Source organism: Hippoglossus stenolepis, chromosome 8, assembly GCF_022539355.2.
Source record: "Hippoglossus stenolepis isolate QCI-W04-F060 chromosome 8, HSTE1.2, whole genome shotgun sequence".
Taxonomy (NCBI): Eukaryota; Metazoa; Chordata; class Actinopteri; order Pleuronectiformes; family Pleuronectidae; genus Hippoglossus; species Hippoglossus stenolepis.
Window position 1 is genome coordinate 15407834 of NC_061490.1, and position 144179 is coordinate 15552012.

At 41.8% G+C, this 144179-nt stretch overlaps 7 protein-coding genes across 9 annotated transcripts; 4 read left to right on the plus strand and 3 right to left on the minus strand.

Annotated features, from left to right (window-relative positions):
* Window positions 1-7100: 7100 nt before the first annotated feature.
* Window positions 7101-10670, minus strand: sec61b (SEC61 translocon subunit beta). Its single transcript, XM_035164021.2, has 4 exons — window positions 10509-10670; window positions 9902-9999; window positions 8720-8824; window positions 7101-7671 (listed from the first exon to the last, which is right to left on the minus strand). The coding sequence occupies exons 1-4, from the start codon at window positions 10509-10511 to the stop codon at window positions 7584-7586; spliced, it is 294 nt and encodes a 97-aa protein (XP_035019912.1). The 5' UTR covers window positions 10512-10670; the 3' UTR covers window positions 7101-7583.
* Window positions 10671-10921: 251 nt separating this feature from the next.
* Window positions 10922-15629, plus strand: alg2 (ALG2 alpha-1,3/1,6-mannosyltransferase). Its single transcript, XM_035164019.2, has 5 exons — window positions 10922-11078; window positions 11997-12168; window positions 12286-12423; window positions 13063-13230; window positions 14088-15629. The coding sequence occupies exons 2-5, from the start codon at window positions 11998-12000 to the stop codon at window positions 14826-14828; spliced, it is 1218 nt and encodes a 405-aa protein (XP_035019910.1). The 5' UTR covers window positions 10922-11078; window position 11997; the 3' UTR covers window positions 14829-15629.
* Window positions 15630-15830: 201 nt separating this feature from the next.
* LOC118113699 lies at window positions 15831-26206 on the minus strand. The gene is made up of 5 exons (XM_035163635.1): window positions 26153-26206; window positions 24356-24568; window positions 16697-16820; window positions 16224-16525; window positions 15831-15947 (listed from the first exon to the last, which is right to left on the minus strand). Exons 1-5 carry the CDS (start codon window positions 26204-26206, stop codon window positions 15858-15860), a joined length of 783 nt encoding a protein of 260 aa, XP_035019526.1. The 3' UTR covers window positions 15831-15857.
* Window positions 26207-28958: 2752 nt separating this feature from the next.
* On the plus strand, window positions 28959-33168 carry LOC118113920 (DOMON domain-containing protein FRRS1L). Its single transcript, XM_035164046.2, has 5 exons — window positions 28959-29485; window positions 30589-30673; window positions 30969-31107; window positions 31734-31980; window positions 32058-33168. The coding sequence occupies exons 1-5, from the start codon at window positions 29281-29283 to the stop codon at window positions 32228-32230; spliced, it is 849 nt and encodes a 282-aa protein (XP_035019937.1). The 5' UTR covers window positions 28959-29280; the 3' UTR covers window positions 32231-33168.
* A 1187-nt stretch (window positions 33169-34355) lies between these two features.
* Window positions 34356-48582, plus strand: tmem245 (transmembrane protein 245). 2 transcript variants are annotated; one of them, XM_035163457.2, is made up of 18 exons: window positions 34356-35062; window positions 37781-37898; window positions 38545-38640; window positions 39138-39245; window positions 39713-39916; window positions 40030-40199; window positions 41068-41091; window positions 43682-43786; window positions 43871-43953; window positions 44039-44129; window positions 44243-44341; window positions 44433-44561; window positions 44725-44847; window positions 45500-45645; window positions 45754-45854; window positions 45955-46129; window positions 46604-46798; window positions 46888-48582. In XM_035163457.2, the coding sequence occupies exons 1-18, from the start codon at window positions 34463-34465 to the stop codon at window positions 46934-46936; spliced, it is 2616 nt and encodes an 871-aa protein (XP_035019348.1). In that variant the 5' UTR covers window positions 34356-34462; the 3' UTR covers window positions 46937-48582. The 2 variants fall into 2 exon arrangements, with proteins under 2 accessions (XP_035019348.1, XP_035019349.1); XM_035163458.2 differs by lacking the exon at window positions 41068-41091 and having other exon boundaries at window positions 34357-35062.
* Window positions 48583-52431: 3849 nt separating this feature from the next.
* Window positions 52432-92800, minus strand: galnt1 (UDP-N-acetyl-alpha-D-galactosamine:polypeptide N-acetylgalactosaminyltransferase 1). 2 transcript variants are annotated; one of them, XM_035163686.2, is made up of 15 exons: window positions 92257-92800; window positions 90855-90960; window positions 77207-77319; window positions 69645-69784; window positions 69395-69563; window positions 63366-63532; window positions 61357-61484; window positions 61161-61240; window positions 60602-60772; window positions 58242-58359; window positions 57735-57915; window positions 56162-56301; window positions 55894-55992; window positions 55604-55738; window positions 52432-54590 (listed from the first exon to the last, which is right to left on the minus strand). In XM_035163686.2, exons 4-15 carry the CDS (start codon window positions 69781-69783, stop codon window positions 54444-54446), a joined length of 1674 nt encoding a protein of 557 aa, XP_035019577.1. In that variant the 5' UTR covers window position 69784; window positions 77207-77319; window positions 90855-90960; window positions 92257-92800; the 3' UTR covers window positions 52432-54443. The 2 variants fall into 2 exon arrangements, with proteins under 2 accessions (XP_035019577.1, XP_035019578.1); XM_035163687.2 differs by lacking the exon at window positions 90855-90960.
* A 5315-nt stretch (window positions 92801-98115) lies between these two features.
* On the plus strand, window positions 98116-101507 carry ino80c (INO80 complex subunit C). The gene is made up of 5 exons (XM_035164720.2): window positions 98116-98405; window positions 99586-99702; window positions 99798-99909; window positions 100459-100526; window positions 100624-101507. The coding sequence occupies exons 1-5, from the start codon at window positions 98229-98231 to the stop codon at window positions 100753-100755; spliced, it is 606 nt and encodes a 201-aa protein (XP_035020611.2). The 5' UTR covers window positions 98116-98228; the 3' UTR covers window positions 100756-101507.
* Window positions 101508-144179: the final 42672 nt, after the last annotated feature.

Consider the following 144179-nt stretch of genomic DNA (forward strand, 5'->3'; position numbering starts at 1 on the left):
TATAAATATAAGCAGTTGGGTTTATCTTATTATTAAAAAAATCGGCAAGGAATTTAGTGAATATTGAAACTATTGAATGGGTTCTTTCCGGACTTTTATACATCCTTTCATTAAGTTCCATGGAAGTTTGCATACAAGCCAACCAACAGCCTGGGGTGAAGACATAACCTCCTTGACAGAGATGATAAACTGAAAGAATTCCAACGATGTCTTTCAAACTACAACAACATCAGTTGATTGTAATGAGGAATATAATTATGAGAGCCAGGTGATCCCCAGACAGCGTGACCCTCCCTCTGCCTCACCTCTTTCTGCTGAACTGCAGAGCTGCACAAGGAGTGGAAAATACAGTCGCCTAAAAATACACGCAGACAACACGCTTACAAATACACACACACAGCCTTGCTCACACAGGGCCAAGTGTCTTTAATATTAGAAAGCATTAGAAACCCTAACCACCCCCTCAACCCTCCCACCCTGTCTCCCCCTTTTATATAAATCCAGCAGTGTCCAGCGTGTTCCAGAGGGTCAAGTCTGATCTGCTTCGCTGCAGGGCGATAGTGAGCGAGGGGAGTTTGGAGGTGGTGGTGATGGTGGTGGCGGGGGGACACATACCTATGACATCACAGCCCAGTTGGCCCTGCATGCCTGCAGCAGTCACACGGGGCATCACCAGGCCTGATGTGTGCTGATGGGAGGGGATATGTGTGGGAAAAGGTCACGGGGACCAGCACGGCCTCCATCCTGGGATTCTCCCTGTCACAACACCCCTTATGTGCTCGCGCTGTGGCGTCTATTCACGCTGAGGTTTGGCTTTTACAGATTATTTGACATATTTTCGTGTTTCTGTTTGCCTGTGGTTTGACACAATTTATGTTTTTAGACTGATCCCTCGCCCGGTGCGTGTCTTATGAAAAAGCAAAACTGTGATATTCAGTTTCCTCTCCTGTGTCTTTTAGGTTTGATTGTACTTGAGCCGCCACACATTGTTCCGTTCTGTTATCTGCTAAATCTTCTTCTGGCTTTCGCCCACCACTGACGGCCTCCACTTATTTCCATCTACCTGTAGTTATTCATAGTTTCTTCTTTCCTATCTCTTGTTTCTGATCTATTTCTTTCAACTCACTGTTTGTTTTCTTTCCCTTTTCACTATTCTTTGCTTTTAACATTAACCGTTGGAGCTACATCCTCCTTCGAGATCTGTCTATTTTTGAAACATTTCTCGTCTAATCAGATTTTGTCACCAGCACATTTTTCTTTTCTCTCTTTATTTCATTTTTGTTTTCATACATTTAACTTGACTCTATGTTAGATTAGATAATAGATTTAATAATGTCTTAAAAGGTTTTTAAAATACTTTGCATATATTTGTGAGAACATCATTTCACGTCAAAGTCCTAATTCTATTCTCTCTCGCTTTAAATATTTCTTTTACAGGCTGTTAGGAACTATATGGCCAACCTGAGTTTCCATTTAAATACCCAGAAAAAGCATAAATGCTGCAGGACGTTTGATTAATGGGGATTAATGCGGTTTCCAGAAAATGTATTTATTGCCTTTTTATGTTATTGTGAACCGGCTATTTTGTTTAAGAGAAGAAAAAGTCAAGAGACACTGAGATACTGCTTATTAATGACTGACAGTATTTGTCTGTCTGTTCGAATGGGCTTCAGTAATGAGGTTGGTTGTGAATAGTGCAGATGTGGACGTGTCCGCTCTGAAAAGTTGATCAGTTGAGAATTTTGATCTCAATCAATCAATCAATCAATCAGATTTTAACCGTACAGCCCAAATTACACTTTTCCTCATCGGGATGGTCCGATGGGACATCCTCTGCCTTTAACACTCAACTAGAGTGAAGAACAACTAACAAACAAACTCTCTTATCATGAGAAAAGACAGTGCCTAACATTAACAGAGAGGTGTATCAATGTTTGAAGTATTTATACAAAAGAAAGGGACCAATGACCATAGTAATGATAGAGGTATTGCCAGTAATATTAGTATATGTGGGGATCTTTGACATAGATAGGCATATCCATCAGTGGAGCCACTTGTATTTCAGTACTATTGATTAAAACTGACAATACAGGTTTTAATAATAGTACTAAGGTCACATTGTGTCACTGTAATATGTATACAGTATATATATATAAATATAATTTTATTTTTACAGATTTTACAGTCCGATTTGGAACCTATGTATTCCTAACTGATGACTCTGTTGGGACATAGTGGGCTGATGAGATATAAGTTAATAACAAAGTCAGCTGTTACTCAGACTTCTATTTCCTGTAACAGTTACACCTATTAAGTGAATGGGCTTCACGCTCTTCATCTCTCATGCATAAAGCACGAGGTGAGGATTAGAGAGAGGGAGAGAGAGATGAGGTACTGATAGATGCAGACTCAGCTTTGGCTCCGACTCTTACGCTTCTTGTTTCTCTCTGAAAGAGGATCCACGCCCAGAAAGACCAGGGAGCCTCCAGCTGGCACACACACACACACTCATCCACAAATTCTCTTTCTTGTCCAGCTCCCTCTGACCCTCCTGTCCCACATACAGGACATATGACAGCGACCATGTGATCTGGATGGCAGAATATGTGGTCAGATTATTTTACAGTGAACAAGCTCTCACCTCCCAGCAGAGCAGCCGGAGCTACTTGAAGAAGGACACACCACTCGCCTGCCATTCCACTGACTAATCACTGCCTGATCACTGGTCTTGTGATTAACATGAGTGCATGTAAACACAGATATAAAGATGGAAAGTAATCATTTGCTGTTCCTCAGAGATGGGACTCAATGTATTTAATTACTTTACTTTGGTAGAATTTTCAGGCACTGTATCAATATAGAAGTCACATATTAAAGTAATTTACATCATTGTAAATTCAGAAATGTATGTACAGTACATTTCAGAATAAAGGAAATAAAACATACTGTTATGTAAAAGCTGTTTGTAAACACGGTTTTCACAAAATCAACTGGACGGATTTCCCCAAAACTTAGTGGAAGGATGGTATGTATGTGTGAGTCAGTACATCAGATTTGTTAAAGTTTTTCAACATTTTCACAGTTTTCCCCGGTAATAATTAATAGATCTTCATGAAAGAAATCAGGCATATTTAAGGGATTGATATCTATGAGTGTTTGAAAATTGGTGCAGCTTGTTTATTTAAAGGGACTCTTGGGCCTTGGTGCTCTACTGAGTGCCATTCTGGTATTCTACTGTTTTATTGCTACTTTTACTAAAAGAATTGGAGCAGAATACTTATTCCACTAGTACCAATACTTATTATACTTGTGTATTACAACATATTGTCAAAAAGATCTCTATGAATGAAATGAATAAACTGATTGGCTGGTGCACAGCAATTATACCATTTCACATTACAGATCCGATCAAAGTTGGCTGTTCCACCAGCTCTTACTTTTCGGGACATCCCTCGGGATGCACTTGGTCAGTGAGCGAGGATCGATTCAGCTCGTCTGTCCATTCATTCCACGCTTTACCGACCATGTGATCTGTTCAAAAACACACACACATACTTGACATTGGTGCATGCAAGACTGGCTGCCAGACACACTCGTCTGAGGCCGGAGTATTCTGCAGTCTTTGACAGGAAAAATAAGAGTTTCAGATCACAGGCCCTCTGCTGCACCTGATATCCTGGTGGCTGCAGGCATAAACATGAGTGTGATGGATGCAGGAGTGAGAGAGAGAGAGAGAGAGAGAGAGAGAGAGAGAGAGAGAGAGAAGGAGAGAGAGGGAGAGAGAGAGAGAGAGAGAGAGAGAGAGAGAGAGAGAGAGAGAGAGAGAGAGGGACTGACTTTTCATGCTAAACCACAGAGCAACATGTGTCATGTAGAACAGAAAATACATGTGACCTATTTACAAAGTGTACGTGTGTGTGTGTGTGTGCGTGCGTGTGTGTGTGCTCACCTCTGTCTAAGTGAGGGGCCATCCCTTCTAAAAGTAAGTGGTTTGTTAACCGGATATGGGTTTCTGGTGAAAAAGACACAGAGGAAGTTCTTCTCTTCTTTCTCTCTCTCTCCTCTTGTCTCTCGGTCCTGTCTTTTTCTTCCCACGAGACAAACGTTAACTCGCATGTGAATATCAAAAGAAACAAAGACTTTGCTCGTCTTGTAACATAACATTAACGATGCTGACAATAAAATATAAGTAGTAAATATGTATCCAGACACAGTTTATCTAATAATCTCCTCTGCAGGGGGAATAAATCACTCACTTGTAAATTCCACTTTGAACAAAGACGAGCAGTGTTTTCCTGAGAACTGTTCACAAACCAACTAGTTGACGTGAAAAACTCAGAAATGAACTATTCCTCCTGTGTTCTTTAACGTTATAAACCTTTTCATGTAGTGTTTTTCTGTATAAAAGCCATGTTTTCTCTGCGTCACCCTGTGTAATTGATGCAGAATTAAAAGCAAACACACCCAATTCACTGTCTCACTTCAAAGAAAGAATCGAAAGGTCGCACTCTTGTAAGTCAGATCAACTCATTTGATTTTGTTTCTAGAGACTGATATTTCTGCAAACTGTCATCTTCAGAAAGAAGTGCAACTATTAGAACTAACTATGAATCAGGGGTTTCACATCGGAGGTCTCGTGGCTGCATGAAGTACAGTACACAGAAACCTACAATTCAAACATTTCCACGTAGCCGATCTGAAAACCAACAAATGTCAAACTGAAAATAGAATCAGCTGAAAGTGAGTGACTGAACGGTGTCATCGATGCCTCTGTCTGTCTGTCCAAAACACAATGACTGAGAACTCTGGTCCCAGCATTAGGACATGAACATTTCTAACTCATTTTTCCAGCCCTTGATGAAACGCTGAATTGACTTGTATGGATGGTGTCAAGAGGAGTTTGGAACTACAGGTTGCAGCAGAGTGTGTGTGTGTGTGTGCATCACGGTGCTCCACATGCTGCCGAGGCCTGTTCGACTCCTGTACACTGAGGGACAACGTCGCCACGGCTCCTTCATATTTAATTCTTATGTTGAATTATTCTGGCTCGGTGCCGTGTTGTGCCACCGTGAATTGGGTCATGAAGTTTGTGAGGGTATCAGAGTGTGTGAGTGTGTGTGTGTGTGTGTGTGTGTGTGTAGGTAGGACAGGGACAAGAGGGAGAGTGATGTGGCAGTAGCGCCTGAGTCTGCCACGAACACTGGAAGCCAGTGGGAAAGCAAAGCCATAGCAACAGAATAAATTAATGAACAAGATCTGAATGCTATGTTTAACGCACAAGATCTCCCTCTTGCTCTCTCATGCATGCACGCACAAACACACACACACACACAATCCATGCCTGCTGGTGGTTTCATATTCAAAACAGATACCTGGTGATGCATGTTGGGCCTGAACTGCCTCTATAACTCCACAACATCCAGCTCTCAGCAGCCGTCACTACACAGAACATCAGGATTTGAATTGTTCTTCTAAAGCAAAAACACATTTTAACATGACGTGAACTTTTAAAGCTTTTTTCTCATCCCTTGATTTTGTTCTGCTCAGCTCTATTAGTGTTTTTTTCGTCTCAAAATAATTTTTCAAGATGAGAAGCACACGATTATCAAACTTAACCACATGATCGTGTTGTGGTGGCGAGTGTGGTTTTAGAAAAATGTTACATCCCATAGTATACGACTAGGTAAGGAATCACCACAGGGAACATGAGCATGAGACAGAGCCTGAGCTCAGCCAGTGATGGTCAGAGAATAGTCTGCAGCGCCCCCCTCAGGAGAGGAAAGAAAAACACCAGAGCAAAACTCATGACAAACATTCAGGATAGGTTTATAGGAGGACTCACAAATACTCACAATATTAAAATCCGCTTTAGATTAACAAGAAAACTGATTGTTAGACACTGAATATTTATTTAGAAGCGCTTTATAACTACATCTTGAATTGATGTGTTTCAGAGAATATTTTAAACAATTATTATTGTGTGCTGGCTATGTGCACATACATGCTTTCCAACATCATCTGATTGTTCTGGCTGTAGATTTCCATGGACCATCGGCTGGAAAAGGGAAAAAGATGATATACTTGACATTTAGACTTGTCACGCAATCAGACATTAGCATGTTTCTGATGTCCTGCATACTGTATGTCTTCTGGTCGTCCTCAGGCATTATGGAGACTTCACTTGCTACTTTTTAAAGACTAATTTAACTCGTCCTTGATTGCCATACCCCGGAGCGTACAGTACTGGAGACCACTGTCTTTGAACCTCCATTGAAGCAGGTTTACTGGGAGGTTAAAACTCTCATCCAGTCATTCTTCACTTTAAAAAGCAGCAGGTACAGAGACAAGTCTGGGCTTTTCTGCCTGTACAGTGTGTGAGATGTGTAGTCTTGTAAAGGCAGACAGGCAGAGCACTAGGATGACATGACTAGTTTGACGATTAAGGTAGATTACACGGGTGTACAAGTCGGTGCCAGTGTAGGTTGAACAGATGAAACAGATTGATGGGATAAGTAAGTGAGGCGCTGCCAAGATCTTCAGTCAGATGACTTGCAATTAGTTTGTTTAAAGCAACTGTCTGAGCCATTCATCTCTCTCTAAAATTCCTGTTGCGTCTTGAAGCAGTGACATGTTCAATGCAAATGTTGTTTAAACAAAAGGTTGCAAATGGTAAATGGACTATATTCATACAGCGCTGCTGATTATCGACTTAAAGTTTTTAGTACCATTCAAATTCACCCATTGACAGAGCTTCAATATCCAGCACTTTTTCTATCACACACCATTTAAACACTATCAGCAGGGGCAATTTAGGGTTCAATATATTGCCCAAGGACATTTCAAAATGCAAGCAAGGGGACATGGGGATTGAACCATCGACCATCTAGATAGTGGACGACCCTCTCTTCACCCTAAGCCACAGCAGCCCAAGTGGAAGTGCCCTTTGGAAATTGCACAATAGTTCACCGAAGGTTTAAAGCTAGAGCACTGCCTCACCTGCAACTGAAAAACTTGTCAAGAAACTTTTTCTCTCTAAAGACAAGATTCTACTTAATGTTAAAACAAGGGTCACAAAAAAGTAAAATTTAGACAGACAATGATTTATTTTTCCTTTTTTTATTGTACAATATTACAATTATATTTTGTACAAATGCAGGTTAACAAAAATGCAAGTCAGGCTACAAAGAGAAATGTTTGCTGGGGGCCTGAAAAGAGTAGTGTCTTTGAGCACGGCCATGAACCTTCATGCAGCAGATCTGCTGCTGCGTCGACAGAAAGCCACAGACACAAACACACAGACGTCACAATGGTGAGGTGGGCGAGAATGTTTACTCCCGGTCATGTGATCAGATGTTCAAAACACGGGTGGACAAAAAAAACAAAACAAGGTGGTTACCAACATCAGTTGAAGATGAAGATTGTGTAGTAAAACAGTTGCATATCAATCCAGTTTGTGTGTCTGTGTGTTGCAAAGATGACGAGGAGGGGAACTATGAGCGTAAAGTTGTTGTTCATTTCTTGTTTGGTCCAGTTCCAATGTGTTAAGAAGCCGAGTCGCAGGGTCAGAGGTCATCAGGTGGAGTTTAAGAGCGGGTGTACTTCCCCCAGATGTGCAGCATGAAGACTGAAGCAATGAAGAGTAGACTCATCACCAGCACTGGCACCGGGCCACTGTCACAACAAAGAGACACTGATTAACACCCAGATTGACAAACACACACACGCACATTTGTATTCTCCCATGGGGAAAGCGCGACTGTGGGAAGTGGGGACAACAATAACTACGCAGGTTTTAAAGAACAACAACCAGAATCATTATATATATCTACACACAAAACACACACACACACACACACACACACACTCGGATCACGAAACAAGCCTCGACCCTCCGCTTTCCCTCACTACTTATACAAATGTGAGAATCTGTGAGCTTGACCCTCACTTCTCTTCTTTTTCACAGCAAACACAAGACACCGAAAATCCCATAATTTGCGGTGACCCCGACCCGAGTGAGAGTCTCGGTGGAGTGGCTGATTTTATTGATGAGCTTCGGAAACATGGAGGGACTCTCATCTCTCAAGGAGGGTGGGAGTGAGCTGGGGGGGGTGGGGGTAGAGGGGGCACATCGCTAAGTAGCAGCATTTCCATGCCAACCATTTCCTCTGCTGCCCCCCACCTCCTCCCCCCTGTCAGAAGGCTGTAATTGAGTTGACCTTTCAGAGTGGATCCTTTAATGAAGCTTTGAGGCTGGCGTCTAACGCAGAAACAAACATGCACTCGATATACAGCACTGTATGGCAAGTCTGCCCTCCTTCGACTGCTGGAGAGACGCACTCAATAACCACCGCGGCACCATCGATCAACCCGGCCACGAGACAGGATGCCTTCTCTAATATTCGGGACGAGGATGCAGCGGAATAAAAGTTTATGTGCTCTTCTTACACAAACATAATTGCGTGTATGTGGATGCACACTTAAATGAAGCGGATCCAAAGCGCTGAAATTATTTGTTTTACAACGGCGGCACGTCTAACCAATTACCTGCCATTAAACCTGATGAACATAAACGACATTAATGATGGCGCCTGTATCGTATCAGACATCCTGAGAATTAGAGAGAATCTTGGTGGGAAACGTGTTAAAAATATCAAAGGCTAAATTCATGCTAGTGAAAGTTGTGAAGTGCGTGTGTGTTATTTTTATTAACTGCACTTACACTTTGAGTCCTGGTGAGTCTTCTGTGTAGAAGCGCCACATGCCACCAGTGCCCGCCGATCCTGTGGTCCTGCCACCGCTGCGTGTACCACTGCTGGTAGCTTTCCTATGGAACACAGACAGATATAACACAACACGTCAACAATATGTTGATGCAGTAACGTAACCATAGTAACACAGACAATATAAATATCAAAGACAATTCATTTTATATTTTTCTTATGAAATAATAACAAGACATAAGACTGGAAGCCAACATTTTTTAAAACTCCTCCTTTTTTTTACTCTTTTAAAAATCAAGCCTCTAGAGAAACTAATAGGAATCACGAGACCATTCATTCTGAGCGAGTCATTTAGAAAAAAACCTGTTTGCCATTTGAACTGTATTCAGAGACTAACTCCGACTACAGTAGTTAGTGATGAAATATTGGGGTGATTCATGGCTGCTTCACTCTGTGATGAGATTAAACTGGGGTTAATGAGGTAATGAAGATGGTGATTGTAGAGGGAAATAATGAGGGAGCTTAACATTGAGCCTCTGATTACACACTGATTAAGTCCCGCAGCACAACATCTATCTGCTGCTCCAATCTACAGAGGGCACCCATACTATCTGAAATGTATCAATCAGTCTTTACAGTACGATGACATCAGCAGGGTGTTTGGAAAATAATTATGGAGAGCATGTTCAGGCCGAGACACAACACACGATGCATCAATGTTTGACGTGAAGTGGCCGTCAATAGCTTTAACTGTACAGTGATGGTCAGTGAGGTGTAATACACAGTTATATGGGGGTTACAAAAGAAGTATAACAGTTTAAGTGCAAAGCAACTATAAGTGTCTGAACTCTGCTGAAGTGATGAGCAGCCTCCTTCCAAAATAGATTCTCTAGGTGAGTGTGATGGTTGAAGAACAGTGGTGTCTGACACGTCGGTCCAGAACCTTCCACCGGTGCAGAAATGGATCTTAGGCAATATTGTCAGATTCAGACACTTTACAGATTTCTCTGACTACCTGGAGACCCTTCATGGACTGTGAGGGACTACTATGTTTTCCTTCATTTGTCATCCATCTGTGTGGTGGAAAGTTTACCCACTGCATATCTGTGTGTGTATGGATGACTGCAGTTTGAACAGACAGAAGTGTGGAGGTCAGATAATAAGCGTATGTGTGTTTATACCTTTGTCGGACTGTGGAGCCTGCGGCGCGGGGGGCCACAGTCTTACTGGGGGAACGGCCAGAGGCCCCAACATTGGTTGCACTTACTGCTGGTCCAGGCTGCAGGAGAGAGAAACACCAGATTTAAAAATCACACGAATGAGAAACAGCTCAGTCAAACCAGATATCTGTCACTCACACACACACACACACATGTAAACACAGAATGTAAAATCTAACCTGTAGCATAGAGACACTTAATGACTCATGGATATCTAATGTACATTTGATTGACAACTGTACAATATGTCATGTTAGAGACTGATAGCAAAGGCCCTGACTGAGAGTCCACACTATTCCTTGGTTTCAACATCTGGTAGTTAACTCACAGAGTCTCCACCACATGCGATCACAAACATGTTACAGTGATTGACTGAGAGCTGCACTAGATGAACATGTGTGTTTTGTGACTGTTTAAGTTGTAGGAAATTAGCCACGTCTACAATTGTTGAGCTAACGTTAGCTAGCAAGCTAACGGATAGCAAAACGCTGTTTCGGGTCTGAATGACTGCGTAGAAACAGCTGAGCTTTGACTGCGGTGATAGTTCGGTGTGAGGCGAGAGTCGTACCATTTTGTTTTAGTGATGAGGATGTGTGCTGTGAATCCGAGTCCTTCTTCCAGCCGATGTCCAGGTCAGATGAGCCGCAGTCTGTGAGTTGACGGGTGAAAACTTAAGAAGAGAGACCACAGGGATGACGATCGTCTGAAAAGGACACGACTGCAAAACACAAGACCAGCGAGGGCGACCGAAGAGAAGCCTGAGCGGGCTGACAGCTTCCAACACAAACAATAATGATACAGACAATAACTTCAGAGCTTTTCTTCATGAGACATCCACTACATTTACTTGAAAAATATATATTTATCATAGTGTATTAAATATAGACATTTACTTTGACTTTAATTCGAAGGCAAACGAGTGACGCGCTATGACTCTGAAGGAGACGTGTCCCCGTTAAGTCGAGGAAAAGGACGCCATTGTGGTTCTAACGGGAAGCGCAGGTAGCCTGGGCTCAAGGGCTGATTTGAGCCAACATGGCGCCCGACCGACACAGTTTCAAGGCGGTAGTAGTGGCTGCTGCGGGCAGTAGATAAGCGTCAGCACAGGTTTCCGAGCTTGGACAACGTAGAAGCGAAGGTAAACATGTGTTTATATTGTAATGTGGTTGTGGTCGTTTAGAAATAGTCAAGTCAACTGTCCAACAAGTTGTTCATCTAAAAGCTGTTATACTTCCATTAGCTACAGGCTAGCTGGTATCATTATCTTATCTATGTGCAAAGACACGTATGTCACATATTATCAAACCTAATCTAAAGTCTCGTGTGTGTATTTACCTGCAGTTCGGTGCCAAGGCTTCTCCTCTGGCTGGCACGTGGCACAGTTCTATGGGAACTGGTGGTCATGGTGGTTAGCAGACAGTAGATGGATGTATATTATCTCATAAACAGCCATGACGTGAAGTGTTGTGAAATGTAAAAGTTACAGAAAATAAGCTAAATCACTCCATCTCTAAGTTTACCATTAGATCTTTACATCAAAGACTGGATGTTTTTTGTTTTGTATCAGTGATTTATTTGTTTTGGATTTAAAGTGGTTTGAATTCCACTGAAAATTAAATGTCTCTTTGGTGCATCTCACAGCCTTCATTCTTACAAAGGTTCAATGTGTAGAAGTTAGTGGTGAAGTGTCATGTTGCAGCTGAACACCCCTCACCTCACCCTCCCCTTCCAAACATGAGAGAGAACCTGTGGTAGCCTTCAGTTGTCATGAAAACTCAAAAGGTGTTAAGTTTGTCCAGTCTGGGCTACTGTAAAAAAACATGACCCGCTCCTGATGTAAATATAAAGTATTTAAATCTAAAGGGCCCATTCTAGGTTAAAGAAAACAACAATTTGTACAATTTAGATGAAACACACTAGTGAAAACATCAGTAGGATTATTTTATATTCAATTTCTTCCAATAGATCCCTTTCACCTAAATCTCACACACTGAACCTTTAAGTACCAACAGTACTACAAGTTTTCACTCTTGATTTGATCCGTTCTTGTGTGCAGGATGGTGCGGGTTGTGTTCCTCCATCCAGACCTGGGTATCGGTGGAGCAGAGCGGCTGGTGGTGGATGCTGCTGTCGCCCTGAAGTCTCAGGGATGTAGCGTTCAGATCTGGACGGCCCATTATGATCCAACACACTGCTTCTCAGAAACCCTGGACCCAGACCTGCCTGTGGTGCGTAAACCCACCTACACTGCGTAATCGTTTCTCTCAAAGATTCACAACAATGGCAAATATATAACACGGAATCGGTTACATATGATTTCATTGTTTCTGCTACTCCTCTAACAGGTGTGTGTGGGTGACTGGCTTCCCACCAGTGTGTTTGGTTACCTACATGCCCTATGTGCCTACCTGAGGATGATCTATGTAGCCCTCTACCTGGTCTTCTTCAGTGGGGTGGAGTATGATGTCATCTTCTGTGATCAGGTGAGTTGTCAAACAGCTCTGCTGCTCAGAGAATAGCTTCCTTTGTGTTGCACAGGGGTCTGTCTCTTAGTGTCTCACCTTCTTACTACACCGTGTCCTGAAGTGGACACACCCTTGCTTGTTTTTTTTACTGTTTTGTATTTCACACAAATACACAAAGGTACCACCCTCTTACACATACAGTAAATACAAAGGAAACCTATTGTATACAGATCGGCTAGATAACCATCACTCTCTAAGTTAGTACAATTAGCCAAAACATGTCACGCGAACAGTGATTTTAGTGTTGTGTTGGTTTTTGTGTTTATTGTTTTTGTCTGTTTTTGTGTGTTCTTTGGTGAGTTATGTTAAGTCTGTGTTTAAAAAAAATAAAGGCTTTTACAAAATTTCCATTGTGTATTATTTCATTGACAATATACTGGAGTTATAAATGTTTAGCAATCATGTTACATTTTTTATTTATTTGTTTTGTTCTGTCTCCATATTTAGAAAATAACAGTATTGTTGTATTCTAAAAATTACAGAAAACAACAATAATGTAATTTTCTAAATATGGAGATAGAACAAAACAAATAAATGAAAATTATTATTTCTGGGAAAACACTATTTTTGATATTATCAACTTTCATTCCACCTCAGGTGTCGGTGTGCATCCCGATGTTGAGACTTTCCCGTCAAAGGAAGAAGGTTTTGTTTTACTGTCACTTCCCCGACCAGCTGCTGACCCAGAGGAGGTCAACTCTAAAGAAGCTTTACCGGGCTCCCATTGACTGGCTGGAGGAACGCACCACGGGAATGGCTGACATGGTACGTAATGGCTGAGGTTGGTAGACAGGCTCATACAAGAGAATGTGATGGTCTGGTTACAGGACAAGACTGTTTTAAATATCATTCAGATGCATGTAAATCATCTTTTGAAAAGGTGATAAGGAATGTTAAACAAGCAGTAAAGCAAAAGCAAATGTATACAATATATCAAAGCATTAGAACAGGTTAAAAATATAAGAATAAAACTTTTTTTATTTGCTTGAGATTTGATTTTTGACTGTAGCAAGATGTGTATATAATTAACTGTATATATTTTTATATATATTTGCTGGACATGGCATGGATCAGGCAATACAATGAAGATACCAATCAATATATAATCAATATACAAAATATTTCAAAAGCAATTGCAGGATAGAAAGGCAAATTGCCTTCTGGAAAAAAACAAGTGGAAAAAAAACTACATTGGTTGTTCAAGTTTTGACTGTTTGACAGTTTCCAAATTATGTCTTGTATTGTTGTCTAACTCTATTACAATACTTGGTTGCTGCAGTTCATACACACTTTTGATTAACTGGCCAGAAATACACACAAATCATTTAAAAAAAGACAATAGTTTATCTTCTCAGAATTACTTCCCTGACTTGCCTTCACTCTTGTATAAAAATACAAGGTGTAATATTGAATACACCAAGGTGATTATTTAAAGTGTGATACAGCTTGATCTCCACAGGCAGGCTGTTGTAAAAAATCATGGCCCTGATAGAAATGAAATGACATTTCAATTTAAGTCTAGACTTACGGCTAATCACAGACCTCAGGCTGCTATCCAACTTATAGGAACCTGTGATATATGTGCGGCCCTTATGAACTAATCTCTCTGTATTTTCTCTTAGATTCTGGTAAACAGCAAGTTCACTGCAGGCATCTTCAGAGAGACCTTTCATAGTCTGAGCAGAGTCCAGACAGATGTCCTCTATCCTTCCCTCAACACACGTACCTTTGACCAGCCCTCCACTGAAGCACAGGGCCTGGAGGGGCTGCTCCCTGAGGCCACCTCCTGCCTGTTCCTCTCTCTGAACAGATATGAGAGAAAGAAGAATCTGGGCCTGGCTCTGGAGGCTCTGGCCTTCCTGAGGAGCAGCCTCCCTCCAAGCCAGAGAGCAGACGTTCACCTGGTGGTCGCAGGGGGCTACGATGACCGAGTTACTGAGAATGTTCAACATTACGTTGAACTGAAAGAACTGGCAGAGCAGCTCCACTTAAAGGACTGTGTCACTTTCCTGCGTTCCCCCTCTGATTCACTGAAGGTGGCACTGTTCCAGGGCAGCGCCGCCGTGCTCTACACCCCGAGCAGAGAGCATTTTGGGATCGTTCCCGTGGAGGCCATGTACTGCTGCTGCCCTGTTATCGCCGTGAACTCTGGGGGGCCCCTGGAGAGTGTGGCAGACGGGGAAACGGGCTTCTTGTGCGAGCCTACGGCCGAAGCCTTCTCTGAGGCCATGGGGAGGCTCGTCAGGGAGCCGCAGCTCCGCAGGGACATGGGACAAGCTGGGAGGAGGAGGGTGCAAGATAAGTTCTCTCTTCAGGCCTTCTCTGACCAGCTGTATGGGTACATTGTCAGGCTGAGCCAGTGATGTGAAGGTCGGAGGAGACGCAGGAGAGAACCAGCGCAATAGTGCACCACGGACCACTGGAGTCGTCTGAGTTGAAACGGATGTTTTCTAACAGAGAATGTATGTGTATATGTGCAGGCAGGTGAGGGGGTATTAGAGGACAATTAATCAGCATTCCCTTGGAGGGGTTGCTGCGAGGGAAAGAAGGATGGAATCTCTATACTAATTAAGAAAAGAGTAACGAGTTTACCAACCGTATCTCTGGAAAAATACCACCCCTGAAAGTGTGTTTACGTTTGTGTGTGTGTGAATATAACCGTGTATGTGTAGCAGCGTGGCAACCAAGAGCCTAGCAAATGAGTGTACCAAAAGGATTGATTGTTCGACTGAAATGTTTTTGCACTGTGTATGTTGTTTCTTGCTTTTCTACAGTAGCCTTTGTCTTTGTGTGTTTGGGGGATGATGAAGAAGAAGAATGCAGTTACAGCTATGTGCCATCAGACAGCACACAGTCCCAGATCGATAAACAGGATGCTTTCCGCTACTTCCTGTCCACCCAGAGCTTAGTTCCCCTCTTGTATTCACGAGAGGCTGGCCTGTCCATGACTCTTGCTGCAGTGTGGACGTTATTAGAAAATGACAGAGTGTGTCTGGCTTTATTAGAGGTCTGGCTGATGGGCGGTGTGCCTGTGTCTGGGTCATTATCAACAAGGAGAATAGCAGAAGGTCATTGTGTCTGCGTGCTGGCCTCCTCAGCCCTCCTACTGTATAGAAATGCTCTTATTGACATTCCTGAAGTCTTAATAAACAAGAGGACAAATAGTTTTGTGACTTTTATGGGCTTTGCTTTGTTGGTAAGTATTTTTGGCCTTTAATAGAGTTTGCTAAGGATTTCGTGGGTGAGCATAGAGACAGAAACATTGTTAATGCAGCGCACAGATTAATTTGTTCCTCGAGTTGTTCAATGAAACATTCTCAAAGTAGCAGTGAAGGATTTTTTTAATTTTATTTTGCCTCCTGAACAAAGTTGGTGCGGCAGACGCACATATCTCAAGTTTCTGTCTCCATCCGTTGCTGCATTATCATTTGCAGAGTCTGAGTTGTGTCCACATGTGCCTCATTCTTGTTCTTAAAGGGAATCTAAAAAAGTAAAAATAATTAAATTAGGATATACCCAATGATTATTTTCATAATTGGCTGAAATACAGAAAATTATCGGATTTGGAAACCTGGATCTGTCAAATGTCAGATTTTTTTTAATTGAAAAAATACAGTGATGATTAATCAGTTAACCAATGAGTTACTTCGTTATAACATTTGATTTAGTTCTCTTTCAGTCTTTTAATCATTGCAGCTCTACAAAGAATTCCAGTTTGTCTGGTTGTAGATATAATATTTCCACGTCACTGAACTCACCTGGTTGCACACAGCGTGGCCGTACCGGACAAATGTGGCGAAATGCTCACTATTGAAGTTCATCAGGTCGTATTTGAACTCCTGCAGCAGAAAAGTGTCAGAGCGATGCCTCATCATCTCCTGTGTTGACGGAACCAGGTTGTGTTTGTTGTTGTTGACCCTGATTCGAGTTCCTGGAGGCAGTTTGATATCTGCAACGCGCTGCGTGCAGACTCTGGTCTTCTTCAGAACACGGTCAGCGCTCGACTTTGGAACCATCTGCTGAAGGAATCTGCGGCAGGCTTTTTGTGTCATGTTCTCGTCTAGAAGGGAAAAATAAAAAAGATGAACTGTCGGTTAATAAACCTGGTGTATTTTAGTTGGCAGAATACAATAAAAAAAAAAAAGTAAGGAGTGAATTGGAGTGAATAGCAGAGAAAATATCTACTCGAGACATAACAGGTTAAAAACAATGTCACATTTGAGTTTCTTACCTCCCACCCCAAAATGGATGACCCAGCCTTCTCCAACATAAACCCCCCAAAGAGACAATCCCAGCAGTGGGTTCACAAACTCAATCAAGTCCCCGTAATCTGCCGTGGACACACTCTGATCAATCTGAAGAGAAACAGGTTGACGTCAGAGCAGTTTACTGTTTTACATGCTCTTTTATATCTTTTTTTACTCGTTGGATTCAAATGAGAATAAAATGCTACTAATGATGACAATCAGGAAAATAAAATAAAGTCTTAATTTGAGTGACATTTGAAGGACTCCCTGTTGGGGACAATATTCAGCAAACAATGCAAAGCTGCAGAATTAATATAGATCTTAAAATAAATAGACTCAGTATGTAATACAAGTATATTCTTGCATATATAATAACATGTTTGTAATAACATAATTACACATAAATATAATTTTTTAGGCAAACGCACACCTTCAGGAATGTAGGGAGGTACCACTGGACTAATAATATAAAGTAGACTGGATGTATTAATTAACACACCTGTCGCCATGTCTTTTTGGAAAACATGCTGTTCCAGTTTTGCAACGGATCTATTGTTGCTGTCGGCCGAAATCAAAAGACCAAACGGACTGAAGAGCGTTTTCAGATTGTGAGGCAGTGTGACCCGGTTGTGTAATAATTAAAATGCCTTTATTAGTCACTGATAGCCTTGACTGTGGATGTTTCCGATAAATACGTTACCTATTAATCTCAAGCTGACACTCTGTAATATCTAATTTTCTTAAATATGTTTTTATCTGTCATTTGTCTCAGTTTGTTTAAAAACTGTAGCTCCCCTGCTCAGACTTTTCAATTCCCACATCTCGTATTGATTCAGACATTTCTTCAGAGTCAATTCCAAAAGCTGAAATGCAAAGAAACCGACAGTAACGCCACTTGTTTTTCAGAGCTGCAAATTATTTGTCCCAATAGGTCCAATTAGAGCAGATGGCCTTGGTTTGATTTGAAATAGATACTCAGGTCTAGTGTTTGGAACATCACAGAGATTTGTCAATTTATATATCTATGTGATATGGATATTATTTTTAATTTTTAATATTCAGTATCTGTTCAGGCCAGAAAATCCCAGTTCTATATATTTACACCTGTGACATTTGCTCTGTTGTTGCTTGTTTGATCTGTTACCGATCGGCAAACTCAATAATGGACATTGATTAATTACTGATCTATTTATCCCGACACAAGATTGAGAGTAAGATACTTTACAGCCACTTTAATGTAGTTTTTATGAAACTTAATCTTAATCTGAAACGTAATGAGTTTAATCAGCCCATAAAAAATAAAGTAACAAATCTCTGAATAAAACTTAACACAGAATAAAACTTTAGGAAAGGTTTTGCATAAAACATGTTTGAAGACAACATGTAAGTGAGTCATTACAGTTCATAAAGAAGCACTGAGCCAAATGAATTGTTTCCTTCCCAGGAAACTGCCATTGTTTTTAAATTAAGAACCCAGTTAGTTTAATTTTCATATTCATATTATGAATTACATGGGTATTTGTGGTTGGCAGTTATAACTGAGCTTTTATTTGAAGCCCTTTGTGAAACACTGTCGGATAAATTTTAAAAATATGACACCGAACGCAAATTAGACAAGAAAATGAAAGTCGTTTCCATGGTACACAATACAGTGTTACGCTGTATAGTAAGATTAAAGAATGGAAACTCAGAAATTAACTACACTACCTATTTATAGAGAGTTTTAAGAATATAAAATGCTAACAGAGCAGGAATAAAAGCAGATCTGTGTGTGTGTGTGTTCCACATGCAGACACATTAAGAGTCGATGATGAGGGGGGCTTTCCTGCAGTGATTTAGGGTCCCTGCTCAGCCAAATGATAAAAAGGCCCAGAGGAGCCTGTGAGGGGGGGCAGAGACGCACAAACACAAACACACAGCAGTAAACACTCATCAGTATTAGCTCCGTGTGAATGTGTCCCACTTTACTAACTGCCCAGACGGATGATGTGTGAAGTCTCTTCTCTCTTTACCTCAAAGTTGTGTCCCCTTCCAGCCCCTCCACCCTCGCCATCCCCTCTCTCTCTCTCTCTCTCTCCCTCTCCGTGCCCTGTGGTGTGGTGGTTATTGAGATCACGGTGTGTCTGAGTGGCAGTGATAACCGGTACCCAGGTGCCACTGGCACATGGTGTTTAATTAATTAATGAGACCGCGGGGTTGGTTTTCTAATTCCACGTAGCCAGCACAGGGTTGTGGGGGGAGATAGCCTTGGAATGTTTAGGTGTGTGTTTTCAGGCGAGGAGAGGAGAGATGTATGTGGGAGTGTGTGTGTGTGTGTGTGTGTTATGGGTGTATATCTATTTTGTTGGCAGTTTGGGAGCTGGTTCCCTTGTTAGTGGAATATTAAATATGTATGGAATATTTTTACTCGCACTTTTAATCACGCCTTGTGATTGGGAGTTAATCATGGGCTAAATGGAGCTGATGATGAGAGGAACGCGGCGTTAATACATCAATCTGAACTCTGCTGTAACGGTAACCAGGTCATGGACTCATTGCCCTGAAAACAGAAATGTACATGAAATGTAAACACAAGAAGTGGATGGTGTTATAGTCTGTGTTATACTGGTTTAAATGTAATGAACTGGGTGATGAAGAAGTAAGACTGTTAGAAGTCAATTTACATAGAATATAAATACTTATATACATATTAGCATTTATTTCTCTATTTTTTGTGAGATTATTCTTCCAAACAGGAACAAAACCATTCCTCTCAAACATTTTTCAATTACATTTACCAGCAGAAGCTGGAGGGCAAGAAAACACAAACATTATAATAAATAAATATAATAAAACATTTAAATGACTCTAATATACTAAGAGGTTACTGATAATTTGTCCCAAAAAATTAATTACATTCATCAGCTCGTTTGCTTTATATTATAAACTCTCCAAGAAGGAAAAATAGGAGAGCAGAATAAAAATGATGGATTTCGTCCAGGGCTTAAATGTTGAAAAAACATTACAACCACATTTTATTTTGTATTTTTACACAAAATAAGTATAATATTTCAGATTTCAGATTCAAACCTTTATTGTCTCTGTACGATAACATTCTTGTTGCCCTCTGATTTCCATTGATAGAGCAGTAATACTTGATTGGTTGAAATAAAAATAAAAAGGAAGTTATTAATAGAGAACACACTGAATAAATAAATAGATATAAAGTATATATAAACAAAATATATGAAATATGTAGTATGAATATTGCAAAGACAGATTTAGAAGAGTCTGTTGTGTAGCAGTAGTACACAAATAATCAAATGAGGAACAATATGCAGTTGTATGATAAATACAGTATATATTCTGTGCTGTGATGGAGAGTACATCGAGGAGAAAGAGCTTTCCTGCTCATGAACGGTAGAATATGCTCAAACAATACGAAACCTGCATTTGTATTCACAGCTCATCTTTAAGAGCAGTTTTACATGGTACATGTTAGCAAATTATGTATTTCTCACTTTACTGCTTCCATAAACTATTCAAATATATGAGCTTACACCTCATAAATGTTAACACTGCACAACTCTCACCCTCACACAGGCAAAACAGTCGTTGGAGCCGGTTTCACGGAGAGAAGGAATGATTTACTAAAGCTGCATAAAACTCATCTCTTGTGGGAGATCACAATAAAACTTGTATAATCTCTGATAGTGGAATATTATAGATAGCCTCTATAAAAATAGCTTTATGGTGCAGGAAAGAGAAGTATTACGACTCGTTCTACTCTACGTGTTTTCTGGTTCAAACCATCTTATAGCTTCAAGATAAACGAGACCATAGATTTCACTCAGCAGACGTCATTTAAATCACACTGGGTTTATCAATAAAAAGTCTTGTTTCACATGTCAAGTTATGAGGAAATGTCCACCAGTGTTGATAGGGTGCAGTCAGATAAGAAACAACACATGATAACGGTGAATACAATTGAAAGTAGGAGGTTGCACTCTGCTCCGATAAAAGAATACGTAACTTATTGATGATAATAAATAATCACCTACGTTTCCATTAATCAATTTGCCTCCGATGTTTAATGTTTAGACTGAGACAACACACATTATTTTATTCTGTCAAAGTTACCTGGCCGAGATGCTTTACTGCTGCTCTCATTTGCAGCAAAAACATCTGGTTGCATTAACAGGAAAAAGCACAAATCTGGAACGTTTGTGTGAGATTGTAAATCCACTTCACAGCGTAGCCCCAAACTTAATAATGAACATGATGTCTGTGGTGGTGTTTAAAACCACATGCAAACCTAGTGCAATACTTTTTCATGTAGCTCAGCCAGTTGGATGGACGCTAGACCGGAAAATATGATCTGGCAAAAAACTGCTGGTACAGATAAAGCGAGGACAACAGCAGGGACGTGTGGAGCCTCCGATCTCAACCCTCCAACTCCATCCTCCACAGAGATGACTGTGCTCTCCTGAATGACAAACGACCTGTCAGGTTAATGTAACAAGTCCAATTAAACAGCAGCAATATGTGTAACAGAGTCCAATATGCAATTGTAATATCTAATGTTATAATTACACAAAATCAGTTATTACTTGACACGTTTAGGCCTCCATAGACAATATGTGGAATGTTTGAGAAAGTTTCTGTACTCCTATGTCCACTTTTCGGGAGACCCATCCTGATAAAGGTGTGTCTCCCCCTTCACCTCTCCCCTCTCTGTTGTTGTACTCCATGGGAGAGGTAAGGGACATTTGGGTCGTTCAAATTTCTGTATTTTAACCTCACAGTCATTATTTTTGTTTGTTTATACGCAAGCTTTAAGTTATTGTGTAATAATCTATCCCAAACTAAAACTAAAAATGTCAGTTTTAGATTTACGATTGTGTACAGACTAAACAAATGTAATAAATGGGCTTTATAAATGTTATAAACGTTTTTTCTTTACCTAGACAGGGCCAAACTGTGTCTCCCACTTTCCCAACCCAGTTGGGATGACACAACACTCATCTCTGTGTGACAAGCGTTATTTTGAACACACAAACACAGACAGATATCCTGGCTCCCTGGTTGCTCTTCCTGGAGCAGCAGGGTGTTGCAGGAGGAGGAGGAGGAGGGAGGAGAGGGAAGCAGGAGGAAGAGGCAACAGGAGAACAGACCTCCCATTGAACTTGGCCAGCTTCCAGCACTCATTCATCCAGTACTCAGCTGTGAGTCACTCACACTGGCTTTAAACAAACACATTAACATTTGTGCGAACATTACAGGAGTGCTCACTTGTCTATGCACACATATAAATGTTGTCATCACGTCCTAATAGATACACACACACCACAGTTTAACTCCCTGTGTGTGTTTCTGCAGCACTTTTACCTGCAGCATTTTCATTTTTTTTGCTTTTTGGGGTCTTTAACGACGAGGGGGCTGGGGTCAAGATACGTTACGGTGGATTTTAGGGCTGTGTGTGTGTGTGTGTGTGTGTGTGTGTGTGTGTGTGTGTGTGTGTGTGTGTGTGTGCAGGCAGATGTACAGAGTGAGGCTGGTACACACTGATCCAGGGGCACCATCACCCACCTATAGCCCAGAAGGAGCTCACACTCGCCTGCGGGTACGACACCGCAGCGCTGTGCAGGAGAAGCTGAGCAGACCCCTGCACAGCTGGGTGGGATAACCTCCGGTGATTACACTCACAGGGGTGATGTCAATCAAGCTGACTGCCTGAATATGTGTGTGTGTGTGTGTGTGTGTGTGTGTGTGTGTGTGTGTGTGTGTGCACATGTGGGACAATGCCACTTGATTGTTGATGCAAGTATGCTTTATGTACAACTATGCATTCTTGTTTGTGTTTGTTTGTTTGTTTGTTTGTGTGTGTGTGTGTGTGTGTGTGTGTGTGTGTGTGTGTGTGTGTGTGTGTGTCTGTGCGCCCAGTGCCCAGTGATGGCCTGTTAGATTGAGCTGTCAGTCGAGAGGCACCAGATGAAGATTAATGGAGCGGGCAAACAATACGAGGCTGGCAATGATCATAAATATGCTAATGGACATTATCAATACACACTCACTGACATGCATGAGAGAGAGAGAGAGAGAGAGAGAGAGAGAGAGAGAGAGAGAGAGAGAGAGAGAATGAAAGAGAGAAAAAGTGTGTGTGTGTGTATGTGTATACAGTATTTATGCAAAGATTTTGGATAGGAGGTGATTCAGGTTACTGCGTTGAAATAATTCTCCCTCCCCTTGGGAAGACCACACTCACACACACAGACACACACACACATATTTAGACCATCAGTGTGTTGGCGCTGACTGACGGACGGGAGAGACGGGCGTCCCATGTGTTATGTTTGGGTTGTGGGCTACATGAGGGAGGGGAGGAGGACGGGGGCTCATTGAGTAGATAACATGATTGGTGTCACATTAAAATGTGTTTATTTAGCGTGTGTGCACGCGTGTGTGGGCGGGTGAGAAGGGCAGTGGATAGCGATGATGACTGTGCCAAGCCTCTGATTAAGACTACAGGTTCAGCTAATGGCACAATGAGAGGCTGATTAAGAGAGGAGGAGATGGTGAAAAAAACAAACAAGCGGAGGGAGATAAAAGGGATGGATAGACAGATCCATTCACTAAACTGATGATGGGGCTCTTTGTTGTCTCATCCCATTCTGTGGTTCTCTGGGGTCCATCCAGTGTCTGCAGCATGCACTCATTTTTTAAATGAAAAGCCTCTTTCTTCATCTCTCTCTGCCTCCCGCTCCTCCCCCCTCTCCCTCTCCGCCCATATGGGTCACACGGAACAAAAGAGCAGTGCAGGGGCCTGAAAACCTGGTCGTCCACTCCATCACCTGAAAACACAGCTCTTAACCTCCTTCTGCCGACTTTTCACCTCCAGTTGTCTCCTCTCCTGCCGCCTCCTGAACACTCCACTCTGCTCCACTAGGGTCCGCAAAGTCCACTGGGAAATGTCGGGGGCTCACAGGGCTCACAGGGCTCTCCGACCTTCCTTGTCCTTTAAACACACATGCACTCCTACGGTCACAGACACACGCTATCCATCCGATCCTGATGGAGAGTGTAATTTGTGTGTGGCAGGTTTGCGATGGATGGAGTGTGTAGAGTAGACGTAGGGAAGTGGTTATGATTAGGGCTAATGAGCTCACAGGGGATGCTGGGTTAGAGAAGGCCGGCCAATGGTAGGCTTGGTTCAGATACACATCTCTGGAGGGTCCCTGCTGAGCTGAGGCCCCTTGTATCCCCGTGGGAATCTTTTTTGTGTATGAGTGTGTGTGTCTGGATGGTTCCACTGGTCCCTGTGGTCATTATACACTCATTCTGCTGAGCTGGTTGTTATCGGGCTCCATGGACAGGAGTAGTTAAGCATTTAGATGTTGAACGAGAGCGGTCATTAAGTCAAGGTCACTGCGACTCAGAGGGACTCGCTTGTTTTTGGAGTCTTATTGAGCATAATACTCTTGGAAGCAGAGCAGAAAAAGTCAGTGATGATGGCTAACACTGCATCAGTGGGAAGTGTGGGTATGTGCGAACAGGTGTGTGTGACAGTGAGTCATTCTGTGTGTCTCATTATCATGCATCGTGTGTCAGTGTTGTCCAGGAGGCTGAGCCTCCATGCCATGCTCCAGGGGAGAGTTATAGATTACTGGCTGGAGCAGGCTGGGACCAGGGGAGCCGCTGGAGCCCAGACCCGAGAACTGTAGGCTGGGCACGGTTCTCAGCTCATCAGCCTGTCTCTGGAGGCTGCGGAGCTTAACCTGGAGCAAGGCTCTGATTAACCAGACTAATGACGGTGCGGCCCCTAGCTCCCACTGCCCAACACCATAATCACTGCTTAAGGCCCTGACCAGTCGGCGTGTCTATATGGAGACAGAGAGAGAGCGGTGTCACAGCTTAATGGATAAGTCTACTGACAACAAGCATTTTAAGTCAGCTGTCAATACGAGCTTTGAGAGTCATTCCCACGGATGCACTGTGTGCAAAGCTGGAATGAGATCAAATACATTCCGGGCTTAGATACATATTTCTGTTTGTCAGCTATACCTGTGCATTTAGCTGAGTGTGTGCATGTGAATATGTGTCCCTGTGTTTGTGTGTGTGATCACAGTGTTGAGGTGTTTAATGAGTGCTGATCGATGTCTCATCTGTGCCTTCTTATCTCTAAAGCAAACATTTCATCAGCACAATGGAACCTCTCAGCCTTTGGTACACACAGAGACCCCAACAGACAAACTGCACAAACCAAACCAGGTATGCAAATAGGACCAAGACAGACATGCTTTTCATATCCCACAGTCACAGAGAATTACCCAATAAGTATAATAAGAGTGTGTGTCTTTTTGGTCTGTGAGTGGGAAGCAAGGGAGGGGAAGGGGTGGAGGTGCACTCGCTCTGCAGCCAGAAGAACATGTCAATAGTTCTTACTTTCGTCTGTGAGTAAAGTGATTTCTGACATCTCCTAAATGAGGCCCTGGGGTGGAGGGGCCTGCAGCGAGATCACAGACCTGCTTTATGACTGTTTGCGCGAGTGGGAGAGTTAGAGACAGAGGTAATAGCTTGACGCTATAAGTGGGTCTGAGTCGATAAGTGATCTAGCTATACTGTCCAGCAGAGAATGAGGTGGGGGGTATCCAACGTAGAGTTTAGATGCCAAAATAAAAAGAAAGAAGCCACGGGGGGTTTACTGCTGCAGCTCTATGAAGGGATCAAATGATACCTCTGCTACAGATACACTGTAATACATGAGCCACTGAGTGGAACAGGAGAGATAAGGAGCTGTTAAATATGTTTAACTGCATTACAAATATATAGAAAGAGAAGGCAGATTTTAGTTTAAATGATTGAAGCCAAGGGAGAACATTTTTCTTATTGTCATCAATAAGACAGTATCAACTAGAAGGGCATTCAAAAAGGCTGATTGGCCACTTGATCACCATATTGCATACGTATTGAGATCAGATCCATCCAGCTCATTATCCAGGTCTGAACCAAATTTTACCTGTTCATAGATATTAGCACTCACATGATCTCTTCTGAAAGAAAGTGAAAAAAGAACATTCCTTCACTCCAAACGTTAATGTGTTCTTCCTTGGATCATTCTCCACCATGCCATCCAACAGCAATGAGATCATAACCCCCTCCTCCCTAAATGTGTCACTCTTAAATATGTAATCAATTCTCTTAATCATTTTTGGACTAAAAACTTTGTCAGATCATGTCACTGTTGGTTTTGGTCCCCCTCGTCGGATCTGTTAATAGTAACGACACTGTAGGAAATCATAACCTTTATTGTTTAAGGTAACAGAGGGAAGAGCAGAAGCAGTGGCAGATATGAGTGTGCACAACTTACATGTATGTTCAATCGGCCACATGAGTCTGCAGGGGCTGTTACTTACTGACTACGCCTTCCACATCACTACTGATTCCCAGCATCCTGCGCTTACCTTGTGTGTCCGGATGCACAATTGTGTATGGTTGGCTGTGTTGCAGGTATGCATTTTTCCTATTAGTGTTTGTGTGTGTGTGTGTGTGTGTGTGTGTGTGTGTGTGTGTTTCGTTCCACCTTTGCAAGTGCTGGTTGATGGCTAAGCAGACGACAGATCCAGGCATGCACTCATAGCAGCTGTGTTTCTGAATGGATCCAGCGGCCATTGTTCTCCTGTCACTAACTCGTCTCTCAGGCCCAGGAGACACACCACTGACATTTACCAGACTAACCCCCCTCCCTCCCTCAAACCCCATACCCCCCACCCCAAGGCGAACCTCACCCTCTCCTCACTGCTCCTCTCCCACCACCCTTTTCCTCTCTCCTGTCTCATTCTCGCTCTCCGTCTCCTCCTGTCTCTCTCTCTATGGCCTGACACGCGTGGACAGATGTGTGCGGACGGTGTGAGTGTGCGAAGCCGAGTGAGTGTTTGTGTTAGGCCCTTTAAGGCTATTAAGATAAGATTGGTACGCCCAGAGTCCCTCATTACCCAGCAAGCATTGCTCCCTACATGAAATGGTAATTGGGAAGGGGAGAGAGAGGGATCGAGAGGGTTGGAGTGGAAGTGGAAATAATACGAGGATAAACGAGGGATAATTGGACGGATTGAGAATAAGAGGAGCGATTGATCAGGTTGATTTGTGTCTGCGGAGAGAAGCGGTATGAATTGAGGGGGGGTTAAAGGTCACACACTCTTGTATGTGCAAACACGTATGTGCAGAGACATGATAAAAAAAACACACATTTTTAATGCATGAGGGGTTGTTCTTCAGAACTGCACGCTGTTCAACGTGAGCTTAAATTTCACACGTTAACATGCACACAGGCATGTTAGAGCATGCAGGGAAACTCCGAAGAGGTCTATAATTATAATGGTGTCATTATTTTGTCATCTCCGAATTATTCGCTGGTGATCATCAGATTTCGTGTTTTGTTTTTTAAAACTATTTACATGCTTTATGTTTGAGTATGTGTGTTAATGTGAGATTATGTATTTTAGTTCATCTTTATTGTCACTCGATTTAAGTTTCCTTCACACAGTGAAACACCAGCATCACCTACAGGACACAGATGTCAACAGCAACGTTCCCTGCTTTATTCATCACCTCTTCAACTTCTGAACCTGGTAAAAATATGAAGCTCCACATAACTGACCAAACAAAAAAATACGAAAGTAACCAGTTATACAGTTTAATCACTACAGTTTTTATAAACTATGTTGTTTCTTTATATATATTTTAATTTTGTATTAACTTAACCAAAATCTGCTGTTAATCTGCAATAAATTAAACTCATAAATAAATGTGTGCTCATACAATAAATATGTTGTAAACTTAGTACAAAAACAATTCAATATAATGTATTACATTCATCACTGCCATCATTATGAAATTAAAATTTCCTTGAAGTGTTCTGTTGAGACTGTTTCTCTCTGGTGAGTCAAAGGCTTTAATAAGTCCGTAAGGGGCAGAGTGTTATTCCTAAATAAGACACTGAGGTGACTGAAATCCTCAAAAATCTAAAGGTAACTCTTGAATTTTTGATGAGACAGTCGGCCAACTAAAGTGACAGTTACTACACTGTGTCAAGAGTTTGGGTGTTTCCTGGGATATAATAGAATAAAAGTGAGACAGATAGCTGGTCTGGGAAGAGACTTCCCAAGCAGATTTGGATATGAAGTTGAAACTGTGGATTTATATCACCATCAAGTGGCAGAACTGTGTACAAGCAGTTGCTGGATATAAGCAGAGCTAGTCAGATAATGATTACAAGTAGAGTCACCAGTTTTCATTTGAAACAATGCATTTTTACCCATTTAAATAATGTACACAATAATATCTATACCTGCTTGGGGATTAAAAATTCACCAGTACTTCAGGTACACATGTGCTGCAGTGTTCCTAAAAGCATCTGGGACACGACTTGTGGGGACATTGTGACACAAATTCACAAATTAAAGCAAAGCTGCATAGTATTAAATAAATAATGTCTTCCGTGAGTTCTTATAGGGCTGCACAAACCTTTATACATTTTTAAACAGCATCTACATGTGGACCAGCACAAAAATACACACATTATTAGTTGTGAAAAACATTTGCCAGATGTTTTACCACTTCAGAAACCAGGGACGCTGAGGTCATGTCTGTCTTTATTTTGGGGGAGTCCAACATTTAGAAAACATGACTATTTAATTTGTTGATTTTTCCATTTTTAGATCCCACAAATTTAAATGTATCAACTTTATCCACAAAGATAAATAAAAGATTGCTCCAGCAGAAATTCAATCCTGACAGTGTGGGAAAGAAAAACACTTAAACCTAATATTATAAAATAACATTTACAGAAAATGTACCTAATAAAATAAAACTAAAATCCAATTGGTAATCCATAATTATAGTAGTTTTCATTTTGAATTCTTAGTGTTACAGGGACTCAAATCCTGGCTGTGGCCCTGGCAATAATTTTATTTTCAACTAACTATAAATATATATATTGGTTTTTAGTCTATCCAAATTTGGTCAATCAGGTTATTTCAGCCAGTTAATGGTTTCGTTTTTACATCATCACACCCAAGTATTCAAATCTGTCAGATATTCTGTGTCAATTGTTTAAAAAATGCCTTTTTATCAGCAGCGTCTATAAACCATAATTCCCAATTGATCGATCCTGATAGCAGCACGTCTCGGCTCCTCATTGGTCGTTACTGTGCCTGACTGAGGAGGGAGAAACCGGGCGAAACCATTCATCCAGCCAATACTTCCACCGACTAATATCTCGGATTACCGAGCAGGAGTAGCAGCTAGACTCAGATTTAAAAGAGGATTATGTTCGTGTATCTGAATTAGATGGTTAGATTACCAGTCTGGGTAATTTAGAGCTGGATTAGCCTGTTAATCACACGGTGAACCCCCCCAACGTCCGCGAGAATAAACAGCCGAGCAGCCAATTATGATGCGGAGATGATTTTAGTGAAGCTGCGATGGAGACCTGCGGAGAAACAGGGATGGAAACAGGGATGAGGATCTGGTTTGATATCAGTTCGGTTCAGTAGTTGTATGTCGCTGTTTCATATTTAGATTATTGGCCATGGTTTTCCTGCGGAGGCTCGTGCAGCTGCTGGTGCTGCTGATCCAGGGCGGATGGTGGGGGGTCGCTCCGAGCCCCACCGACGAGGGAGCACTCAGGGCCGGCCACGGGGAGCACGGAGAGCCGGGGCACCAGGAGCCGCACAAGGACTCGTACAGCACCTTTGCCTCCGAGTTCCTGGAGTCCAGATACCTGTCCGATGACGGTGAGAAGCTGCAGCTCGGTTTACTGATGACTCGCAGCCTGTGGGGTTTTGTTTACATGTCATTTACATGCGGACCAACATAACATATGTGTCGATAACACAAGATAGAGACAAATAAACAGAGAATACAAGAAGAAAATGAACATGTGCCCTTTTTGTCATGTCTTGGATTCGACCTGTCTCCTGTGTAAGAGGCCTTTCAGCCTTTCAGCACCCAGGCCAGCTCCCTGCTGTTAGTACACCTCTCTCTCTCTCTCTCTCTCTCTCTCTCTCTCTCTCTCTCTCTCTCTCTCTCACACACACACACGTTTGTATTTAGCGAGGACACTCATTGACACAATAAAATAAAATTCCCTAGCCGCTTACCCTGCTAACCCTAAAACCAAGTCTTAACCCTCAAATAGCCCATTGAAGAAGTGAAGCCAAAGCATCTCGCCCCCCTGTTGGCTGGCTGCAATATAGGTCATAGATCCCACCTCCTCCATGTTAATAGGTTGGATATGGACCACACTAAAAAGTCAAAGTACAGGTCAAGATTTTTCTTTTCTCAAAGATGATTATTTTAGGTAAATCACATTGATGGTTGTTGAAGTGCTAATGTTTCCACTTTTGTTTAAATTAGCTTTTTGATGATATGCTGTAAAAACAGGCTGACTTGTGATTGGCGTGCGTGTCTCGATTGGACCTTGCTGTTGCTCAGATGCAAGATGGCAGTGAGCGTGGGGGGAAGTGTAGACACGTCCACCATCTGAAAGTACAGTCTATGGGACGATCTAACCAAAACCTTATCCATAACCTTAACCATGACCACTTCATGACCTTAACCCCACCACAGTTCACATATTACTCCTAAACTTAACCAGGCCCTCATAAATTATGTTTGATCAGGACCAGCCTTTGGCCCCCATGAGGTCTACTGTTTAGACTGGAACAGGTCCTAACTAACAACGAGTGCGTGCACACACACACACACACACACACACACACACACACACACACACACACACACACACACACACACACACACACACACACACACACACACACACACACAGTACTGATGGTCTTCTTCATCAGATGTGTTTTTGTTGCTGATTTTGCAGGTTATCCGTTCCCCACAGCTCCACCAGTGGATCCCTTTGCCAAGATCAAAGTCGTTGACTGTGGAGTCACCAAAGGCTGCATCAGGTCAGAGACAGAAACACCTTTTACCAGCTCCTTCATTCTGGAAACAGAGCTCTTCTGCAGCTGAATTTCCCAGAGCTGCTTTATACTAGATTCGTTGGCCTGACTTCAGAGATCTGCTGCTAAACATGGAAACTCTCCACTGTGCTTGTTCTCTGAAACCTGAATAGAGCTTTATTTTGGCTCTACATTAATATTCTGAATATTGGGAGCCAAATGTTTCCCCCTGCGCTCTGTTTGACTGTGTGATATTTCAATGTGAGTGAGATAACAACTGTCTGTCTTTGTCTCTGTCCAGGTATGGGAAGCCAGGGTGTGATGCAGAGTCGTGCGACTACTTTCTGAGTTACCGTCGCATTGGTACAGACGTGGAGTATGAAATGAGTGCAGACACAGACGGCTGGGTGGCCGTGGGTTTTTCCTCTGACAAGAAAATGGTGAGCAGCCACACAACCTCTCTGACTGCTGTTCCTGTAATTCCTGTATCTAGGTCGGGCTAATACACATGTTGTTGGGTTTGCTTCAACAGAATTGACCTTAGGTGCTGTAGGCTATCAGACAAGGTTCCTGGAAATGTACAATCAATAATCCATAATCAAACATGGACATGTTGAAAATTGTGCAACTTTGTAAGATCTTACAGTCAGTTAAAATATTAACTACAGGAAAAGTAAGAATGTGGGCTTTTATTCCAAAAGCTTCCATAATGAGAAGCTTTGTATATATTGTATGATAAGACATTTAAAGGTAAGCCCAAATTTAAGCAAATGTCTCCGTTCAGTTACAATATGTTGAGTTTTCTGACTTTGTTTCCTCTAATATCATTTAGTTTTTCCTTCTAAAATACAATTATTCACATGAAAATATAATCATGGGCTGAACTGCTTTGAGTTCATGTTTACACTAAGACCATAGAATATATATGTAAAAATGAAACATCCGTTAAAGATGAGTTTGACATCCAGCTAACACGTGACCATTGTTAGTGCTTTAGTTAATATGGTGATGAAGCATTTTGCGGAAAAGGTCTTCATCCCTTGTCATTTCCTTTCTATATCCTCAGGGCGGAGACGATGTCATGGGCTGCGTCCATGATGACAACGGTCGTGTGCGGATTCATCACTTCTATAACGTCGGCCAGTGGGCGAAGGAGATCAAGAGGAACCCAGCCAGAGATGAGGAGGGAGTTTTCGAGAGCAATCGGGTGACCTGCCGTTTCAAACGGCCGCTGTATGTCCCCAGAGAGGAGACACTGGTGGACTTACACCTGTCGTGGTATTACCTGTTCGCATGGGGTCCCGCCATTCAAGGTGAGTAAAGCATCAGCGTAAAGTGAAACCTTTTTATGTTTGTTTGTCATCTTACACTGTCTTACCTTTTCCGATAGGTTCCATCACGAGGCATGACATCGACAGTCCGCCCGTCAGCGACCACATGATCAGTATCTATAAGTACGAGGACATCTTCATGCCTTCCACAGCGTACCAGACCTTCAACTCTCCCCTCTGCTTACTGCTCATCGTAGCTCTCACCTTCTACCTACTGATGGGGACACCATAATGAAGCACAGCAGAGCACAGAGGAGGAGATGAAGCAGCAATAAAAACAAGTTGCCATTTTTTAGATGCCACATTCAAGTGTGCACTTTGCACACAGTGTTAGACATTTTAAACACATAGAGAATATACAGTATATCCATTACTCTGAACTCACCCAGAGGATCTGGACAAATTATTAAACCTATATTGTATAAGTGTTATGTACTGGTGTCAGTACAAGAGGTCTGATGACAGAGTAGTATTTTAGTTTAAATAGGTCAACTACTTTAAGTATTTATTGTAACTTCCAAGTATTAAAAAAGTACAAGGGGTACACATTCACAAGTATTCAAAAATACTGCATGCACTGGGAAATCTAGGAATAATTTCAAAAAGCCAATGTTCACTGGTGATGAGAAGAATAAGACAGTGTGAGTCTTCCTGAGGACAAAAGAAACCAACCAACTCACAGCAGATACACACACTCTTCCTGTCCCCTCACTCATGTTTAAACAGAAAATAAGAGTTTAAATATCCAAGGTCTGCCTACTGTATGCGTTTACAATTAAAAATATTTTCATTAACTTTAAAAAAAATGTTTTCGTTTGACTCATCTTGACTCATAATTTCCCTTTAAGAACTTTTTCCCACCTTTACCTCAACAGTGGCTGTTTGATTATCAGCACTGTTGCACTGTGACTGTGTCGCACAAACAGAGAGAGACTGCTACACGAGTTCGGCTACGATTTCCAATGTGAGCAACAACATCACTGAACAGGAACAAACTGAGGATCTAAGAACATTTTGCTTGGACATGGACTAATTTCCCCCTGTTATTGTAGCCTTTTGATCTCTATTAAAATGACTGAATACGTTGAGATGCCTCCTACTGAAACAATCTGCTATATTTGTTTATTATTATTACAAAATTAAGAATATAAAATAAAACATAAGAAAATACAGACATTGCTGTGTTTGAACTGCCGCCTGAAAAATTTGTCAAACAGTGAAAAAAATGATATATTTTAATAGAATTACCACTGAGGTCATGTGCCCAATATTTTGATGATATTAGTCTTAGTAACTTTGAATTTTGTTGGAAATCAGGTATGGAAAAATCTTCCAGATGAATGACCAGTGACTATAGCTCATAACTTGCTGTAAGCATGAGCTTCTAACGACACTGGACCAAACATTTCATGACAAATACTGATTATGGCTGATTACATTAAAGCCGATATTATGTGATTATATCATGTTTCTAATTGATCTGATTGTATAGAAGATATATTGTCTCACATTGTTGTTTTTTTACAGCTACCACAGTGAGCCACCAAAGCATGAAATACAAAATATACACATAATTGATTTAAAGTAATACATTTAATTCATTATGTTACACAATGCGTGAAAGTAAAAACAAGGACCGGGTTTGTTTATTTAGATGAAATCATTTAAAGGGATTCACCCAAAAATGAAAATGCCCTCATTATCTCCGCACCACTATGGAGGGGTGGGAGAAGTGTTTGAGTCCACAAAACTCTTTTGGAGTTTCAGGGGTAAACAGCGTTGCAGCCAAATCCAATACAGTTGAAGTAAATGATGACCACTTCTTTAAACGTAAAAAAAACAACAGACACAAACATGAAATGCCTCCATACTTCTCCTGTGGTGTCATCAAAGTGTGTGTATGCCCCGACATTCAAATTTGACTGGAACACCATGATTTTAGCCTAAATGTCCTCTACGAGGATGATAACAGCAAACATTTAGGCTAAAAACAGGGTGTAAATGACCTTGTTTTGAGTCCAATTTGAAGATCGGTGCTTACGGACACTTGGATGACGCCACAGGAGCACTATGGAGGCATTTTATGTTTTTGTCTGTAGTTTTTTTACATTTGAAAAACCATTTACTTGAATTGGATTGGATTTGGCTGCAACGCTGAAACTCCAAAAGTGTTTTATGGACTCAAACACTTTACCCACCCCTACATAGTTGTGAGTAGATAATGAGTGAATTTTCATTTTTGGGTGAACTATCTCTTTAACAAATATAACAAAATCCTGTAGGAATAAAACAAAAGTAGAGACACTTCCGCTGCAGAGGTGACGTAGTTTCCTGTTTCTCCTGTTGAGGTCGGCCATGTTGTCTGCAGCTCGGTGTCCCTGCGGAACGTCAGTGCTACGTCACATGTTTTCCTCCCTCACGCGGCACGTCGCCCGGGCGGACCCACCGAGGCGAGGTTGGTAACATGGCAGACGAAGAGGAGTCAGCATCGGAACCAGCCGCCGTCTCTCCTCCGGAGAGCCCGCACCCCGGGCGGCCTCACTCTGTGTCTTTCTCCGACAGCTTCCAGCCAGCCGTCGGGATGGTGAGCCAGCTGCTGAGCCACCCGTCCTCCCTGAAGTTTGACAAGAACATCAAACAGGCCTTTTACAACACGGGGGCCATGATCTTCGTGGGCATCTGCTGCGGCGCCGCGGTGCTGGTCTACTTCATCCTGGAGGCCTTCCTCCGCCCGCTGCTCTGGGCCGTGCTCTGCGGTACCTTCCTCCACCCCTTCAAACACTCCCTGGCCCGGCTCGGCCGCTCCTGGCTCAACGGCCTGCAGGACAGCGGGACCCCAGTAGTGCTGGGCACCCTGTTGGTCCCAGTGTGGTGCGTGAACTACGGGGTGGAGGCGATGGGCCGGCTGGTGCTGCAGAGGCTCACGGTGCTGCTGGTGATCGGAGCCGGGGCGCCGCTGCTCTACTTCCTCTACCTTTTCTGGAGCGTCATCGGCATGCAGGTGATCCTTGGGCACGTGTGTGGGATCATCGGGGCCGTGCTGGACTGCTTCCACACAGTGTGGGTGAGTGACTGGACAGACACAAGTGGACAGAGACAAGTGGACAGACACAAGTGGACACACACAACTGGACAGACACAAGTGGACACACACACAAGTGAACAGACACAAGTGAACAGACACAAGTGAACAGAGACAAGTAGACTGACACAAGTGGACAGACACAAGTGGACCACAAGTGGACACACAAGTGGACACACACAAGTGGACACACACAAGTGAACAGACACAAGTGAACAGACACAAGGAACAGACACAAGTGAACAGAGACAAGTAGACTGACACAAGTAGACAGACACAAGTGAACAGACACAAGTGAACAGACACAAGTGGACAGACACAAGTGGACAGACACAACTGTACAGACACATCTGGACAGACACAACTGGACAGACCCAGTGAGGACAGTCTGTGTCAGGGTGGTGCTGCTGGCAGGGTGAGGTCAGCTCTGACTGAACCGCTGCTCAGGTTGGATCCAATGGTTCCAATCAACCTTATCATCTGTTTACACTGTGTCTGTGGGACAGGTGTTTGCAGAATCACACACACTGAGAAAAATTGGAGACACTTAAATTAAGTTTTTCCAAATTAACTATCAGTTAATAATCATTATTTTTAACTTGAATAATCTTAATTTCATTTGTTTGCAATTTCCTGAGTTGGTAAATAATTTCTTTCGTCACTTTATGATCATCAAATTTATTTAAGTAAGACCATGTCCACTGCTTCCTGTAAACTTCACACACGTAAAACAAGAACTTAACTCTACAGCTAAAACAATTTCATTGACTGAAAATGAATCAGCAACAGGTTTGAGGAACAATTTATGTAACCGATTCCAGCCTATCTGGTTTGAACACCTGTTAAACTTAGAAAAAGAATCACTACTATTCTCACTTTTACCTGACATATTATAGACCTAATGATTATTGGAGAGAATAATCTGTGGAAGTATTTTTAGTTTCCAACCAAACTCAAGTAATTAGTTATTTGTTAGTTGTAAATATTGTAATTTTTGTTGATGTGTTCAGTTACACGTGGCATCTATTGCACTCCTGTCTGTCCTGGGAGAGGATCCCTCACGTGTCTCTCTCAGGTCTCTATGTTTTCTGTTAATATGTTTATTTTAGTTCTCTTGTTGAGGGTAGGACACAGGATGTCGCACCTTGTTAAACCCTATGAGACAAATGTGATTTGTGAATATGGGCTATACAAATAGAATTGAAAAAATTGATTTGATTATTTGTTCATTAATATTTACTTTAAAACTTAGTCACAGTCTGGCCCAGCATGATCATATTATCATAATTCAACCCCATAAACACTGAACAATACTGTTGATCAAAAGCACTGCGGTTGACAGTTTTATCGTATTTCCTTTTTAAATCTCTAATATCAGCTTATTCATTTAAACTCAATGCAAAAAGTTTTTCTTTTTGAGTTCATGCTTAAGTTTGTTGGGCAGCTTATCTAATATCCTGCTGTTTCAATGTTTGATCGATCAATATCTTATTATTCCAAAAACGTTGGTCTTGTTTAGACTAGATTCAAATGAAATGAAATGTTCCTCCTCAGACAGCCGGTCCTTTCTCTGAACGCAGAGGTGGCCTGACACAGGGCCCTTGTCTATTAATGGGAAGGAGGACATGATATTAAATTACACTGAAATATGTTTTTGTGTGGAGTGGAACAATCTAAGATCTTTGTTACCAATTGATTACACACTGGAGCGTCGTATTTCATGCTTTTACAACCCAGCAGCAGCAGCAGCCTATTGTTTACTGCAGCCTGTTGGTTAACAGAGGTCTGGAGAGCTCAGAGCATCGTTCAGCACTTCAGTGTTTTTAAATGTGCAGCAGGAACAGCAGCACACACACTTTAAACCTTGATACAGTTAAATGTATTGTTAATCTAGTTGACCTGTTGGCCGGTCGGTACGTTTGGAAGCAATATCGCAGTATTATGAGAACATTTTCCTGATATTGGTAGAAGAAGTAATGATGCAAAGTCACATTAAATTTAGAAAATTAAAAGAAAACTCTCCTTTTTAAACTTTGAGAATGTCTTATTAGTATCATGGTGTTGTCATTTTAAACCCAAACTCTGACGCTTTATGGCGTAAAGCTTCTCAGAGGGAGTTTTGAATCCAGGTAGAAGTTTCAAAGTTTAAATTACCAGCAAATGATTCTACAATTTTACAGTTCAGACAATAAATCAGGATTAATGTGTCTTATATTTTCAAAATATACAGCTTGTCCTGACTATAACTAGAGTAACACATTTGTGATTTACATGTGTTATAGTGTTATTGTGAATTTGTTACATTTGTGAAGTAATCAGAGCTTTGTTTCAGAATCGCTACACCCCGATCTTCAACACAATGATTTGTATTCTTATTCATTATATTAGACAAAACTCTTCAGGATGATTCATTTGCAGTTCCTTGATTATTTGATACATTGGTTGTAAAATGCCAGAACATTGTTAAAAAAAATACTTTCTTGGACAAAACAAGCTCTAGCACATCTTTGAGAAAGATTCACAATAACTTAAAACAAATAAAAATGCTCTGTTCTGACATGAACGCTTGCCTTATGCTTAAAAATAACTTGTATCACCAACTATAGTTACACCTCAGAGTCTTGGAGTAATGGATTCTGAAAGCAACATTTCTGTACAACAACACACCATGATTGTCTGTTTTTATCTCCTGTGTCCAAGGTTTGCACTGTGGTGTTTGGCTACTTGTCGACGGTTTGCTTCAAGTGGAGTCCTCGGACCGAGCACTACCTGAGGGTTCTGGCTCTTCCTGTCTGGTCCATCCTCCTCTTCTACATTGGTGAGTTTAGAGAAGAGAGGAAACCTGGAGAGCCTGCTCAGACGTGTTGGTTTTCATTTCACACTTTAATGCAAACTCTGTCTTTTTCCCCCCTGGGAAGATTACTTCAATATTTTTGCTTGCCTGAGGGCAGCAGTTCGCTCAGAGCAAGCTGCAGAGGAACAGTGTGTTCTTTCACATGTGAGCAGATGGTTTTTTTTCTAGCTGTGATAAGGAAGCTGTCTCTACAGGTCCACAAGTCCAACATACACAGCACAGGCAGAGTAACATAGTAAGATGAGGAAGTCTGGTATTTTTAGCACATACAAGGCGTGTCGAGAAGAAGTGTTGACCCCTGGGCATGAAATGTTAAAGGTGACTGGGAGCTATTGAGAAGACGTCGTGCTCAAGGAAAGAACAAGCACAGGACTGTTCGTTAAAATGATCGATACTATCTCAATAAAGTTTGTTTCTTACTTGAACCCACATTTTATGGCAAAAAGTGTTTAGAAAAATGCTTCATCTGGTCCAATAAGACAAACCAGCAGATGTAAATGTTTGTACCAAAGTTATAACCAGTACTGTCAGTGAAACCTAATGCAGTTCAAGAACATCAAGTTTTTCCACAATACAGAGGAGACGTTCTCAACATGATTTCTGTTTTTAGTGTCTCTGACCGGCTCGTGGAGAGTGCCCATGTTTGTGGTGGTGGTCGTCATGCTCATCGTGGGCTCCCAAGAGAAACCACCTGTCCCTGGCAGAGGTGAGGATTTATAGACACACACACACACAAACACACAACCACACACACATATACACACACACACACACACAAATAGCCATGCATTCAGGTAAATGTTTTTATTATGGAATAAAGAGTTGCTGGTTGGTTGGTTGAATTACATTTGGATAGAGTCATGCTAACTCTTTCCCTGTTTCCAGTCTTTATGCTAAGCTAACTGTCTGCTGGCTGTAATTTCATATTGACTCTACAGATATGAGAGTGGTGCCAGTCGTCTTATGCAAGTCTCAGCAAGAGCGCAAATATGCACATCTCTCAAAACTATTGCTTCAAAACACGAATGGGCGGAATAAGCATATAAATGACAGATCAACACCACAGGCTCCCCAGTCATCTGCTTCTTATCTCCACAGTAGAAAAGGGAACCTCCTGTAATGACAATGTTTATAATGTATTATCTCTTGCAGCCTCTTCCTGTGTGAGTTACTGTTGCTCTCCGTCTCTCTTCCTCTCCTCAGGTGAGCTGTCGGGTCAGGTCTTGTCATTTGCTGCTAACACCTTTTACATGGCGATCTCCTGTAGCAACCTTCAACCGAAAACTGAGCCCGGTGAAAACCCTGTCACAGGTAAGATCACTTCTGAATGTTTCTGTGTTGGAGCATTCAGACACAACGCAGTTCCGGAGATTTTAAATTTAAATGGGGACAGCAGTGTTTCCAAACTTCTCAGTTTCAGCTTCTCGAAAACTAGCCTGATATGGAGTAATAGTGGTGATAGATAAAGCAGAGTGGGAGAGTGTGTATATCACTTTAATGTACTGAAGTCACTGTAGAGCTTTACACAAGAAGTCAAATTAGTTAAATTTGAAAACAATGTATTCACTGTGTTATTTAGTGGAGAAACAGAATCTTTACTTATTCTCTACAGTCAACTTCTAGAACCTATTCCAGGAAATGCAGCTCAAAACACTTCTGCTTTGGTTTCACCATTAGTCTTGGTGGTTAACACCTAGTACAAATAACCAACATCCACCTCGTTGCTTAGTACTGTCTTTCTCTTGCTCTTATATGCCCCCCCTCTCATCTCACCCAAGACCATGTGCAATCTGTGGCCCCCCAGCCCGCCACCCCGGGGTTCCCTCGGGGCCCTCGTTCATTACCAGCTGGCCTCTTCCAGAGAGAGAGAAGCTCCCGCAAAGCCAGTGATATCTACTTTATTCTACTGGTCTGGGCCATAGTTCTGGTTCAGGTCTGGCTCAACCTCTGGATCCTAAAACTGCTGCCTATCCCTGTGGCTGGTAACACACACACACACAATATATATATATATATATATATATATATACAAATACATTCTTTGACATGCTTCTGTGTAAATCATACTGAAGCTCGTGTTGCATTGATTCGGCAGTGTGGGTGCTGAAGAAGCTGGTCGTCCACTTCGGCCTCAAGAGCTTTGCAGAGCGGACTCTTGCCTCGTGGTGGACGGTGGTGGAGAAGTTCGGACGTGAGCGAGAGGAGGCCCTGCTGCCCGGACCAGTCAAAGGCCTCGCCCAGTTCCTGCTCCGCATTGACACTAAGGTAATGCCTCAGACTGATCTACAGGTGGCGCAGGTGCAGCTGCTGCTCTTATTTCCTCCGTCTTTGATTTCACACGTCCTCTTAACGGCACACGGAGGGTACAGGTAACATTATCACCGGCCTCTTCAGTTCCCCTCAGCTCACGGTGCATTTTGGCATTTTTAGTTAATAGCTCTGGATTCCAGGGCCTCGACTTTGTTATTTCGACTCACTGCTCTCCTCAGCGTCATTTCTCTCAGCAGCAGCTTACAGCTGTTTCCACAGATAAAGCTCTGATAAACACACCATCACCACAGTGCAGACAGAAACAGTTTCTGAGAAGCTGGTGAACACCAGTATTAATCAACTTGAATGGCTCTCAGTAGAGGGCATTCCTCCTCCAAGGCCCAACTGTCTCTTTATTAAACCACATTTACAACCAAAAGATCCAAGATATAAGTCCACTAAATATACCAATTACTTTCCATCATGATCCACGAATTACTCCACTGGAAATCTGTGATGAGATATGTGTGGAGCCGCCCCTTTTTCTGGGTCCATACTAAACACATTTTTTTGTCAGCAACTCTGGACTTAACTAGAATTTGATCTTAGCGTGAGGCACAGCTCAGGTTCACACTGACTACATTTGTAGTCTTTGTTCTGACTGTCCTGGGATGTAGTTGTTTGTAATCACAGTGATTCTGTATCCCACACTCCCTGTATGGTCAGTAGATGCATCCCGCCTGCCACTCTCTTGATCCCTCACTGCCTGTGCCCAAACAGAAGTCGTGTTCTTGTTGCACGGGTACATGTGATGACTTACTGCACAGATCTTTCTGTTTTTTCCAATAATAATCTTCCCAATGTCTCTTTGTCTCCTCCCAAGCTCTGGCATTGGCTTAACAAGCAGGTAATGATTCTGAGGAGCAGCGTGTTGAGAGAAAGAGAGACTGACAGAAAGAGTGTTTGAAGTGAGAGACGGGGATAGAAAAAAAAAAAAATCCACTGCGTATCCAGTGTGAGTGGGTGTGTGTGAAGGCGTGAACACACCTTGTAGTAGCTTCGACTGGCGCTTTACCCATTCACTGTCATCAACCTCTCATCCTGTCTATATATCTGTGTTGCTGCTTCCCCTGCTTCTTGCTTTTATTTGTTCAGGAAGCTACAGCCGGGGAAGGGGGGGGGGGGAGGGGGACTGTTTGGTCCCTCTGCCCCGTCTGTACCTTCCATGCTTTAATCTAACTGGCTTGAGTGTATCTGAGCTGCATGTAGAGGAGGCTGATGTAGACCGAGCAGAGCAGATTGGGAGGAGAGGGCAGTGTTTCTGAAAATGCTGTGATGAAAAAGAACGATTTGAAGTCCTAGTTTTTAAATGGAGATGTAGAGGAACGCTGGTGTCCCAGAAAAACACCCTCGGAAAGATATGATTACACTTTTGGGACAAATCGATGGAAACCCCGTGCTAAAAAATTGGGCCAAGTTTTATCTTTAGGAGCTTCACTAATCTTTGTGGTCATGCCATCTGGGGCCCGAATTCAAATTCAGGTTATTTTATTGAGTCATGTGTGCAGGAAACAGCCTGGCACACAGTACAATGGAATTCTTAGTCTCTGAAACCTCCTAGCAACATCAGACATCACTAAAGACAAGACACAAGATATCAGTAACAGAATACCAGGCAGTGGAGGGGCATGAAAACTTTTTTACTCTCTCCATTGTTCATGGAAACATGGAGAGCCTGTTCAGATGAACAGTGCGTGCAAAGAGTCTGTGCAAAGTCTCTGTTTCCAGGGACAAAGAATGAGCTTTAACGTTAAGGCAGAAATATATAAAAAAAACTTCTTAGAAGCAACAAATCCCCTAAAAAGACTAAAACCATTGTTTGTCCCACTATAAACCATTTTGTGTAACTGAACCCTGATATTGTTGTGTAAAACTATTAAAGACACATCCGGGGTTATGTGTTACTTTATAACCATGAACATAGGCTCTGTAGTTTATTTATTTATTCTTTCGATCCATCTTTTGTCACAGTGTCAAGTGCTTGACAAAAAAGGACAAAACCTTAAAGACAACAAACAAAATACACAGTCATAACTGTTACTGATGGGGTGAGGGGTGGGGACAGTTCACCAGCGTATTTCAGGGCCAACATACAGAGAAACTAAAAACTGTGAGCTGCTTCTTAAACATTTACTCCAGTAGTGGGTTCGACAACATGAGTAAATTATTTATCATCACATTGGTTGGTTTAGGTCTTTTCAGTATATGAACCCAAAGAGAAATATAGACGAATGTCAGTCTGATGCTGAAAAGGTTCAGTTATATTTAGATTTTGAACTCGGGGTGGACGTGGTAGACACTTGTCATGATATGGTGTCATAGAAGAACCTCAGTGTTCCATGGCTGTGCGGTTAATTCAGGCATTTGACCTTCTCACATGTACAAGCTGACTGTTGTGGGTTCAGCACAATATTAAAGCAGCCACGAGCGGAGGTGCATTAACGTGACCTCAGGCTTCTATTCTATAGAATAAAATGATGTAGGTTTAGGGAACCGACAAAGGGGGACTCACAACGTGCACTGGTCAGTCTGTTCACGTGTCCTGGATTTCAGAGGAAAGTTAATAAATAGTTTGTTAATTTTATTTTGTCTTTCTCCCATTAATTAGTGATCTCTCATGTTGCATTAAACAGCGGTGATTGTAAGAACTTTTCCAAAGCAGACCCCTATTACTACTTAAATACTAATTCACCTGTTTAATTGTCTCCATTAAATTTTTCAATTAAAGTTATGTTCATGGGATGTTTCCATGTTTTTGCTCCTTTTAATTGAAGTCAGTCAGTTTGTCCAGTATAATTGTTCTCAGTAAAGTAAAGCTACATTCCTACAGACGGTGAAACGAACTTCACTCATGAGATGACAGATTATTCTGAGCTTTAGGTTTGTATCTCATCGTGCAGCTGCAGCTCAGTGGAACTTTTTACTGACACATCGCGTCACAAAACATCAGGGCCCAGTCTGATGAGAAGGAGTCGTCCACTAACAGAGTAACTCCAGTAACTTCGCCATCGATACAGTTTTGGAGCATCGAGAAACCTGAGTTGAGAATAACAGCAACTCAAAACAGAATATACACACAAAGATTCGTGGATGTTATCACAACACTTCCAAAATACATTACAGCAGAACACGGCCCGGGTGTTTCTCCGGCATGTTTCAGTGCTGATGTGCAGAGATGTGTGTGTGCAGAGATCCTGACTGTTGGTTCACTCAGTCAACTTCCCTCTTGTCCTCAGGGCTGAAGGGAGAAGCGTTTAGATCCAAAATGGCCTCTTCACATGGAAAAGGACGCAGGTTTCTCCATGTGCTCTGATCACTGTATGTTTTCAACTCCTTCAGAGCAGCACTGACTTTGCGTCTCCTCCACCACCTCTTCTTCTCCCCCCCCCCTTCTTCTCTCTCCCTGTGTTTGTGTCTCCTCCCTCCTCTCTGTGCAGATGATCGTGGGCCTGGAGCGATCTCTGGATAAAATCATCAGCATCTTCATCATCTTCCTCCTCGTCACAGGGACGCTGCTCATGGCTCTCCTGCTTACGGCTATGGTATTACTTTTGTTCTGAGGAATGACTTCACTGCATTCTGGGTGACATGATCCACGATGACCATGAAACTTTTTTTTTTCTCAGGTTCATCATGAGAGCGTTCACATCATCGACGTAACCGGTAACCTCATCAACGAGACTGTTTCCAACCATCCAGAATGGGCCAAGTAGGACTTTCTTCATATCTTTTTAACATTTGGATTCATGATTTCTCTCATGCTGATCATTTTTCTTTCCTCTGTTCTCCTGTAGTTGGCTTCCAGAGGCTCGTGTGGTCCACAAGGCTCTGAATTCAGCTGCTACTAACGTGCATCAACACGGGAGAGAGTGGATAACACAGAAGGTTAGAAGGATTATCACTGTTTTATCTCAATTTAGAAATGAAGAACATGTTAATAAAAATATGTTGAGAGCCAACTGTGCAATAACTCTTTGTTTTTTTTCCCCTGTGTGCAGCTTCACAAGATGTTAGGAGACAAAGTGAACCACACAGCGGTGATCGAGAAACAGGTTTTGGAGCTTTGGGACCGATTGTACCACTCCTGGTTTGTGAAGGTAATATTCAGACGGTGGAGGTGTCGATGATGTCGAGAAGAAGAATCTTTAAATTCACTGGAGTAATGAAATATTCCCGAACACTTTCCAGAACGTGACCCAGTCTGGACGCCCGCGAGGTAATAAGATGATTCACAGACAGAACAGCTGGTTAATGGACCTGCTGGACTGGAAGGACGTTGCCTCGTTCCTGCAGGAAAATATTGAGACTCTGCTGTCGGTAAGTACGGCTGTGTTTTTACACTATCTTCTGTATGAGGCAGAGGATTTGCATGGACATTTGAATAAACTTTTGCAAAGGGCTAAAGTCCAAGTGGCTGCTACAGTCTTTGTTTACATTTACATTTTTCCTGACGATGGCGTGTTGCCTTGTTGTTCCGTAGATCCTGGAGTCTCTGTGGGTGGTGATGAGCAGGAACGTTGGTCTCCTCATCTCCACGACAACCACCCTCTTCACCGTGTTGTTCCACAGCGGCACGGCCCTGCTAAACTTTGCCCTGAGTCTGGTATGAAACACTGACTGCTGTAGACTATTCAAATTTTCATTGGTTCACTGGGAACATTTCCATGCTCATCCCTGTTTACCTGGTGCATTGACACCAGTGAAACCAGAAGTTCCAGTTGGAGGTAAACTGTTCACATTAGCTGTATCTTTAGAGGTGTTGCAGAAGAATAGCAGGTTATTACAACTGATGTTTTCAGCTTTTTACAGACAGCCTTTTAATATATGTACAAAAAATACAACAACATACTTCATCACTGCTTGTTCTGATATGTGACATGTCCTCTAATCTGCAGATGACTGTCTTGATTAATTGTTTAGTCTGTGAAATGTTAAAAATAGCATTCAAAATGTGTCAGATCCCAATATGAGGTTTTCAGTTTGCTCGTCAAAAATGCCCCAACAAATATATTCAGTAGAAAAGTGGAACCAGAAAATTGCTGTCATTTAATTTGAAGAATAACTGAAACGAATGATACATTTTCAAAATTGGATACTGATAAATCTTCTTAATCTCCTCAACTCCTTGCGACTCTAATATCCATTTTCTGCATTTTGCTTGCAGTCTACTAACCTTCAGTAACCTTTTATTCTTATTTCTATTTGCCTGTGTGTTCTACTGCGTCATGTTTGTGTTGTTCCCTGTGTGTATGCAGGTGATCTTCCTCACCACTCTCTTCTACCTGCTGAGCTCCAGTGGTGAATATTACAAACCAGTCAAATGGGTGATCAGCCTGACCCCTCTCTCCCAGCCCGGACCCTCCTCTAATATCATTGGCCAGTCTGTGGAAGAGGCCATCAGGTAGACACATGCACACAATCATCTTAAGTGTTGTTTGGCAAACGATACAGAATCTATAAATATATCTCCAGCATTATGTTTGACCTGTGCCGTGTGTTTGGGTTGAAGAGGGGTGTTTGATGCCTCCCTGAAAATGGCCGGCTTCTACGGCCTCTACACTTGGCTCACTCACACCATCTTTGGCATCAACATTGTCTTTATTCCTTCTGGTGAGTCAGCTTGTTCATTGTTTGCACCATATGTCCTCCTGCTAAGCCGCAAGCCAACTATTTCCCCCCCCTCTCTGAATCCCTCTCTCCCGGCCTGAAGCCCTGGCCGCCACCCTGGGTGCGGTGCCGTTCCTGGGGACGTACTGGGCAGCGGTGCCGGCGGTGTGCGACCTGTGGCTGGTGCAGGGCGAAGGCGTCAAGGCCGTGCTGATGCTGATCTGCCATCTGCTCCCCACATATTTTGTAGATACAGCAATCTACTCTGATATCTCCGGGTATGTGTGTGTGTGTGTGTGACACCGTTGTTACCAGCTCGTGTTAGTGTTATTTGAGCCTCCACTTAAAGCATTGCAACATTTAGCCGACAAAGTTCAGCATCCCTGAACTGTTGTTACATCAAAGCCCAGTATCCTGACACAGCTAAAAGAGGAAACTCTATTAGTGAAATCCATAAACAGGGTCTCCATTTTCCTCAGCCACTTTCATACACTGCGTGCTTGTGGAGACGCACCTCATGAAAACCACAAAGGCCTGATAATACTTACACTCAGCTCTAGGGGTTAAGACTTCTTACAGCGTAAACTCTGAAGGAACCACTTCACAGCCAGTGTGGACACTAGGAATGATCACAGAGACATTTATTAATCTACACACGACCTGTCACTATTAAGTTCAGATGAATTAGAAAACAAATCTGAATCAAACCTTTAATGAGCCGTTTACACCATTTCTTTTCCTCCGCGTCTCAGGGGTGGACATCCGTATCTGACAGGTCTGGCGGTGGCAGGTGGAGCGTACTATCTGGGTCTGGAGGGCGCCATCATCGGGCCCATCCTCCTCTGCATCCTGGTGGTGGCCGCCAACATCTACAGCGCCATGTTGATGAGCCCCAGCTCTGCGGTGACCACGCCGCTGCAGGGGTCCTGGCCTCTGCACCCCATCAGGTAAACACAGCACCTGAAATACCTGAGACACACAAAGAGAGCTGATTAGATCTTCATGCCGTCACTGTCCTCTCGCTTGTAACTTTCAGGACGTTCAATGAATCCACGCCATCCATCCTGAAGGTGACCCGTGAGTGAGACTAAGAAGGCGTGTCCCTGTGGAACGCTCCCGATTGGCTGATTCCTCAGGGGGAAGTGCTGCCCCACCCTGAAGCTCTTCCCTAAGCTGCCCGGCTCTACAGGCGTCAGCCCCGACTAAAGAAGAGATGGCAGTGTAGTGGTTGATCTCCCATGATGTCGTCTGCTCATCAGACCAGTCTCTGTGTGAGCCGCTCTCATTTAATACCCTTAAATAACAAATGTGAGCGTACGCCTGATCCCAAACATGGACCAACGAATGGTGGAGATGATGTTGATGCAAATCACTTCATCTTCAGGAATTAGTGCCTAAATTTATTTCCTAATATTGAGAAATGGCGTAAAATTTCATGTGGTTTATGAATTTGAAGATGATCTATTGTATCTTCGAGGCCCCTGATTCCACCGTGTGTGGCCGGTTCTGTTTGAAGCTGCAGCGCGGGGTCGTGCAGCTTCTGTTCTCCCTACCTCTGTCCTCATGGAGGTTCAAGTAGAGTTTGTAGGGAAGGCGGGTTATGAACCCTTCTCACCACAGCGAGTTGATGAGTGTTTGATGTCTGAGTGGAAGAAGCTGTGAGTCTGCAGCACTCACTCAAACTCTGCTTTAACAAACACTCCTAGACCAGGCTTTGTTACACTGTTAAAAGTTTCTGGACGTTTAAAACATCGCACATGTTACGGCGTAGTTCCTCTAACGGTTACAGGTTTAGACTGATGACGTTTTCCTCAGCGGTTCAGGTCAGACGACCGAAGTTCAGTAATTTATTCCAAGCTTAAGGTTGCGTTTTTTTTAGACTTATACATACATACATCAGAGTATTAGGGCCATGTTGAAGAGTCGTAATATTAGGGGAAAAGTCGTAGTTGAGAGATGACTCATAATATTAATAATAATATTACCAGAATAATTTCATAAAATTACGAGAAAAAAAGAAAGTTCGAAATTTTTTCATCATGAAAAGACTTTCTTTTTTTTATATGAAATAAGCAGTTTCACTTCCTCTGGATCCAAAATCTTAAAACAATTTTAAAGTGAAACTATGAAACATCTTTGAGTTTCTTGCAGATTAACTCTCAGTTGACCAAACATTTCCTCCTTAATAAATAACCGTATTCTCGTAAAATTGCGAATTTATTCCCGGAAACATTTAAACTTTATTCTGTAAATCTCAGATTTTTGTTTCAACGTGGCCCTAACACTTTTTCACCCACTCAGCTGATCAGTCAGTATAGAAGGATGTTTACACTCTGAGGACGTTGATGTTTGAGAGTTTTCTTCAGCACTTTTTAACGTTTGCTATGACTGTGACTTATATACCCATCACATGATTTCATCAGTAGTTCAAACCTCCCACACCTCAGAAAGGGTTAGTCACTTCTCCTCTCCTCCTGTTCTCGTCCACCTCACACGTCACCTGTAGTCAGAGGTCTGATGTGAGAGGAGAAGGTGACGTAGTTTACATCACTTGAAGCTTTATTAAACGAATGTAATGTGACACACGGATCATTCATGGCTACTGTGTTATTTACCCGACAGGTGGTGATGTGGTTCTATCAACGGTTTCATACTGTAGTTTTCATTTGGTGCTTTTGCTGTGATTTATAATTACTGGATATGCAATGACCCAATAAACACTTTCAATTGATCTGCAGTGGCTTTGTAGCATTTAATACTTATTTTCATTCTTTTTTTATTCATTTATTAAGTGTTTAGTAAAAAGTTTAGTAAATGTTGAAAAAGGCTCATTTCAATTTCTTAGGAGACATTTAAAAAAAAAATCAAACATCTAAGATATTGAATCTACAGTGATATATTAAGTTTTTTCTCAAGTAAAAATTTATTTGATTTTATCAATTAAAATATTTAGTTTGTAGAGCTATAACAGATAATCAAAGATGCCAATACATTATTTTATTGATCAATTCATTGACTTTACTTTTCAGCTCTCAACTAAAAAAGGATTTATCTTTTGGGTTCGGGGGAGGAAACTATTTACCTCTTGCCTTTTTTCATCGTCATGGTTGCAACATCAGTGAGTTCATGCAAACACTAAACGGGTTCAACTGGAGATTTGAGAGTTTGCACAATATCATAAAGGGAAAAACAAAGCAAGGAAAAAAATCATGCAAACGTTGACTGGTTGTTTTTTTCCCACCAAACTAATAAAAGTTTATCTGTGATCATTGCATCAGTTCTGCCTGAAGGAAAGAAAAGGAAATGGTTGAATTTGATTATCAACCCCTACAGAGAAACAGCTTAGCGGCCTGTATGAGCAGCTCGTAGGAGGGATAATGTTGAACTGTGTGAATGTGAATCAGGCTGCAAACTGAGAAAAGTCTTCGTTTCCCTGCATGAATGAAAGTCACAGGCTCCCACTGTGTTTGTGTGAGCTGAGTCAGATGGTGTCGTCTGTTCCGTGAAGACTTTACAGATTGTCAATGTGTCAGCGAGGCTCTGGACAGATGGACAGAATAAACATCAGATCCATGGAAATCCACTGTGAGACTCCTGCTGCTGGAACCAGGCATCCTGTTTCCTCTTCAGTCAGCGAACACACAGCCACCCACCACAGGAAGGAAAAGATGTAAATAAATAGCTAATTAAACAAAAGAAAAGAAAAGAAAATTAAATAAAGTTGAATATAATTAGCAGGTTAAGACAATCACGATAAATCATATAAATCACCTATTAGATGATTTTTAAAAAATTAAATAAAACATTTATTGGAAAATGTCAATAGATTTAAAGCCCCCGAGGCCATAGGGCAGACTGTTCCAGTATGTTACTGATATAAAGTCTAAAACGTCTATGTGGACATATATTAGTTTTCTTCACCATAGAATGGGCCTTTATATTTACATCTGGAGCAGGTATTTGTACTTTTTAAAGAAGGCCAAAAAATATAATCGTCTGACCTAAAACTGTGGTTTTCCAATGACTTTACACACTGATACAATCTGTTAAAAAAAGCAAAGGAGATTTTATTTTTAGAACTGCTTTAAATTCAAAGTGACTTAATTCACAGGAAAAGACAAAGAGGAAATGGAAAACAAAATAACTTATAACCTGTTTTAATCCCACATTACACACGTGCATCACATTCACAGAAGAAAAGGATGTTTTGTTTCATCATAATTACGATTTACATCTGATAATAAAATCAGGATCTTGTTAGTATGAGAGAACAGCAGCACAATTAATTTTCTAAAAAATATAAACAAATATAATCTAAAAAGTTAATTTATCCTTTTTTTTTCTTAACACAAGTGAAGACTAGTCAGTTCCAGACCAAGGAGGACAGGAAGAAGCGCGACAGCACCTCTGCCTCTCATGCAGTGATGATTAATAATTACCATAAACTAACAAGATCTTTTTCATGTAATAATGAGACATTAGGTCACAATTATGAGAAATGGACGTCATACTTACAGGAGGAGGGCGGCAGAGTTTAAGGTGTTTGCACCACATGGAGGCTGAAGGTCAAATGAGCAGTGTGGTTTCTAAAAGTACAGATCAGTGTAACAGAGGAACCAGTCTGACAGATAAGTATTAAATGAATTATGTTAAAGTAAACCTTTTCTCAAAACTGTAATAAATCAATAAATTACTTTATTGGTTATTTATTGGATTAAACTAATAAAATCCCATTTTTGTCTTAGTCTCACACTATAATATTGTCAATATTAGATGATAGATAATCAGCTAAAACTCATCAGATAAAGTAACTGAGTATTCTTATAATCTATATATGACAGAATATACAATTTATTCACTCAGTCTTTAAGAGAAAATGTGTTTAGAGAAACAACAAAAGGCCGCTTCCAACAAATCAAAGAGGAGTTTAAATTAATGAGATAGTTCCTTGTCTAGCAAATTAAAAATATGAAGTTGATTCCACAGATAAGATCATTAAGACAGTAAAACAAATCAATTTGATGGACACATTTATGAGTTGATGAATTCACTGTGTTCCCCTGAAAACGCTTCAGTATTCTGTCTCTTCTCCGAGTTTCCCCTCGGGGGCCGCGGCCCGATTGGGCTTTGATCCATTTCTTCCTATCAAAGGCTCCACATGGTTCTTGTGAAGTCTGCAGCACATAAACCAGAGTGAAGTCTTCCTGAAATCACACAGCTTTAAATCTCCTTAACGGCAGAGTCATTCATTCCACTCGGAGGGAGGCATCTCCTTGAAGGAGACTTTCTCTGAATCCACACGGCAGATTCATCTTCACCCAGGACCAGAGAGAGGAAGACGATGAGGTTCACACTCTGCAGATTTACATCCCATCATCTCAGCAACACAACATGGAGAGTCTGATACATCTTCTGTTTTTGTCTCATTTCAGCTGGAATCACTGGTCGTCTGCAACAAGAAGCTGTGTTAGTATAAAACCTCACTTGCTGGACAGGAGACGCTTTCAGAAAACAAATACTTCAAAATGTAACATCACAGAATCTGCATGCAAAGCACTGTTTTTCTAATGTGTCCTCCTGATGGCTCTCGTCGGGCCTAATCCCGGCAAATGAATAATTCAACAGATCAAGCGGAGGAGTTGGAATAATCCACTCTCCACAGAACACGTAGTCATTCCGCCGCCGCCGCCCCGACTCCGTTACCTTCACACTGCTCCGAGTGAAGGATTAAAGAGGCAGAGCACAGTTTCCCCACAGGACTCATCTGGTTTGTGCTCAGACTCACCTCCGCTGCTGTGATGTGATTCTCACTGAGGAGATAAAACAGGTTCATCTTCTTTTCCCCCTCAACATGCAGCACTGGTCACAGCTCAGGATCCGGACACCTACTCATCAGCCGTGTCAATGTATATACTGATATTAGATTATCAAATTTACACCATATCAGTGTCAGTGTATGTCAACTTAAAATATCCTGTTGAGTAAATATAACATTTATCTAAATTAAGGAAAATAAATCCACTTACTCATTTGGTTCTACAACTTTTGATCATCAACAGATAAGGTTTGAGTCATTGTGATGGAATTGTTTCTGATCAATCTTTACATTATTCACTTTTTACTCTTCTTCTCCGTGTTGGCATTGGTCAGTTGATTTTTGACCTTGGAAACAGCAGCTGACAGAAAATACAGTTTCACTTCAGTAGGTTGATTTCTTAGAGAATAATTCAAGGACCATGATAGACAATGTTCAGGCGGCTGATATCTAGGAGTGTGTGCACAGATCTAGTGAATTTAAATGTGGTTTCACTCTTAGTGCTTTTCTAGACAACTGCCGTTTTCAAAAGTCAAGAAACAAACATCAACCTCAAATTCAACAATACACCGGAATATTAGCAGAATTGAGTTATTATTGTAATGCAAAACTAAAGCGTAAATTAAAGTGAAACTGAACTAAACATTTTGTTAAACAGATTCATGTCCCTGCAGCAGAGGGACGTTCAGGGACCTGTGTTTGTTTCTGTGTGTTTTATCAACATGTGAACAGACAAAGGCAGAAATCAACATGCTCCTCGTATCGTACTGTAAACTTTTTCACCTTTATTTTCTACATTTGGATCAGCTCAGTGTGGAAGCCTGGACATGTCAGTCAGCTGCAAACCCCCCCCCATCCCGACCCCTGAAAATCTGAACATCTGATACACCCCCCCCCCCCGGTGTCACAATCAGAAACCGTTCACATCTTCACTCGCTTTGACATGAAAGAAAAAAAAGAAATCTGTCGACACCCTCCTCACGGCCGTGTCCACAACAAAGATGAACCAGTGACGTGTCCGGCGTGTAAACTCTTCCTCCACTGGAGGAAGCTGAAATGGTTAAAACCTTTATGAAGTCACCTCCTGCTCTGACTCACAGGAGCGATACAGACAGAAGTTTAAAGAAAACATGATGCACTGATGAAACTGTGGAGCCTGTTTGGCTCCTCACAGAGATATGAACAGTGGAATACTGCGGGTGAGCTTGTAAAGAGAGATATGTAGTTATGGATTAAGATATGTCATCTGCTGCTGCTGCTGTGCTCTTTGTGATCCACAGTTTAACACTTTCACTCCGTTCGGCTCTCTACAATGTTAGTCTGTCCCTGATTAAGTTTTAGCGACGTCTGTTGATACTCTCGCTGCGTCCCAGGCTTCATTTCCTACTGTAGATATGTCCTCAGGAGAGAACCGAGGCTCGGCTCTGTGAAGCAAGCTTTTTGTACGACAGAAGCAGGAGTACGCTGATCTGCTGTCAGCCTATGCTACGGGCTCTTGGTCGTCCAACAGTGAGGACTTAGAGCGGCTTGTTCTGGAAAACAGGGAGCTGATGGACTGATTAGTTATGAAACCCGCACTGACGCAGTCATCCACACACTCCGCTGGAGGGAAGAAGCCCTTGGAGTGTAGTTTTTTTGTACAAGAGGTCATTGAGAAGAAGATATGCCAAAATGGATTAAAGTTTCAGGCTAGTGAAGCCTTTTTTCCTATGTTTACTGTGTGTGTGTGTGTGTGAGACTATGTATTGCCTTATGGGAGAGTTCCCTATGTTTCACACTACATTAGGCAGTGAACATCAGTTACATATGCAGAGTCCTGTGTGTATGTGCCTGGTAGCTCTATGTTCAACACTGTTAAAGACAACCGAGACGGACAGACAGACTAGGGTTACTGCTCTGTGACTCTCACAGGACTGTAGAAACAGACAAAGCCATGTAAAAACGGGACATAGAAATCTCAAGATATCACAAACATCTTTTTTCCTATATCACTAGATCTCTGCAGGTGGCAGACGTAGTGTTCGTCCTCCTGGTTTTTTTTTTTTCGTTTTCCTTTTTTAAATTTGCAGTTCCTTGGAAAATTCCTCAGCGAGGAGGCGTCAGTCTTTAGGATGAAATGCCGAGGAGTAACACCAGAGGGAGACATACACTGCTGCAGGTCTGTAGGAGGGGCTCTGACACGTGCACACGGACAGTCTCACACATACACACGCACGCTCACGTCCTCATGCACTCTTCTTCATATGAGTTCACCAGAGTTCATTTTCAAAAATCCAATACAAAATTAAATTAAAAAAAGAAAAGAAAAGTAATGAACCAGGAATTCAGGAATTCTCAAAGCATACATTCATCTCAGAGAACACACACCTGTGCAGGCAGACACACATCTAAGTGCATACACTCGCTCATAAGAGGCAGTCAGTAAACCTTAAGTGATGAGTTGAGGGGTGGACTGCTGTGTCCAGGGAAGCTGTGAGTGCAGAGCCTCGACTCCACCAGGCAGTCTCATATTGAGTCTCTCTGGTTAAAATCTCTTTTGAAAAAAATCAACAAAATAAAAAACGTAAAAGGAGTCTTTCCTCTCTTCCCCGTTTTGGAGGAGGGTCGAACACACTCCTCCCTCTGATCTCTGGCAGAGGTAGTACCATCTAATCCGTCCTCCTCCCCTCCAGCGTCCCCTCGTGGGAAGTCTTTCCTCTACCGGTGCCCACGCTTTAATAAACACGTCCATTCCCCTCGTCGCTTACTCTGGGCTGCTGTGTGTTGTGTGTTTGTGGTCAGAAGACCTCTGGTAGTGTGACGTTGCGGAGCAGCCACTGTTGGGAGCGTGTGTGTGTGCAGTCTTTGACGCTGGGCACCTGGCTGTCCTCCTCGCTGGCCTTGTCCAGACACTGGTTACTGTTGACGTGGATCAGAGTCAGCTTCTGCACAGCAGGAAACACAGAGCACGTGTGTGAGAGGGGAAGCACATCACATAAGCATGTTTAGAAATCTACAATCTAAAAAGCACAGCTATACACAAGGATCTTAGTCTTATTTTCTATCATAATTCCCATGGATTTTTTTTCCCCGGCTGTGTTTTTTGACACCATTTCGTTTTGGCTCTCAGTGTGAGACGTGCTGTGGTTGGGCTGGGTAATGTGTCACCGAGAATATATTACCCTCTAAGTGAAGACGATAAATACTGACTGAACTGACAGCTGGTCTGAAATATGTGTTGTCATAAAGTTTGTGTACTGGGAATACACAGGGCTCATTATAGTCAGTTAACAACAGGGAAGCCATTAGTATTCCTTCTTGTTTAATAGAAATAACAATTGAAAACTGTAACAAATATTAGGGATTTTCTGAGCTGCAATTGCAAGACGACCTTGTTACTGGCGAAAACCTATTTTTTGTAGTTGCTTAATTGTTTTTGCATATTTTCGAGGATTTTGTCTCCTCAACGCTGGACTTACATGTTTGCTTTGTGTTCATGCTTGATGGTGGGCGTGTCGCAGACAAGATCATCAAGCTGACAATAATCACAGTTTCATGATCGGGACACAACGTTAGTTAATGTGTCCCGCTAGCTGTCAATACAATGCTAATGAGAAGCAACACAGAAGATAAAATGCACAACCAGATGAACCCAGCAGCTTCACCAGCAGCCTCTGCCTCCTCGCTCTAACACATACGTGTGAGTCCACCGTTATTGATTTCTTTTCAGGGTTAACGGTTTTTTATTTATACTAATTTTAAACAGAAAAACATAAATGACGAGTCTTCGGAATATACAACTCTAGTTTTTTTCTGGTGATAATTAAATAATTAAAAAGACCTGCATGAAAACCATCTGTGTACATGTAGATTTACTACACCAGTCATTCCACATTATTTATCATCATTTCCCAACATGCATTCCAACATGTTTGTCTTCCTGTTTTCGTCCACTCACCACAGGGTCGTACTCCCAGAGCTGGTTGCCTTTGAGGTGGTGACACTTGAGCATCATGACGGGTCCGTTGAGCTTGGACACGTCTAAACACAAGTCGTCAGTCCTGATCTCCTTATTGGCCGTGTAGGAAAACACCTGCATCATCAACAGATTGCAGCTTTTAATACAAATCAGTTTTACAAGCACTTCTCTCTCATGATTACTTCCTGGACTGACTTTACTGTTAACATAAACATGGTTCATTTTGTATTTTGTGTCAGTTGTTGTTTCTTTGTGTTGTTTTTTTTTACCTGGTTGCCTCCCATGCCGTGGCAGTTGAAAATGCCGACCTTCTCGTTCTCCTTGCGGGCCATGTTGTCCAGGCACTGGTTGGTCTCCACGTTTCGGATCTGAACCAAATACACAACCACAGTGAGTAACCTGAACATAAAACATGTAATTCACAGTTATTTGTTTATTGGATTTCAGACTAGTCGTAGATGCGTCTGTAACTGTCTGTCTTACAATAAATGAAAGGGTCTCTAGTGTGTGTGGTAATGTGTGTGTGTGTGTGTGTACCTCTCCCAGGGAGTAGTAGTGTCTGGGGATCTGGGAGTCGGGGTAGACGTTCTCCAGGTACCAGCTGAATGGTTTACATTGGAGCTTTTGTCTCAGAGCACTGCGAGATGTGATGTCACCGTAGTCCACTTTGGTCACACCTGGACAGACACACAACAAACACAAAAGGTCAGGTCCTAGTTTGTTGTTTAATGGTTATTAAATACATTTTTCCATTAAAGACTTATCTAAAGAGTGTCATTGGTAAAGGCCACATTATTATGTGACACACACAGTCACAATATCATTGGATTTCAGAGCTCATGTCTCAGATGATCAAGTGTTTGAAAGGGACTTAAGTGGAACTCCAGCAGAAATCTATCTGATGAGCATCTAATCGACTTTTACAGAAGGCGGCTGCTCTACTTAACAATGTGATTTCATGACTTATGATTCCAATGAAAACCTAGATTCAGGGAAAACACGTATTGGAGCCAGCTTTGCGGGGTAATCCACTTCTGATGAACTGATTATGTTGTGACTGGCAAAAGAGCAGAAAACATGATCAGCACATTAAACAGCCTGGTTCCTCTGACTTGCTGTGTCTGATCAACCCTTTGATCTGTCCTGTGGTTGAACACCTCGGCCGACCAGTCAAGTCTTAGGCAGAACGATCACAATCACCCGCTTTGTTCCTGATGTTAAATCACGGCCAGGAAAGTGTTTTTTCAGAATGATTATGATGTCGCAGTGAATCTGACTTCTGACCTTTTGGAAATAAAATATCATAATTTCATTATTGTATCCTAATAGATATTTGTATCATAATTAACATACGAGTCGTGGCCAAAAACATGATTTATGAGGTCACAGTGACCTTTGACCACCGAATTCTAATCAATTCATCCTCGAGTCCAATTGAATGTTAAAGCCAAATGTGAAGAAATTGCACGCATGAGAATTGGATGGACAGACAAATGAACAACCCGAAAACATAAAGGACACAACTTAAGTTATATAGCTTGTTCTGAAGCTGCTAACACGAATAACTAAAACTTTATTTATACAGCACATTTCATACAAAAAAGATGCAACACAATCTGCATCACAAAAAAAACCACCACATAAAAGACAGATGCAAGAAATAGAAACATTAAAAATGACACAGGAAGGAATGACTTTCAAAATAAACAAATTAAATAGATTTAAGAAGTCCTCACAAATTAAAATTACAATTTTGGAAGAAGTTTCTCGTTAAAAGTTATGTTTAAAAGATGGGTTTTGTCTGATGAGTTCCCCTAAACCAGCCTGTTTACACAACGGATGCGTTAAACCGAGTTTGTGAGGGTGTTACTAACGCATCTAAAAATATTCTTTATTCTGTATATGTGTGTGAGTGAGTGATTGTGTGAGTTAATAGCTGCTTCGTAGCGTGAAATTGCTCGCCGCCCCCTGTCCTGCACTGCTGGGTCGCAACTGCAATATCACACTGTCACTGGGTTAATGGATAGATCACACCTGCCACAGAGATTAACCTCCACACATGAGCACATACACGCACAACACACTAACACACACACACGGCCCAACTCACCAGGGGAGATGATATAGAAGAAGTTCTTAAATTCATCCATCCACACTTCTGCCAGGCGCCGGTTGTTTTTGTTGATGATCTGTCCCGTTCCCCCGGGAAACGTGTAGGGCGTCGCCTTTCTGAACACGTGACCCACATGAGAGCATGTGACAATTTCTAGCGTCCCACCGCACTGCCAGATCTGTGAAGAACAACACACATATAGTTCACTGTGTAGGATACGCACACTGAGAGGCCTGATCACTGAATGGGCTGATCAGTGAGCTCCGCTGGGAGATGGAAGACACAGATTGGTCGTGTCCGTGTTGTGACAGCCTGAATAAGTCTGATTGAGAGCCAGTCAGGATGACGCCTGACAAAGAATTAGTCAAGTCAACACTTTAGTCAGTGAGCAGTCAAACTCAAGTGTAATGTGTGTGTTTGGGACCCTGAGCAGACACTCCTGGATGCCTGCCAGTGAATGGAAGAATACCGTCATGTCAATTGGCTGCGGGTGTGTTCACTCACTCTGAAAGAGATTTCCAGGTTCTCTCCACCCCAGATGTCCATGCCTGCGTCATACGTGCCGATCTCCTGGAAATAATCTCGGTCTATGGAGAACAAGCCGCCTGCCATGGTGGGAGTCCTGAGGAGACACAGGAGAGCAGTGTAAACCAAGATTGAGGTGAGTCAGTGCCACTTAATTCACATGTGGCTTGTTTTCTAAAGGTCACACTGTAGCAACAGATCCCATCGGAGTTTTAAATTTCGCCGCTCACACGCCCTGCTCTTTGCTTCTTCCCCCCATTTAGTCCTTTTCTGCTCTGTGGTTGTGATGGCGGTGTCAGTGTTTATGTCCTTCCTTTATCTCTGCCTCGTAAACTGATTTGGTTTGTTTTCCCTGGTGCCTGAATTTACTTTCATTTAACAACTAAGTTCACATATCAACACATAATACCGTGCACACAAACAAAGACGCAGATGAAACACATTCCGAGAGCACGCGAGGTCGTGGTTTGTTTGCAGTATTTAGCGGAGAGTCAGAAATAATAAGAAACGGAGAAGTGGAGAAAAACAAATATTTTCTTTGCACCGTAACATTTCAAAGCTCGAACTCGACTTCTAATTAAATCACTCTTTTAACACAACTGAAGCACATAATAATAATAAAGCAAAAAAAAGCATTTACAGTGGACCAATGATATGTCGTGTCACAGCAACAATCTCTAATGAAAGACATCTATATAAACAGGAAGCATTTAACACTTGAAACACAGTTTATTGCTTAAAAAACACACTGTGACATTTAAATAAACACAAACTCTGCTACATCAAATAAAGAAAGTGACAGAAACTATAAAAAACTATTAAAAAAAAAACTATTTTTTACATTTGCTAAGTAGGTTTACGTTTTCAAAGCCATTTGGGGCATGACCCAAGAATGAACTGATTCAATTTTGGAGAGGATCTGGATAAAGGGGCGGATCCAGGCCCTTCTACATCTCTTAAGTACAGGCGTGAACACACCTCAGACATACTCAGACACGATCATTTGGTCTCTGTGAACAGAATTGATTTCTGTGTGTATTTGCATATAGAGCAGGGAAGAGAAATGTGATCCCTGTTCACTGGAGACACGTGCAGAGACACATTTTAAAGCCAGGTGTGACGTACTTGTGATAGGATCACAGGAAACAGATGTTGATACCAGGTCTGAAGAGGGTCACGAGGTCAATTAATATGTTCGGAGGATTTTCCTTAGACCTTGGATAGTGTTTTTTCTGTCATGCCATGAGGAGAGTCTTTCAAAGTGACCACACACTTTTCCACAGTTCTACAAATTACAAGGTAGACGAGTCCATAACAACCAGTTGAGCTGCAGAGGTTTCCTCCTTCACCATCACTCTTTGAGGCCTCTCAGTGTGTGACAGTTCTGTAGCTTCCTATGCACTGGCCAAGGAAGAACAGTCCCTTTAATAACTTTTTAACAGCAAACTTAATAAGTAACGCAAATTTGAAATAACACCAGTATAGTCTACTGATTTACCAGTGGCACATTATAAGAAGTTATATCAACTATATTGGTGCATGATTGAAAGTAAATAGGATGTGCTTCCCTCTGAAGTCTCTGTTGTTAATGTGCAATAGCTTGTAAGTGTTTCCCAATAACATGAAACTGCTGCGCGACAGGACAGTGTTTATGTAAATTGTGTCATAAGTGTAAAATACTTCTTAATTTCTTAAAACAAAACAACAAACTTTTAGTTTTTTAGGCCACCCACAAGTCATCCTTAGGAAAATGTTGTCAGGCAGAGCCGTGAAACCGGGGCGAAGAGTGTTACATAAGATGTATTATGTGCGTGACCTTGAATAATGGCGCTAAGCGTGCTTAGAAACAAGAGCAGGAAGAAGAGATGATAGACAAGCAGAAATAAGCCCCTTGATTTTACTTCCAAGTGCTGGACCATGAGAAATGGTGCATGGAAAAGAATTACACATGATCTCACTTAATCATCTTGACTTGAACAACAGAGGAAAGTTTACTGTATTTTTTTTAGTCATCGTGTCCTGAGAACACTTTATCATTCTGATGAAAATGTAATGGTGAAATACGATTCTGCTGCGCATGTTAATTGTGAATGCCTATCAGCGACGCTAAAGTTACAAGCAGATGTTATTTCAAATAGCTTAATGAGTACGATCATGTGTGCATGGTTATGACACTGACATGATTCAGGCCTCATCCCTGTAGCCAAATTCTCTTTTTGCTCGACCCAGCAGAGGTCAGAGGGCCGGTTCAACAGCTGCCCTTCAGCTGGAGGACACACATATACTGCAAGTAAAACCCCTATGAGTCACTGGTCGGCTCGTCCAACTGTGTCACCAACCTGACAGGCAGTGTGCGGTCTCCTTTGCGGCGGTCCATCTCTCTCTGGGGTACAGGGTACCAGCGGAAGTTGAGCTTCCAGTTGAAGCCTCCGTACGTCATGTCGGAACCTGCCATGTACTCGAACGTGTCGTCGCTGATCACGTCGATGATGGGGCACACCACTGTTTTCCTACAGCAAACAGAAACACATCAGACATATAAACACACACAACCCTAACCCCACCCACACACAAACACAGTACAATATGCCTGTTGAGTGGTCATCAATTACGACTAAGTGCTCATCTACAAGGTGTGGCACCTCCAGGACCAAATCCACTACAACAATAATACATGCTGTGATGAAACCTTCAGCCATAACTCATCACATCTTATGTTTTGTGTGTGTGTGTGTTTTTGAGTACCAGCTTGCAGGAAGCAGTAATCGGACAACAAGTAATTAAGCATCAAATAAACACGACGACAAGCCCCCTACAGGCTCAACAATAGTTTATTGATTTTTGTTTTAATGCTTGCCAGTGGTGTGTAGATCTCCTGTGTGTTTGTGTGTGTCTTACTTGTCATGCTTGATACGGGCGAGCAGAGGCTCCAGCCACCCCATTGTGCATTCACAATGAGCATCCAGAAAGGTTATAACCTAGACACATGGAGAGAAAGCGTCAGACAAACCCAGCAGTGCACACACCATATGGAGAACAGGTCACTGGGTACTGGATGTCATGTTTGTGCATGTACGTGTGCACATGCACACACCTGGCCAGTGGAGAGGGACGCTCCTTTGAGACGAGCACGGATAAGTCCAGAGCGCTGATCCATCCTCACCACTTTGACAGGGACTTCAAGTCTTCTGACATACTGTTCCAATGGTCGCTTGAGGAAATCTGAAACATACAAATGAACACGTTGAATTGAATGAAAAAGGAAACAATAGCAGAGTTCTCAGAAACACATATATTATATAACTTAGGCACAGATCCTAAATCAAATGAACAGACAGAACAATGCTGAGAGTTCTCTTCTGCTCTGGAGGGCATATTGGTCCTAATATGAGACAATGTTTTTTTTTTCTGAAACAAAAATGGTCTTTATTAATTCAGGACTCAACAGTTACACTTCATTCATTACAACAGATAATACTTTTGACTGCAAGCAAGTTCCAGTGTTGCATTATGAGTCTTTTGTAGCCTTAATGTGGCAAAGCTAGTGAGTGTTTGAGTCTTTAGCATAAAGATGGACGACATGAAAGCTCCCCAAAGCTCCCCAAAAGCTGATTCTGTCGGCTGGCTACAGTATAGTGTGATTGGTCAAGCATGTGTATTGATGGGACCTCACTAGCTTGGCTCCATCTCCCTATTGCTAAGAGCAGACTCAGAATCCAAATGTGCAAGATGGCGGCGTTCTTATACCGGATATTTTGACTGGATTTCTGGATAGTGGGAGGAAGTGGACGCACGCTGTCCAGCTTTATAAACAGTATATGGTCTACAGCGATTCTTTCAAAATGAGCACGAGAGGAATCGACTAGCTGCAGTCACTCAGTAGCCTCTGGACATTGACCTGTCTATAGACGTCCAGCCGAACAATGATTTTGGTAAGCAGCCAAACGCTGTTTCATTGTCTGATGGTTATGGCTGGATGAGGAAACTGCAGAACAAATCCATTAACTATGAGTCTTATTTTACCAATGTTGTTTTGTATGGGGCACAGTGTGATCACTCACAAAAATGTGAGAGACGACAGGACATGTTGTTCACTTTGTCAGTGAGCATTTTTATAATGTTTCCATCAGTGTTTGTTTGTCTGTTAGTTAGCAGGATTACGCAACTGATTACCAGGAAACCTGGTTGCGGTATGGGTCAGAGAAGAACCCATTCAATTTTGGTGTGGATCCAGATCCAGGATTTTTTTACATTGAGAGATAGGACGTTATTCAACAATTTTCATTGATTTCTCTGAGAATAATGAATGGATCTTGATGGAAAAAAAGTAAGGCAGTAATAGTAATCTAGTACATTTTTATGTGGTTACATAAGGGGACTGTTGGGTCTTAGCAGAGGTATGTGTTCCATTCTGGTTATGAATATTGCAATGAAGATAGTCATAATGATGCAACAATGCATATCCCCTCCACCCCAGCCCCCCAGAAAACCAGGGAAAAACCCTGAATACACAAACCTGCACACAAGACAGACAGAAACAAACAGCAGAGGCTGGATTACAAACACCCCCTCCAACCTGTTTTGTTACCAGCACAGATCAAACATAAATGTGTGGTTATGTTTTTGTGCAGGTGCCTCAGCTTGTATGCCAAAATCCCATCTACGAGCAGAGAGCTCTCCTCCCTACACGCCTACACTACCATCAAACCTGAGGTCCCATAGGGTGTAATGGTGCTGTGTGGTGGCGGCTGGGGGGGATTGAGGGTAATAACAGAGTGTAATCCCTGCGGCTGGCAAATTAAAGACCTAATCTCCCCCAAACAGGGATTATAAGCATTGCACAGGATAGAGTGGCTCACACAGCATATACAGTATATGCTGACTGGCTGTTGGGCACGGGCACACGGACTTGCACACACACACACTCATACACAAAGTCAAATCATACAGTAGTTCTCTAAAAAAATAGGTTAAGCCTCAAACAAGAGGCACTGAAGGAATTATGTGTGTGTGTGTGTGTGTGTGTGTGTGTGTGTGTGTGTGTGTGTGTGTGTGTGTGTGTGTGTGTGTGTGTGTGTGTGTGTGTGTGTGTGTGGAACATACCCCTCTCACTGGCATCGTCCACCAGGACAATCTCCTCTAGCAGTGAGTGCGGAGAGCGGTCGATGACGGAGTGGACGGTTCGCAGCAGCGTGCTCCACGCCTCATTGTGAAATACAATCACCACACTGGTACGTGGAAGATTATCGGGGTATAACTTGTTCTTGCACCTACAGAGAGAAAAAAAATAAGAAGAACATATTTAATGAGGAAAAACCTGAAATCTAGAGCCTGACCGAAATGGATTTCAGGGGGGGGCAATGTCGATACCTATATTTGGGAGATATGCTATGACTGACCTTTTTGACGAAGAAATGTAATTACACTTGATTATAAATTAATACATATAAAAAGGAAACACAAATACAACCAATAATATAGAACTTGAATCAAGTTTTTTTTTAAATAAATTCATATTTTTTAAGCATTGTTTATTCATTAAAATAAAAGTTTACATATCAGCTCATATCTGCAAGTATAAACGCGGATACCTATACATCTTTTATTCAGCCAATTATATTGACCAACTGATAAAACAGTCTGGCTTTACTGAAAGCTTTTCAGCATGGACCGATAAAAAGAAAGCTAATGCAACTATATATTATTACAATACTGACAAAATATTGCAAAGTACAACAAGAGGAAATGTGTGAATTGCATCAACCACATGTGCAATAAGTGAAGTTGTCGGAACCCAGACAGACCTGAGCCAACAGAGGGAGAGAAGAGAAAAACACTCTGGTAAAGACATCACAATCAAGCCTCTGTCTGATTGTAAGAGACTGCTACAGGCAGAGCTGCAGCTCAAGTGAGTCGCCACAACAGAGAGCTGAACAACAGGGACTTGAACATCAACTCAACTGCATTCATCAGAAGAGTAACTGTCGCGTTAATTACAAATGTGAAAAGTCGAATTTTTATCGACTTCAAACAGACAAGACAACTCAGGGTGAATGAGAAGTGAGCAGCTGAGCATGTATCTCCTAATTTAGACCGAGACTCGCACAGAAACAGTGGGTCAATGCGATGACAGTTGATTAGTGATGCTAATGAGAGTGAGTCATGTCATGAAGCGGTGGAGCACACACACAAAACTCTCTATCTAAGAGACAGAGAGGGATGCAAAGGTCTCACAGAGGAGAACAGGTCAGAGAATGAGTACGTTTTAAATGATCATGCTAACTAGTTTGCATCATTTGAGCCTTTAACTGTTAAGTTTACATATTTCAAATTACACCTGATCACTTTCCGAAGCATAGACAAGGTTTTTAAGGCAGCCACTGATTAATGTTTGTTTACTTTATGTAAAAAATAAATCAGCTTGTGGAGGAGAGTGGAAACTTGCTTCAGCCTTCACAGTATGTGGTTTTATTTTTAAAAGAGGCTTGTCACCATCTCATGATCGTCTGATAGATATGTTATCTGTAAATAGACTAAAGTCAACTTCCAACAGAGAAAATCTTTCAAACTGTTGGTTCCTACAAGAGTAGAAATGTTTACATGGACACAAATATTCAGATATTAACCAGATAGAGACAATAGTCTGAATAAGACACTGTTATGTAAACAGTATTTTCAGATGACCTTAAACTGAATAAAGTCATACTTAAAAAAAGCAATAATCAAATTAAGATATATGGAGTATTTGAAACCCTTAGTTATTCAATGTAGTCATGTGTACATCTTAATCTCATTATAACATCCTATTAGAGTTTTTGCAGCATTTTGTGACATCGACATACAACACTTACAAACTGCTTGACGAACCATGCCCTGGGTTCGGGTTTAAACAAATAGTATGACATAATGTCGACGTAACTCATAATGAGACTATGATCTGTAACATGTAAATGGGAATATGAATGGAATAATATATTAACATCCCATGTAAATATCATAATCGGAATAACGTCTTGTTCAGAATAAGGTCAATAGCCAGTGACCTACACACACTGAATAACTCTAAATTGAAATCGTCTCAAATATATTCAGACTATAGTAGATGCTGCAGTGATTAGTGTAAATTTACATAATACACTGCAATAATATACTGTATAAAGACTAAATAGCCGCTGTGTCACTTTGCCCTTGACATTTTGCAAAGGCTTTAAAGAGTAGCCACCTTTTCTTATGGCATGTGAGTCTTTCATAATCATCTCACTAATCAAAATTAACAATTAATTATCTGAGAAAAAGCTTTGACAGCCTTTCTCCATTCATTGAGAGTAACAGAGATATTACAGATGGATTGATTTGCACAACAGATGGCACAAAAAGATGGACACAATGAATTCCACAAGAATGTTAATGTTACCGTCCAATAAAAAAAGAGAGAGCCCAGATACAGATACGGAGACAATGCTGGGGTTCAAGAAACACTGCTGCCTGACACGATACCTGCATGTGAGCTGTCTGACATTTCACTGCCTTTCACTGAAAGTGTTTTCTCAAAGAACCTCAGTGAGCAGCTCAAACTGTTATCTACTGATGACAAAACTGAAAGTAGCCTGTGACTTCCTCCCTCTGACAGACTCAACTCTCACAATGGCCAAATGGAACATGATCTCTCTCTTTCTCCGTCCACACAACTCCCTCCCTCCCTGAGTGTCTGACGGCGACAGAGGAGAGGAGGTCAAGAAGATAGTCAATCATGCAGCCGCCTCTGGAGCATGTTAAGTAACACACACAGTCATTTTCAGGCAGCGGCGTGCAGGCCCATACCCTCTACAAGGAGGCGAGGTTGACGAGCGCACGAGATGAATCACTGTAAAAACAGCAACGCCCAATTTTATGGACGTCAGGTAATTATGTCTCTCCCCTCTGTTTCAATGACAAACACAAACAAGACTCGCTGGATCTTTGCTGGAAACAAGACTTCTGTGTTTCAACCAAATCAACGTGTTGACACACGCACACTCATGTCGGTGTGTGTCGTGAATTCTGGGTATTCAAACAGACTGGGGTGGTGCAGCTACATTTGGCAATAGCTAAGCAGAGTAATGAGCTACAGGCTGTGTCTCCAGCCAGTGGATTGTGAGGATAGTTAGGAGGGGTGGGCGGACTGGTTGTAATTAAAGCAGTGTCAGTCATACAACATTACACACACACACAAACATTACACGTACATATATGTTTTCTCAGTCAGGAAAGAAAACTGAGAAAATGTCAAGTTCTGGAAGATGTGATCATGGAAAAAGTTTTCATATTCCGCAGATCCAGACCCCCCCCCCCACCCAGAACGACCAGTCCTCTCATCGCTGCTGCACTGCTGCAAATAATGAAAACGAACCATCAGTGAGTTTCAGCTAATGGTGAACTGCTTTACTATGATGAATTTGTTCAGAGTTTCTCTAAAAGCCTGCTGATCCACACACACACACACACACAAATAAACACACATGCACACATGTGCGCGTACCTACACACACACAGGGACATTCCCTTGCTCGATATTGACTCGGTCTTATCTCCTAATTGGAAAAGCACATAGACAGAGAGAAGGCAGAGTGAAAACACACCTAGTAATCAACCCTCGCTCAAAGACTAAAACCCATTTCACGGATCAATGTCCTCTTTCTCTCCTGCCTGTCTGGTGTGCATGTGCTCCTGCCTGTCAGTCTTGCGTCTGTCAGTCAGTCTTTCCGTCCGTCTCACTGAAAACCTTCATTACTGATCTATGCATGTTCTGCTACTGAAGTGAAAAAAGGAGCAGAGGGGAACCGAAGGCTAAGCTGGTTTCCACCTGCTGGAGCTAACCTTGACATATCTTACAGGCTGCTGGCCAGATGCATGTCTGTCTGTTGCCCTGTCTGAAGACTTAACAACCTACAGCCACTGCTACTGACACACTAAACAAACAATAAAATCCTCATTATAGACAAGAAGGACCTGGGAATTACACATATAAACTAATACTCGAGTAAAATAATAAGCGGGAAAAACATTTTACTTTCTCATTACTATCCTTAAAATTCAATATTTAATTTAGTTTTCTTTACATCTTCATAAAACTGTAAGGCAGTTAACTTGGGCAATGTGTGCCGTTATCCTCAGTGTCTCATCATGTGGTGTCATTACTTCCTTAATGTCATGTATTTCCTGTTGAAACTTCTGGGTGAACAAATGGGCTGTTGGTTATGGAGAAAAGGGAATTTTGATTTGATAGGACAGGCAGAAAGGGCGGCATTGTCACTAGTGCAGCATGAGGTCACCATATATATAAATGTACCAGCTTGTTCTAAGGGGGTTTTAAGTCTGTCACAGCAAAATAAACAAAATAATGACACTCAGAACAGTCAATATGAAGACGATGAGGCTTTCATGTCTGCAGATTGTCTCATTTCGTCCAGACCAGGAGAAAAAGAAAAAGAAAAAGAACTTTGAAGTGGCTTGTCACACTGACTTTTTAATTTTTTTATTTTAATGAACCTAGATCTGTTGACATGAAGTCAAACCTACCAGCAGGTAAATCAATCATTGGACAGTTGTGGAAACACGCGTCTAATGTGTTTATGTTCTAATCCTACTATGGGTTCACGCTCATTCTTAAATTCAATTGAAAAAAATGTCCCTTTTTTTTCAATTTTCTGGTGCTTTTGATACAGATTCATCCATATGGAAATATGAATTTGACCTAAAAAGCCCAAAACATCTCAATATAGTTTCTCATCTGACACTTCTCTCAGATGAGTAAAATGCTCTGATATTTCAATAATAATGCACCTTTGCCACTAGTCTCTAATATTTCTCCCTGGGACGGCTGTGCAGTGATAAATCGGCTTCCTGACATTCAACGATTATACAGTTTCCTCCACATTTTTCTCTCTTGTAGTTTGCTCGCTCGACGACATAATTACTGTTCTGTGACTGTGTGTGACATTAAAATCCAAAACGTCTGACAGCTTGTTTATTCCTCTGTGAATTGAGTGTTTTGATACTTTGACAGCATATATATATATATACCACCCACCTAAACCTGCTTTATAATTATAGACAGCGGAATCTCACTTTCTACACAATTGGGACTTAAATTAACCACTGGAGGACACAAGGATAAAGGATATAATGCATTTTGACAGTTGGGGAAAATCCCTGAGGAAGCCGTGTTACCATGTTTACCAACTGATTTACATAAATACATTAATTTCATATTCAGGTTGCTTATTATAAGGTTGTTTCCTAAAACAGCAGATTGATTTTATAGGATCTAAGCTTTACGATAAAATCCTTTGGTTGAGCCGTTTGCTTGAGCTCAGTGAGTCCACAGAGTCGACCAGACAGGAGCTGCTCCCCCGGTACGCGAACAATATAACATTAGTCGATAAGAAGACTCTCACTCTACCTAGTTGTGATTGGCCTGCTGGTCACAGGGACAACATGATCAACCATCTCCACAGGAACTGGCAACACTTACTCAGTTAGTCTTGGCAAACATTGTTTACACAGCTGGTCCCTGCGATCACTACACAGTGATTTAACCGAGAGTCTTGGCTTCGCTAAAATTGGCATATTTAGTAATTAAATAATAAACAGGACATAGAGTATAGAGACGTGATCTGATGAAAAGCAGCAACAACTTCTTTCATTTACCCAAACACGTGTCACAAGAAGGACGCCACCATCAAGCCCTGCCTTACAGAAGCCATACGGCAACTCTTAAGGGACACACTAACACAAATATCGAATCACAATACACAGTGGTAAACGAACGTCAGTCTGTCAAAGCAATTACAAAAGATGAGTAGAAAATCCAGTGAGCCATCATTTTGATAGGATGACCCCAAGAAGGTGACATGCAAACTCCACACAGTTATACAAAGCAGCAACAGAGAAAAACACCAAGCTTGGAATCTCTTATGTTATTATGAGAAGTGTAAAAAATCTAGTTCATTATGAAACTGTGGCAGGACAAATTATAACTGTAGAGAGTATCTCAACCATCAGTGCTACTGAAATCCATTTTAAGTAGAACTTAATTTGAAAAGCAAGAGAAAGTGATAGAACAGCGGATTAGCGGCGGAGAGGCTGCTTACCCTTCCAGGCGGACGTCAGGCAGTGAGCGATTGAGGGCAATCATCTCCGAGGCCATGAGGTTGAACTGGTTAATCTTAAACATCTCCTTCATCTTCTCCTGGTTGTCCTTAGGGATTACCACAGGCTTCCCACCTTCACCGGGCCCATCTCGCGGCCTGGTGAGAGTGTCTATAATAGATACACACAGACAGATTTGAATAGAGAAGATGCTGGATGTGTGTGTTTGTGTGTGTGTCAGTATTCACTCACGGTCTCTCCCAGGCAGTCCCCTCTCCTTCTTGTCGTCGCACTTGTTGCACTCACTGAAGTAGAGCAGAATGAACATGTCCAGCATCACCCACACCAGAGAGGTGGCCAAAACCACCTTACAGTAGGCAAACCTCCGCATCCTAAAAATGTAAGGAAAGGATGACAAAAATATTAGAGCTCTGGCTGAGATGAGAAGTGATGGCCAGCCCTGAGCTGCACACACAATCACAGCCTTTTACAAAAGCTCTGCAGAGATCACTCTCCTTTTCTTCTCATACACCCCCCCCCGTCCTGCCTCTACCTCCGCTCGTCCCAAAGCTCTGTGCCTGAGTATCTTCACAACACCTCCATCTGTCCTTCCGCCTGCCTGTCTGCCTGACTCTTGGCTCTTATCTGTCAGCTGTTTATCAGCACTTCTCCAAACGGTCACCTCCACACTGAGTAGGGAGACACAAAATGGACACTTTGCATTGCTGCATTTCTATCTAACATCACTCCAGAAGAAAAGAGTAAATCTATTAGGGTGTTTGTAAAAAGTTACTCAATAAGGTTAGTGTCTGACATCATTTAAAGATCATTGAAGACTGACATTTGTGTTTTGGACTGAATGTTTTATTGTATCAAAGCATTGCTTGATAGTTGCTTTCAATGGTCATGTGAAGTTACAAGGCAGAAACAGACTATATTAGAGTTTTCAAATACCCTGTAGTGTACAAGCCAAACTACCCTTTGCACATTTAACATACAAATCCCTACGTGCCAAAGTGCAGTCACAAACACCCCCCCGCAGGTAAGCGCGCACACGCACGCACACGCACACACACACACACACACAGCAGAGAGAGGAGCTGTGATAGTAATTGCTTTTTCTTTTGGCAGGCAGCGAGAGACAGACACAGCCACATTAAAATTCCTCTGCTCCCCTTTCCCTCTCTCCTCCAGCACCATCTCTCCTCTCTTTAGCTGAATCTTTGCCTCAATGATCCCTCAGGTTGCAGCAGCAGAAGGGAGAAAATTAATTTGGCCACGGTGATTTCTCTCATGGCCCCTGGGAGGCAAAAAAGGTGCTTGTGCATAGCTAGCTTAGCTTAGTTTAGCTTTACTTAGCGGCCACGGAGGATGGAGAACTGCAGAGCAGCGTTTCTAAATTCCACCTGATAGGATTCTGGTAGCATAATGTGCCTGGTACAGCAGAAAAGTGAAGATCTGTCTGCTCTCTGTAAGTTTGTCCTTTCTAAGGACTTTTGTGCCTGCAGAGCCAAATAGTTTCAATGTCCTGACAAAGCAGTAGTTTACAGTGCTACCAAGTGAAAGCTATGTACTGTATCCACTCTGCAGCACAGCACGAAATCCTCAACATCAGACATGTTTATGCGGTTACACTTCCTCGTCAGACACATCCAATAAAATAAGTACTAATAGCCTTATCATGCTACTTGTAATAACTACTTGTGATAAGAAGTGAACGCTGCCAGAAACCAGCCAACAGCAATATTATCTGACACTTGCTCAACAACGGCTGCGGTTTCCATAAAAATATCCTGATGCAAATGCAAAGCTGATCCCAACTGGATACTTTCATTGCTCTAGTCAAGCTTGTCATGCAGTTTGAGTTTTGTAACCTTGGAAAATTCTTCCCCTGAGGCTGACAAAGAGAAACTGGTGCAGAGAAACCACCAGTTCATCAATGTGATAATATGAACTCTTATTCCCTGGGGAAGAAAATAATTTAATCACATCAATTTAACTGCAGCGATGAGCAACAAGGGTGTAGGCATGTGCATACATATTAAAAAACCCCACCCTGGCACTCAGTGAGCAGCCGATTGAATCAAATTTAGAATGTGACTTTTGCATTACAACGTTCTTAGTGAACTGGCATCTACATGGAAAACAATGTTTGTCAGATCATTTGAGAGTGGCCCTTTAAACTTTATAAGCACCTAGCTTTGCTGGCCCTCATCCCGGGCAGTATCTCCTAAACAATCTCAAATACACTGAAACATACAAGAAATGTACACCTTTATATGATTTTAATACATTATTACTCCCCGTTAAAAATATGTGGGCAAATGGGTTAAGGGAAACTGTGGATGGAAACAAGACACATACCTGACACATGCTACGCTCATACTCATGTTCACAATGTTAATTTGGGTTATTATGTAGCAATGTCCTCAACTGTCCATTGCTACAGCTGCTCTTTTCAGCCTCTGTCTGAAACACTGTCTGTTTATGATCCCCCTCCCAATAAAGCCCCACTCTGTCTGAATAATTACCATATTTGTAAAATACTGCAGTAACTGAAATATGTTAGGTTATAATCATATTTTTCTCAACTTTACTCTTTTCGCCTCATAGTATAGTTATTATTTGCCTTCTAGTAACATTAATCACTAGACTACTAAAGGTTAGCTGCACTAAAACCTATATATTCATAACGGTGTGTGAGTACAGGAAAATGGCTTGCTTGGTTCTGTACGGATGTCTTCATCTTGAGTGTTACCATAACAGCATGTTCACACCACTGACTGTGCTTATGTTCACACACACAGGTGTTATTCCAACTGCAGTGAGTGTAGAAGGAGCACATGGGTGATGGCTGAATGAGATAATGCCATGCTGTAGTCTGTGTTACTGTTTGTCTTCAAAGCTCCCCCCTCTAGTTGTTTAATACATCTACTTACTTTGATATATAACCTCTGTATTTTTCTGAAAGCCACAGTAAAGCAAACAGGTTTTCTTCATTTTTCTGGGTTCCCATCGCATCTATGACCCACTTTAAACTTCAAAGACGGTTTCAGAAACAATCAGAAACAGCTGAAACCCAATATAAAACCAAATAAACACAACACAAAACCCATTCTTGTATATTCCTGTAAGGTAAATTCAGAGATCCTCCTGGATATCCTCTACGAATTCATCAAAATCTCATCTAGCCGTTTGGATCACTCTTCTCCAAAATTCTTGAAATTCCAGGGCCAGTGGGAAGCCTGATATCCCGCCCTCGCGCTCCAATCTCCTCTCTGTTTCTCTGACGACTGCAGGATTGTACCACCCTCGCTTGACCTCTGCACAGTAACACGACACAATCTATTAAACCAGCAAAAGCTTGTATATCTCTCCCTTTTCACTTTTCCTGCTGCAGACAGAGCTAGACACATATGCCAAACATATAACAGCGCACTGAGACACGGAGCTACACAGACATGGAAGCGCTCTGTCAGAAAGAAATGCACACATATCATCTTGCTCACAAAGTTGTTTCAAAACACTGTCAGAGGGATGTCAACTGGTTTCCCTGAATGCTATTTGATCACAGCAAATGTAAAAGAATTAGACAGCGGCGCTCCGAGCAGCGGCAGAGCAGATATGGATATACATAGACTAAACACACACATACGCACACACTTTTCGATTCCTGTCTTTCAGCCATTCCTCACTACTCACTATATTTCTAATCAGGCATGGCAGAGGACACCTCAGGTCTCCTCTGTGCTCACGGCCGCCTCAGGCCCTTGTGAGTGTGTGTGTGTCGGTTTAGTTTATGTTGGGCGCTAGTCTCTTTGAAGTCTCTTTTAAAAAGCCTGGCTGCCTATGACATAAAACAGACACAGCTCTCCATCCCTACATTTCCACGCTCGCTCCCTAATCCATTAACATATCACGTTCCCTCCATCTTTCTTTTATATCTCCATCCCGGGCATCTTGCTCTTTCTCTCCGCACCACCCCACCCCCACTCCCCTGCTCGTCTCTTGGTGATGTCGTCTCCTTTCAAGAGCGGTTGCCATCACTACTTCCCTACAAGAACACAATTTCCCCCTTCACATCCTTCTCTGTGTCTCTCTTCATATCCCCTCCTCTCCTCTTCTCCACAGTCTTAATCCTCCTTTAGAGATTGCACAACCAGGGTTTCTTACAAACCACTTGGAAAACTCTGTGAGAGCGTGAGGATCCGGAGCTTCACTTGCTTCACAATTTATGACTCGGGGCGAGGAGCCTCCCTTCTGGGGACGTAATGTTCATATCTATAAAAGAAAATTAAAGAGGAGAGGGACATTGTATTTATAGGAGTGAGAGCCAATGAGAGAGGGGGATTCATTTGTGTGTCATTAATCCACAGAAAGTTTGTGCTGCTAATTCATGTAATAAACTAAGATAGTTTATTTGTTTACTCTCTGTATAGCAGAGTTTTTTCTTTACTCTACAAAACCAGATGGTTTTCATTTTAACTACTTTCTCCTCCTAAAACAAACATGTAAATATGTATGTTCCTTTTTGACTGATGCATCCTCAATAGGGAAAAGAAGAGATGATGCTATTCAAGTGTGTGAAGTGTCCTTGGATCACGATAAGCTTGATAAGCTTAACAGTTTTCAAGACAACACTGATAGGAGGGTGATTTTCTCCACAGTCGTATAATACCTCTCTCAACTAGAGCAGGACAACGCTCAGGCTAATATTAGGAGTGAAACAGAACAGCGTGGCCTGACATCCCGTCTGCATCGCTCTCTATGGAGTAGCTGAGGTACACAGCCGCTCCTGGCATAAATGGCTAGGATCACTTCATTTCCAGGTCATAACCTTGACAGCAAAACATAGACTGGTCCCATAGAGGAAGAAGAGCGAGACGAGTACTGAGGCAGAGAAAAACAGAGGAAGAGCTACTATTATTCATAGAGCGAAAGGCAGAGTGTGAATATATGCACACATATATATATATATATATATTCTGTATGCGTACATGTTCATAAAATATACAGAATATGAATATATACATCCAATGTTGTGGCTGATTGATGTATTTGGCTTTCAGCTACAGGGTTTCCCACAGTGTTTTACAGCACAGGTGGGTCTTTTTGCCTGAAACAAAGATCAGCTCTGCAAACATTACTAAAGTTATTACAATTCTGTGAGACAAAAGCAATTAATATAGCAACATTTTTAATGAAACTTGGCAGGGTTGTTTATTATGAGTTTCATAAATTGTTCACAAACCAACATGGTGAGCCACAGGCCAGATTCTCTGTGGCTCACCACGTTGGTTTATCATTTTAGTCAAGTCAATGTTACTCCCTTTTTCTTCTTTCTTCTAAGCTGTGTGATTGTGAAGAAAGCAACACAGGATATGTCGCAAAATGTTCTCACTACAAACAACTAACAGTAAAGGAAACTGAAAAGAGTGACGGACATGTGCCTGTCGGCTGTAATATACTTTCAGCTCTGCTGCTGAAGTGAGTGAATTTGGTAGAATTACTTTAAAACCAGATGCAGGCACAACCTCGTCCACAGCCACCCAGTGTTATGACTGTTATTAAAAGAGATGCTCCTCAGTGTGTAAGGATTTCAAAACTGAAGTACAACCAGGTTGCTGACAGTTTATTATTCTTTGACTGTGTGGAAATTGGATATTACCTGATCAAAGACGATGAACAAAGGCATCAAAACATGTTCAGGGTCTGTAAGTGGGTGGTGATTATTATTGTAACATTTCCTCTAACTGTAAGGTGAGGTTTACAGATATATCTCGAATTGATAATTTTGTCACAGTTATATTTGAAGTGTTATAGGCAGCATTTTTACTAAATAACTGATATATATCTAAAAATTTAAGTGATGCATCTAAAAAGTGTTTTCTTTGTATAAAATAACTTGATCATTGGTTGATTTATATATCATAAATGTTAACCTTACAAGCCTGATATTGGTAATTGTTTCAAAACTCCGATATTGACTCAAATACATTTGTGCTCCCTTTTGCTGCAAAAACTAATATCCTTTTTAGTCAGAAAGAGAGAGAAAGTTAAAAAACGGAGAATAAAAAAAGCAAACAGCAACACAGGTAGAACTGTCCATGGCAGCGTAAAAGTCCCAGCCAAAATTGATTACCAATGCAAAGCTTGGCACGGGCACAAAGTGGAATTAAACACTTCAATCTCCAATCACTAGGGCATTTTCGGCCAAAATCAATAAATATCACTGTCACAGAGGGTGTTCCCCTGACGGATGGACACAGCACAGCTGCCTGGCTACGCTACACCAAAGAACGCACAGCACATGTATAAAAATAAATAAATTATAACAGACATTCAAACCTCAGCATAATTTTTCAGGTCTGTGTGATGCAAGTGTGCTGTAATTGCTCTTTTAACAATCCATAATCCCACTTTTTCTCTCATATTTAATTCACCCTCTCAAACAGCCATGAATTGATCTCAACCATGCAAATTTACAGAATGGAGGATTTAGGATTCTTCAGCGATTAATACCTTTGTGTGTGTTCACAGATTTGTCTACAAATTTACAAATCTCAATGGACTGACAAATCTGGCGATTTATTTTTATCATTTACAGAACTTATTTTCAGTTACACAACTCTCTGCTCATATCTGCTCATATTTTTGTTACAGTAACTGCCCCACTTCCCATAAGGAATCATGTTTTGCAGTGGTGGTTATCAAACCCCTGGCCCTGGCACCAAAGAACTGCACAAATCTCTTCCTCTACATACCTTTAGGAAGTTAGGAAATCTTAAAGAACATGCATGATTAACACAGTCTAACAACTGCACCCATTGAGTAATCTTTAATGCCTGACTGCACAAAGACAAGTCGGTGCAAGCTTGACATCTCATCAAGAGTTGCCACTGACTTTTTATTTCCCAATGAGCAGAGCAGCAGAGTCAGAGCAAAGATCAACATTTAACTGGAGGCACCAGATTCAAGATGGCTGTCATCAGAAAGTGTAACATACCAGACACAAGCAAAACAGTTAATCACAAAAGGATTAGGTTAGCATTGTATATCAAATAACATTGTATATCACATCTTAATCATCCTGAAAATCAGATACAGCATAAATAATGACTGTACTAAGTCTATATTCCTTTCAATGAATAGTTTTAAATGGGCATATAGTAACAATAATTAGAACCTAAATAAAATGAATATAAGAAGCTGCTAATTTGCAGGCTGCGTTTTAAGAGAGCTCTTAATGAATCTTAACAGCAGTAAGGCATCTGCGGTAAGAACTAATCCTCCTCCATAACAACAGAGATGGTCTTCAACATACACAAACACTCAAGTATTTTAACAATAAGAACAGATTCAACGGATAAGGAGAAGTTTGGGAAGGTTTATGTCGGTATGACAATTGCAGCAGAATAATAGTAGGGAATGTCTGACTCATCTGTGGTAAACCTTTGACAAATCTGGTGCTTAAAAGAATACTCCTGTTTTAACATTGACGTTTTGGTGACTGTAATTGATCTTCATACAGGTCACCAAGATATCCACTATTACAACTATCCCAGTGTAAGTGATGGAAGGCAGCCTACAGCTCTCATTGGTCAATCCTGATTTGCTACAATGTCCTCGGGAGATATTTCTTTGATTCAACAAACCCAAACTGCTGAAACATCACATTACCTCAGCTCATTAGCTGGAAGTGTTTAAACTGATGCATCAATGAGCTACTGATACTAAAGCATGAGGGGGACAACTGAGTCAGATCATTGTTCTGTTGTTCATTTCATAAAGCCCCAGCCTCCCTGCATACATACCTCTCTGAGTGACTAAAGGGGTCTCTGGTCAGATGTGCAGGGTGCTCCACCAGCAGAGGGGGCGGAGCTTCAGAGATCCCACTTCCTCTTTTGCTCCTCACTCAAACATGCTCCTTGAAGAGAGAAGGGAGACACAGACCCACTGTAAACATCTGAGCAGTTGCAAAGACAAGTAAAAGCTTTGATGTGATCTGAAAGTGTGATCTCAGTTAGGAATTGTTACAAGAAGATGCAGCAGCCAGTAGCTGCCTGAAATGTTTGGATTTTTATTGAGATTAGCATTTTTTTGCTATTATTAATTAAGCACGTATTATTTATTAGTACTTATGACAGAACTACACTCTTCAACTTCAAAAATCAGTACAAGTGTAGTGATTGACCCAGAAAGAAAGGGAAGAGAGCCAGGATTAGAGTTAGGGTAAGTCAATTTGAAATAGAGGCTGCTCCTCTATCCAGCCTACTTCTTACTGTCCCATAGCAGGAAAATGAGGTTGGCTCACGCAGCAACAGGAGATTGGAGACCACGATATCTAGCATTGAGCTGCTGCATTCAATGGTGGATAGAGAGTGTATTTAATGTTAATATTTTCTGGCCAGAGAATTCATCATTGTCTTAATTATTGTAGTTTACATTCCTCCTGAAAAAAATGCAAAAAAATTAAATATATAAGGTCATCGGAAATCACATGAATGATGTTTTTGTTTTTTTGAAGGACCATGTTGGTAATATGATTGTGTAATTTGGTGTTGCAGAACAATAATTAAATCAAAATCTTGAGTACTGTAATTGAACTGTTTTCCATTTTATTTTACCGCTTATACATTCCAGTTACAGAACGAGGAGTGGGGACTGTGTTTTTTTTCCAATAAGCCTGGAAAGGAGACAGCAAGCATTCTGATTGCACCTTGGGGAAGCAAAACCGCAATGCAACCACAGGAAGGCAAGAGCGAGACTGTCACTCAACGACCTCAAACACACTTCCTGACTCTGCACGCACAATAATAACACTCATCTCTCTCGCATAATCACACAATCAGAGTCACAATGTCACCAGGCATTTTTCCAGCAGCACCAACACTTCCCGGTATTAGTGGAAGTGCATCAGCAAACATGTCTGAAAAGGGTTAGACTTTCGAATGCTGTCAGTCATTTTACAAAAATGTCGGCATAACTCTGCATCTCTGGGTATTGTGTTATAAATCCATCGTGCTCCCTCCTTCCACACCCACCCAGAGGTTAAACATAGCCTAAGGCGCTCTGCCAGCCTTGGAGCAGGATAAAAAGAGAGGGAGAGAAAAGACAAGAGGGATGAAGGGGGAGGGAAAATGGGGATGGACAACTGACGGATTCTCAGAACTGCTCATTTCACTGGATTAATCTGCTATTTTTGAAAAATCCGCAGAGAATGAAGATGAGAGTGAATATGACTCAGTGTGTATGTGTGTGTGTGTGTGTGTGTCCTTCAATCTGGTCCTTGGCCTACTTTAAAGCCAAGTCATCATTCTGCTCCACTGGGACTTCATATTTCTAGCCACTGTACAGGTGTGTGTGTGTGTGTGTGTGTGTGTGTGTGTGTGTGTGTGTGTGTGTGTGTGTGTGTGTGTGTGTGTGTGTGTATTAAGAGTTTGTATTACAAGAGGAGCCATACCATAAATCTCTTCCTGCCAGCCCACACACTCATGCATTACTGACTGTAAGGAGGCTGTACTGCAGTGCAGGTTTGCCCGAGTATGTGAAAGGCCCTGGCCACCAAAGGTGTCTGTCTGTCTGTCTCCTCCTGAGTCATCATTCCTCATCATTCCTCATCTCCTCCCTGGTTTTCTCGCTCTCTGTCTGTCTGTTTGTATGAATTCACATGATATTGCAAACCGTCTCTCTTTACTTCCCTCTTTTCTGAACCTACATCTTTCACACACCTCCACAATGTTTGAGTGGAATGTAATCCATCTGCAAATTGGAGGCAGGAGGAGCAAGAGCTTCTATAAATACTTGACAGCTTCCCCTGACAATCACAAACTAAATCTACAGAACCACACACAACACTGCAGCGCAAATAGCAACCCATCTCTGTCGCTGTCGGCCAAGCAAACCTCTTCCTCTGCCCATCTCATGCTCTAGTCCATGCATGAGTGCTGTATGATGATGAGGAGGAAAAGACAGCAGCAACAAGGAGCTTGAGAGACTAAACAATGAACTTCATGGTTTAAAAATACGGAACTGAATTATTAGGCTATTGAAGTAAAATTTGAATTAGAAAATTTGATCAAGAGAGAGTGACTCAATGCCTGTGTTTTGCCGGGCTCTTGTCCAGCAGTGCAGCAAAATCGGGAGGTTTTCCAACATGTGCAGCTACCTCAGCTTTTCCTACACATCGCCATTAAGTGTTTTCTCGTAAAAATGTAAAGCCTGGCCTCATACTGTTAAAGACACAAGAACGTGCTATAATAGCTACTGCTTCCCTAAGACAGTAAACTCAAGTAAACTGGCGTTCAACACAAAGATGCCCACGCCTCATGCACCAGATGAGAGGTCTCAGCAGTGAGGCTTACAGATAGACACTTAGTCAGGTGTGTAATGCAGAGCAAGTGAGCAGAGGTGGACCTGTCCAGACAGTGAGCTGTGCCCGTGAACATGATATGACAGAGGCCAACACTACACTGACGCAAGCCTCCATAGAGCAGAGACATTAATCTACTCTGAGAGGATCTGTGTTGATGTGAGAGCTGCTAACGTCTATTATAAAATAGTCGTCTCTTCTTCAATCCCAAAACACCCATTCTCTGTAAGAATCAGGTATCTGAGCCAATACTAACCTTCTTAAGGGGATCAAATATTAGCAAGAAATGACTGATCCACATTAAATATAGTTTGCTGTGCTGCTCCATTCATCCGCGGAAGTAAAGCTTATTTGAAAACATTAATCTCTAAAAGGCAGGACATGGTAAAACTTAACTCATGCTGATGCATAAAAAGTGTAAAATCTCAAACAATGGATGTGTGAACATCCACACTCACAGGGAAACACAGTCTTATGCAGTGAGTCAGTATTATATCTTACTATAATGTGAGGAATTTGTCTGTATGCGAGTATGTACAGGGTATGTGATGCTCCTGTCTCAAAAACATTAAATTGAAATGTGTGTGTGTGTTGCTGGGTGCCCAAGGAAGTACAGTCAAGAAATCGGTGCACTTTGGACATGTGAATTTGACTCAAATTGGTATTCGGTATGGGCAGATATGCAAAGTCCAGGAAACAGAATCACTACCGGGAAGGGAAAAATGTTATCTGAACATCTCTACTGTATTGGCAGAAAAGTATATTAGTATTGAGAGAAAAGAGAGAGTTTTCTCCTTCGAACAGTCTTTGTCATCCCTCCCTCCCTCTCTTTGTTCCAGCTGTGACCAGCTGAGAATGAACACAGAGAATGCAGCTCGGCAGCCAAAAGGCTGGGTCCTAACCATTCCACCCTGCTCTTGCCTGAATCTGTGACCCTAATGAACACTCCCTGTTATTACTTCACCAAGTCTCACTCTCTCGTCTCCCACACAGGCGTCTTTCCATTCGGTCTAAGTCGAGGTAATTCCTGTCATAAATAAGACCAGGGACCGAGCCAGACTAACAAATGAAGAGGGGAGGATGAGCTCATGGATAGACAACTGGAGATATTTCTGCTAGCAAGCACAAGTCCTCTTTCGGCGAGTAGAAATCACTTAACACACCGATCGTGTGGTTCATGCAATTCGGCACCCACATGACTGAGGCTTCAAAGCAGGACCAGAGCCAAACAAGGTTGAGGAGCTCTCAAACAACCTTTGTTCTGGACAATTTAGAGAGTGGTGTGGGCTGAGCTGAAACTAACAGTCAGTCAAATCAGTCCTTTACAATTCTCCAAGCTCAGAGTGAACACACTGTGACCAACCAGCCACGGCCAAGCATTAAACCAAACTGTTCCACACTCTCTCTCTCTCAAGACTGCCAAGGAAAGACACTAGAGAGCCAAAATTAGGAAAGACGGGAAAAAGGTATCTTTTCTTACCACATGATAGGTTTCTATGAGCATGTGTGTGTGTGTGTGTGTGTGTGTGTTTTTGGTTCCTAGCCAATGTTTCTGTTTGTGTTATGTGACTCTGTTTGTAGCGTATGTCGTACCAGAAGGACTCCAAAGATGACATCTTTGGCCTGAGCAACAACAAACAGTGCTGTGCCAAATCGGTGCAAACTGCACCTCCCCTCCACCTCGTTCCATTCGATCTCCTGCTCTGTCAAAGAACTCATGTCTCCAATGGTGTGGGAAAGGAAGGCCCGGAGGGGTCTGGAGCACCTCAAGCACGCAACAAACTCTACAATACAGGCTAAATAGAGACTAGAGGAAAGGCAACAGAAGATGACAACAACAGTGTCACAGGCAACAACAGGCATAGTTCACCATTTCTGACAGCTTTCCAGGGGGAAGCCCAGGGAGGAAAAACAGGAATGCCAGGAATAGCAAGGAGAGAATAGGTAAGAAACAGCTGGTCCAAAATCTCCCGACACATCACTGATGTCACACTTATCAGGGATGAAACAGCTTCCACAACAGCCTGTTTTGCTTTCCACAATAAGGCCGTGCTCTGGGAGCCTGTCACTTTCCAGATATATTGTATGTACTCACAGAGGGAGGCAGGGTAGGAAGAGGAAGACAGAGGGACCAAAGAACAGGCAGAGAAGGACAGATAAAAGGAGAGAGTCACAGAGAGAAAGAGAGAGATTGGCTTCCTGTTTATGGAGACTGTGGAGGACAGGAAACAGAAGAGCAGGCCGCTTGACCAACGTTAACGGAATGATAGTGATGACAATAGACACACCACACGGAGACACACATACTCACTACCTTCCCTGTTCTGCGTCCTGACACAGAAAAGATTAAGCTCAAAACTTTCCCAACTATGCCCATATGTCCTGGTGTCATTTGGAGAGTTACAGTTTGGTTCTTGATTCTGTATCTCCCTGCTGTCCCTGCTCTGGCCAGCAGCAGTGTTAACAGGATAAAGCTGAAGTGCGTGCATGCCCCCAGCTGTGTGCTCAAACGCTCTCGGCAACATTCCCAATCCAGGGCAGACTTCCTAGCAATTCTACTCAGCATGTAATCTCCTTCTCTTGTGGTAAAGCGGCAAAATGTGGATTCAACACGTTCTGCATTTACAACTGAGGCCGTTTTAAGCTGCACGCACAGCAATAACATTAACGATTGTGAGGTTAATTTTCCATGCAGCCCTTAACAAAACGCAGGGTATTTAAAAGCTTTAAAATATACACAGAACAAAGGATGGTAAATTACACATGTAAAACGGAGGAGACTATTCCTAGAAACCATCTTCAGAACTCATTCAAAAAGTTAATAGAAGAAAACAAGATGAAAGAGGAGTAAAATGAAAACAATTACATCAATTCAAGACCAGAGCTCAAAAGAGATGATGATAATAATAATAATAATAAGATAAGTAATAAGTTCTCTTCACTGCAAATCTTTCTTTAAAAAACAACAACTGCTTATCGTATTACTACAGGGAAAAACCACGGCTTTTTTCAGTAAATAAAACCGATGTGACAAGCGACTGCATTATGTTTTATAGATTAAAACAAACTGCTGAAGAGGAGAAAACATTTTTTATGTGAATAAAAGAAGAGCTTGTTAACATTTAGAGCCAACAGTGATTATATTTGCATTTTAAAGACAGAGGTTTATCTCTTGGAGTAACATTGGACTTGTGGTCGGATTGTGACTGTGTATTCATTAGCAGCTGGAAACTTTCCAATGTGTACAGTGTTTATGCAGCATTTCTTTTTTACTGCTATTCATCACTTACCTGGTCCTCAATCAGTTCAAAAAGGATTTTACACTGTTCTTCTGTGACCCCTGCAGCAAGAATTCACTAAATATGCAGTGGCTTTTCTGAGAAATTGTTATGCAGTGTGATTTTTTTTATTTGTTATTTGTCATTTCCAAAAGCTGCAAGGCTGTGGCAAAAAAATATATTTGTTAAATGGAGCTTGTTGGGAGCAATCCAGATCCTGAAAATATGCTCTGACTGAATTAGTCCCATAGACAGTGGCTGGCTGCCAGGATGTTGGACTGTTGATGATGAGGACCACTGGTTAAACCTGGGTTTGTGATAATCCTCCTGGATTAGATGTTATGTAGAAAAAGGTGGTGATTGGGAAGAGATGCCAGGATTCTTTCAATTTGATCTTTTTTGCATACAGTTTTTTTTCAAGTTGGTGCATAACCACTGCCTCTTAAAGACACAGGGTGTATTGAAACACTATATTGGAGATTCCAGAAATCTCTGTCTGTCTGCCTGTCTGTCTGTATGTGGGTCACATATCTCAAGAACTGTTCATCTTATCAGCTCCACACTTGACATACTGTTGAGGCGGCTGGGACTCATCATCATAAGTGACGACGTCGTTCACAATATCAACACATTCACAACAGCATGTTCCCGGCAATGACAACGGATTCTCCAGTTCTGGCTTCTTTGCTTCACCAAACTTTGAATAAACAGGTGAACAGCTTTCTGTTAAATAGCCCATTCCAAACCGACAGGTTTTGAACTAATGAACTATAAATTTAAGTTGACAACAAGCTTAACTATATCTGTATGTCTGGTAATGTTTGTTAATCCCTTCCTTACTCATAAATATAAAATACTGATACTGTAGGGAAAGCTGTGAATTGCAGGTTTTCTATATTCAGGCCATTTCATATACTTGAGTTTGTCACTTGCCTGTTTTCAAGTAATTGCAAGAATTTCATCATTGTGTGATTCGTGCAACCTGATATACGCAACTGCTATGTAATGCAGTGGAAAACTTAAGAGAGCCATTAATGTAACACACCTTCAATCGTCTCCAGAGATAAAACCGTCTAATTCATGAGAAGGAAACATCTAGAGAACCCATAATCATATACCTGGCAAGCTAAGTGTGCTGAGTCACTGCAGGAGAGTAAAGTATCCACTGCTTCAGCCTCCTTTCACAGGAGAGAGACACTTTTCATTTCACTGCTAACACAGTGCCATTAAAAGGACTTCCCAACAAATCGAGACATCTGCTATCTCCAGTTGTCTTTCACAAGACGGTCAGCAGCATCATGTAACCTGCGTGTTAGCAGCCCCGCTCCTCATTAAACCTGTTATTTAACACTTCTGGTCCAGAACAAGTGGTTTGGTCTGTGGGATCATATATCAAAATAATGGACACTCAATAGCCTATTGGCTGCCGCAAAATGCCCAATCAATCACCGGGCAAATCTAAATATACACACACGACTCAACTTACACACACACACACACACACACACACACACACACACACACACACACACACACACACACACACACACACACACACACACACACACACACACACACACACACACACACACACACACACACACACACACACAAATTGAATGATGTAATGACAAGCACACACACACTTCCTAACAAAGCTAACACTGTCAATATTTAATTTAAGCAGCTCCGTCAAAACGTTGATAGCCTTTAGACACACACACACACACAAAACCAAATGTTCAGCAATAACTTCATCTTAATGACTGCAGGTGAAATCCACTATGAGCCACACACATGACTAATCTGGGCATCCTCTTTCCAATCTAGCTTTATTGAGAAGTCACACGGATTTTCCATCTCTATTTCTATCACTGTGGCTCTAAATATCCTATTGTAATAGAACTAGGTCCACACAGTTTCAGATGCCCTTGTTTGATATGTTGAACACATCTATTTAAGCACGCAGACAAAAAGGTAAGCATGACTAAAATAACCAAAGCACAGGCTGGCCCGTTTCCTTTTGCATTGTTGTGAAGTCTTTTTTAAGTCCACCTACAGTAAGTACAGAAGGCAGTATCCTGATGTTGTCTCTCCCTGCAGAGCTGCAGCCACACTGACCCACATTCCAAATTCTGGTAGATTACACTGCAGCACATACAACATACGCACGCGCACACACACACACACACTCACTCCATAAACCCAGTGCACCTGACATTTGTGGCTCATAGAAAGGCAATTTCTAATGGCTTAGCACACACACACACACACACACACACACACACACACACACACACACACACACACACACACACACACACACACACACACACACACACACACACACACACACACACACACACACACACACACACACACACACAAAATGGGGTCTGTTGTTCTGCAGCCCATCAGCTAGTAGTAATCCTTGATATGTTTATCAGTGTGACTGGGGACTAACAACTGCACTCAAGGAGTCACACAAACAAAGAAGCACAAACATGCTCAGACACTCAGAGAAGCTGCCTGGTTGCAGATAAGAGCCAGAGGTGGACAAGTGTGTGTCTGTTAGCCCTCAGTGGAGTGCTGCACCCTCAGCACTCGGGGTGAGCCTGGGGCAGATGGGCTGCTCTGTAACACATCACACATCTGCAACGGAATGTCTTCACTGGTGTAAAGAACACAGAGTGGAGAGAGCTGAAAATAAACACTATTGAATGTGAAAATTTATATAAATATATCTCAAACTTTAGAAGACTAATTGTGCACATCGATTGTTAAATAGAGATGACACGAACACACACAAGTTCTTAGTAGGAGTTTAAAGGTAAATGTATAAATGCTCTACTCTGAAATGTATTTAAACAAAACTTACTGTGTGAAAAGGTATTTTTTTATTTGGAACATGAGGGTTACTGGTTTGCTGACTTCTTTTTCTCAGCACCTTTTCTTGACCACTTGACCTTACACGCAAAAATGAAAGTAATAAACCAACACTGTCTGCTGCTCCTGAAGAGTAAGGTTGAGACTGCATCCATAACAATACGTTTTCGTTTTAAAACTGCATTCTAAAACTAAAACAATCTCCGTCCACACAAGCACCGAATCAGTAACTGAAAAAATCCATCCTGAAAAAAACTGTATTTTACTAGAGCATTCACTGGAAGCAGGTTGTCTTCTCTGCAGTTGGTTACTAAGTACCAATCATAAAGCAAATGCAGACTTTTAAAATTAAAATGGGACCAGTAGAGTTTCCAAACTTAAGTAGTGTGGACGACAGGTGTAAACATAGCAGTCATGATGCCTTTAAAAGCTAAAATATAGTAGTGTTGAAGTATCCTGCCTTTAACTGACAGGTACTGCATAAAGTATTCTTCTTTAGAAACCAGCAGCAAAGAAAATTCCCATGACATTAGATTTTCACAAAACAAACAGGTGTAGCAGCTGGATGCAGAAGCCAACGTTCGCTCACAAACAAAAGGAGTGGAACGCATTAAAAAACGACCACAAAAACAATCAGGCCAGAGTTAGGAGAAACATCTGTGTTTCAGTGTGTGTCACACAATTGTTTCTCCATGAGTCAGCAGAAATTGGACATATTCCCCTTCCTCCTATGGTGGGTGAGAGGGGGTGGGGTGGGCAAGGAGCGCGGCTGTCACCATGGAAACTATGTCTTTTCCTGTCGGGTCATATCTCAGACACAGACAGATGCTGTGAGCAACATAGGGATGCATGAGCAGCACAGGTAATCGTTGGAGCGAAGCTGAACACTGTATAGAGTTACACAGTGATACCAGGGGAGCTGTATTCAGGTGTTCAAGGTGACTCTTAGAGCATCTGTTTATGAAGTAAACCATGTATTACAATAGCTTGCAGTACAGTACGCCAAAGACATATAGACATGCAACATCAAGTCAGTTCAAATTTCAGATCTAATTGGATTTTGTTCAAGCTAAGAAAGTTGTAATTACATGTCCAGGTGTAAAAGAAATATGGGGAATTGGATTTGCTTGTCATCATGGCAAGACAAATTAAAGCCATTAGAGCCATTTTAATAAGTCTTTAACAGTTTAGATTGTCAGGAGTAAATACCATGTACATACTGTCATTAAGTTAACTTGAATTTAAATATGATTTTTTAAAAGTACACCATGATGACATTACTTTTACTTCATGAATGGACCCACCATACAACCAGTGATCCCCACGTGACGGGCCATTGGCTCCACCGATCCCAATTAATTGGTCGTCCTCAAAGTGATTCATTGGGCCACTGGTCAAGTAAAACAACACCGTGTCCTCCCCCTCTCTGGGATGATCGGCTTCTCACCCCGCCTTCAAGGGTTAAAACAATTGCAAACACTCAGATGTGGTTGAACAACAATTCCGAAGAAATCATTCTAATTTTATTCCAATAGTGTTGATCTCTCTCTCTCTCGTAATGGGGGCCAAAGGTTTTATCTCCAGGAACAAAAACTGAAGAGCAGGCAGGCAAAGAACACAACATGTCCTCTCTGTGTGTCTGTGATCCCTGCTCCATTTCAGTAGCCTAACAGCAGGAAACCTACACACAACAACCAGTGCAGTCAGAGTTCAGTGTGGGTGTGGGTGTGGGTGTGGGTGTGTGTGTGCGAACATGTGTATCACTGGATTACTGTCACATATAACCAGCAAATGTTGGACGTGAGACTATAGCAGGATAAATTAAATGTAATACTGATCTAATGCTACTCTGAATAATAATACTTTAATACATTATTGTTTGGACATTGGGCTATCGGGGATAGCTCTGACTATCGTCAATCACCAGGATGATCATTTATTGGCACAACCCTGACACGACTGTTGCTGAATACTGTTGCTAAATCAGATTTCCTTATCATTCAGTGAGCAGAAACACTCTGTATATCCAGCTGAGACACACTGGGGGCTAGAGGCTCTGAATCATCTGTAGAGGCACTGTGTGCAGTCTAAACATCCTGAGAAATGCGGCTCTTATTCCTTTAGATTTACAATATATCGGTTCTCAGTAAATCTGTTTATGAGGAGTCAAAGTACAGTTACGTAAACATGTTGTGTCAATAAATGACAGACCACAAAAGAGAAAATCACACTCTTTACACATCACCTGTGTATAAGCACACACATGAATAGTAAATACAAACAACTCACAAACAATCTATACAAATATACTGAAAACATGCACACAGCCAAGGTTTATGTGTTTGTGTTGGCCTTTGGTTGCTTCCAGCCCTGGAGGGAGCAGGGAGCTGGCAAGACTCCCTGGTGGCACTGACTGACCCACTTCTATGGAACTCTATCCCTAATGTGACCCGTTGCAAAGCAAGAAGAAACACACAGCAGCAAACACACATGCATGCACACACACACACACACTAACAACTGGAACTGCTTGACTACAAACCCTAAATGACTAAGACTCCGAGAGGGGAAAAACTTCTAAATGCTGCTTTTGGTATCTCCCCCTCTCTCTCATCTCTCTCTGTTTTCTGATTCTCTCACTTTGTCTGAAGATCAACCATTTAGGTCACAGCTATCTGATCCTGCTAAGCTAGCTACAACATCCGGAGTGATCATCTGTAAGGTCTACGATAAAACTAGGCTGCAACAAACCCAAGCTTTTTCAATTTCAATTAATTATAAATGAAGCCAATAAATAAAAGTAATATAGCGTCACTGGACTGAGTCCAACAAAGTCCAACTGCCCAGATATCAACACAAATTGATGCAAAGTGTAGCGATAAGTCCAGTATTTCTGCCAGGGTAGAGGGTGGTGTGTGCCTGTGTGTGTGCCTGTGTGTGTGTGCCTGTGTGTGTGTGCCTGTGTGTGTGTGCCTGTGTGTGTGTGTGTGTAGGGGGGTCTAATGCAGCAGCTCATCTGGATTTATCCCAGTATGCAGTCGGGGAATCTGGTGGTGCGCATGTGTCGTACAGCAGCAGTAGCAGTGAATGTCAATAGGTCATAAAAATCTATCTAACTTAATGTTAGCTAGTAAAATTGACCTTTCTGTCTCCTCTCTTTCTCTATCTCACATTTTGCAGAAGTGAAACACTGTACGTCAGTCTGATGTGGTTTGTTTTGCTTCCTTGCGAAAGGAAGATTTCATTAAAAAGACAAACACCGGAGTGAACAAAGTCAAACTGATATTTCACTGGCATGAACAGATATGGCAGAGGTGTAATCTCTCTCTAGTATATAGTAGAGTAATATGCATCCATTTTACAGAGTTTAAAATAACATTCGAGGTCACAGGTCTTCATGTTTGGTTGACTGTGCTTTGAAAGCAGATAGTTTTATTATCAATTAATGATTTTTTGATTAATAAGTTAATTGTTTGCTAGAGTCCAAGGTGACATTGTCCAATTGCTTGTTTTGTCTGACCTACAACCTAAATTCAGTTTGCCGAATTTGCTTGACAAAGTACTAAAATGATTAAGTGCTTCTCAAATTTGCAGTTAATTATTTTTCCGTCAGTGAATTAACTGATTAATTGACCAATTTGTCTCAGCAGTTATGACATATTGAACAACTTCTCACTCCCTTCACATGCTTGTTAACGCTGAGGCAGGTTGCTGATCATCAGCTGAGATAAACAACATAACAAAGCGTGGAACTACAGTAAGTTCAGCTATTTACCGTGCTTTGAAGCTAAAAAGAAAAACCAAACAACTCAGACAAGGATATCGCCTGTGGGTGCACCAACCTGACGTTACACTGTCTATTTACGTAAGCAGTGACAACATAGCAAAACAGGGTGACTGAACTTTTTAGGGTCAGGAAAGCTGGTATGAGCTCCTCATGCATATTGTGCACTAATCGTGTGTATATGCATGCGCCTGTTTGTGTGCATGTGTGTGTTTGCATGTGTATCTGATCCGGCCATAGTCTGGAAGGAGGAACAATGGCATTCCTGTGCTCTGAGCTCCAGGTGGCTGTGGAAACCCAATCCCAAACCAAGCCTCGCTGGCACACAGAGTGCCGGGAACACCGAACGCTGCTGCCTCTCTCCGGAGACATGGGCCAGAATAGAGCTATTGTTCCAGACCAGCTCGGAGAGCAATACATGCACTGCAGCCACCCTCAATGACAAACACAGACAAGCACAAATACTAATACACACATGTAGTGGATATCTTTCACTTTCATTTTAACGGATGTAAAACTGAATTGGGGGGGGGGGGCATATCTAATTTATGACCATGATGAAAAACATGTAACGGTAAAACATCTAGGTTGCATTTGTGCACATATGACTGGGATTTTAGCAAAGATCAAACAAATTATATTCCAAAACATGCTATTACCATTAACCACCTGTATTACCATTACATAGAGGAGGCATACAGCTCATTACTTACACATACGCTCTATATAAGCTACAGCCACAGTGATGCATCTACACTAGACACATTTCTATCTCCATACATGTTGATGGATGTGATTGATGCCATTCACTTCAGAGGACATTCATCGGATTTTATCATAATCCAAATACTAATCTCTAATATAATGATCCTCATGAGGCCAAAATGTTCCCAATTTGCAAAAAAATCTCAAATAAGCCCTGATAAAAAAAACAAATGGGACACATACACAAAAGCAGGCACATCTGCTGAGGCCTGAACACACAGTTAACACACACAGGGCAGGAAACGCATCATGCAGACTCCACGGCCTTGAAATGAGGAACATGATTCATTTCCTTTCAGTTCGAGACAGTCAAACCTTAGCACAGCACTGAGTTCAGATACACAGCTCTCAGGCGAGGTCCGAAACATGACACTTACAACAACCCAGGTCAGGAAACCGTTCATGTTCAGGCACCAAGAACCGATGCTACAGGTAGCACAAAGGTTCAGCAGCTTCCCTCCAGCGACGCACCATATTCTCCATCTGCACTCGCACAATCAACAGCACACACACACACACACACACACACACCAGGGATTAATAATACATGCTTTCCTTTTCTCCCCCTTTAAGGAACATGACAGATTAATTTAAGCGGTTCTCTGTCAATCCCACTTCTTCATCTGCTCTGCTCCACAGCTGCTGCTTCTTTTGCGGGATTGATAGTGAATCCATTTTCTTATCTCGCCAGATAATTACAGCATTGTTAATGCTCACTCGATCATGCATTCTCTCCTCTGTCACTCACTCAGTGAGTCTCTTCTGCTCACACACAGATAGACTCACACACAGATACACTCACACACCGTTATCCTGCACATGCTTCAACCAAGTGAGTGAATTACAGGAAATGTGATTACCCTAAATTTAACAGGGAAGGAGGACCCTCTAAATCTACAGCCCAAAAAGCAAAGGGAACAGATCGATTGAGGTCCCTCGCTTTTCTCTCCCTATTTGTATAAAGGCAAGTCCAAGTCCAAGTCCTCTCATCGTGGGTAACGCCTGCAAGTATCTAGTCCAGTTTCACATGATTCAACTTTTCTGTGAAAACCAGGAACTGGATGACTGGGAGTCTTCACATGCATCATGCTAAGCTGAATCACCTGACCTCTATCAGGACACAGGGGACACAACAAGCAGCGTGCAGGGGTTAAATTCCGAGTGCACAGCTCATCTTTCCAGGCTGTGATGCAACACTGGAGCTCGGAAATGTTCAGGGGACGGACACAGATGAGGAAGAGCACATCCACTCTGCACGTCAACCATGATGGTCCATTTAAAGCACGAGCTGCTGTATGATACCGTGCACGGAGGCAGGCTGTGTGTTAACTGTCTCCACACACACGCACACACACACGCCATTTGAACTGTCAGGAAAACTGGCTGCAGGCATATGCGGCAAGTGTGAGATCATATTATTCTGGCAGTGGCCCATTCTCCACACTTCGACATTTTCTGAGTGTAAAAGTATTTATGAGCCTCGCTATCGCTGAGATGTGTTTTATTTCTCCAAGCACGTTTCTGACCCTGTGCGCAGGAGCTGGTATTGACCCATTAACGGGCAAGTAAAGTGACGATTTGTGTGTTTTAGCGGTGAGTCGCATCACATCTCGGTTGCTTGGCTGCTTCTGTCAACAAGAGCCGCTCCGCTGTAGCGGCGCCAGCCCGCTGCCGCTAGATAACCCCACTGCTCCGCCGGCCAGAAACAAGCCCGCGGCGGGTCGCGAAAAAGAACACAACGACAAACACAATGGCTCCCGGCACGCTTTGTTCGCTTACCCGGGGTGACGGGGCTCCTCGGTCCGCCTCCGACGAGAAGAGACGACGGGCAGAAAGCAGCCGCGGTCTCAAAGTATCGCAGCTAAGTTAGCGGGCTAGCTAGCTTAGCCTGCTAACGGTGATGGTGGAGGGAGGAGGGAGCTGTGTGGTCCTCTCTCCCCGCGTCGACGAGACAAACCTCGGGCGGCAAAAAAAAAACAGCCGAGGTGTTTTCTCAGGGTGAACGCGACCACGGTGTCAAAAAGTCCGCGGCGGAGGAGACATCCATCGGGGAGGGAAGCGAGACTGCGAGTGTGGGTTCAGACGGCGGCAGCGGCGCTATGCGGTGTGAGCTCCCCCTCTCTACGGACGGACGTGCTGCCTCTGCCTGGGTCTGTCTCACCCACTGAGGGAGAGGAGAGGAGCTCGGCTGCTGATGTGCGAGGCGAACCCGGGCAGCATCACCGCTCATCCCTCCCTCCACCAACCCGGAAGAAATACTACAACAGATCCCATCCTGTTTTACCAAAGAAGTGCTACAGCTGCATCTAAATGTGTGCACCGTGCAGGAATTAGTCTGGACCAGAGGTTTGGACAAAATGAGTGAGGGAGGAGCCACAGATCTCAATATATATATCCGTTATACTGAATAATAAATGCATGGATTTGACATTCAAGATCTATAAATTAGAATAATGCAGCCCTGTAGAGATTAACTGCATAGGTACGTTATAATTATTAATATGGGCTCATAATTTAACTCCAATCAGACCAAGGACTGAGTCATAATAAAGAAGAATTCATCAAAGTCAAAGGGCAAACAGTCAGACAGTCTTTGCATTAGAACGATAATTATACATCACACATTATAATTCACCAGAGGGTAAATCTTTTACACTGTAGCTGTATATTAACCCTCAGGGAAGCTGCTGCTGCCTCACATTCACAAGAGAGGAATTTTAATTAGCACCCTCTGTACTTTAGCTGATTGTTTCATATGAGAGAAGATTATGTAGAATAAACTGTTCAAAATGAAAGGGGAAAAGCTTACGTTGTTAAACCCCATCGGTAACAGAGCGATGTTTTCATTTAAGACCAATCGATCATCAGTTAAAATGTATTTTGTACAGCCCGTATTCACAATTTGTCAATTTGGTACGACATCCTCTGCCCTTAACCCTCGGCAAGAGTGAGGAAAAACTACCAAAAACCATTTTAGCAGGAAAAAACACACAAACTACAGAGGGCCGCAAGCGAGAGATCAATAGATGTCACGTTAATAAAATGACATTATTATTTACACCATAAGAAAAGACAGTGTCCAACATGAATGGAGAGGTGTGTCAATGTTTAAAGTATTTATACAAAAGAAACTGTCTGACAGAGATGGAGGGAGCATCAAGACAAATAATTATATACTCATCCATTTATATCCAAGTCAAGATCCTTACCATCAGCGGTGTGAGGTTTCAGTGAATAACTCCATGGGAAAAAACTCCTGGCCGAAAGGCATCCTTTATCCTGGTTTAACCAAACAGCATCACGTTGAACCTCAGGGAAGTGACTGCTCTTCCTGCAGAAAACCAGAATTTCCACTCACAAAATACTAATAAAATAAAAAACGCAGAGAGTATTGAGGCCAATCGTCATTAAAACTTGCCCTCTGTTGCTGCTGTCGCCTTTATCAAGTGGTATCACACATAATTGTTTGCACGCCTCTGTTTTTGAACAAGCCATGCAAATGAAGGCTTCTTTTTTTTAAGTTTGAAGGCACTCGGACTCAAGTTTTGAGTGCCTTCAAAAACAGGATATGAAATCTGGCTCCTGTATTCAACATCCCTGTCCTCTTTTTCTATTCTTAGTGATCCAGCAATCTGTTTCCTGAACTTATCAGACTGTATTCATCAAAGCTGCTTTGTGTTCCCCGATGCTTATCAGGTCAATTGATGCAAATACAAATGATGAGACAGTTACCTGCAAAACATTATTTAAAACAAAACATTTGCTTGTTATCTGTCAAAGAGGAAAAACGGCTGATTCACGACGAGTTTAATTTACTGTGAAATATACCTGTGTGGTGGCATGCTCAATAAACTGGTTAGGTCAGTTTGACAGAGGGCCATAACTTGTGCCTGTTTTTATTGGCTACCACTTTCAAACATACCATCCATCCTGAATGACCTCAGATCCACTTAAGGACTTGTCATGTAACGCTAAAAACAGAGAGGAAAAAGACAAAAAAAGAGAGTGGCAAAGGAAATTGTCTCCTCTTTTCCACCACGAGCGAAAGGCGAACTGTTTACGGAAAATGGGAGACTCTCGGTTACAAGAGGCTATAAACAAGATGTCAACAGTATTGCTCACTATTACCTGTTCCATCAGGGGAGTGTTTAAATGTCTTCACTGCGGGCATAACCTTTTTTTCATCACGATTTATTACCAGAATAAGAGAAGCACTTGGGAGTGCTCAGGCTATTGCCATTGCCAGGCAGAGCGTAGCTGCCCGACTCAGTGAGTTCATTTTCTTCACTTGATACTAATTTATTGACTGCTCATTCACAGGGGTGGTAAATTCTGTTTCTGATTGGCAGTGCAGTCCAGGGTGCAGCTCTGAGAAAGATTCACTGAGGCCAAAATGTGATGTGCACGATACGGCGTCCGTCCACTCTCTCAGAGAAGCACATGCAAATTGGTTGGTGTCAGCGTCACTGCCAAACTCCTGTTGCACATAATGAATTCAGCGAGGAGCCGTGTATCATTTTTATGACTCAACGTTCTACCTGCACAGACAAAAACCACACTGCGCCGACTTGATGAGATGTGAATAGCAATACAGCTGCACTTCTAGGTCAGGTCAGGCTGAATGTATTCAGGAAGCAAGAAACAGCCCAGTGAATGATTAAATATGTGATACACACACAGCCTATTTGCATTCTCCCCTGACAAGCTTGCCTTCTTGTATTAGTCATTATACATCTGCAAAAGGCTTTTCACAACCTTGGCTTTTCTTCTTACAGTCTGTAATTATATCGTTGGAGGAGAAAATCCCCTGTAGCTGCACCAAATCCACTTTAAAGCTGTGAAGGATTGGATTTGATAAAGCAGTTTGCTCCCTGTTATTCTTTTTAAATAAATTGTCCATATCCTTGGTGCAACATGCTGGTAGAATAGAGAAGCAGGCCTGGGACTTTGAGTTGCAGTTTAGGGAGGCCAATGCACCACTGATACACCCTTGAGCAAGGCATCACTGTACAAATTTGTTTAACGGTGGCGTAAGGCTAAAGTGAATGACACCAGGTTTGCTCAGTTATCTGTCTATAGATTTTCTTTCTGTTTTGACGTATAAAGTTTGCACATGCTTTCAATATTTCAAATGCTTTGACTAAAACAACTGAAATGTCAAACGCCCTCACATGCATCTCTCTCTTACCCCACACACACTTATACATATTCAAGTAATCTTTCTGTCAATTCAAAAGGTCCTCACACTAGGCCTTACACATGCATGCACCCGCACACGTGAGATATCCATTCCCATCACAAACATTGACACATATCCAACACCAGTCGATGGCTCGCTGACAAAGATCAATAAAGTGTTGCTGGGGGCTGTGCCGGGCTTACATGTTTGGTTTGAATCCTACCCCAGAGTCATTAGAGCAGAAAACTCCACCAACTGGCTTACATAATGTGCTTTTAAATGAAACCCCTAAGAGCACGTATGCATATGTGTGTGTCGGGTTGAAAATCCACTTCATGGTGGAAAGGCTTTTTTTCGATGGACAGTTGTAAAAGCTGAACAGACAGCTGAGAGCAGCTTCCCCCTGTTTGACAGATGAGCTGTTTGTAGCAGCCAGATGTGTTTAGACTATAAGCTGCAGTACAGGTGGTTGAAAATCTCTTACTTTGATGACACTGGTTCCAGCCGGCTGTCGGCCTCGTACAGTGGAGGATGTGTTCATAAGGAAGGGGGTGTGCGGGTCCGGTGCCTCACAGTTACCGCTCATAGTTTAACTTCACCCATAAAACATTCATATCTGTTTGCAATTGAGCTCGCACACAGTCTCTAGATATACTTTATTCATGGAGCTGGCAGCGGCGGCATGCCAGTGCTGAAATATAAATGAGACATTTGGAGAGACCTTCCTCTGAATCAGCATTTCCCCCAGCAAGTGTGGTCCTCTAGTCACGATCAGACACGACAAGGACAGTAAAGATGCCGTCAAGTGACTGCGTGTGTGTGTGGCTCTCAAACGCACAAAACACCAGCATCCTCGGTTCATCAAGGTCTCCACAGCAGCAGCAGCAGCAGCAGGAGCAGCTCAGAGGGCACCGTGTTGAATTTGAATGTGGTACATCTTTGTTGTGTGGAGATGTGTGGATGCTGACAGGGCCCTCCCTGGTGGGCCGGTGCAGATTGATGGATATGCTAGAGGGGCGCTCCCCTTTAAGGTGTTTGTGCGAAACACTGTGACTGAGAGACAAGAGAATTACCATGTACCTCCCAAGGCCTGGGATTCTACTCTAATCAAAGAGCAGATAACCGGAGGCCACTTCAGCCTGCAGTGACGCTGACAAGAGAGCGTGTTCAACTTCACCTGAACTACTTCATAGATCCCTGTCAGGGACGCTTTTTCACATCCATCAGTTGCTGTTATAACTGTATTTAAACAGTAAATATTTGGCCATACAGTGTTCTGCTGCAGGATGTCACAACCTGTGGGGCTGCAGGGATCAAGGGATTTCTCTGAACTGGATAAAAAACTAAGGACTAAGAAAGTTCTCCCACTTTTGACCACGGCAACCTTTAGATTCAGATGAAATTCTCTTAAATGTGTTCAAATTAATTCAAGACTGGACCTATAATCTTTAGAGTAACAGGTTTCAAGCCGTTGGATGATGCGTCAATATCACTACACTCTGAATGGAGAATACATTTATAATTTAAAACACCTGACATGCTCCTGGATCACAATGCAGGTCATCTGAAGAAGCTCTTCTGCACTTCAACATCTGTAATGTCTGTCTGATCTACTGAGCGGGCCACATGGCTTTCATAGTGCTGCCACAGACTACAAATATTGGAAATATTGTTGTATCCCATGGGTGAGATTGGAACAAGACTTTATCTTTTAATTTATAAATTAATCCCAGGCCTAATTGTGATATTTACTGTATATTTAGGATAAAACCTATACAGAAGAACATACATTAGAAGAATGACAGTCAAAAAGGAAATTGGCTCCATGAACATTTTTTAAGATGCTAATTAATAAAGGAGATCAATAAAACGCAGTAGGATACAGAAGTAAGATACAATCAACTGCTGAGTATGAAGAAAAAGTCCATCCTGTGCAACTTTAGAGGACGGTGAAGCAGCTTTATCATCTAAGTCCCACGAGGAACTAAAAAAGTAATTGTCTTTACTGAGTGTTCATCAATTCAGTTTGCACAGGTCACTGAGTGCAGAACCTCCCCTGAAACACAAGGTGGCAGTAACACTCCACTGACAGTCATGCCTGAGCCTGCAGGTTGCACTTGCTTTAGAGAGGACAGTGACTCAGGTTAGTTTAAGTTCCCAGGAAATTAAGTCAAATATGTGGTGTGCCTGAAAGTGTGTTGTGTGAAACATATAACAGTGTAATAGAATTACATCACTGACATGTTTATTAGAGACTATGCATATATTATATGTATATATATAAATATACATATTATAGTCCTATTATACATTTATGAGTGCACTAAAAGTCTTTTTAGTTTTGTTTGCTTATTTTTGTAAATCAATATAATCAAAATATAATGACGATGATTTTGAATTTTAAAACATTATTATTATTTTGACGCTCTCTTATCCGGAAGTGAAATTATTCCATATCCGGTTGAAGTGTTGTTTACATCCGGATGATGGACGCTGAAGTCTGAGGGAGTTTTAGTGAGAAAACTGGCTTCACATCGAGGAGATCCAGAGTTTTGATGTGTTATCGGTACAAATGGCTTCTCAGGTCCCCATAACCGTCAAAACCCAGCCGGCAGCCGCCTCCTCTGCCGCTCTCCGGGGGAAGAAACGTCCCGGCAGCCCGGCGGTCTCAGCCGCTCCGCAGGCCCCCGGGAGCTGCAGCAAGAAGAAGAAAGCCCCGCTGATAGTGACACCGACCGCACCGACACAGGTACAACACACACAACCATCAATGAAACAAGCGAGAAAAGACTAGAATTGAATATGTTGTTGTTATTATCTTAAACACGTCGTATTCATCATGAAGGCAGATCAGAGAAGCACAATAAGTCAGTAGTTCTCACTTTTAAATTGTGGCTCAGTTTGTTTCAATGACACTTATTTTATTTCACTAAATTCTCATCCGTTTAATTTGTCAGGTAATATTTCAATTTATAATATTTGCAGAAATCTGTACGGAGAGGGTAATACTATAGTAAAATATGATAAGTCTATAACTATTGTAGTATGGTGTACTGCAACTATTGAGTATTACATCAAACTCAGAATAACAATATTGACAAAATATAAATTTAGGATTAGGGTTACACTTTGTATTGTTGCATGGTTTGGAAACCTGCATGTGTGCAATATGGATAGTAGACCTGTTAATATGGCCAGAAACAGACAGAAATTCTCCTTTTGACTGGGCTCAACAATACACACCTTGGAAAACACACAGTAAATATTTAAAAACAAGGCTCAACAGTACACGCGATTTACATTAAACACATTTAGTACTCATCTAAACCAAATTCCAGAAAAGGCACATACAAACAAAAAAAGTGTCTATTTGACTTTTCTATATCTTGTAGATGTTTTGTGGGAGTCATGCAAAGCTTATGGACATTTTTCATGATAATTTGATCATTTGTAGACATGTCCCTAAGGAGGGTTAGGACAGTGCAGACCACCCACTCCTGACTCCAGACACTCCTGAGTCTATTTCAGGGTTTCAGAGGCTTCATGTCTGTTTTATCAGTATTACTATTGAGAAGCTTAACTATGGACGCATTCTTTGCACTACCTTGTTTATTTGCACGTGAAAATTGTTGCATTAGTGCTTGGTTTTTAATTTTCCGTGTGTAGTGAGTCGTGTAAATTATGATTAGAGCTTTGCACATGTCTGTAAAACAACAATATTGAAATGCTAATAAATAACCTTCTTCTCTTATCCCCAAATGCGACTGTAAAGCACCGTTCATGCAATAAGATATATATTAAATTTAATCTTTAGGTCTCAGGTTACACTGTGTGCAGCCCAGCTTTGGCTTTGTTTACCTTCAAAACACGTGTATCAAGAGCAGTGTCAGATCAAATGTGTGAGGAGCTGCTGTCTCATGTTTCATCAGATAACCGTAGTAGAGACGGTGGCAGAGGTGAAGGCAGCGGCATCAGTAGACAGCGGTCCAGCACCCACCACGGAGCCCACTGCAAAGCCTCCTCCATTCAAAGAACCCTCATTCACGGTCAGTGTCTACGTCCATCTTGGTTTAGGTTTACCTGCATCTATTGCTTCTCAGTCAGTTTATGTTCTCTTGTTTTCTTGTCTCTATCTTGGCAGCACTCGGGGATTGGTGGAGCAGCAGCAGGCAAAAAGAATCGGACCTGGAAGAATCTCAAACAGATTCTGGCTTTAGAGCGGACTTTACCCTGGAAGTTCGATGATCCCAACTGTGAGTGATTATATCTTAGCTGCTACATGTTGTTTATACAGTATGGTAGAGTTTTGAATTAATAGCAAGTTATGCCGACAAATAAATCCATTCAATCAGTTGTAATTAAAGTTAGATTGTTTTCAAATTTCTAATTTCTAATAGTCTTTTGGTCAGTTGCGGGTTCTGTGTATTGGATTTGAGTGGCATCTAGTGGTAAACATGCATATTGCGACCAACCCCTTGCCTCCCCTCCCTGCTGTTACATTACAGGTAACATAAAAACATGAAAGGCCCTCTCTAGTCCCAGTTGTTCTGGGGTACATGGTTGACAACTATGGAAGAATCTGCTTCTGATGTAGACATAATGGGCTCATTTTAAGGCAGTGAAAACACAATGATTCTCAGTTTCAGGTGATTAAACACTTATGAAAGCTTTATTATGAGAATTATATTCAATTGATCCCCTTAATCCTACATACTGGACTTTTAAATATGAGACTCTGCTCATAATTATGATTTTTGTCTGTATAAAAAGTATTTCAATGGATGATCCTATTGTATTTACAGACTACAACATAGATGCCCCTCCCTCCTTGAAGCCAGCCAAAAAATACTCTGACATCTCTGGGCTCCCTGTGAGTATAGTGCTAAAACTGTGATTTAACAATGAGCATTATTATTTTAGCCAAGTCGTGTATAAACAACACACTGATAGATATTGTCTTTCCTTAGGCAAACTACGCAGACCCACAGACAAAACTACGCTTCACATCCTCTGAGGAGTTCTCGTACATCCGCCTCCTCCCCACTGACGTCGTCACAGGCTACCTGGCCCTTCGAAAGGCATCGTGCATCGTACCCTGACGGCGGAGTGAGCCCTGAACCAGAATCCAACCAGAGCTGAACTCTGTGTCATTTGAGGCAGCTGTCAGGGAGGCCGGCAGACTCTAAGAGCTCACAGAGGGGAAACCCCCGCTGAGAGATCCACTGGAAAGATTGTTTCTCACAGTCACAAGTTGAACAACATCTGCAATGCTGTCGTGAAAAAAGCAGCTTGAGTCATAATTGTTACTGTGTGACAAAGCAAATACAACAAATGTGGATTTTTTTTCAATTAAGAAAAAAACTAATTGAGTGTTGCTGATTTCTGGAAGTAATAATGTCTCTCGATCAGAAAATGTCCAGTGAACTGGACAAAACCTTAAAGGGACAGAAAGTTAATTCTTATTTTTTAAGTTAATTAAAAACACAGCAGTAGGCAATTCCTTTGCATATTTGTTCAAATGTATTTCCCGCTGTTCTGGATATTTTTAATTAAGTGATCCTACAAACCCTGCAGCATGTTTGGGACTGTCTCATTCATTGTGGAGCAGACTGTTGTTTCTCAGGTACTGAATAGAAGAGTCACTGGTGAGGATGCTGTGTTTCCCCTTGTGGTAGAACATCTGCTTCCAGTGGTGTAAGTGAGTTTTCTCCCTTTCAGAAACAATGTGACTGCTTCTCAGTGGAAATGAATCTGATTGGTTTGGAGAAGAGTCATTGTCGTTTGTTCATTTCACTTTGTAATTTTTATTTTTGTGTATAAAGTTTCATATTAAAGACAACTTGAATTTTCAGTATGTTTCTTTTCCTTTTTCTGTTTTTTTTCCCAGATCAAAACTGAAAAAAGTTCCGTTTTAACTTGTCTTCTCCACTTGCTATTTTGATTCTATGACAATTTGTAATCACACATGTTGAACACTGATATAAAACACTTCTCTTGATAATGAAAGTCTTAACCAAAAACATCCACATCTGCTGCAGCGCTCAGCATTATCTTGGACCTTCTGTTTAATGCAGCAGCCTATCTGTATGCAAGCTATGCAAATGTGGCCGGCCTCCTTTTATAAGACACACCAAGCGGGCCTAATTTTACATGTGTATGTTAATGTAAAATTGGTTCCACATGGTTTTTAATTCCACTGCTGCATTTGATATATGATTTCCTCTCCAACTGGTAGAGTGAGGTTGTCTCATTAATCACTCGTGGCAGGCGTCCAGGATCCTTTCCATGGTATATTTAATGCTATTTTTCACAAACTTGATGAATGAGGCCCAATGTCTTTCGTATGTGAATGGTCCCTATTATGCAAATGCTGAGAATAAAGGCACCTGCACATTCCCTGAGGGATCGACAAGCGTGCTCTAACCGCTGAGCTGTGAGTCCTTACCTGTTGAGATGGTAAGACAGACTTATCGATCAAATCACTATTGCTCGATTCATTCTTGATATTTTGTGAATACACATTGCCCAATAGTCTGTGTTGGCACCAATCCCTCTGATCTTTAGAGGCTCCCTCCTGGGAAAATCAAGTTTATAAACATGTTAAACATGCCTGTTTGACTTTAATATAATAAGAGACACTTTGAGCGCATTAAGCAGTCAACACCATGGCTCAGTATTTTCACCTCAAGTGCACGGTCACACTAATGTGAATGCAAAGCAAATATCTCAGGTCAAAGTTCACCAAAGTTGAACCCCCAGCTAAGCCACACTGATTTGCTTCGCCACAGGAAGCAGATGTTTTGTTCGCCTCCTCACTCGCACAGATTGGATGTGAACTGGAGGTAAAGGTTCGCCAATGAAACATTCACATATGTTTGACCAGGCCCTCAATCAGTCATGTTTTGTGATGTCACAAACCTAAGAAACCAATCCTGTCAACTCGTGGCTGGAAAAGGCTCCACAACTGCAGGTGGTGCTGTCAGGGGGATGGGGAGCAGGGTCTTGGTTATATTAGCATATTCACAGGTAGTTGGAGAGTTACATTTAAGCCATTTTAAGGCCACGCGGGACGTTTTTCACAACAAACCTCTTAAATATGTAATTTTGAGCTGGCTGTAACAAGCTACTGGAGTGAGACTAAGTGGAATATAAGCAGTAGATCAGCTGTGATTGTTATTAATAAAGGATGTGTCAGCGTTAGCACAAAGCTGTTAATAGTCTATATTTGGCCTGATACATGTTATTCCTTATATGACCTCCTGATTAACACTGTTGCACTGGGCGACAAGTTCCACAAATATTCTCATTTGTGCAAATGGCCGCTCTTACTCATGCCTGAGTGTAACTTCTCTCAGCTCTGGACTCTGGTGAAGCTGATGGAGGCAGTATAGTATATCTATGAGAGTCACAGCAGCATTTCCATTCCTGCTGTGGCATCAAAACCTCAACATAGTGATTAATGAACGGCGCCGGGGCTTTCTGCTACACAAGCACACCATCCAGTATAGTGTGTCTGTGTGTGCGTGCGTGCGTGCATGTGTAGGTGCTTTCACAGTTTTTTGGAAATCTCTGCAATGAGAAAGAGAAAGAGAAAGAGAAGTGAGTTTATCTGTTTGTTTAGGGTTCGTACAGAGTAGCATATATGAGCAGTGACAACCTGCGTCCCACACGTCCTGCACCTGCACCTGTCTCTGCAGTCACATTTTACCGCCACCTGGGTGCGCCAGAGTTCTGCTCACACCGATATCCAACCTCCCTGAGTGTGTTCGGCGTCCTGCTGTGAATCAGTAACATCACAGATGCGAGTCCATCGCTGAACAAAGCCGAGGATTTATCAACATGTACTGATGCAGGAGAGTCTGTATCCGCTCCGTCACAGGTCTGACGGCCGTCCTCACATTAGTGCTGTTTGATAAACACTGCCAACTAGCACAAGGCTGCCATAACAAGTCAAGAGAACACAGACGATTAATATAATTGACAGCATAAATATTAATATGAGTGCTACTGTTGCAGTGAAGCCGACAAACACACATTCACAAAAGTGACGGTGCACACCGACAGTAAAATTCATGATACAATATATAAAACCATGAGCACACTGATTCAAACAGGCTGATGACAATCATTACTAATTCTAAAGTGGGCATGGAAATGGATGCAAGTAATTTAGCTACTCTACAGCTCAACCATATAATAACCGTCATTAAGAAATTGATTGGGGGGGGGAGTAAAATGACTCATCTATCTTTGATGGAAGTCTTGGCACCTGCAGCACCGCACAGGATGTGTTTTCCGAGAGTGAGAACACCAATCAGCGAGTGGCTCCTCTGTCGGTTTTGTTTTCATGTTTATTCTTTGCTGAACTTCTGCGGGCAACTTTCTGCTCCACCAGGGAGACACACTCTGTGAACTAATGTCATGTCGGTGCTCATTTAGGTGCTGTCTGCCCTCGGGTTTTTGTCACTGTCACATTTTGGTGATGATGGAGGTGGCGTGGTGTGCTGTATTATGCCTACAGACAGTAATTATATAGCTTCTCTCACTTTCCCAGTGCAGTGCATGCAGGTTTTTCCTTGGATTACTTTCCACCAGTGTCATTGGACAAATTCAAGTTTTGCAGAAGTATGTGGGGGACACACAGGTCACACTTGATGCACGTTTGGCTCAGTGAACCATCACAACCAGGGAGAAGCTGTTCCACTCACAACAAGTTGGGGAAAAGCTGTTGATGGAAGCCGTCTTGCATTACTCATCCGACATGTCTTACTTCTTAAAATATATGAGAAAAATGAGAGCTAGTGCAAAATGTCAGGTCGGAGAAATGGACTGCACCACCAGCTCTGGTAAACTGATCGATAGAGCAGCTCCAGTGCCTGCTGAGCCAGCAGGGGAACTTTCATATTTATGCTTTTGACCTATTGGAACAGCCGAACTAGAGAAGTGAACTTCTTTACTGCCCGTTAACACAGATATAACAGTCTGGATCTGTTAGACGCTTCTTCACCACATAAATTATTTTGCTCCAGCAGCTGAGGCACAATATTTATGGTGGATGTCAGATCTGCAAGTAGCTTCAGTTTAACTCTGAACACCAAGTCACAGACAGGGATCAGAGTTAAACACATTTTATTTCACAAAGATTATTCCCGAGCTCACAGACGTGCATCTCCAGGAAAATGTTCCTGCGGAATCCATCAGTGACGAGCTGTTTGCACGGTTAAAGTGTGAAAAACTTCCTGAAACCAACTGTCACGACAGTCACATTTATTTTTGCAGCAAAAGCCAGTGTGCAGGTATTTGTGACAAGAGGGTGAAGAGCTCTCCAACAGTCTCCACAGTCCTCACATAACCTCTGTGTTAGTGATGGGATGGAGTGCAGCTATAATCTGAATCAACTTCATAACAGCAGCCGGGACAGATCCGCCTCGAGATGAGAGAGGGACCCTCCCGGCGAACCCTTACTCCATGCCTCCCAATTGCATCTGTGGACTCTGCCTGTAAAATAAATATTTTAACGCCTGCAGTGTGTTTATGGATCTCTTGTACCAAGAACCACTTCCACTTTAGAATTCACTTTGCTAGAATTTGTTCAGACTACATTTACTGTGATTCAGTGTAACAGCACAGACAGCCTCTCCCCTCTGAGTGGAGATTCATTGGGCTACAGGCTGGTGTAACAGGCTCAACAATCCCTCCATGTCTCATGCCGTCACTGTTCGATGCTCACGTATCATTTTCAATGTATGTATCAATAATTAGTCTTCTATACGATGACTGAAGGTTGATGACTGAGTTGTATAGTGAAGGCTTGATAAATCTCATGATTTGTAATAGGCTGTAATTTACACATTTTTAGTTTCAAATTTTTAAACACATGTATGTTGCATCAACGTATTAATTTATTATGTTATTTGTGTAATCCTGGTTTTATCCATGGACGATGTTCTTTTTCCCACTATCCCAGAACGAAGACATTGAATACAAACGCTGCCATCTTGCCCCAGCATCATCATCTGGAGCCAGAGCTTGATCAGGGGATGGAGCTGCGGTACAAGGGTCCTGTCTATCTATGAGCTCGACCCATCAAATGTCAGTCTCAGCTGTCAATCACCCGATTTCTATGGCATCATATAACTAATTAAAACAAAACTTGCTGGAAAAAAATAGCATTGGAACAAATAGTGTGATAAGAACGACAGAAACCATCTTTGAGAAATAAATCGTTTGACACTTCTCAGTTGACATACTGCAGCCAGCCACCAGGGGGCAATCAAGATGCTTTGGCTTCACTTTTGGGGGAGCAGTCATGTCGTCCATCTCTATTTACAGTCTATGGTTTTATCTGGCTGTGCAACTAAACTCTAAATACATTTCATCCGGTGGTTTTCAGTTTTCACAATCTGTATGGACTTCAAATTATTTTATTCTAAATAAATCAGAACATTTACCTCCTCCTTTTCAATATTTCAATACAGTCAAGAAAGACGACAAATAGTCTGGTTCATTACACCTAAAAACCAAAGCTTCTGTGAGGATTAAACCAACATATACCATTAATTACTGAGCTTTAAAGTTGCTTGTATGTGGATTTTGTTACAAACAGATCCCGCTAGACCAGTCTTTATGCTAAACTAAGCCAACCAGCTCCTAGCTAATCTAACCAGCTACATCTAACTCTCAGCAAGGAAGCAAACCATCAAAGTATCGCTTTAACGTTTTATCTCTTCTTCTGGTGTATTGTTATCATCACAATTTCTTTGTGTGTCGATAATCGCTGTAGAAGCTGTATTTGTTCTTGTATTCTTTCATTCTTGGGAAACCTTTGCCCTTGGCCGCCTTCATGTGTGCACTTTGTCACCGCTTGTGAGATTTGTCACTCTCTTAACAGGGACAAACCACACTGGTTTTTAACCATAACAGATCACGCCGCGGCTGCCCACACAATAATACAGTTACACGGTTCATTTATTTTGGAAAAATGAAAAATACAGAAATGCTGATCGCTGCCTCAAGGAGGTTGAATATTCGTTTGTTTCTCTCCGCTCTAGTTTAAATGCAGCCGGAGAGAATGTGATGAGTTACCAGTTGTTCTTGGGCTGTAGAGGTCAAACAGCAAAGTGTCATCAGATAGCTAATCAACTCATTCAGATATCATTACACTGGGCTAAATCCCTGTTAATCCCACTGAAGATTCAATCAGTGTTCCCTCACAGGTCAGCGTGTTCCTGTGTGTGTGTGTGTGTGTGTGTGCACTCATGTGAAGGCATAAGGGATGGAGAGAAAGGTAATTCTTCATGTTGATGGACAATGATTGTCCTTCAATGGGCCACGTTCACCGTCTCCTCTCTGTCCTTCTCCTCTCTCGTGTTTCCTGTCCCATCCAATCCTATCTCCTGTCTCCTCTCCTTACCTGTCTCCTCTCTCCTCAACCTGCTCCTGTCTCTGTTGGTCAGGGGATCATTGCTCTGCTTTGGTCTTTGACTGATGAATCTTATGCTCATGACACTTTTGTATAATGCCGTGTTGTCAAAAATACCATACCTCTGGCAAAAACGTTATCATTATGGCTCTAAGATTACACAGAAAATGTTTCTTTTGGTGTCACTCTCGGGGGAAGGAAACAGAGATTGTTAACTCCTTGAATATAAATATCTGAGTATTTTGATTGAAGACCTTACTTTTATTCTTTTAATATAAAAAAGCAACTTGTTTTCAAATCTGTGCTTGGCAATGGTGATCATTTATACATGCATATCTCTGCCCAGAATGTTTTAAATCTAAAATTTAAAAAAAAAACTGTTTTTATTTATACTACTGCCTTTCTTGGCCAGGTCGCCCTTGAAAAAGTATTTCTTTATCTCAATGTGACTTTTTCTGGATAAATAAAGGTTAGATGAATCAGTATTTCTGAAAGCACATGTAACCTGAGGCTAATACCCTGCTGCCCTCAGGGAACTACACTTATTTTAAATATGTAGAGCAATTAAATTGCCAGTTCAAATACTTTTGCAAGCAGTTTTATTAACTGCATTAAAACAGGACACATTTATTAGATGAATCTTTCAGAAAAGGTCAGAGAAGTAATCTTGCCACCTTCTGCAGCGATGCAACATTAAACTGCCAGGTTTATGAATAGAGTCTGGTCTGAAATCCTCTCCCTATAACACTGAGTGGAACTGGGTTAGATTTATTCAACTACCTACTTGGACTTTTAGCAGAGCATCACTTTGTTTTATACTTGAATTTCAAATCATTATTTGAGTGTAAAAATGTGTATGGGCAACAGGGGATGTTGTTACTTTTAAAAGAAAACTCAAGACCAGAGTTTTAGGTGTTAAGCTTTAACATTGATTTTATTTATCCCTGTATTTATTCATGTATCTTAGACCTTTACTAGTATTTAGATTTTTTAACATCCTTTTTGTATTATTTTATCTTTATCATTTCATCTTTATCTGCCTTTTGTGTTTCCTCATTGAAAATTAACGAGATTTTCTTACTCTTTCCTCAGTCCCTGTTATTATTGCTTTGCTCTGTGTGTGAATCAGGGTGCGTATTATCTTTTATTGCTTTTATTCTATAAAGCTGTTAACATTACATTGTTTGCTTGAAGAGGGCTAAATATACAAATAAAGATCTATTTTTTTCACATAAACTTGTATAATCACCAAACTAAGGAGCCCTTTAAACCATGTTAAATAAAAATCCCTCCCTCCATCTATCTATCTATCTATCTATCTATCTATCTATCTATCTATCTATCTATCTATCTATCTATCTATCTATCTATCTATCTATCTATCTATCTATCTATCTATCTATCTATCTATCTATCTATGTTGCTGGGATTAAATCCATCCAGTGTAGAGCTCCATTCACGTGAATAAAGTGTCATCGGACAGACAGAGGGGTAATAGGAGGGATGTGACCCCACAACCTTTTCCACGTCAGATGGAACCAATCTCTCCAGTCGGAGACAGACCATCTATTCATACCTGCCCACCTACCATGGTGTGTTTGTGTCTAATGATAGTGCCCATCCATTCACACTGCTGCTGGTGATGCAACTGGATGCCTCACTGTGCTTTAAAGCTATTACATGTCAGGCCTGGATTGGTGTGCTCTTAGTTGTGTGTGTGTATTTGTGTATTTGTGTGTATCTTTGGGCCTGTGTCTCCGACCCGACGTTTTATCACCAGCTCGGCTCCAAAAGCCAATTTACAGTCTGATGGCCGTAATCACCAACTGGAAAAATAATCTTGGACGACTTTGAATGAACTTGTAAATGTTCAGTTTCCTTCAGGTGTGTATAATGCAGATTTTAAGGCCGTGACATTTTAGGTAAATCAACACATTAATACATAAGCAGGTGTGTCACTACTCCCATTTTTTTATTTATATGTATATATATATACATATAAATAAAAGTGGTTTTGCAAAATGAAACTAAAAGGCAATGCCTCACTGTAAATTCCTCCACCCTGTAGCTATGAGCTTCATACTGCAGAGGCAGAACTCCCCCTTCTCTCTCAAACACACCCACACACACACACACGCACACTCTCTCTCTCTCTCTCTCACACACACACATACACACACACTTCTCTGTGTTCCCCAGCCATATTCATACACCGGATACACCTCAGAGAGAGCAAAGAGGTAATTGCATTGACTTCAGAAGTAAAACAACAGTTACAGGCTTAGTGTGCACGAGTGTGTGCGCGTGTGTGTTTGTTCAGTGTGTGTTTAAACCTTTCATCCCTCCCTATCACTGTGCATAAGAGCTCTGGTCCATTCCCATTCCGCCTCATGCTCTGCTTGCCCTTGGAGAACAACACAACACCCATTGACTCCAGCAGATATACGCTGGCGTGTTGTACACTATCATTTACCTGTTAGGCATGTGTGCACACGCTGGGTGTCTGTGTATGTGCATGTGTCGCAGAAAGTGCGAGACAAAGAGTGCATATATAAACAGAAAGAATGACCCCAAGCGCACAGACACACATTCTCACTCTGATGCACAGTTAGTGTTTTTGGAGAGTGTGAAGGTAAATGAAGTGTGAAATGAAGAGTCAGAGAACGTTCCTTCCCCAGGGAACCTCCACAGCGGACTGACACAGACCTGGCCGAGATAGATCAGGACAGCCAGATCCAAACCTTCAATCTCACTGAATCAGCATGTCCCCTGGTGGGAAGAGCACGGTGTTTCCAGACCTAACTCTTTGTAACTGTGACTTTTTTTTTATTCTTTATGTACATGTAAAAATGTTTTTAATTTAAGATCCACATAGAAATAACTGTGATAATCAGATGGATTTCCAGTTTCTCTCCATAACTTAAATATGACATCACGTCTTTAGTAGCTATTGTCTGTTTGGGCACGTTTTTATTTTACCTTAGCCAGTGTGTAATGATAAACATTTTTCATCTACTAATTTAAAGATATAGTATGCGACAATTCCTCATTCTCTTTATTCTTCATTCAAATGTCTATGACTAGACCTGTGTTTTATATTTTGTTGACATGTGCACTTACATTATCCAAAATGTTTTCGACAATGTTCACACCCCAAATTTTGTTCAAGGCAACAGGATCTTTTTCTAGTGACTGATTTTGTACATGCTTGTTCCATTTCCATGGTATTATTTCTTGTACTGCTATTTTCTGGCTCTGTTACACAAAGACAATGTCCCTTTTCTTGATGTAATCAAATGACGTGTAAGTGACAGAGCCCTCTAGTGACCATAGTGATAATGACAGGGGCAAAGGCAGAAGTTTGCTGATATTATTCAGGTGTGTTCAGGTGTTATGGTGTATTTAGTACATGTAGTGAATCTCTACGGTGATAGGTTTTAGCGAAACAGTGTCACATGAACTTTTCGCTCAAGTTAGAGCATTTTCAACTCGCGTAAAAACACAATTGCATCTATTTGCGTCGAAGAGAATTGGCAGATATTTGAGTCTTTGTATTGACTTTGCATTTAAAATCCCACTGCTGGAAAAAGTACTCATGCATGTTTCTGACCACACAAAACAAAGTCTGCATGGGGAGAAGGTTGGGGTGAATGAATGGGTCAATAAATCAGTGAACTCAAACACTTATCTGTGGCATACCTCTTGCTGCCAGTAGAGGAGCTAAAACGAGAGATGCTCCTATGGGTCGTATCGGGATAAAAGCATCTATGTGATCGTTTAGGTTGGAAGACCTGTTGATTTCTTTTAAAATTTGTCTGAAGCAAATGATGATGCTAAAGACAGAAGTAATTTAAGAAACATTTTTCCACCGGGGGACTTGTGTAAAGAGTCTTGAGTAAAGCAGGCAGTCACAGGCATCCAACGTTAGCCACTTTAGTTATACCACTTTGCTGAATGAGCTAATCGTCGACCTTCAATACCAAGCACTTGTTGAGAATCTTTGCCTCTTTGAGGAGTAACATTCACTAACACAGATCTCAGCCATATGAGTGACATATCCCACGTTTAAGTAGGTTGTATTCTCCTTTAAAGGCAGTTAACATTACGGCTGTAGTCGCAGGTCACCTAATTGTGCTGCATGACGGCAGCTTCAGCTTTTCTCTCCTCCACCATGCAGAGTCCATTACAATCGGGTCTTATCTCCTCTAATATGCTCGGCTGTTAATGAACAATCAGTCCCGTTAATGTCCTGCTAATTAATGGCCCATCAGCCTCTTCAGAGTGGTAATTAAGTGCCAGTTGAGGCGTCTAATTGGCACGGTTCGGACTGGATCGAGTCATGCTCGACCGTCTGGGACACAGGAAGTAAATTATAGCACCGTCATCGTGGCGGAGAGGACTTTTACGGAGACTGCTGACTTGCTTGTTTAAGAAATAGAATTATCTTGTTAACCTGCGCAGAAGTGAAGTGAATGACAGTTTCACTCCAGTGACTCTGTCAGAGGACAAACTGTCAAATCTGAATTAAACAGCAATCAGTGGTGGAAGACAGTTTCCCAAATTACTGATCGAGAGCTGTCACAGAGGTGTTTTGTTGTAAATAAAATCAGCTCTCAGGGTCACACATAATCACTCAATTTCATAAACAAGCATAAGGAGACAAAATCTATTCTAATATTACAGATGTATGGTTAAACTTGCATCAATTGATTTTTGGAGATTTGGGGGCAGCGCAATAAGCTGTAAACACAAAGTTGTTTTATACCCGCTCATTAAGTTTATATGGTCAACATATTTGCTTTGTGTTACATATTTACAGACCCAGCAGACACAGAGTCACTTTTGTTTTATCTCTGATTTTGTTCTCCACCAACTCCTGAGGGAAATTATTGTTACTCTAATCACTATTTGCTCAACTGTGTTCATAAAGTCTAAACAACGAGCTGAAAGATGTTCAGATGCTCCGTAGAGCTGATGCCAACTGCAGAATTACTTGATTCATTATCTGTAGATTTGTCTCTATGAGTGACAGTCATTTCATTTGATGTGAATGTATAAGTATTTATCATAGCAACTTTAAGAGAATACAAAAGGATTAAATGTTATAATGAGGGACAGGAGAGAGCATCTGATGGATATCACAGTTTCAGTACAAACTGGGCTATCAAACAAGCTTCACACATGGCTGCTGTGCTCTTTCACTAATTAGTTACAGTTAGGCGAGAGAGAAAAAAAACACAATAGGAAATATTTGTACGCAGAAACGAGTTCAAAACCAGCTTGAGTCGTGAGGTGGGTTCACATATGGCTGGATGCCGGCTGTGAGCTGCTCGGTTAATTAGTTTGACTGTTAAAAAGAACAGAAATAGCCAAAGGTTTAGGGCAGAGTTTAAGGCAACGAGCGGACTCGATATATAATACAAGCTAACAGTGTGAGGTGGCAGTTTTCACTCACATATGGCTGACTGGTTGCTTCAAGCTGTTGGATAATGAGTGAGGGAAAGGTAAAGAGAAACAGGGAGGGAGCGAGTGAGGGGTAGAGAGGCGGTTGGGAGGAGAGGGGGAAGGAGAGAAAGAGAAGAGATGGGAAGGGGAGAGAAAGAGGGGAGAGATGGGGGTGAGGTGGTTTTTATAATGAGGGGACAGAGGAGACGAACACCTGAGTAGAGAACGAGAGGGAGAAGGTTGGAGGCAAATAAAGACTCCATTTGGCAGCTAGTGCGCACACGCACACACGCGCGCACACACACACACGCACACACACACGCACACACACACACACACACACACACACGCACACACACGCGGTGATGCACAGAGTATACTGGTTGCTCGGAGCAGCTTGGGATAATAAGAAACACAATAAGGTGGTTTTTATAATGAGAAACAACAGCTGAACCACCGATGGCAGAGCGGAGAGTGAAGAGGGTTGCAGGCCATGGACAGCTCCACTTACTGTACAAAACAAGGCTCCGCACGGAAATACAAAGTTGCTGTGATGCCAACGCTCACTGGAGAAAACTTAGTGGAGACGGAGATCGTTTAACAGACTAAAAACATACACCTCATGAGAAATTACTGATGGATCATTTTAACAAACCTCAGTGGCAGGTGGAAAAGTTAACAAGATGAAGACATACTGTGAGACAATGGAAATCCTTTTCATCATTGGAGCACTGACTGGAAACTCCCAGTTATTAACAAGTTATATTTACAGTCACAGGACCATTGACCATTAGGATCAAACAACCTGTGAGGAGTTTACATTACATCCATCTCTCCATTATCTAGACCACTTATCCTTAGAGTGCTGGAGCCAATCCCAGCTGAGAGTATAGGCGAGAGGCGGGGTACACCCTGGACGGGTCCCCACCGTGTCACAGGGCCGACATACAGAGAGAAACACGGTCAATTTAGAGTCCTCAATTAACCCAACCCACAATCTTCATGTGTTTGGACTGTGGGAGGAAGCTGGAGCACAGGCACATGGAGAACATGCAAACTCCAAACAAAAAGACCCAAGCCAACCTGGGATTCAAAACAGGAACCTCCTTGCAGTAAAGTGGGACAGTGCTAACCAATCAATCGGATTATATATATTTTTTCCCCCAAAAAGGTGATGAACCTGTCTGTAGTTCAAAGCTTTATGAAGTTATTGAAGTCTGCTGCTCAAACACTGATGTTGATGGTGCATGTTTGGTTTTACAGCAGTTATTACTGTGTTGCACATCAGTTTGTTTTTCCAATTTATCTAATGAATTTATACACTTATGTATTCTTCCATTCTTGTTTGTATTATTTATTTATCAAGATATGTGCAAGTGTCAATAGAAGAAAATGGGATCTACATTTGTTTCTGTCTGTATTTCTGTCAAGTGTAAACTGTTAAACTGTAAATACAGATTAGAAAATAAAAGAAACGGTAAAAAAAAAAAGTTGGAAGAGTAGAGAAATGGAGAAATGTCAATCTTGAGTCAAACTTTTTCACAGCTAATATTTTTGAGATGTCATGATATGAAAAGCACAGATATAACTGATAACTTTAAAATGGGCTCAGTTCAGTTCCAGTGTCCCAGTAAGACGTGAGTGTGACACTGAGCCAGTACGCACAATACCAGGATCCTGAAAGTGAAGCAGATTACTGGAACCCTGCTGTGACATGTCTAAATGTCTGAATGTGATTTTGTAATGGATCTCCGTCAAAATCATTAGAAATGTATTAACTGTGCAAAGCCATTGTGTTGTTGACGTCACAGCAGAAACACACAGCGCACACGGATTAGGTCTCTATACAGTGAGACGATGACACATTACTGTACATGTGTGAGCTGTAGAGACACAATGATGAAGGTATTTTGAGGCATTCAAACAAGGTGAATGCACACGCTAAGAGGCTTGTTTTCCTCTTTATGTTTGTGCATGTGAGCCTATATACTGAATACTGAGGTGTGTGTATGTGTGTGTGAGTGTGTGTGTGCGTGTCTGTGTGTGTGTGTGTGTGTGTGTGTGATCAGAGAGCTCTACAGCCTTCTTCTTTTTTCTCCTGGATAAGCACTTTGTTGTCCTTGGGAGACTGCTGGTGCTTGGCTTCTCGTGCACAGTCGCCAGGCGCTGTTCCACTGAGCCGTGCACGTGAGGTGACCTTCCTTTGCCTCTGGCAGAGTCACGCTTCTGCGCATGCACACACGCACGCACACACACACAAATCACACACACCCACACACCTATATGCGGCCTCAGGATAACACATTGTGTCCCCTGCTATGTTTCAAACTGACAGACATCCTGTGTTGTTCATTTTAATGGACCAATAGAAACCCAAATTACCACATTCACACACATGAACCACTGCACATTACCCTCCCCCACCTGAAACACACACACACACACACACACACACACACACACACACACACACACACACACACACACACACACACACACACACACACACAACACACACACACACACACACACACACACACACACACACACACACACACACAAAGAGAGAGAGAGAGCATGACAATTGTAGATGTCAGTAATGTAAGAAATGCCGGCTCTCCTACACCTGTTCCACTCCAGGACCAGGAAGAGAGCAGGCAAGATCATTGCTGATCCTTCCCATCCCGGCCACCACCTATTCCAGAGACTCCCATCTGGAAAAAGGTTCCGGCCATCAAGACCAAAACCTCGCGCCACCTGAACAGTTTTTCCCCATGGCAGTGGGGCTCACAAACAAGCCCCTGCATCACACTGACTCTGCCCCCGCACATAACTTATAACTTATATATTGTTGGCACTATCCGGAACCAATCACTGCACCTTAGCACCGCACGTGCCTATTGTTTTTTCTGTATATATTGTTGTTTTATGTCCGATTTGTTGTTATGTCCAAAGGCACCAACCACACCAAGGCAATTTCCTGTATGTGTAAATATACTTGGCAATAAAAATAATTCTGATTCTGATTCTGATTCTGAAATGTTCTGAATTAATGTATCTGTGAACTTGCTCAACATTTGTAATGAAAGACTCATTAAACATTATGTGACAAAACATTTCATTTGTTTCACTCACTAAAATAATCAGGTTTTCCTCCAAATCGACAGCAAATTGAACTGAACTTTCTAGAAAATCAACAAAGAATCCAAATTTATGTGTATTTCCATCCTGTTGCATTATGTGAATATCAGGAGTAAGTAAGTGATAAACAGCTGAACAATTCTTCAGCTGGATGACATCACACCATTGGAGAAAAGATGGCACAACCATAGACTGCATATAAAGATGCAGAAAATATTTTAACACTGACTTTAAGTGACACACAGTTAGGCCACTGGGTGTAAGGTGAAATGCGCTGGATCCAAACTCCTATGATTTGTAAAGCTAAACCCTCTTTGTGCAACTTTTGTGTGATGCAACAACACACTCGTACACTTCCCATTAGCAGTGAACACAACCCATAACCCTTCCCGAAAACTTTATTAGAAGTTTCCCTTCTAAGAGCCACAGTTGCTGCAGAGGGTTTGTGGGTTGCAGCTGCGTTACGACATTTTTAACGACAGCAGCGATAAAAGTGTTGCAGGATGTGAGGCTTGTTCTTTCAGCCCAGATGTTGACCTCGCTGTCGAAGCCTCGGAGCTGCCGTGAGCGCGGGCAGAGAACCACCCCGGGTGTTACCATGGTTATCAGCTCTGTACTGACAGATGCTCATTAGAACAAACAAGCACACATATACGCTGAGCCAATAAGTTGATGGTTTCTCCTCACTTGAACAGTTTGGCCTTCTTTCTGTCTTTGAGTGTCAGACCTCTCGAAGCGCTTCAGAGGAGAGCGGAGGATCATTTTCCTTTTGAAATGCGATTCATTCAAGATCTTGAACTCCCTAGAAAATAGTCAAATGTGATGTATTTTAACAAAATGCGACGTGGACAGCTTTGTTTGGTTTTATGTGACTCATTACGGGGGGATTTTCAACCAATAATCAGGCTGGGAGTTGGGGAGCACCACCTCTTTGACTCGCACACGCACACCTCACAACCACAGCTCCCACAACAATTAATATAATGTGACACATGTTGTTTGTTTGCCGCATCGTTAACCGAGTCTTTCATACTTTACATTCACACTTTTCTCTGACACGTCTCCTGCTGAAATTGTTGCTCGTGACTGTGATTTTAATGTGATTTAAATACGCCCCCTAGGAATAGTTCTGTTTATTTTCCACGTCCTTTTCTTTTGTTTATACGTGCTCACGTTTGTTACTGTGGGTGCCACAATGTCCCAGCGTTTCTCCACCGAAATGATAAAAGTTTAATCTTCATCTTCCTCTCCTCTCCTCTACCTCACTTTCCCCATCTTCTCCTGCTTTCTCTTTGTCTTCCTGTCCTCTCCTTTTGTCTCCCTCTCATCTCCACATCTCACCCTCTTCCCTTTCCTCTCCTCTCTCTTCATCTTCCTCTCCCCCCATGTCTCTCCTGTCCTTCCTCTCCCCTCAATCCCCTTTCCCTCTTCCTCGCCTCTCCTCTCATTCTTACTTTACCTCTTCCTCTCTACTTTCCTTTCCTCTCCTCTACCTCACTGTCCCTCTCATCTCCTCTCCTTCTTTACCTTCCTGTCCTGTCCTTTTCTCTCCCTCTCCTCTTCCTCTCTTCTCCACTTCTCACCCTCTTCCCTTCTCCTTCATCTCCTTGCCATGTCTCCTCTCTCCTTCTTCTTTGACTCTTCTCTCAATCTTCCTTTCCCTCTTCCTCTCCTTTCCTCTCCTCTTCTGCGCTTCTCCTCTTTCCTTTCCTTTCCTCTCTTACTCTCCTCTCATTTCCCTCTCCATCTTTCTCTTCATCTCCCTCTCCTGTTCACTCCCATCAATCCTTCTCTCCTCTTCCTCCTCTCTCCCTCTGCCTTCCCCCCCAAATAAACACAACTTTTAGTTCAGCACTCACTGGAAACACAAGCTGTGTATATACAAGGTCTTTACAGTACAGTAGCAATGGAGGAGGACATGAGCATTATTCTCCACAGACATATTTATTCATAGATTCACTTCATCAATCTTTAATGTGATAAGGATTTTTTGGCCATTATCTCACGACATGAGTGTGACTGGAAATATTCCTCAGACTTTTGATCCCGTCTGTGCGTCTTCACAATACACCTGAGTTTCATTATTCTCCATTTAAAAGCTACCAGCGGGTCATAAATGTACAGCAGATTAGCATACAGCGGTGGGTAGGAGCAGGCAGACAGGTGTTAATGATCCTCCGAGGACTCCCTTATTTATTCATGGATTCACTTCAGCCTAATCCTGTTCATATATCTGAATGCAGCGTGATGGCCCAGCCAATTCTCCTTGTGTTTTGATGTAGCTTTACTGTACATTGGGCCCAGTATAAGCAGACAGAAAGTGTCACCTTTAATCGTCATCATCGTTTTACATTGGCGGCTGCTGGCCTTTATTGTACAGATGTATTTACATACAGAAAAATAATCAAGACTCTCCTGAACAAAATGTTTTCCTCCATTCATGGGTTTTAACTTTTAATTGTGAAATTTCAATATCTTTACCTTGCTTTCATTATGTATTTATATGACATTTAACCTGTGAGTTATTCAACTTCAAATAATTATAACCGAGACTTAAAACAATACATAATTATATACATCTATGTTTGAAGACACAGAGCACAAGGAAAGATCAACTTGTGTCTGAATTTTAAGTGCTTATTCAATCAAGCAAATTCACTCAAAACATTTTTTTATCCTAAGTAAAACCCTTGGGTGTATTTTTTAAATTGAGAGATTGTCTTCTTCAGGGATTCTTTTATGTTTTAATGTATTCTCTTTGAATTAATCTGAGGTTAAAGCACTTTTGGTAAACAGCAGATTCTATGTAGATATAATAATAAATTGTCCTCTGTGGAATCTTTTTTCCACACAGCGTCACACTACCACACATGTATGAAAATCTTTAGCTAATGCAGCTTCTATTTTTTAAATTAAATCCACAAAGAGACAAAAGAGACATAGGGATGTTTAGTGTGACTTATATTTATCTATGAATTCATTCAATAAGAATTAAAGGAGTAAAATTTATCAATAGAGTAAAAGAGAATGAACACTTTTCAGTGATTTTTAACAGTGGGCACCTTCTTTGTACAGTAGGCACAGTAAGCAGACAGACGGCTGTAAATAATCCTCTGCGGCCTCTGATTTTTTATTCATAGATTCAGTTTACTCTAATTTTGCCGGCTCATTGTTGTGTCTGTTGCAGGCCCCTCCCTGGCGGCGGCGTAGCTCATGCATATTAATGAGGCAAATCTGCATAATTAGATGCGGTGTTATCATAATAATAAAGGCCTACAGTATATTGTATCTCTAAAAGGATCCTAGAAGCTCAGATCAAATCTTTGAGCTTTGACCCAGAAAAGAACAAAGATGACTGCATTGCCAAGATCCGTCTTCTGGATCCGCAGCAGAGGGCAACCAGGGGCACAGCCGCACGGAACTTTATTGTCTCGGTACGCGGGACACAAAGTTTTGTTTGAGCTGAGCTTTTCTTCATCAACATGAAATATACTGTGTGTGTACTGTATTACACATAATTCTGAGTTTTTTGCTGTTTTATTCATATAGTCTTTCTTTCATTCTCCTTTGAGCTATCTTGATCTCACGAACACACGCACACACACACACACACACACACACACACACACACACACACACACACACACACACACACACACACACACACACACACACACACGGATGATAATTTGCCAAAAAGGGGCAGCTACAAGATTTCAATCTGGTTTCAAAGTTTCATATTCAGAGCAACACGTGCAACTGAGACATGTACACAGGTTTCAGTCAAGCACAGATTCACCCCTGAAAAACAAACATACCTGTATACACACATGGAACTACATAAGCAAACATGCACACACGCTATACATATACACAAACGCACAATACATACATGTACAAATAATCCCCTTCACCCTCCACCCTACTCTCTCTCTCTCTCTCTCTCTCTCTCTCTCTCTCTCTCTCTCTCTCTCTCTCTCTCTCTCTCTCTCTCTCTCTCTCTCTCTTACACACACACGCTCACACGCTCACACACACACACACAGAGGCTGGCTGTGTCCTGTGGTCTGTGTGTGCTGATAAGGGTTTAATCCTGATTGGAGCCTCAGTAAAAGGCTTTGTTATGAAGACTAAATAGACTGGCCCTCGGCGAGCACACTGGGACACTGCTGATAACATATACACATGTGCACGGACACACGCAAAATGGATGTAAACAAATACACATATATGCACCTTTACATACAGTGTATAAGCACAACACACAGACACTCAGGCTCTATGCATAGACATACACAGTTATGAACGTGCTATAAATGCATGCCTTCAGACACACCGGCAGACACACACACCATCTCTCCATAAAATCGTGTGCACGCTTTTGTGTCTGTATGTAAATGTGTGTGTGTGTGTGTGTGTGGAGTTTATCAGTGGCTTGATAAAGCTCTGGAGAGCGGTAAGTGTTGGCAGACTCCAGACTGAATACGCTGTAAATAGACTACTAATAGAGAGAGAGATTAGAGGAGAGGAGGAGAGGACAGTAGAGGAGAGATATGAAAGAGAAAAGGAGGAAGAAGGAGATGAGAGAGGAATAACAATGTCAGCAGAGCCACGTTTTACCTACGCATTCGACCCAAGGAGGCGCCTCCGCCATGTCACACCTGTGGCAGCAAAGTTGCCTCACCGAACGTACCGCGGCTTACAGGAGAGTGATGGATAAGCCCTTTCATTCGTCTTTTTTTGTCACTGCACCTGAAAGCTGCCCTGCTCACAGGTCCAAAGCACAGAGCTGGCAAACATCTCACGGCAGTTTATTTTTGTCTGAATACTTTTATCCCCGTCCTGCAGCATCTATCCCTAAATCCCTCCTCAAAAACACCCGACAGGCTGAATTACATCTTGTTGTCCTAGATATGTAAGTATCATGATGTTTTAAGAACAAAGACAAAACAAACAGTATGCACAGTAATAGATGGAACAATGTGATAAACAAGTAATTGAAATAAAACCTCAAAGAATAAAGAGGAAAAGAAAGAGTCTTTATTACTAGTATATATAGGACGTTTAGTGGTGACTAGGGTTCAGCCATAAAACAAAATCTCTCTGTGATTTCATACCAGTGTAGGACTAACAAAACATGTTGTTGGGGGGGCACTGGAGCCAATCCCAGCTGACTTTGGGTGAGAGGTGTACCAACATACAGAGACAAACAAACATTCACACTAACATTCACACCTACGGCCAGTTTAGAGTCTTCAAACAGTCTTCACGACGTCGGGTGCGTTCACAACAATGGCAATGACGACCAATTCTCCAGTTCTAGGTTCTGCACAGTGCACACTCAGACTTAAACCAATCTTTAAATAAACAGGTGAACAGCTCTTTGAGCAGCAGCGGTGGCTTCATGATTCTGTGGATTTAGTCCTGCAGCTGCTCTTTACTTGCCGCGGCTCAATTACTGCAGGTTCATACACCTTCAGCAACAAAGCTGAAAACAGCATCACCACAGGGCTAAAAAACAGCCCATTCCAAACAGAAAGGTTTAGAACAGGCACTGCACTGTATGCTCTAATGTTAGAGACACCAAAGTCTGTTTCAGACAGAAAAGGTACAGCGTGGCTGAGCTTTAATCAAACCTGTAACAGATCCTCAGCGTTCTCGTCCCTCTGCTTCTTCTCTTCCTCTCGATTGACTGTCCCGTCAGTTAATCAGTGGATCCAGCCCCTTCCTGAGGTCACCGTGGCTGGAGGACATCTGCTCTTGACCTTTCATCAGTGACCTTTCCCCTGCCCAGGGGTCATTAGATGTATCCCAGTATCATTACAATTGTCCCGAGAGGTGAAACCCGAGGTCAAGGTTGCTCCTGGAGGTCAGAGGTGAAAGGTCACTGCTCTGTCATCAATAACAAAGAGGGTGTACGGCCTATTGTTGTCTACAAGTAGTGACAGGTATAGATGGGAGGGGTCTGGTCCCACAGGGGGCACATCGGTGGGAACAGGACTGGAGCTCAGCCTCTGTTTGTTTGTGTGTGACAGTTTTTAAAAATGCAGAATACATTATGCACCACAGCTGCACTGTGTTTTGCCCTTTTGCTGTTAAATTCACTCGCTTAAGATGAATGTTCACCTTGTGGTGCTCAGTCAGATGTGGGGGCTTTTTCAGGCCATGCATACAGGCTTTGCAGATTCAAGCCACAGGTTTCTTGTTTTGCGCCAGTTCACCCAAACACACACATACAGTCTATAGCCTGGTAAATACACATCTTTACTGTCTGGATCACTTGCTTTCACTGCCTCGCGTCCTCCATGAATAATCGTGCCGTCCTTGGAGCACAAATCTTTTCAAAACTGTTCCTCAAATTGAATAATTCTGAGAAAGCTGATTTAGCTTTTTGCCTTTTTTTTACATGGACAGAGAAACAGGGTTTTTCAAATATGCTGATGTATGAGTGTCATTTAATCTGAGGTGACTGATTTCTCATGTGATTCACAGTCCTGCCAAACATCCAAAATGTCTCTCAGGCGCAGTCTGCTCCGCATGTTTGCTCTATAAGCAACAAACAAAGCTTCAGAAAGTGCAGGGAGCTGCTTGCCTTCAGATGACGTGCACGCCCGTACACACCCAAACAAAGAAGAGTGTTTATCTGCTGTTTTTTAGAAGTTTCATTGTAGACGACAAACTTTTCCTGAGGGAAAAACATCTAAAACTGCTTGTGTGGATGGAAAACTTTTGAGGGGCGTTTTCAAATTGTGGACATGGCCTCCATCACCTCGCTGCTTGTCACAATCCCTCACAATTGCTTTGTTTGTTTCTCTTTTCTTTCTCATTCAATTTTTTTCCTCCGTTTCATTCTCACCTTCATTTCCTCATCCCCTTTTGCCGCCTGCGATTCTGACCCCCCCGCCTTCCCCTTCCCATCTCACCCCTCCCTCTGTGTAACCTTGCAGGGTAAAGCTCCACTGACATCTGCTTCATAAGTATTCAGGACTCCGCGCCTTTGACATTAATCAGCCTACAGTACATTATCTCCCCCACTCCTCTCCTGTCCCCCCTCTCCCCCCTTTTTACCTCCTGCTCTTCCTCTCATCCCTATCTCCCCTCTTTCACCTCTTTTCTCTCCCCTCCACCGCCCGTCTTTACCCCTCCTTTCCCTCCTCGCCTGTTCTTCCTCCCCTCGTATCAACCCTCTCAGCTTTCCAACCACTGTTTTCTTATCGTGGTGTGATAACCAGAAGAGAAAAAGGGCATTACTAAGTACGTATGTTGCCTACCTGAATGTCTGGCTATCGAGATACAGCACATTATCTGTGTGCCTGTCAGTCTTAAGAGTTAGACAGCAACTTTAATATAGGACTCACAATACAGTAAGATTGGAAAAAAAGATTGTTTTTGACCAGACAGAGGGCAAGGAAACGAGGGGGAGTCCAGACAAGCAAATATTTATCTTCATATTGGTTTGACTGGACTGAGACATCTCTACTTTGTCTAAATCTCCAGCTGCCAGACGGACATATGTCCATGTGATAAACTGTAATAGTTTGGTTCAGCCTGCATCTTGCTCAGCACATGGTGGGATAGACTCCAGACCCCCTCGACCCTGAGCAGGATAAGTGAGAACAGAAAATGGATGGATGGGTGGATGGTGGATGGATGGATGGATGAATAGATGGATGGATAGGTGGGTGGATGGATGGATGAGTGGATGGATGGTTTGATGGATAGATGGATAGATGGATAGATGGATAGATGGATAGATGGATAGATGGATGATAGATAGATGGATTAATGGATGGATCTCTATATTACATCTTTGCTGCATCATACAGAGAGAAATGTATGACAAAACCTGTTATCATTTTTCTACAGATGAAACCTTCCGGGTTGTTGAATTTTGCCAGAATTGGTCAAATTGAAACTACTGTCTACTTTAACTTTATAAAACAAGCGTTTTGCTAGAGGCTGAAGTAACATGGCAAATAACACAACCAACCAAACAGACCGTCCCACATGGGTGTTCAGACAAAAACATAGTGCTGCGATACAAAAATGTAAGCGGCTGTGATATTATCAGAGGAGTCAGTCTGAGTAAAAGATAAATGAGTTTGAGGCCTTATCAGAAATAAAAGTGTGTGCAGTTAAAGGATTTAACAACCCTGGAAGTTTATCACACCAACCTTTCAATGTAGGATTTCCACACTTAAATCATATTACAGGGCCATGTACTATAATGTGTGCTTAAATCAATTCCAGATGTCTGCACCATGCGTTCGTGCAACATCACAAATGCTGAGCCAGGTTCAGAGAACAAGCTGCTTGCAGACATGGCGACTTGCTCCACACATTTTCGGAAATGTTTCCTGCCAGCCCCCTATAGTCAAACATGTATGAGAAACTTGGGAGTGAAAACACTGTCATGTCCTGCCTCTTGTATGCTCTACCCGGAGGCCACCCCTCACCAGAATGTTAATTTTCCTGCTGTGAATGCATCTGAACCTGGATCTCCTGCTACGTTCTTCATACGGGAAAGGAAAGCTCTGCAAAATGGATGTACCCAAGAGTTCATGTCTAAAAAGAGAGGAGAGAGCTAAACAGTGCCAATGTCTGTATCGTGGTTTTAATCCAAAGCATAATGACTAAATAGCTTGTGTGAGATAGTGTGGAAACTGAACAGTAGCACAGCTAGCCGACCACCTCTGGATGTAGAGGATCATAAGATACATTTTCTTAGCTGGTATCCATGTTGTGATATGATCGTTTCCCTATGCTTGAGTTTCATGAAGTCCCAGTAGTAAGTAGTCACAACATCAACTCTTTCACTATTCTTTCCTGCAGTAAAACGCTTCCCAACAATGCCAGAGTCTCATTGGACATTTTATCTCCATGCAGGAAAACCTGGTGGGAACTCATTGTCGTCCATGCTGCTATTAGGCTTATGCTGCTTGAGAAAGTGGAAAACGGCTCGTTCCATTGGACAAAGTGGCCTTGACCTGTGTAATGGTGAACCTGCTCCAACTGTGGATTTAGTAGAAGAGACTTTGACAACAACAGAGGAGAGAATTGAGTGTGAACTGAGGAAATAACCGTCCATCCCCTGAGTCACACTTCCATTTTCCAGATTTTTTAAAATACTAGAGAAACTCTGAATGCCACAAAACATAACATCAAGTGGATATTACGCCTATAAAAGCTTTTGACCCCTCTGGCAAGCAGAAACATGGCCAAGACAAACATTTACACTTTAGAGTTATGGCACGATAATTCTGCAGTTTGCTTTCGAGTGAAGGGAGATGGTCCTGACAACAACAGTGGTGTGTACGCTTCATCACTAAAGTAGCTGATAAAGCTACTATCTGAGAGGGAGTAGATTATGGGGGTAGATGAGGACAAGGCGAGGTGTCTAACTGTCACACAGCGCTCAGATCAGCTCGGAGGTGTGATGTATGCCTCCGCTGCGAGCTAACAAGGGATTATAAAGCTCCACATAATCCTGGATGGGCGGGCTGGCTCAGGACTCTCACTGTTACTGCATTAGCATTAAGCATTAATGGTGCCCTAGCATTAGTGTTAGCAGCTAATAGTGTCCCAGAATACATTAACAGCTAATAATGCGATGCTGTAAGATTAGCATTAAGTTATAATAATGCCATAGCATGCATTATGGGTGTGTGATTGTGTGTGTGTGTGTCAGTGGTGTGTGTGGGAGCATGCATTAGCAGACGATATAACATTTACAGAGACAGACAATAGAAGGTTACAGAAGACACTGAAGGAGGGAGGACGGAGGCTGTACCAGGTGAGGGGTTTAACAGAGTGTGTAGCAGCATGCATTAGTTACAGCGGGCACTGATGCAGCTATTACACACACACACACACACACACACACACACACACACACACACACACACACACACACACACACACACACACACACACACACACACACACACACACACACACACACACACACACACACACACACAATTGCAAGGTCATCTCGCAAGGAACATATCATTTTCTAAATAGAAGAAAATCTTCAGAATTGAGGACATTAACATGGTGGCCGCATATCAACATCATTTGTCAGTGCCTTCAACAACTGTTGTATACGAGCATTACATGATTTTGACATGATTTTTTTTTATCTGCTACCACTGGGATTCCGGCAAGTGTTTGATTGAATTGAACTTGTCCATGCTACTTGTTGTGTGGCCACATCATATAATAGTTGTTCAAGTAACGGCATCATCGCATAGTTTCTGACTTTCTTGAAAGCATTTTATCATGTTGCACTTGTTTGGCTACATTAAAAGGGACACGCGACCATGAAAACTAGCTGTATGAAAACTGAAAGCCTCACAGAATTTGCAGACCTTCTTGGGGGAAGAGGAAGTGACTACAATCATTCGGATGAAGTTAGACACAAAATACCTACTGAGGGTAAGATCGTATGGGATGGGGTTAAAACATAGACCTCTTAAAGATGGACGACATAACAGCTCCACCAATGTGAAGCCAAAGTATCTCGATCGACGTCCAGTGGCTGGCTGCAGTATAGGTCATAAATACAGCCACCTGCATGTTAGTAGACGGGACATAGATCAAACTAAAAAGATCAAAGTAGAAGTCAAATACATTCTTCTCAAAGATGGTTTCTGGAATCTAAGTAGTTCACACATTATGCTGATGTATGTTCAAGTGGTCATGTTGCTGATTAGTTTGGCATTAATTAGTGATTTGATGCTATAAAAATAGAGCGAGACATCATGATTGACAGCTGTGATGGACTCACAAGTCTATCGATGGAACCTCGATCCTCCCCCAAATGCTACTACTCAGCTCCATATGTTGAAGATGGCAGCGTTCATATCTGGGATATGTTGGCTTAATTTCTGGATAGTGGGAGGAACTGGATACGTGTGGTCTATATTTATATACAGTCAATGTATTAAAATTTCAGGCATCATATAAAACAGGCAAATATGTGTAAAAAAAACAAAAAATGAACATCCATCCATACTGGCCTCCACACCATGAATTTTTGTGGCTCTATAACAAAGTCAAAGCATTTGAACTCCTTCAGCATCTGCATTTAGCACAATGGTGGGAAATACAAATAGAAAAGATCCGGTGAAGTTTGAGGGTAATGAACTCTAGACCTGTCGATAAGGAGGAAGAGGGGCGCGGATACAGACAATAAAAAAAAGAGGCCGAAGCAACAGAGAAAAGGAGAAAATGATAAGAATAAAAGCATGAAGAGAGAATTAGACAAAGAGGGGCAATGCAGACAAAAATGCAGAAGGGGGGAAAAGAGACAAACATCTCACAGAAAGAGGTATAATCATGCTGCAATTCAGCGGAGCCATTATCGGGCTGCAGGTTGTTCGGATCTTTACAGAATAACAGCAGGGGTTCAGAGGAGCTTCTAAACCACCCACTGTTAACGTACCGAGAAGGGTCCTTCCAGCTACAGTACTATCTTTAGCTGCAATTTTTAAGTGGCACACCACTCAATCTCAGATTTTCTTCCTATGACCCAGGGAAGTAGAATCAGGATTTATGAGTTTGCAGATTAAACTGTATATTCCTGAGGAGGCGTTGAGCTGCTGAAGAGGTGGGTTTTGATGCCGAAGTCTTAAATTCTTAAATGATTAAAGCAGAAACAGGCAGAGAGACAGAGACAGACTGGTTAATTTTTGGGTATCAGATGTTCATGGATAACATATGTTAATTACCGCTGTTAATGGCGCCATTGATTACCACAATAGATGACCAGGAAGGCCCACAGCTGAGACAAGGGGCAAGTGTGTATGTGTGTGTGTGTGTGTGTGTGTGTGTGTGTGTGTGTGTGTGGGTCACGGCCACCTCCCAAGGTGCTTGGAATCACAGTGCTATTCGAAGTGCATGTAAGTATATGTGTGTGTGCGTGTGTGTGTATGAAAAATCCAGTGTAATTGCCCTGTCTATCCATATCCGCCCACAGCTCCATGTGGGACCCCGGCTAAAGTGGCTGCCACTGCTTCAGAAATAGCTGTCTAAATGGCTGGAGGGAGTTGTAAAATACCCCATTGTCTCGATGGTCACATAGCTCGGCCTTAAGGGACCTATTTACTCACTCACTCCAACAAATAGAAGCCATAGAAATTCTCCCTTTTGTGCACATTTGTTGGATTTTCACAGAAAAGCATTGTGGAGAGTTGTAGTCGGAAGTTTTTGGAACTACATGATTAGAGTTCCCTGTCTGCACAGTACAGCCTCTGTGCCGTCTAATCCCCATAAATCCAAAATGTCTGCTCTGCTGAATAGGAATTGTACAATTTGATTGCATCTACCTTGTTAAAGGGAAATCGTGGCATTGTCAATCAAAGACGGTCACTTTCCTTCACAGGGAACAATGAGAGGAACGTTCCTACAGTGGAGTTTAATTTAATATTTCAAGATGTTTCCTGTTGCTTATACTATGAAAAATATGCCTATGCATCAATCAGAGGATGTGACATGTAAAAATGTATTTCCTTGTCGTCAAGTTCTTGGTTATTAAAACAAAAAACGTTGATGACTTTATCAATCATATGCTTTCCTCACCTAGAAATATCAACTCTTCTCTTTTGGATCGAGGCCTAAACAATAAAATATGGTTTCTTTCCACCTGTGCCACTTCTCATGACTTAAATCAGCCCTATAGGAGCCCGGAGGCATTTAGCCTATAGCTGTATCAACATACGTCATCAACAAATATGAGTGGCAACAAGCTTCTAATCTCTTAAGCTGCTTTCAGACGTGCACTTAAGTCTGGACATGTGAGCCCATGTGAGAATACAGCATGAAAATGTCCAGAAACTTCCCAGTGAGCAGGTGGGCGTGCTCATAATGTTTGTAATGAAGAATACAAATATCTCCGGACGACAAAGATGTGCCACAAACCTAGAAGACACAGACCAAGATGTCAACCTCGAAAGACAAAGAGATTCAAGAGCTTTCGATGGCCAATGCCAGAGTCAATGTGCTGTAGACAAAAATACAGTTTTCTGCTTTATGTCTGGTTTATACATCATAACCTGCCTCCTGCATGCGCTACCCAGAGGTCGCCCCTCGCCTGAATGTTCCAGACATTCCCCTGCTGTTGTGAACACGTTTGACCAGGACAATCTCCTGCTGCGTTCTTTATATGTGAGAAGCATCTCATGAAAATGTCTGAACCCAATTTTCCTGAGTTCATGTCTGAAAATGGCTTCGGAAAGACAGAAAATAGGTATATTTCCCAAACCGTTGAACTATTTGTTTGAAATACCAACTAGACCATTTCTTCTCATTAGTTTAAAGATGTAGTCACAGTCTCTTCTCTACCTCCTCTTCCTCTCTCTCAGTCTTCTCTCTCACCGTCGTCTAATACAGCCATCTTTACATTTTGCTATTCTTTTTATTCCTGTTTTTTCCCCCACCACTTTCCCTGGAGACAAAATGAACCAGTATCACTAAACACTCAAATGCACAGAAACACTTGTTTAATGAGTAAATCCTCACTGCGACTCTCACAGTAGGTTTGTGTGTTGGGATATTTGCATTTGAGCAGAGGGTTAGCGTGTCTTTGCCTATAAATGTGGATCATTATGCATTTCGTTGTACATCAGCACACACTCACCCTCTATCAGGAGTAATTAATCAAATCCTGTCACCAATCTGTAATCATTTACATCTCCGCTACTTACTCAAATATGTCTGTCTGGCAGTTTGAACGTGTGTGTGTGTGTGTGTGTGTGTGTGTGTGTGTGTGTGTGTGTGTGTGTGTGTGTGTGTGTGTGTGTGTGTGGGAGTCACCTGCACCATCTGGAGTATAGGAGTGTGTGTGCACGAGCATGTTGCTACACAGAGGGGGTCCTCCAAAAACACACAGACGCATTCTAACATCCCCCTCGAGCTGCAACACACACATGCGCATGGATTTATGTGTTCATTACGAACCGTAATCACAGCCTACATCTCACACCTGTGTTCTCGTCTCTGTTACATGCTTGGAGGTGTGTGTTTGTGTGTGTGTGTGTGTGTGAGTTAATTTGTGTCCGTCCGTGTGTGTGTGTTTGTAAGGGAGGAATGATACTGAGAAAGGAGCTAACGTGTCCTTATTGATCTATCTTATTTCATGTCTTTGATTTTATAGTAAAGCATTTTAGCTTTGAGCTGCATTTTATGTATGAAAGGTGCTGTATAAATAAAATGTATTATTTTTTTATTATTGTTTGAGAAACACAAACATTACATACATGCCTTTGACCACTAGACCACAGAGACACACGTGAAGAATCCATTGTAATCTATTTTATATGTTATATTATAATAATGTAATAATATATTTTATTTTATTTTGGCTTCCCTAGGCTGTAGAAATTGAAAAATGTTAACATCACAATTACTTTTTCCTTTAATTCATAACTCCATCTGAATGTGAATATTATTGTTGCTCATTACACATATTTGTAGATCTTGTGAGAACATACAGAGTCCCGATGGATGTGTCTTGCGTGTGATCAGCTCTCATCTCTTCCATCGTAGGCAGTATGTACGATACCTGCACATGACGTGAGCCAGATTGCCCCTTTCCTTTCTGCCAATCAAATGTTTGCACACCTAAATAGGTCATGTTGGTGACCTAGCTGGAAAAGTGATAAAATAACTTTTCTCCGATGATAAGAACAAGATCATTCACATACTGGTAGGGGCATATACCTATCCTGCTAAAATACAGGGACGTATCCTCACCATCCACATGCAAACCTACGCCCATGAATCAAGCACTGTGTTTTTCTTTCCATCTGGCCCTCTGACAACAGTATCTTCAAAGACCAACAAAAAGTTAGGGGATGTCTGGCAGTATGTGTAGGAGTATGAAAAAAATGTTTTAATTCACAGGAGCTGTACAGACACTGACAGTTTGCACGTTGGTGCTCACAAAGATCTGTCTTGAAAGAGATGCCAGCATGCCTTTAATTTAGTGAAGTCCCAAGGCAAGAGAGGGCTTAGCTTATAGAAGGATGCAGTCTGAGGCAGCATACACACTCAAGGACAATAACCTTGATCACGGGAGCACTTCAGAATTCATCACTGCTAGCAAGTGTGATTTATGTTTGAAAGGAGACTTTTCAGGGTGCACAGAGGAACACAGGAGGATGCACCAGCCACAGCCTGGAGGCAGGGGTTCCCTTGTACACTTTCCTCGGAGTAATGACATTACTATAATCCAGAGACTTGTTCAGGAGCCGTTTCTAAAGAAAGAGCTGCAGCTGGGATGTTTCCTCCTATAATCAACACAGCAGAGGAAAGAACCTCTGAAGACGAGAGACGAGTTACACTTGGAAGTGAAACAGATGCCTCGACTGTGCATGTCCTAAAGTGCGAATGTGGTTAAAAATGGTGATGAGTGAGATGACTGTGATGAGAGTGGGACACACACACAGAAGGACAGACAACTACATGTCTACGTTCAGTGTATGAATACAGTCAAGATTCAAGATTCAAGAGTCGCAGAGGAGATAATCAATGAATGCACACAAATCTAATGACTCTTGATTGTTTTTCATCAGTAGTAGATGAATAACGCAACAGCTCCTACTGATCTAGAACACTCTCCTCTTTGCTCTTTGGCATTGTGTGTGTGTTTGTGTGAGTGTGTGTGTGTGGGGAGGGGTCTTTCATAATCTACATAAGAATAAGAGGGGCTCCACATTGTTCCCCCTGAAAACACACAGATGGCTTTTAATTTCTCTGCGAGCTGTGTTCGTGTGTATATAAATACATACACACATACATACTTGTGTACGCTCTTGCGTAAATGTGTCATTTTCCACACTGTTGTTTACATGTTAATCCCCCTATTTCCATTAAAACCTCCTTATAGCTCCACGTGGGTTGTGTGTGTGTGTGTGTGTGTGTGTGTGTGTGTGTGTGTGTGTGTGTGTGTGTGTGTGTGTGTGTGTGTGTATGTGTGTGTGGCTCAGTGCAGACGGTGTCTTGCCATTGTGTGTGACCCCCTGTAGTCTTTCAATTATATAAGTGACCCTGCTGAAGGCAATGCACTCATTTAAATACAATGAAACAGATATTAAAGACATCACAATCCAGTTAGTCATTCATGTGTTGTTAGGGAACAAAGGCAGTATATCAAACACTAAATGTCTTTTTCTTGATTAAGTCCTTCCTGCTATGGCTTTTATTCCTTTTATTCATATATTATTAGTGCTTGCTGTTGTGAGGCTTTGTAAACCTCGTATGGTTTCCCTGTCAACTTTGTATCATTATGTAGATGGTCGGTAAATATTAGAACCAGAATGCTTTAACTTTTATTTGTATAATAATATAAGGTTTCTATTTAACTTTGATTTAAAACATAAGGATTTTTTATGGTTTCAAAACTGTCTACATCTTTCATCACAGTAATATATGTGATATGATTAATTGCTATGGGCGCACAAATCTTCCAATCCTATAATCCTTAATTGGACAACAAACCGTATCTCAAATGGTTTAGAAGAAATTACAGTTTTATTGTTTAATTGGCAAATGCAAAACTGTAGAAAGATGTTTATGTTACAGAATCAAACCATAATAGATGTTTACCAATAAAACTTTACAAAGCTACAAAGTGTTAGACACAAACACGCATTACTTTGATGAGTGACAATAAAAACGGAACCTCATACTTCCACACACATCCAGTGTTTGCCCAGTAATAATGTACAGTAACTCCATAGACTGCTTTTCTTTATGTATACATGATGCATATGAATGCAGATTTCTTACCATGTCAGCATCTTGTGTAATCCTGTCCTTCTTTGCTCTTCAGGTTCAAACAAAGTTCAGCCAAGCTCTTGTTTCAACAGCCATAGTATCATAACCCAGTGTGAAGACAGGGCTGTAGCTGTGACTGTAAACAACAGATGTAAGCAGCCATTTTTAGTCAAATTACTTTGTGATCAGATGACCTGTAGCATGTAGTGTGCAGGGCCTATGTTTGATTAAGTAATTCCAACAGGCAAAATGAATGTTACAAATTCAGGGATCTGTTAGACGAACTCTGAGATGGAACAAAGCTGATTTAGCCTAAATGACTCGGTGCAAGTCCAAGCTTGTCACAGGCTTTTAAACTCTTGTATCCCACATAAAATGTCTCTCCTCATCAACTCAACTTCAGTGCACTGAAAATGTTAAGGCGAAATGCGTAATATAATGTGTGGATCAAACATATTACTTTTACAGGCGACAATAGATACAACTGTGGCTTTCTATCATCCTAAAGCTCACAAGTGCTTTCAGCTGAGTAGTAAAGGGATATTACATTGACAATATATGGTGTCAGTGCAGGAAGCACTTTTTGTTTGTAATGATTCAACAGCTTCCTCCAACAATTTCATGCACATGAGCCAGATCATCTTCCAGATTTCTCCCTCGTTTCTAGAGTTTTTATCATGTTTTGGGCTTAAAAACAATTCAAGAATCACAATGATGTAATGAAGTGCTAATCGACCCTTCCTCTGTCAAAGGTTGACATTTTCCTCTCATGGCTTGATGCAAACACAAAGACCTAAGTCTTTGTATGTCAAGGACCTATTCATTGGAAACCTCTCACATCTTAACTGGACTCTTAATTAGAACCAATACACGTGGGGGAACTGAAGAGGTCAATTACAGCATATTAGACAGGAGCAGTATCAGTAGATGATTATTCACAATGTTGAAGTGCTTTGTCCATTTTTAGTCAAATATATTATTTTTGTTTAAATATCATTCATCTACAATGTCAGTTGCAACAGTAGCTGATAATCTGACCTGCTGTCGCTGCCTTTCAATACACTCACATTTACACCAATTCAAACCCTGACTAACATGTGAGCTGACTCACTGCCAGAGTGTCATGTAGTTGTTGTTTTTGTGACACAAACTTGACACAAAGAACCAGATTTTCAGTAACAACAGCGAGTGATGTTATTATATCACATTCACGCTGCCTTTCTGTTCCAGTGCCATAAAATCAAGTATACGGAGTGTGAAAATGAACGTGATATAGATAAAGGAGGAGAATAGATTTTCCAGCTGCGAAGAAAGGAGAAGGGAGAGGAAAAATCAAAGAGCATTAGCATAGCTGTTCTTTGTCTCCAGTCTGTCTCTTTACCCTCTGAATCTAATGAGTAACCAATGGTCTGCCAGACAGAGATAAGGTGTGTGTGTGTGTGTGTGTGTCTGGTCCCAGCGTTAGCCTGTCTCTCCCTGTGGACCACAGTGTGACAGCGAGATGGATGTTCCCCTCAAACGCCAGCTGATTACTACACATGCAGTCAAAACATACGACGGCTGAGCAGAGGCGAACGACCATGTGTCAGGACATGTGGTGCAGATTCATTGTTGTGTAATCTCCAGTGTAAACTAACATATACAGTGGATGACAATGTAAAGCTGTCTGCTGTGAACCTGGCCTGGTCTGACATTTGTCAATAGCTCTACAAATCAGATCTGCAGAGCGGGGACATTTTTATTCCAGGGATGGAGGAGATGTGCAACTGGGGAACTATATTTTCTGGACCATATCAGTACGCTGTGCTCACTGATGATCCTCAAAGCTTCTGGAAATCCTGATTCAACCTCATCACTGAATACCCTGATCTCTGGGGACTTTTGAAGAGGAAAAAGGAAAAATGGTGGAAAAGCACAGTGTAAAGTTTATATTTGTTCCACAACAATGAAGCTACCACAGGTATTATAAAACTCTTAAATATTTGCAATTCTTTGCCAGAAGAAATGGTGAGACTGGTAATCAGGATTTTGGATCCAGGGGGAGTGGAACTCAAACGAGAATGGGTTCTTGTTGTTGCTTATTTCTTTAAAAAGTTTAAAAGTACTATGACCTTTTTCTCGTAATCTATTCTTGTAATATTATAACCTTATTTTAAGTCAAGGTCCATGAATGATTCCCTGGGGAAATTAATGAAAATCTCTAGAAGACAGTGACAGTGAAAAAGATATCTGGATCCATCCCTTTGTCTGGATCCCTGCCAAATTTCAATGGGTTCTTTCTTGACCCATGTTCCAACCTTCTACCTATTTTTGTGGCAATCCGTTCAGTAGTTTTTGCATAATCCAGCTGACAAAAAAATAAACAAACCAGCCAACCAATCAACAAACAGACAGGGGATGAAAACACAAGCTCCTTGACCCGAACCTGACGATCTTCTATCGGGGAATAAAGTCTTCAAATGATGAACTGTCCACTTGTAACTAAACTTACTGCATGTTGTGGACGACAGACTATAATTACAAAAAAAAAAGCTTCTCCACACCAAGAAGGATTTCTTCCTCTACATATGGTGGCTCCATCTGGAGACTGTGATATGGGAGACAGCTTGTTATGTAGCTCTCCGAATCATCCTACAGTTGTTTACTGCATGTGCAACTTTACAAAGTTTATACAGCACTTTTTTGTATTAACTTCAGTGTATACGTAACCTGCTGCACACCACTTTGTGTCAGTACTATCACTCTATTTATTATTCTCTTTCTTTGCTCTTTCCTAATTATGTTTTCTCCGGCTGCAGTAAATTAGTGTCCCATAGGAATGACTTGATGCATACAGCAATTATAAACATCAGAATATAATTATCAAATGATTTGTGATACCTCGGTGTGTGACTGAAATCCTCCCAGCCTCCGTCTCATAAGGTAGGAGGAGGAAATCCTTTAATCAGTGGGTTTTTCTTTCTGTCTCACTGAGAAGATAAAACGTGTTTTCAGTGACTTTTTAAACAGTCCACTAAATGAAATATAGAAATGTTTTCAATTTCTCTTCAATTCTATACTGGGACACATTCCTTCTCGTAAAGCTGTTGGGTGGTTTAAAGAAATCCAACAGATTTTCAGTGAAAACAGAGCATTTAAAATAATTTGGCTGTATTTTAAATAGAAAGAATTTCATTCAATCACTTTAAATACTGATTAAAAGATTAAATATAACACTTTAAAAGTGTATCTCTTTAACATCCATTTCTCTGGCTGCTCTCTATCAGATAAGAACCCTCTCTTCTTAGATTTGCATGGCAGAACACCAGAGTCAGAACAGACGACCTTTGTAAATTAAACTCCGATGTAACTTTGAAGTTTGGGCAAAGCCACAATATAATCATATAAACATTTGCAGAAAGACGTGTAAAGGTGTCACAGGAAACACAGGACACGTTTTCTCATGTTGACATGATTTGTAAAGGTTTCCAATCTTCTGGCTTTGGAGGAAAATCAGTTATGTAATCACACGAATAGCAGCGAGATAACGTGTGCAAATTCTTTTTTAACTGGATGAAATTCTAGCAAAACTCTACAGTAGTTCAGATTAATAGCCATGTGCAGCAGAGCAGGCGGCACGGCTCAGAGCCAACTGTCCCTTCTGCTCATATGCGGTCGGGGCCAACAGCCAGTTAAAGCCCTTGTTCGGCTCTACGGCCAATTAGAGCCGCCGGTCAGAGCGCTGGGCAAGTATGAAGCACTGGTCAGCGCTTTTAGCCAAAAGTCCTGTTTGGAGTCGAGGACTTAACGTGGTTATTCTGCTCATTATTCACATCAGTGAATCAGCACCTTTTGCCTTCTGCTTTGAACTCATGATTAAATATAAAAACTGAAAAAAACATTCTTCCATTCTTCCCTTCCTTTATAGTTAATGCATTTATTTCGAATTGTGGCATGATGTGACATTCAGCACACCAACAACTGATTATGAAGAATTAATTTAATCACTAGCAACACTTAAAAGGAGCACTACAATTAAATCAGCTGTACACAGCCTCCCATATGTACCAACTGCTCATTGACTGGGAGTGTGTGTACCTGATGGGTGTGTTGAGCTGCCCCTGTTGGCTCCTCCGGCCACGGCCCTGTGGTGGACAGGCTCAGGTCGAGGCTTCTGGCCAGCAGAGGAGAGGACAACCATCAGTCAGCAGCGTGAGCCAATGAGACCCTCTGCTCTGCAGCCGCAGCCAGACAGAGAGGTCAGCGCGGGGTCAGGTGGTCAAGAACGGGGTCAAATGTCAACAGACTCCCCCAGTGACCAGCAGTGATAAGAAGCTGCGCACACACTCACACACACACACATACACACACTCTCTAATGACTGGCAACCCCATCTAACGGTGACCAGTGACTTTGACTAATTCTCTCTGCTGCTTCATTTATCACATGATCTGAATGAGCAGCGAGAAACAAAGCTCCACACGTCTCAACAATGAACTCCGCTCCAGTGTATAAACGCCACGGAGTGAGTGATTGATGCATGATGGAAGTGCACACTCACGGAAATCAACAGATAAAAAAAAAAAAAGATAAATGCTGATGTGACATAAAGACGGGAGGAGAGGGTTCGATGCTAATCTCTTTCTCCCTCCTTCAGGTGGCCTCTCTCGATAACACATCACAGATTCAAGCTGCATAAAAGAGCAATCACAGAACAATTTAGCCTCTCCTGCATCTGCGCTCACACCCTGGGCGTGTGTGTACGACGCCCCGGCAGAGGTGGCGGTAGTAACTGCCAATTCACTCGACGAATTCCTCACAAATGATAACTTTTGGGCCTCCTAGCGATAAAGTAATTTCTCCATCTCTCCTGTCGGGGGGCTTGGGGGACAACAGAGGCCTGTGATAATCCTATAAACAGAAGCTGTGTAGATATGGGCCATCTATTATGACCGGGAACAGTAGCGTAGATAGCAGCATTTATTATCTGAGACAGCAGACAATACATTCTCATTCTGTGATACTACTGCTGACAGACACGGAGTGATCCATCTTCGCCGAGCGAGTGAAGTGAGAGGAGGGAAGAGAGAGGGAGCGACAGATGGGGAGTGAGAGAGGTAGGGGGAGAGTGAGAGGGGAAGGAGAGAGAAAGAGAGAGAGAGAGAGAGGTGGGTGGGTGATGGGGCAAAGTTAGTGAGTGTATAGAGAGAGATGTGAAGACGGGGAGAGTATGTAGAGGAGAATTATTATCGCTGTGTTCTGCATTGGCTGTGCTTTCTGTCTGTTCTAGGCATAAACAATCCGCCTGTACGCAAGCAGACACACACACACACACACACACACACACGATGGGGCTGCTCCACTGGTTGATGTAGCTGACTGTGGACCAGTTTGCTGTTGCCCGAGGCTGCAGCTAAATAAATAAATAGGTAGTTACAGTGGTTTTATAGCCAGGCTGTTATTTTACTGCTAATACTAATAATTCAGTATAAACCAACTGCCCACCCTGCTCCTGTCTGCGCTTCTTTCCCATTGTTTTCCTCGATGGCAGCAGCTGTATCTGAAGTGGTACTAGTAAAGCATTGCAGGAAATGTGCTCATAATATGAGTGCTACATAATTATTATTATAATCAGAGTGTTTAAACTTTTTATTTCAACTGAAATGTAATGTCTTCTATATTTGCAGGACGACCACATAAAACTCGACTTTTAAAGGTTCTGCAACCAGAATAGGTCGAATTTTATTTTCTAGCAGCAGAACACACAACTCGACATAAACAAACCTGCTTGCTATGTATCACAAAGCTCTGTGAGTGAAGCGCTGACTCCCTGTAATCAAATGGGGAGTCGAAAAATCCAGGGAAGCAAGAAATGCATTGAGTGATTGTGATGCAACTATTTTACCTTGAGGATCTGGTTGTGACCTTTGGGAAATATTCTCGTTCTCCTTCTTTCTGGAAGTTAAATGAGAAGATTGATATTTGATTGATATGGAGCTCAGCTGAGCAGGAAGACTTGAAACAGGGTTTGAACCGTTTGTTCTGTATACAGTCAAAACCAATCTGCCCACAAGCACCCACAGTTTACTGATAAAGACATTATAACTTACTACTAATACGATAACACTTCGGCCAAAGGAAATTGTGACACGGACTCAGACCAAGGGGCAGATCCAGGATTATTTTTCACTTCCTCTGATATTCTGAATCATCAGGCCTTTATAAAAGGGAATGACTGACTGCAATTTCGTGCAAAGATCTGGATCTAGAGGATTGAGATGGAGTGTCCAAGGGCGCTGCTGGACCTTGGTGAAGGTACACATTCTACTGAGTGCCATTCTATTTATTTTTGTACTCAAACAGATTTGTAAAAGTGACAACTGGTGCTTTCAGTTTATACAAATACAAAATACAAATTTTGGAAAGTTCCATTCTTTATTCTAAGCAAAGCTGCTATCTCAAGACACCTGCTAAGAACAACAGATGTAAACAGTATATGAAGCAGTTTGCAGTGCGACGTTTACCTCACTTACACATCGACGAGCAAAGAATACACCTTCATTCACTTGGCATCACTTAACGATGACGTTGGAAAATAGACGATAAGGAGCGAGACACAGGAGTTGATGAAACGAGTGCGAAGGTGATATTTGTATTTGTTTCTCACAATCTCTTTTCATTAAGTCAGAGGTTTGAGCACAGTGGACTGGAAAGAGCAGCACTAAACACAGAGAGAGAGCTGTGGCTTATTATCAGTGTTTAATGACAGATGAGAAGAGACGCAATTAGAATGAGCCATATGGATGATCATATGGTCACTTTATAATTAGCACTATTTTAAAATAGAAAGTGGGCTTACATAAAATGAGAAAAGACAAAGTAGTGGTTGTGTCACAAATAACACAAATAAGAGACTCATTTGATTCATTTAAAAACAATGCAGATGAGGAATTTCAGTGGACATTGACTTCCTGTTCAGGACCTGATCCAACTAAACAACTCACTTGGAAAGTTTTCAGACATCTTGTTTAATTTGATAGTTTTTCACGAGTCGTCCAACCCAACAGTTACCTTCTGCATTTGCATCTTAAGCATCCACCAAGTCACTTGTTGAGTAAGCAGTTTGTATACAGTAGCTGTATGCCTGAATGTATGTGCATGTAAATGTGTTTGTCGTGTGCCTGTTTTTAATCCACTCACACCATGTTGTTGCTTTGTAGCCAAAGAGGCCAATAAAGATGAAGACAGAATCTGGAGTTGGTGCAGGAGTCAAGCCTCCACGTGTGAAGTGTGGATGCAGCCGCGGATACTGTTCCGACCTGGCCCTTTACCGCAGGTCTTCCCCATTCTCCCTCCCCATTTCACAATTGCTCTCACTGTCCTCTCAGTAAAGACATACGGCCCCAAATAATATATATATAGTTCATCTACTTCCTTTTTTATTAGCAAATAGTCACTCCAGCCATTCGTAACATTCCTTACATTGGCATAAACACTAAATATCTATCAGTCATACAAATTTAATTTTTTATTTGAATTACCTCCTGAAGGAAAATGTGAAACAGCCAATTCAGGAGAGTTCACATTCTTCCCAGCTTATTCCTAAACAGAATGTACTTGCTCTACTGTGTTGCTCCTCCAGCATCTATGCGATCCATAAAGGTCAGTGCCACACAAAACGCACTGCAGCGGCGACATTTTCACATAACACTCTCCAAACACTGGAGGGAAAACCCTGGAGACAAAGCCGACTGCCTGTGTCCCAGAATTAGAAACAGTCAAGTCCTCACTCGACGCTCACCTTTATAGTTCACCTTTTCATAGCTTGTCCCACCTTATTTATGTAAATGTATTTTTTTTTTTTCTTCGACATCTCTTAGCTGTCAGGTCACGCCATTCCCGAGGTTGTAACAGAGGATTACACGACTGTACGTCATGTTTTTTGTTTTGAAACTTGAATCAAATCCACAGTGGAGTTAAATACGGCGATACAGAGGATTGTGCTGCCTCAGAGGACTCACACACACGCTCCTCCACTGTTTCATAGAGCAAAGATAACATAAAAATAATCTCAGAAAATGGTATTTTAAAAAAACATAATATGAAAATAAAAAAATATAGGATCATGTAATGGGTTCATCCAAAGTTCATTTCATTTCTTCATAACAGAAGTGCGTTTGTAAACTGTTTGCCCTCTGGGGGCAAATAAAGTTGATTTAGCAGTATTGACAAAACATTAGAACATTTGAACAGTGGTGTGTTAGAATAGTAATGTGTTGTCCTGCTGATGGAACATCAGGCGGCTACTGATGCTACAGCACCGCCTCAGGGGTACACACCGGCTGTGTGCGAGTGTGTGTTTGAGCGTGAACTTGTGTCGTGCGCATGCCCTGCAGGGTGGTGTATGTGTATCTGTAATCATGTGAGCATGTTTATCTGTGTGTGTGAACATGTGTGTATGAGTGACTGTGTGTGTCTGAGAGACAGATTGCCTGTGTGTGTGTGAGAGATGAAAAAAGAATCTGAAGAGGGCGATGATGGTGTGGATGAAATAAAAGAATGGAACCTCTGATGATATTGGAAACAGTTGGAGATGAAGAGGAGGAGGAGGAGGGAGGGGAGGAAGAGTCAGCGTATCCGCTGAGGACCTTTCTGCACAATGCTGGCTTCTTCTTCTACAGACAAATATCTGATCCATTCTACTAACTAGACCAAGAGCTGTGCATGGTTTATTGTTTGAAGCATCGAGTGGAGGAAGTCGTATAATCTTTCATCAAATTGCAGGATTCGTTTTTTTAGTGGTGTTTGGCGTTAGTGCGCCCTGCAGGATTTTTGGGGACACAAAACCAGCTGAGGACAAATTACTGACATATCGTCACCTCATGTCTTGATACAGCAACTTAATTATCTATTTATGGAGCTATTACATCACTAGTCTTTATTTCCTCCATTTGTTTGTTGTTTGGTTTGTTTGTGAGCAAGATTACACAAAAACAACTCGACTCAAAAACTCCAGACTTAGTGGAACGATGTGGTACGGATCAGGGAAAATCACTTTTGGTGTGGATCTGGATCAGGGGGCAGATCTGGGATTTTAGTTTTTTTGCTAGATGGGGCACTTTTGACATTTCCCCCTGTTTTCTCTGAGAAGTATTCATGGATCTTAATGAGGAAAAAACACATTGAGGGAACTGATATCTATGAGTGTGTAAAATTTGGTGCAGCTTGATTGGAATTTAATTGATTGAAATCATTTAAGACTGTTTGGCAGAGGTGCAATCGTTGCACCAATCTAATTTGTTGTGTTTGTGAATGAATTTTTTACACTCCTTTAGTTCTCCGCCAGCTCCTGAGGGAAATATCTTGCTCATTGGCTAATAACTGCTCCACTATGTTCTCCAGCTAGTCTCTAACTGTGTTTGTCTGCAGTTTGGACAGTAGGTTATCATTTGTTTGTGGCAGCTGAAAAGTTATGAGAGCAACTGAATGAGAACAGTACATTTGCAGGCTGTGAAACCTAAACAATTAACTGCAGGATTAAAGAGAACTGGGTCAAGTGATGATCCTCTCACTTTGAGACATCCATGTAGAACAATTGATCCAGTGTTAATATACAAAACATTAACTATAGAGGATTTAAGTTCATTTGAAGCCTATTTTTATTTCCGTGAATCTGGAGCGACTGACAGATCCGCCCCGGTTTGACACGTCTCGTTGGCTGCAGCACAAACTCACTGATGCTGTGTGATCATGTGATCCAGTCCCGTAACAAACAAAACCTAGAAACATCAACCTGATGCTGCGGTGACTGCCTTTGTACTGTACATGAATGCAAACTAAATAAGTCATGTCAGTTTCAAAGCCAGAGCTTTGCATTTGCATACACTGCTCAGACACGTGTGTGTGTGTGTGTGTGTGTGTGTGTGTGTGTGTGTGTGTGTGTGTGTGTACTGGTTTAATGTGCTTCCAAATGTTTGATTATTTGTTTGATAAGCTTGATCTCACCATTTAATTGGTTTACACAGTCAGAGCGGACAGAAAAATAATATGAATTTGATTCTTTCATGTGTCGTTGATTGTTTCTGACCCGTCTCAAACATTTACTCTCCCTCATCATGGCTGAAGTGCAGGAGATTGAGGATGAAGATGGAGCACGTTTCCACTTCCCTGACATTACTTCAGTTTATCGCTTTATCTCACTATATTGACCATTTCTCTGTTCTATCCCCCAAAGTCAATGAATCAATGGCCGAATCTGTAAAACAAATAAAAATGTAACCTGGAACGTTTTCACAACTCTTTTACTTGACTCATTGCTCCGTCTCTCAGCCCCCCTCTCATTTTTTCCCCCCTTCTCACCTCTTCCGTTCTCTGCGTTTTCCGAAATATGTCTCTCTTTATCACATGTGACACGGCAGGATGGGCCTGTCCGAGGCAGGTAATGATTTTTTTTGTTCTTATTTCTGTGATGCGAGGGATCAGAGTGGTGCTGGTTATCGGGCCATTTATTACCCTGCCAGCTCGCCACTCAGCTGTCGGGGTAAATGCAATCCCTCCTGATTCACACAATTACCCCAAGATAGAGAAATATCTCCCACAACATAGCATTGTGGGTCAGGGAGAGTTTAAGGAAATACACAAAGAGCGAGGACAAGGCTGCTTTGTGTTTTTTTTCCAAGCAGACCAGCAGTTTGTCGGTGCACGAGGGCTGTTAGTTTGGATCGTGTGAATATGTGTGGAGTAAATGTCAAAGGCATTAATCTACACTCTACTTTGCAGACTGTGAAATCTCCTGTTATGGATTCATTATGAACACGATACAGTTGCATGATACTTTCTTAACTAACGCTCATCAATCCTTGATTTCTTCCAGATTCCTCAGTCTACATCATGTCGTTTTACACTTGTCCAATGGTATTGGAGAACAGACTGTGAAGAGCAGCTCTGTGTGTGTGTGTGTCTCACAGTGAGTAATGCTGCACGCTCTCTGAACCAATGACAGCAATTAACTGTGGTGGATGAGAAAATTAATTTGTATGCATACTGATCAGACATGATTTCTATGGTATGGAACAAATTTGCCTCTTGTTGTTTTATTTAATTACATGGAGTTAAGATATTGTAAATTGGTTTAGAGTCACAATTAAAACAAAAGCTATTAATTTTCTTTCTTTCCATCTTCATTCAAGAACGTGGTCTTTCATTTGTGATCTATTTTAATGATTTACCTCAAAACCCGGCCCTCTTAATAAGCGCAGATTTGCTTTGCTGTTCCTCAGAACATCTTATCTTCTCTCAGATTCACTGTTGCTGTCCTGTGCTTCAGTTTGAGTCTTTCTCCTCACGCTGATCAAATTCTACAACCAATATGACGCGATGCCCGGTTTGACATGAAATGAAGCAACGACGTTCTCTAAATTAAAGACCTCATGTGGTTTCTGATTGAGCTCGACTGTTCTTTACTGCTGATCCTGTTACAGTCACATACTACTTTTTATTTTAACTATTGTTTCCAAAGATCACAAACACGACGTGGACAAAAAGTCTTAAAATTGATCACAGTAATAAAAGCTTTGAATTTAAAGGCAGCTTGTATTTTGTCTCTCCTCTCCTCCTCTCCTCTCCTCTCCTCTCCTCTCCTCTCCTCTGTTTTGGGACACACTCTCCTGTGCTAACGTACGCTGCTTCTGTTTCACCAGTACAGCGGGAGTCATCAAAAACTGCAAAGAAACAGGCCACATTTCTCCCCTAGCCCAG

Bases quoted from the DNA above. Each gene is read 5' to 3' on its own strand.
- sec61b (XM_035164021.2), bottom strand. The intron at 8,825-9,901 runs GTATAAACACAC...TGTGTTCCATAG, and splicing joins GGCTCCACAGTCCGACAAAG to GAAAGCTACCAGCAGTGGTA. The intron at 7,672-8,719 runs GTAAGTGCAGTT...TTGTTGTGACAG, and splicing joins GACTCACCAGGACTCAAAGT to TGGCCCGGTGCCAGTGCTGG.
- alg2 (XM_035164019.2), top strand. From the start codon at position 11,998: ATGGTGCGGGTTGTGTTCCTCCATCCAGACCTGGGTATCGGTGGAGCA. The intron at 12,169-12,285 runs GTGCGTAAACCC...CTCCTCTAACAG, and splicing joins TGGACCCAGACCTGCCTGTG to GTGTGTGTGGGTGACTGGCT. The intron at 13,231-14,087 runs GTACGTAATGGC...ATTTTCTCTTAG, and splicing joins CCACGGGAATGGCTGACATG to ATTCTGGTAAACAGCAAGTT.
- LOC118113699 (XM_035163635.1), bottom strand. From the start codon at position 26,206: ATGCATACCTGCAACACAGCCAACCATACACAATTGTGCATCCGGACA. The intron at 24,569-26,152 runs GTAAGCGCAGGA...GTCTCCATATAG, and splicing joins TGTGCATCCGGACACACAAG to ACACGCCGACTGGTCAGGGC. The intron at 16,821-24,355 runs GTAATCTATAAC...GTTTCTCTTCAG, and splicing joins GTCCCAGCCTGCTCCAGCCA to ATTGATCAGAGTGTGTCCAC.
- LOC118113920 (XM_035164046.2), top strand. From the start codon at position 29,281: ATGGTTTTCCTGCGGAGGCTCGTGCAGCTGCTGGTGCTGCTGATCCAG. The intron at 29,486-30,588 runs GTGAGAAGCTGC...CTGATTTTGCAG, and splicing joins CAGATACCTGTCCGATGACG to GTTATCCGTTCCCCACAGCT. The intron at 31,981-32,057 runs GTGAGTAAAGCA...CTTTTCCGATAG, and splicing joins ATGGGGTCCCGCCATTCAAG to GTTCCATCACGAGGCATGAC.
- tmem245 (XM_035163457.2), top strand. From the start codon at position 34,463: ATGGCAGACGAAGAGGAGTCAGCATCGGAACCAGCCGCCGTCTCTCCT. The intron at 38,641-39,137 runs GTGAGGATTTAT...TCCTCTCCTCAG, and splicing joins ACCACCTGTCCCTGGCAGAG to GTGAGCTGTCGGGTCAGGTC. The intron at 41,092-43,681 runs GTAATGATTCTG...CTCTCTGTGCAG, and splicing joins GGCATTGGCTTAACAAGCAG to ATGATCGTGGGCCTGGAGCG.
- galnt1 (XM_035163687.2), bottom strand. From the start codon at position 69,783: ATGCGGAGGTTTGCCTACTGTAAGGTGGTTTTGGCCACCTCTCTGGTG. The intron at 63,533-69,394 runs GTAAGCAGCCTC...TTCTCTCTGTAG, and splicing joins CCTGACGTCCGCCTGGAAGG to GTGCAAGAACAAGTTATACC. The intron at 56,302-57,734 runs GTGAGTTGGGCC...GTGTCTGTCCAG, and splicing joins CTTCTATATCATCTCCCCTG to GTGTGACCAAAGTGGACTAC.
- ino80c (XM_035164720.2), top strand. From the start codon at position 98,229: ATGGCTTCTCAGGTCCCCATAACCGTCAAAACCCAGCCGGCAGCCGCC. The intron at 98,406-99,585 runs GTACAACACACA...ATGTTTCATCAG, and splicing joins CACCGACCGCACCGACACAG to ATAACCGTAGTAGAGACGGT. The intron at 100,527-100,623 runs GTGAGTATAGTG...GTCTTTCCTTAG, and splicing joins CTGACATCTCTGGGCTCCCT to GCAAACTACGCAGACCCACA.